Genomic DNA, 144179 nt, shown 5'->3' with positions numbered 1-144179 from the left:
GAATCTTCAAAAACCCTTTGAGATTCTATTCAAGTATCTCAAACTCTTGTAAGTTCCTCCCTGAACACTTGTGTATGATCATACCTAGATGTCTTTGAAATCCATATGAACCTGGCCCCCAGAACCTCTTTAAAAAACCCGGATTGCATCAAGGACCCCTTGAACAGCGAAGCCAATTTAAAAACTATTATGTCAAAAGATTTAAAGAAAAAGGGAATTCAGGAGGCAGGAGCAAGTGACAGCTTTACTCGCCGACAGAGTCTGACAACTTGATCATCATTCATGTCTTTCATCATTCCAACAGGACTAAGCCCCGTTGTTAAAACCCGCCAGTCCACCGCTGGACCGGTTTAGAGCTCAGAAAAAAATCCCTCCCTTCTTAACCAGTCTGACCAGTCACATCCTCGTGTATGAATATGTCACATAGCAAATCCTAGGACAGGGGGGGCCTTTATAATCAACTTTTTAATCCTTAATCCCTAATGTGTCCAATCCTGTAACCTGGCTGACCTGCCATGTTAGAGGAGGTTGAAGAGATCAGTGTTAAAGTTAGATGTTCTTTAAGAAATTCACGTTCTTCTCTGTCAGGCTGAAGCTTCCTTTGTGTGCTACATGTCAGTCCTCTGCTTCATTAGAAGCTCTGCTGGGTACTACATTACACTTACCTGTCACTTCATTTCATTTTTTTATTCATGACAACTGCTTGATATTTGACCCAAACTTAATTATTTCGCTTAACTTCCCCGTTTGATGTTTGATCCCACTGCTGCAGGTATGAAGATTTAATGATTGGAAAACCAACAGATCCATTTAAATATGTTTTATTTTCTTCGGACCTTATTACCTAACATACAGCAGATGATTGAAGTTGTGACCTATCCCTTCGACCCAAACTGAGATTGCATGTTTGATGAAGATGACAGCATTACAGAATGACCATAAAGTCTCGTAAACACCTAATAAAAACATAGTTAATGTTCATTTTATATTGGGGAAAAAATCTTAAATTTGTAAAAAGTAATTCACAAAGAAATGTACAGAACTATTAGCTTTGCAAGTAGACTCCAGGTGGTACCATCAGGCAGAATGTATAGGGTGCCAACCCACCGGAACTATTGGGTTGGTGGATCATTTGTGTCTTCTAGTATTGCACTGTTGAACAGAACCTCTGTGTGAGGATGCTGCACCTTGTGACTGCAGGGACTTGCCACTCAAAATGGCTGCTTAGCCATTAAGCTCATTTTCCCAGGACCCTTCAATTTTTCAACTTAAGTGGGAAATTTCTCTCAACTTTGCAGCAGCAAGACCTGCTCTGCATATCATCTCCTTGGCTCTCAGGTATAGCCTACCAAACGTACAGACTCTGGTGGGATCAGTACCCAAAGCTAACCCAGAGTAGACAAGTTTATCGCCAGTGTTTAGGTGCCAAAGTCTACCAGCTGACTTTTCCAGCAACAAGGAGCAACAATCAAACTAGCACCGAGCTGCTAACTCAAAGAGCATTAAGGACTGGAGCGTCCGGTTCTCCCTCAATTGAAACCAGGATTGCATCTTTTGACATCAGTACCTACACTTTTTTAAGCCTAGCTCCTCTACCACCGACGGAATCACCAGCTAACACAGGAATGCCTTTTGCTCCATGGACTTGGTAATGTAACTGGGCCTATGTCTAGCATAGTGTTAGCACAGTGACACACAGCTAAGCAAAACTGTTTAACTTCAACTTCTGTCAAGGTATCTGTATTGATTTGATTGATTGAGTTTTATTGTTTTGATATTGTATCCGGATTGATTGTCAGTTGTGCTTCACACAGACACAGGGTCCTGCATGCACACTAACCATCTTTTCTTATCTGGCATCACACACTCTGTGCTGACTGAACACGTGTTCAGACGAGACAAAGAGACAAAGTGGCTGAGGTCCCAGCAGCCATGTTTGATTCAGCCATCTTTGTAGTTTCTTATTTTGTAGGCCATGTGGCATCAGTCACCATTTTGAACCCAGAGAACCATTCTTTGTCCCTCTCACACACACACACACACACACACGAAATCCTTAAACTTTAATTTACTATTGATGGGGATTTTTGGTCATAGTTGTTAATTCATTTATTTATTAATGAGAGAATTGATAGTTTAGTATACCTTAAGACAATTTTAGGTTATTAAATGTTTGTCATTTTTGTATTGTTAAGAAAGGTGGTGCCCCGAGGCGCAGGCTGTTACTACGTCATTTTCTGTGTTGTACGCGTCTCGCTACGGCGAGTATGAACTAAGCTTGATGATGTGGAGAAGAGGTCTATTGCTGAAGGGTATTGTTGTTGATGTCTGCGATTTCATTGCTGTCTGTTCATCTGACATTTGCTGCATGGCACATGATGAATTTCCTGAAGGATTAATACATATCTGTCTATCAAAAACAAAGAAGTAATTATGTATCAATGTGATAAAAAACTATCGTTGATCTTTTAAGGAGAGTCTGGAGTCTCCAGGACCCCAGACTGATCATTGCAATGCATAGCAACTACAGCTGTTTTCCCGCTTGTTTCATAAGGTCTGTGGGGACTTTACATGACAGCCGGTTTAAGTCCACCACAGACTACCATACGAAGTGTAGACTGGTAGCTTGAGAGGTGCCAGTTCACCTCCTGGGCACTGCTGAGGTTCCCCTTGAGCAAGGCACCAAACTCCTAACTGCTTGCTTTAGTGTAGGCCTGTGTGTGTAATGTGCAACAACAATAGGGTCTACAAATTGTATTTCCCTAATGAGAGTTAGTTTTAAAAATGTACATGTTGTTTAAACTATTTTCAAAAATGTTTCAAAAATGAGCTTTAGATTCCTTCAACATATACGAAACAATAAAAACAGTTATCCTAGCCTGTAATCTGACTCTATTGCCATTTTATTTTTACTAAATTGATTTAAGGACGCATGCCTTGGGAAATAAAAGGTTCAATAAGAAAAATTAACATTATAAAAAAGCAATCAATGCACCTTACAATAAGTAAAGTTAGCGCTGCAAAATCTGGCAAACAACGACATAATGCTCTATATCCAGTGTTGAAAAGATATTCCAGCTACTCTGTTGAACCAAGAGCTAATTAATAAACAGTTTATTATCAACTGCCACTGAATGAACAAACTGGGTAATGGCATGTATTATTGCATCCCTGCAGGGCTCAGTCATCCAGCAGCAGTCTTTATTGTTGGTGATCCAGCGGTGGGGCTGAATCAGGCCGGACTGTATTCAGCGGCGACTTCAACACTTGAGAAGCATCATTTCCAGGGACAAGGTTCCATCTTTCAGCTGAGCTATTTTAATGTCCAATGCTTTCTAACAGTTTTTTTATGTTTAACTATCAGTAGACACCGCACTATCCCGTGACCCCTCCGATTTTTCTTTTGACCCCTTGTGAGGTTTGCAGCCTCCAAGTTGGAATCATTGTAATACTCGCATATAAAAGAAAGACGTTTTTTTTGTTCATGCATTTTTAAAATAAAAAAACCTACATTTTACCAATTTTTTTTCCAATTGAAAGTATCTAGTTGAGCTGCAGTAGCTATGCCAACACATTTATCAAATGTCCATGTCCAGACAGGTCAGATTGACGCCTCATGAGAGAGGCAAAGCCTCCACTGTCCAACTGGTGCATGATGGGGGAGATATCACTTTAGCTGATGAAAGCCATCCCCCATCACAGGGCATTAACTTGTTTATCTCTAAGTCGGTGACGACAGAGAGGGGAAAAGTTTCAAGCTTGATTGCTCATTGTGGGCCGGTGAGATAGAGGCAGAGACACTGCAAAACAAAAGGCAGCCAGAGAAATTTGCATGGTGCTCAATTATACATTAGCGAACATCACTTGGCAATCTGTTCATATCAATTTAATTGGATTTTAATACTGCCTGTGATCTTGTTTCCTAATTAACAGCAGCGGCTGGCAATAAAGCAGAAGCATGCACCCAGCAACACCTTTGATCCGGGCCATATGGACTTGCTTGGAGCTCATTGGTAGGGGGAGAGAAAAATATCAGTCACCTAAATATGGGCCTATGACAAGCCAGCGGAAAGGGGACTTCGGTGTGTGTGTGTGTGTGTGTGTGTGTGTGTGTGTGTGTGTGTGCATGATGTTGGTTCTCATCGTTGTTGAGCCCTGTGTGTGTCCGTGCATGTGTGAGTGTCTTTCTCACTGCATGTATTTGCTGCACCCTGCCAACGTGTATGTGCACACTGTGCATGTGTGTGAGAGTGTGTGTGTGTGTGTCTATCTGTGTTGGACCTTGGATGTGTTTGTGTACATGCCTGTGTGTGTGTGTGTGTGTGTGTGTGTGCCTGCCAGGGGGTTGAGGGATCAGTGCGACCCCCAGATGGCGGATATCACTCCTACCTTGCGCCTTCATTGATTAATTTCTTCCCTGATTGGTTATGATTACTGATAAATAAAACATGATCTGGGGATCAGATGCAAATCAGCTTGGGGGGGCTTGAGGGTTGGCGGGGGGGAGGCTGTTGATTGCTTTTTTAAAATCTGTTTATTTCTTGCCCCGCTGCCCTCGACTCTGGATTGGAGGGCAAAAAGACGGTAGAACTTGTTTCTGCTAACACGTGCTGCTAATTCAGGATGGCCTCTTTGAACATGTTCATCACATTTAGTCTTAGCACATTTTCCTAACGCTAATTTATACTTTAAGGTTATCCAAAACATAGACTCCAGGAGACATAGTGTACCCTCTTAACACAATACTTGAAGTCTGCTGCACTTAAACGGAGCATGATCAGTGTTTAAAATGTTGCGCTAAAGACACATATTCTCTCTTCACCCGAAAGGGTCAGCCAAAACAAAGATCTGTCTCCTTCCCTTCAGGTGCAGTATAATCCCGGGCTGTGGATACGTGGCAGGTATAGGAATTCCCTGTGTATCAGACTGGGTGCTTTGGAGACAAAGCATCAGCCAATACCAGCTGATTCAGCGTCCCCTGGAAGCCTGGGTCTTAATGTGGAAATGTGGGTCTTCTATGTGGAGAATGCTAATTTGTAATTAGGCAGATTAGCTAAATCTGGGGAATAGAGGAGGGGAAAAAAAGATTATTGACTTATATAACAAAGTAAACAATGCAGGTCCTCGGTTAAATAATCTTGGACGGAAATCAGCTTGTTGGGAATTAGACGAGCGGCGCGGGTTAGACAGCAGACTGTTGATGAGATCCAGGCAGGGAGGATGATCAGCACGCTGCAGGGCTGTGGAGACAAACCTGCTGAAATCTAACTATAAAGCTTGTCTGTATGCCTGCGTGTCTCATCCAACCTATTGCTTGGTTGGTGTATTGATGAGGGCTCAAGTGAGTGCACTGTTGAATTTGGTGCAATATAGACATGCAACACTTAGAAAAGACTCAAGAAACAAACTCTTCTCCACTCCCCCCGAGACAATGAGCGGGAAGCCTTCACAGGAGCAGCGCTGCTCTGCCGCAATACCGCACAGTAAAAGTCCTCCATTCAAGGTTTTACTTCAAGTGGAGAGTTAAAAGGGGGAGCTTTCAATTCCAATATAATCTAGATAGTTTAATGAATAATAATGCATCATGTAATTGTTACATTTTGTGACTCAAATCTGAATCTGCAGTGTAACCAGTAACATCTCTTTGTCAAATAAATGTATTAGTGCAAAGTAGAAGTATAGCAATACCGCACAGTAAAAGTCTGGATATAATTATGGATAGTTACATTAAAAATAACTCATCATATTGTAACTAAGATATATTTTGTGGGTAAAATGGGTAAAATCTCCAATGTCAGGTAACATAAGTAGTAAAAAGTTGAGTGCCATATTTTCTTATATGTACTTTGGGGACCTTTTTAATTTCAGGGTACAATGACTTAGATTTTTAGATATGAAAATTCTTAAATAATGTTACTATTCTAACTATAAAGCAAGAAATCTCTATCAGTCTGTCCTTTGCATATCTATAGAACTCATCTGACCTACTTCACACTGGGTGGGTGTATTGAATTGCAGTGTCATTGTTGATGCAATTTGGACTCGGCCAAGGTTAATAAACGAACTAATAAACAACAGTCAGAGATCTGTGTAGCAGCAGAGCTTCAGGGCTCCATGGACCGAGTCAAGCACTTCGTCTGCAGCGGGCCTCTACGCCCGTCCGTCACATGTTCTCCAGATATAGACATCACAACTGTCAAAAGATGAACCACACTCGACACGGCTAAAATATGTAACATTCGAATTTCTAGAAGAGACGTAGCCGGCAGCTGATCCTCACCTGAGCCAGCTCACGAAGGTGTGGCTACTCTAACCCATTAGAATGGGCGCCGAAATGAAAAGGACGAGGTTCCTCGACACCGTCGCTGCTCACGCAGGCAGTGTGGCCACCCGGGCATTGAATGGAGTTCACTTCTGCTGCTGGAAGGTGGATGAACTAACTTCACAACCAAACTTGAGGAGCGGTTGTCAACCGCAAGCAGCACTTCTGCGGGCCAAGTGGGCTGGACATATAAAAACAAACACTCAAGCTGTAGTAAATGGCCATTTTCTTGTACTTATAATGCAAACCAAACATTTTCCAACTCATTGTGAAGCAGCTACTTCATAGGTCACAGAGAGTAGACAAGGTCTGTTGTAGTATCGGGACACCTCAGAGACATGTAATCAAGGTAAACATCACCTTCTACCTTGCCTTTTTGTCATATGGAAAAGCTTTTGCACTGTGGCACTGTGACTGGTTGCACATGGCTCGGCTTGTCACATATACAACTTAAAAAAAAAAAAACACAGAGCCTGTGGTGTCTCTCAATATATTTGAATAAAGTCTTTAATAAAGTCTCATAATGGGACCTGGCAAGAAGTGTTAACGTGAAACATCCAAGCCATCAATTTGACAATGTGATGTTAAGACTGTTAATTGCCATTGTTAAGCCATTTATGTGCAATATCCATACATGGGTTAGCCTGCAGAGGATACAGTTTGCATTGTGTATCATGTACCTGCCTCCAATCTAAAATGGGCACTTGATTTCCTTATGCAAAGTTTAACTTGACATTATTATCCCAGTTTAGAAAGGCCTCTATAAGCAAAGTCAATTAAGTGGGAGTGGAATGCCGCTCGGATTCCGAGAGGGAGAGAAAACTGTGTTTGAGAGGAGAGTGGGGGAGAGATTTCAAATACAAACAAGCCCTTTAACAAGTGCACTATTTCAACGAATTCATTTTAAAGACAATGCATAAATCTACATCTAAATCTGAAATCTCCCCCTCAAAATGTCATACGTCCAGCAACCCATTCAGGGGTTCCCTTCCTGAGAAAATAGTGTATTTTACATGATAAATAGTATCATTTTACAGAAGCCGGTGTCTTTATACACAGATATGTATCCAAAATGTACGAAGATATGTGGAGATCTTTCATCCAAGTCACACTAGGCAGGTAGATGAGATTCCTGTTATTTTGACTCACAAGGATGACAGTAGATTCATCCACACCGTTCAGCCAATTATTTTGGTTTATTTAAATGTAATGTCAATCAATGATTAGGGCGGGGGGATTTTTGAAAAGAATCTGGTATATATATATATTTATATATATATATATATATATATATATATATATATATACTGTATATATATATATTGGGATAGCTATACAGCTCTGAGACGTGTAGAATCTTCATACAAGCTAGTGTCTTCCAAGTATTAATAGGAAATCTCAATCATCAATCAAACCTTAGGCTAGATTAGAATATATTGAGCATAAGCTTCCATCAACAGTGTGGATCAGTGGCAGGCCTTTCATTTTATACCTGGGCCTTCAGTGCAAAAACATTATATTTCGCACAATTGAAGCTTCTGCATTTTCCAAATGCACTAGTATTGTATTGTGAGTTTATTTACCATATGTTCTTCAGATAGCATATTTAGGTTTCATGAAACCGTAACAAGGGCTTATCAATGTCTCTGAAACCAAGTTATGATGTTTGCAAGTGCAAACATCATAACTGTGTGTATGGAAATACTCACTTGGTAAATGGACTTGTGTGTACACTTGTGTCCTTTCTAGTCTTCCGACCACTCAAAGAGCTTTTACATGTAATTGACCCATTCACAGCCATTCATACACTGATGACAGGGGCTACCATGCAAGGTGCCAGCTGCCCATCAGGACTCTAACTAATCATTCATACCCATTCAAACACCAAAGGCACAGCCTGAGGGAGCAATTTGGGGTTAAGTGTCTTGCCCAAGGACACATTGACATGGACTATAGCGGAACCGGGGATTGAACCGCCGATCCTCTAATTGAAGGACAACCCTGCTCTCTCACTGAGCCACTGATTCTTGTAATCTACCCTTGACAAAAGGTTTAAAAGTTGTACATCAAGGTATGCATTTATTAAGGGTGAATTCATCTTTAATTTACCAATGCTTTTATTTTTAAGTTTTTAATAAGAAAATTTAATTTATTGGGTTGCAAAATTGTAAAATATACTTGGCCGGTGTTTGTCCGCCTTAAGTTTTGTCATTAATAAATGGTCCCAGGACTCTCTGAGTAACCGTCACTAATTAGCATCTATAAACGGTAGGCTTATGCAAACAATTCATATATAGTTTAGATTACTTTCTAACCTGCTTGTGAATGGTTAGTACATATGTACTAAGAGTACTATGAAGCATACATCCTGATGTAAAAAGCGCCTTAGTGTCATTAAGCTGTTATAGCAGTCTTCACTAAATGCTTTGTAATTGCATTTCAACCGTGTTTAAAGTATACAGCAGATGAAGAAAAAATGGCTGAGCTGATGTTATTTTTCCATGTATACTCTCACAATGGTTCCGATGGTATCACATTTTTTGTGCATTTTCCTATGAAATACAGTTACACTTGCCAATTTCTGTTTGTTACATGCATACAGTCTTTTCAAAATAAACTTCCTTTTTCAAAGGAAACCACTTAGTTAGGTTTAGGAAGAGATTTTCATTTGGGTTAAAATAACTAAAGTTGTATTCAAGTCACATGACAAATAAATCCACATTGACTTCTCGTTTCATACGGGGAACAAACAGCAGTCTCCAGGGTGAAGGAACGTTTTCTTTTTTACCCATCTACAACTCACCTCTCCCACCCGGTCTGTGTGAGCTAATGGGTTCTGTTTCATGATTACATACCATTTGATGTTGTGGGGTGTCTACCAATTACAGTGCAGTATTTGTGTGGGTATAGCTACACACCCTGGCTAAAAACAGCCTCTATATGTATATGAATTAGTAGAGCAGAGACTGAGAAACAACAGGCTTGAGTTTGAGACAGGCATCTGGACCTGAAGCTTGATGCGGTGCAACAGCCGAGCTACTTCGTTCAGCTCATATTGAGTATGGGCTAGACTGATAAGGACAACTGGCTCTCTAGCTGGTTTACTGTGCTGAGAGTGACCGAGTGTGAGACAGACAGCATGTGGAGATAGTAGTAAAGGTGATATAGGGTTGTGTTGGGCTTTGGTTGATGGGATTTAAAGAAAACTGTTGGGTCTGGAGGTGTGTTCACATTTGTATGTGTGTTTGTCGGCTGGGGCTTGGCTTGGCTTTTGGGAGTGAGTATTGGCTTCTTCTTTTTGACAGGGCCTGTCCGTTGACTAGGGATCCTTTTCTCATTAAGCCCCCTCTCCCTAATCCTCCCTCCCGTTTGAAACCCAGTCCACACCTCTCCTCCATCCAGGAAATAAAAAAAAGGTCTTTGTCAGAAGATGCACTCGCTCTCTTTGCCTTTGCGCTCTCACTCTCCCTCCCTTCTCTCTCCTCCACCCTTCCATCTCCACCTTACCCTCTTCCTACCTCTCCCACTCGCTTCTCTTTATCAATGAATATACGACTCTTGACACTAAAGACTTAACATCAAATGAGCTTGGAAATCCATTTTCACACTTTTGCCTGCCCATTTCGCAGCTTTGTTTTTTTTCTATTTCAGAGGAGGCGAAGGGGAGAGAGGCTCACAGACACAGAGTTGCCTTTGTTCGTCTGCCCTCTGGCCCTCAGTGCCCGGGTGGCCGGTACCATCGGGAGATGGCTAGAGGAGATCAAACGGGTACGCCGGTACCTGGCCCCTGAAGATGCCCCCTGGCACTCGCAATTAAATCAGCCAACTCGCAAAAAATGTCCTGGTACCGTCAATCAAAATAATTTACCCGGGCTCGGTGGCTTTCTTAAAGGCGCACCGCTGCTTTTCTGACGGGGCCTGTCCACTTAATTTCAAAGCTCTTTATTCAAATCAGGGCCGAGTAAGAAGTGCCGGCAAGCACAGCAACCGGGATTCTTATCCTCTAGCCTGCAGTTGTCTTCAAAAATAATGTGAAGGAGTGTGGGGGTAGAGAGAGAAAAGAGGCACCCGGTGAGGCAGCGTGTCATTTGAATAAAACGCTGGACACTTTCAATCTCCCAGAACATTAGAGGGAAGGTTTTAATGCACAGGGTGCAAGGAAGCACACACAGTGCCCCTGGTCGCCTCGGCAGAGAGCAGTTAAAAAGACATGCGTCGAAGTCAGATGGAGGTTAAACTCAAAAGTTGTGATGACCAAAGAAGTGGGCTGAATTCCTAAACAACACCTCCATCCCTCCTTGTGTTTTGTGTGAGCGTGTGTTGAATATGTGTCTTTTCAGCTTGTCTTATTCATCTAAAAGCATGTCTTTTCCACTGTAAACATAAAACAATCAGTCAACTAATATATCCTCTTTCTGTTTGCTACAACATGCAATAAAGTGGGAATAAGGAAAGATCAGTATTACTACATGTATCCATGCAAAATAAGCTTCCACCAAATCCTTTCCTTGCCTGTGAGGTGTTTGTGGCCCTTAATCAAGGCTGTGTTGATTTGCCAGTAATGACCAACAAACACCTCACAGGTATTGTACCCTGGAAATCAAATTTGGCGTCTCTCCATTCTTATTACCTGCAATAAATGGCAGCATCTCACCACTCAGCCGCTCTCCTGCAGCCCTCTCTTTGTTCTATGGAAGAACTCTGGCCATTGTTCTATTATACTGTGTCCTCACAGCATAAATCATAAGATGTCATCTGCCCGTGCAGATGCTTTCTCTGAGAATCTTAGGAACAGCAGGGTGCATCTTAAAGGCTTTTGTGTCAGTCTGACAGACAGCAAGGCATTGTTACCTGATTTAGACAAAGGTGGGTTTTCATGTTTTCTGTGTATTGTGTTTATTTTTCTCCCTTCCTTCTGACTGCTAGAAAACATGGAAGCTCATTGAGTTTGCCGAGTTGGTTGTGCAGGAGAGTAAGGAAATGCAGATCATGTGTGTTATTCTGAAACGCCTGCCAAGTCAACATAAGCATGCCTTGTCGTCACATAGCTCTGCATACAAGCCCCTTGAACGGAGTGTTCTATAATGCCCTTCAAGTCTGCAAGACAAGTTTTCCAGTGACCTCTCCTCGTGTCCTCACAGCCAGAGAGAAGGGAGTGGCGGTAATTGATGGGAACATTCCAGGCTTGTGGGCAAATACCCTGGGGGGAAAACTTGAAATAATGACCAAAATATTTTTTGACATGTTAATTAAATGTCAAACCACAATGGTGAATGTGCTGCGGATGGCATACTTTCAAAGCAAGGTAGAGTAATCAGATTCTTTTGAGTCTGCCTCTTTTCTTAAAGCGAGTGCCTTCTCTGTTTTTTTTTCTTCAGAGGAAATAACAGTGCAGCCAAGCCTGCATTTTTCTTCTCCCTGCGAGTAACTATCAAAAAAGAGAGATTCATCACTGACACGGAAAACAATGAAATCTGTGGCTCAGAGACTATTTTTTTTTATCTAAATATACACTTAAATACATTTAACTGACCAGGAGGGGAGTATGCAGTAGCTTCCAATAAACCAAGATAAAGTACTGCAATGGTACTTTGATTTGAGCGTCTTGGAACTGAAAACAAAATGGACTCTTCAATAAATCATGATAACACTGTGACTGCAGGGAGAAAAAAGAAGGGGGCGGTTATACAAGTGCAGTCCATTTACCATTTATGCGAATGCAATAAGAGATAAAAAGTAGGCCGTTTAAAAAAGTGAACTCCATTGTCATCGTATGGGGGAAAAAAGCAAAACTCTCAAGGCAAGAGTGATTTGCATACATTGGCAAGAGATAGGTATGTCTTTGGGAGGGTGCCAACAGCTTGTCAAAAGCTGAATTATGAGCTTCAGAAAAGTGGAACTTGTGAAACGGGCTGGGCCCTAAGCGAGAGCCCTGGGGCACCCCTTGGCACAGACATCAGAGCTGCTGGACAAGGTGGTGAGACAGGAAACCTGTCTGTGGTCAAATAAAAGCCATCAATGTCAACCTGGCTCCGCTGTTACAGCTGCGTGTAAGTGAGTGTGGCAAGTAATAGATGTGGAGGCATTTCTCCAAGAGGAGGACTGCTTTGGGAAATTCCCACCATTGAATGTACAAGGGACTAATCTGCATATGGACATAAATTACTTTTTGACATGTCAATCTTAACCTTAAATCAAGTCATTGGGTTGAACAGGTGGTTAGAAATTGGGGCAACCACACAACTAACAGGAGGATCATATTTTTGTCCATACATAAGAGTGAACCCATATTTAGGTAGCATATAGAGTACAGTACGTTCCCCCTGAGGGAGTGAAACTCATTATGTGACGGTATGTACAATATGAAGGAAGACAGTGAAGAGCCTGTTGAGTCAGTCAAACTTGTGTAAGTTCCTCACGTGGGAAAGATTCTCTTCTTTGCACATATAGGAGACTTATGCAACAAAAGGGGCAAACTGAGCCCATGGCTTGGGTCAATCAGATCAGAAACCTAGCATCATTTTAGCACAAAGGGATAACTCCAACCCAAACCTGCCCTGCGGATCCAGTTTACACTGAAACTATTTCCCTCTGGCCCAATTGGTGTATCCACAGGTTGAAGTAAGGACACAGTTTGGCTCCTAGGAGGAATGAGTGAGGTCACAGGTGCTGGAAAGGAAAAGCTTACAAACAGCAGACCATCACACTGTCATTTATAAGGTGTTGTTCCCCTTTAAAACCCTCTCCTTGAAGCTGTGGGCAGGGTATTTGAGATGTGACGGCGAGTCCGTATCTCTCTGTTCTATGATTGCTTTCAAAGGCCAGCGGGGGGCAGTGAGGTGTGCATGTGTGTGTATGGGGACAGGGTAACGGGTGGGGGGGTTGCTTAGATCACGTCCGTGTGAGCCGAGGCCCACTGTGCCTTGATGCCTTAGAAAGGCCAGGGTTGCTGAAGCGTGTTACTAATTACCGGAGAGCCAAAACACTAGTGTGCAGAGGTTAGCATAGAAAGAAATCAGATCTCTCTGGATTTATTTGATTAATTTCTTCTCGCGAGGGCTCAATCAAACATATTTAAAACACCTTGCTGAGCCAGTCACACTGCAATCTATTGCGGCTGTGTGGATCCGCATTACAACATTTGGGGTGTAATCATGCATACACATATATTTTAGTCTCCCTTCAATCAGCGGGATGGAGTCGTAGCTGCTAATATATTCACAGTCAGACCAACTGCCGTTTGCCACAAAGGAGGGAAAAAGCTGGACTTGCTTGAGTAACCGTAATAATTGGAAAATGATTTTGATAGCCTGGAACAATCTAATATATTACAGAACTTTATTAAAATAATATCAAATCAAATTAACTGCTATTCCATAATGAATTAGGTAACAAGTTAGGCAGATATTAATCGCTATTCCCACCCTAAGGCCAGAGCAGACTGGGGGAGAGGATGAGAGGACGATGAGGGAGGGGTGTGAGAAAGGATGATGGAAAAGAGGGACTGAAGGATGCAAGGGAGGGGGAATAGGGGTTATTAACTTGGCTCTTGCGGCTTGTTAGAACTCAGTAAGGAAGGCGCAAGTAAACTCCTCGAGGAGGTCCAGACTTTTTTACCTCTTCCTGGCTCTGCTTTCCACAGTTTCATATGCCATGATTTCATGAGAGTTCTTGCAGAAGAGGGTGTAACGCTCTGAAAAAGGTATACAACCCTAGCCCTCCTCCATCCTTCTTGACAGTACTTGATTGGCTGGTTGAAACAAGCCCCTTTAAATGGACCTGTAATTAGGCTGGCATGCCATGACTTCATTCATGGCTGCTGTTACTCTCTGTGGCTCCCCTTACTGGCATCTCTGTGGATGCCTATGGGGGCCTTGCAGGGCTACGTGGTTTTTAATCAAGTCCAGATCTGAGTCCTTTGAAATCATAATCAGATGCCTGGCTGGCTAGGCCGTGCCAGATATTTAATGCATCACGCCTGTGCCAGCTCTCCATTCAGCACGGCAAGTCCCCCCTTAATTCCATCACGCCAATCAATTACTGCGCTCATGGACTCAGGGCCAGTGAAATAACCAGTTGCAGCACTTTGCGAGCACGCTTAATGCTGTCTGCTCTGATATTATGGCCCGATACTGTGTTTTCACAGACCCAACCACATGACTATGAAGAAATTGCCTAAAGACTTTAAAGGGTGAGGGATGGTGAACTCTTTGCCCCTCTTGCGTTGCTGTGTCTGCGAGGATTAAAAGAGGAAGATAACCAAAAGGACGGCATTGCTGATGACGTTCTCAGCAGTGGCACAAGGCTGACGAACCGTTATCCCAAGCTACTGTAGCACTAATAGACGAGGCTTAACCTAGTCCAGAGGATCCAAGGGGTTTGTCAATTTAGGATCATTTTACCAGGATTTCAGCAGTGTGGCAGCATGGATTATCATTTGCAGCCTGCGGCTCGACGGGGGTATCTGCCCCCGAACCCGCGATAATGGGGTCTGCTCCTCCAAAGGAGATAAGACGAGCTACTTATCGAAGACATTGCAGGTGTTCCCAAAGTCAATTGCGGGTGAAAGGCAAACAACTAGTGGGGATTTCAGTGTCGTGTGAGACGCTCTCCCATTGAGTTCTTCTGCTGACAAGATTAAACAAGCCCACAATGAAGACTTGCGGTATCACACGTCACCAAGAAACATTTCGTCAAACTTACTGAGGAGAGGAAAGCCCAGCAAGTTCTTTCCCTGAGAGATGGGAGGAGGTGTGGAAGCGGAAGTGTTTGTTTAACCTGATATGTCCATGACGAAATCCCTCCTTCAGCCACACTTCAAACAAGATCCGTGGAGTTGTGAAGGATGCATCACCCCTGACACCTACAAATGCCAAACTCCACTCTAAGCCCGAGGAAAGATGCCAAAGAAATACAAAACAACCCAATATTTTATTTTTAATTACTAATTATTTCAGGGAGGCTTTAATGGCTTTATTTTAGCTGTCACAGTCATCAGAGAGAGAGAGAGAAGGATGGAAAGAGAGGAAGAGAGGGAGGCAGGATTAGGTTTCTCCTGGGGAAAGCAGGGAGGAGGGAGGACAGCTCGTTCCTGATCCAGGGGGTTTTCAGGCCAGGGGGGTGACAGCTGCACTGTCTTTAGCCTGGATTTGAATTTGAATTCTATCTAACGATGCAGCGCCGGCGAGGACTTGGCAGGGCAGTCTGCTAATCTCCCAGACACAAATGCCTGGGCTTTTCTTGTGTGCCCTCGCCGAGATTTGAGTAATTAAAGTTAAATTGAAGGGAATAAAAAATATCCTTCTTGTACCCGGGCTGTCTTGCTAATGCCAAGTGTGAATAGTCAGGTTTGTCCTCAGAACTATAATCCCCAACGCTATTTCTCGTCTCTCTTTCTCTTTCTCCCTTTCTCCTCTCTCTCTCTCTCTCTCTGTCTCTCTCTCTCTAAAAAAGCTGAGGTGCCGCCAAATTTTTTTCAAGCTCTAAAGACAGTGATAAGGCGAGGGCGAGGGACACAGCCTTTCATCTTACAGGCATCTTTGAGGAAAAGAAGAAGAAAATAAGTGACGGAGGGAGGGGGTAAGGGGGAAGTCTGCAAGGAAAAGTGGAAATGGCCAGCTGTTAGAGAGCGTCCATCATGTTGGAGGAATTGGCTTGAGAAGTCCGGACTTGTCGAAGTTTAGAGAGTTAAGCAGCAAGACAGGCCTCCCTGGCAGCTGGTTAACCCTTCTCTTCCTCCCGCACTACTTCCCAGAGTTGGGTGTGTGGACTTCAAAGGGCCTTTAAAGAGTTTCAGGGGTCCTTTAGGGTGGTTCCACTGAGTCCCTGATGAAATTACAAGTAGTTTAATTTGACTGTAATAATCCAATGGAAATAATCCCCATCAGAGAATTAAAGGCAGACAATTCTACAATTAAATACTAAATCAGCAACAATGAGGACTAAATCTTATTAAATGGCTTCTGGTCTGATACTGCTTTCTGTTTGAGTGGTTTCATGGAGAATAGAGAAACCTAGTCCGTCATAAACCTGTAAATACTAACTGCGGTCGAGGATCTTTGGTTTCTGGCTCTCCGGATGCTGCTGCATTTACAACTCTCATAGATTTGGGTTCTCTATCTGACCACCAGTGAAGACAAGAGTTACAAAAGTACTTTATCAACATTACCGGTGTCAGACTTTTACTTTCTCAAGGTGCGATCATCATTACTGCTGCCCCCTCAGTCCACCAGTGGTAACAGTGGTTCCAAATGGGTTGTGAAACGAATCTAAGGGCTTGAGAGATGGTTACTGGGATAGGAAATAATGAAAAACGTTTTTTTTTTTTTAATGCGGTGTACTTTTACTAATTTGTGAAAATGAAAGTGAATAATGAAGCGCTCACAACTCAAAGACATGCACCCACTGAGAAGAGATTACATGTGGACACAGCTTTGTATTAAGGGGTCACTAGCAATAAAGGTTGGGAACCACTTAACTGTCTAACTGTAGGTTGCAGAGAGTCCACGAAAAGCCACTGCAACTCCCAAACAGCATCATATTGCTAAATATGACAATGTGGAATATATATATATATATATATATATATATATATATATATAAATATATATACAATAGACTTTCTAGATTTACATTGTCCCTTTCTCTCTTTCTCTCTCTCTTAAAGTGTGAACCTCTCTCATCCTGAGCCTCCAGTAGGTTTGGTGATGGATCAGTCATTACAGCAGGGACTGGCGACGCAAACTGAGTCAATAGAGGAAGAATTAAGTTCTCCCATGGCCATCTGTGTGATGATGGTAATGATGAGGAGCTGCCACCAAATTAACCTGGGGACTATATGGACAACTGCTTCAGTATGTGTATGAGTGTGTGTGTTGCAGCGGAGTGTTTACAGATCAGTGTATGCTTTATGGTATGTGTGTGATATGTGTTGCTGTGTGTGTGTGTGCAGTTCAAGTGACAGTGTTTTCTTGGCCCTTTGTTTGCTCTGCTGACTCACAGGCCAAGCTGCCTGAAGCTAATACGTCTTTCACCTCTCTTCTTTGACATCATTCTCATTCTCAATCTTGGCCCATTCAGGGGTAGTGTGATCACTGATACGACTTACATGAAAATGCAACCCTCTCAGGGCCATATTAGTTATGATGGGTGCAAAGGAGGAAGTCAGGTGGTGTAGTATGAAAGGCAATAAAGTCCGCTTGGGGTGGAGGTTGGTGCACAAATGAATCAAAGCAAGAGGACTTTCACCCAGGAGACCGCTGTTTGTGTCCTGTAGAAACAAGCATTCTTATTTTAGCCCAAACCACGACCTTTTCCTCAAGTAGCTCATTTTGCTGCCTTAACCTGTTGTTTTGTCACAAATCATGATGTTGAGTTTCCCTGTCATGATGTGGGAGGTGCAGTTTGGCCAGTCTGAAGCATTAAAATGGTAGTGATAACCACTGTTAACGCCCGTTCAGTAACATTCAAAAATGGGTGGCTCTAGTCAGTATTTGTGGCAGCAAGACAGTGTATGTGGGATTGAGTCAAGGTAAATTACAGCGTGTGTGTTCATGGTAATAAAAGAACATGTCAGCCAGTGCAACAGTGTAGCTCTATGATATTGTTTTAAATGTTTTTTGGACCATAATGGAGCTCTATAGCAAATACAAAGAAGACATATCTGGCTTTGATACACACATAAATCCATTGTTGGTTTTAATCCTTTTGTGGGATTCAGCGACAAGCCTAGAGAATATCCCCTTGATTACCTTCTAAACATGAGTGTCTCCTCCAAAACATTAAAAGTTGTTGGGAAAGAGTGAAACTGTGAGCCAGCTAACTATCCAGCAGGGTCATTCGGGAAACTCACCAATGCTAAATCTTAGCAAGCCAGGACTTCATAGCTTCTACTAGTTTCCCATTGTTTAAATCCGACATCTATAGATGTACAGGGCATCTGTGGCCCAGGAGGGAGAGCTGGTTGTCCACTAACCAATAGGTGGCCGGTTTGATTCCCAGCTACTTAAGTCTGAATGTGTGTGTGAATAGGTGAATGTTGATATTTAGTGGACAGCGATTTGAGTGGTTGAAAGACTAAAAAGGTGGTGTATAAATGCAAGTCCATTTACCATAGACTATAAGCAACAGCTGTCTCGTTCACAAGCTGACATTAATCACAAAATAGGACAAAAAATGCAAATAGAAGTACATGAAAACGATTCAGTTGCTGTCCAGTCATATGACAGCTAACACAATTATATATTGTTTTTGTTTTTAAAAATGATGCATGAATATTCCCGTATGCACAATTACACAATACTCTTTTTTGTCACTTTTCCATCGGTAGCATGTGGTTTGAAAGCGAGGAGTTATGTTCTGCAGCCCTCTGAAACTGCTGGATGCTTTTCCTTTAACCTTAACACATTAGCTGTAAACCGGTTGACATCCAGACGATAAAAGCTCCAAGCATCCACGTCCAACTTTACAGCAGATAAACGCATACTCTGTGCCTATGTCGTCTGTTGCTTTATATCCACCGCTTTTCCGTTGCTGTGCCTATTTTGAAATAGCTCTCCCTAACGGTCTGTAAAATCACATACAGAGTCAATGGGTGCTTATTCGCCATGTGCACCCTGGATTATAGTTTGATATTACAGCCCAGCCTGCAGTTGTGCTGTATTGATAGGCTCATACATCAAACCTCCTCCAGACAATCGCAGATGGCTAATTGGGACTTTTTACGGCCTCCCAGTTTATGCAGGGATTTTGAAATAAATTAACCACACAAGGCAGCGTCCCCTTTCATGAAGGTTTACTTGGACAGGGCCTCATCTGATGAATACCTCCTTTTATTGGCGCAAAGACCTCCAAGGCTTCGGTGAGATGGAATATTGTTTTTAATACGTACCTGTCTGGGGTAATTAATTGCGGCTTGCTGGATTGCCTCCAGTCAAACTTGGAAGAAAAATCTGTGCCATCATGTCTGCTTGTCTCTCTTTCTTCTTCCCCTCCTCTTGTTTTTTTATTCTCCTGTTTTCCCTTCCTATGGTTGTCAGTACCTAGCTCCCCAGACGGATGCAGGGCAGTTTAAAGGGTTAACAACAGGCTATAGAGTTTGTCTGTGAACACTGCATTTGATAATGTGCAGATAGAACTTACATAACTCTGGTGTCAGATTAAAACCACATTCAGACAAGCAGCCTTTTTTGTTGACGTTGCATTTTGGAGACTATCCAACAGGTTGTGAAAGGCTTCTATGAGGTTGAGAGGATGCAGACATTTGACAAAGTTGAAAAAGGCATGCAACTCTAAAAACTAACACTAACATTAATTATACAATAACTGTATGAGAGAACGATTTTAAGTACACAGACAAATTAACTTGCTCTTACCAATTGGCGTATGAACGACACAACAATTTGTTAGTAATTTTGCGTTCAATAAGAACACCATCTGTACATCATGTAGTCTGTACTGAACGCAATGTAGGCCCATCCGTGTGAATGTGCTATGCTCTGAACAAGTGATGTAGTATATGAAGTAACGAAGACCACTTATGGCTGGCTGAAGGTGGATGCGTCAAATAAACGCACGACTTGCAACCAGGAGACGGGTGTTTGAGACCAGAGTCACAAAGCATTGTCACATTACTGACGTTTGTCATGTTGTTTCTGTAGATATTTTAACTATATCATTTTGTCTACTTTTACATACTTATTTTGAAGCCCAACCATGATGTTTTTCCTAAACCTAACTAAGTGGCTGATGCATGAGAAATAAACTACGGGCTTAGGCAAGTGTATAGTCTTCTTGACTGAACTTACGCTAGAGCTTCATGTGTAACATGTAAACAGGTCAGCTGAAGGTGTTGGAAGTTGTATTTTGTCACTTTTGACACATTCCTCCTGCTCAGCCCTTGAGCTAAGCTAGGCTGAACATGTCACAGTCCTATCTCTGTATGAGACACACAGATGGAACATTTATATTTTCATCTGACCTGGTGTAAGACAAGAACCTAAGTACTTTATATTTAATACATTTGCGTAAAATAACTGAAGTAATACATATTTGCAGTGATATGTATCAAAGTGATACATATACTTTGCAATCGACCTAAGAGAACATATTTATTTATTATAATTGCATGTATGTGGTCTAACTCCGTACTGCTGATGCACCTTGAACGTTTTAAGGCCACAAATGAAAAACAGGGACAGTGCTTGCAATGGGATACAACCAGCCACCAGTATTAATTGACTTTTTATTTTAACATTTATAGAGCAAAAAGTCAAAATATTGAATCTAATATTCGGGAAATACAAGTGAAATCCCAGTACAGTCAAGTAAATGTACTTAATGTCTTTCCACCTGGCTGTGAGACAGGAGGAGAGAGAGCAGCATGCAGAAGAGAATCTGGCTAAGTGTCAGTATTTAAATTGAGTTTAACTGACACTATGCCATGCTGCCTTAGTGCCAATGTAGGTCACAAGCCTGTGAGAGATACTTTGCATGATGGGATGCAAAGTGCCGGGGTGTCCATGCCAACGTTTTATTGATGATCCCGCAACAACTTAAATCTTAATGAGATCTTTTTATGTGTTTCCCAATCTCTAACAGGATTACAAGTCATGCTGCAACACGATGACTTGCCACTCAACATGCAATAGATGTCCTGTTTGTAAATCATTGCTGAAAAAAAATATTAATCTCACACCAGACTCGTATTATTTGGACCAGAATAATTGAAAATATTCATACGTACAAGTGTAATTTTCATCCGCATAATCGGCTGTGTTGATTACTGTGATCCCAGTCATATGCAAGGATAAGGCTACTTTTAACTGTAAAGGGATTTACATGTTGGATTAGCGCTAAGGCAAGGGTCTATGGCAAATTACAAAACATTTCCTAATATTTCCTAATTTATGGAAATTTGAACCGTGGGTCTTTTCACATTAATGCAACAAGCATGTGATGGAAAGTTTTGGGGTGTTAGTTGGTCAAGGCAAGAACAAACAGCGCATGATTTATTGATTTAATCCCTGATTTAATTCCACTAATCATTAATCAAATTAGATTTCCACAGATGAAAAAAATAGGAACATATCATGCATCTATTTTGGGTGTATTAATAGTTATCTGCATTCGTGGTCAAAGCTGGAAACACTGCTTCATAATTTCTTCATTTGAATGTAAATACACAAATGCATAGCACAGTACGTTGGGAGCATTTTGTGCATTTAACCGTTTTTTTTTCAACTTCCCAGGGGCTACACCAGTGGCTCGTCTGCCAAAGGAGCAGCTCCAAGTTTATATCTTTTCTTTAAATTAAGTAAACTTGGCCCACCTGGGTCCATAAATCCAGACTGGAGACCCGAAGCGGAGTGCCTTTTCTTCCCCTCTGGTCAGTGGATTTACCGCGGGAGTAATAACTGTCAGGCCAAATGCCTGGTAAAGTGGCGGACAGGAACGAGTGGAGGGGGAGTATTTATCACGGTATTGACTTTGTGACTGCCGTGTCGTGAACTCTTTTGTCATAAACTGGAGCAGCGCTGCAGATCGATCCGAGGAAAACTGCTGTCAGCTCGACTCCCAGCGAGCATTGCTTTTCCTACAGCCACTTAAAGGGCTGATAAATGCCCCCACCCCTCCGGCCCGCACGCCTGCTGCAGCAGCAGCAAGAGCATGGCTGGACACACAAACACACACACACACACATACACACACACACACACACACACACACACACACACACACACACACACACACACACACACACACACACACACACACACACACACACACACACACACTCTCTTTGGCCATCCTCCTGCATTTGCACACAAGTTCACATACACACTTGCGAGGGTATCAAAAACACTGCACGCACACTTCAAGCAAAAAGGAAAACAAATAAATCTATTGGAATTAGAATTTTGTCATTTTGAATCAGGAAACAATTCAGAGGCTGTTAAATGTACAGGTCTGTGTTCTGGGCAGGCTATACAAGAGGATAAACTGATCCAATTGATTCTAAAATGGTCTTAAATATTTTCAGTGCTTTAGACAGTGCCTGATTCCGACAGATAGTTTCAGAAGAATAGCTGTCAAGTCGGACAGTTTTCAGCTGCCTTCAAAGAATACACAGGAAGTTAAAGAAACAGTTACTTCCTGTTAGATCCGATCTGTAGGCTACTCGTAGTTTGCTGACCTCGTTCGGATTTATTCATATGTTTGTAAATGGATATTTATGTGGAAATGTACGTGTATCTGCATCGTATGTTATTCTTTGTTCTTTTTATGTCTGCCTGTGAAACACTTTGCTGCTCGTTTTAATAGGTGTTGTACAAATAAGCTTTATTTGTATCAATAACACAATATATGTTTTTAGTTTAAACTTTCATTGCACAACATGCGACTAATAGCCAACCATCTAGCGTTAAGTATTACAATTGCACAGAAAAATAGGATTTTCTACAAAAAGTGTTGTCAAATCTCAAAGTACCTGCTCTTTGATCCTGTCTTTTGATCTGGCGACAGCCAGGTGTTTCCCATCATGCTTTGGGTCATGCAGTAGGTGGAGAGGCTCTAAAAACTGTGTCTGCCTCGCTTTCGTGAGGTTATCATTGCCCACCTGTGTACGACGTCACAGCGAGTCGGGATCAAGTCGTACACAAATCTAACCTGCATGAATTGTGCTGCAATTGCCGGTGATCGATTCTGATCAGGACTGGCTCATCTCAAACAAGCCTATTCATACATCGCAGGAACAGCCTGCAGGAGCAATTTGGGGTTAATCGTATTGCCCAAGGACACATTGACATGGACTAGCGGAGCCGGGGATTGAACCGTCAATCCTCTGATTGAAGGACGACCCTGCTCTACCACTGAGCCACAGTCGCCCCATGAACAGTCCGTCCAATCTACTTCAGTGTCGTTGGGTGGAGAAAACCTTTTATCTCCATGTTTTCCCTTTTTTTTGATCATCAATCAATGCTACAGATCACCATTTACCTTTCTTTGGGTTTCACAAATATTTGACCACTGAAATGTATTAAAAAGAGCTTGTGACTAGTAACTCCCCTCTTTACTGCTCTTTCGTGAAAGCAAAGCAGAGCTTAAGGTAAACAGTGAAGAGATGATTTCGTCGGACTTCGTCTGAGGCAGTGTTCCCCACAGTCTCATAATGAACTCAGCGGGTCAGGGACGGCTGCTCAGTGTGGGCAACACATTCTCACTCCCACCTCGTCCAATACCACCGTTTGGTCAGTGGCCATTTGCATTGGGGACTAGGTTTCATCTCTAGTATCTGAACGGTGCGTCATTATACACTTGTCACGTGCATAGTTTCCTTTCAAAATAAACTTCTGAGGCAATGATTATAACAGACATACGTGAGAACAGATAACATATTGAATCTCAGATTTGTTCCATGAATCCAGCCGCACATCAAAAACTGTAGACTATAACATAATTTTGAACACAGAGGATGATGAAACACTAGCGGTCAATGATGGTTTTAGATTTTGGTAAGACTATCGAAATAATGATACAATCTAAAGATGGAAAACCTTTCCTGTATAAGACAGTATAGCTTGTTTGCAGTCACGTGACTATTGTGACGTGCAAAATTCAGATGGAGGGCAGGAAGTGAAGAACCTAAATACTATGCAAATTGGAAATGGAGGAAAGTGAAAACATAAAAGGGTTGGTTGAACCTGCACGCAGCAGGTATTGCCAGAAAATAGAAACACATATTGGATGTGAACCCTACAAAATGAAGAGCGATTTTTCCCTCAACTTGACCGATTTGCCCAGTGTGGAGGCAATCAACATTACAAATTACCTCGTCCTCCAGACCTCCTACTACACGGCTTGCCAGATGAAGGTGCATAAGAGTCTAAAAGCTTACAACTATTTCTTGAGCGGTTGAGTCTAAGACCTCGGAACCAAAGTAGCATTGAACGACTGCCATCTTGCTTTTGCCCGGTTAGCTAGCATCGCTAAAAACAAATCTCCCTGTAGATAGCTAACTATCTTTCTCCCGCATAAAAACAATGACAAAAACACTGACAAAAAACACAGACCATGGTGATGATATCGCCGGAAACAGCCAGCCACATCTGTGATATTGTCACCTGTAGGTTGTTTGTTCTGCAGCTAGTGTTTTGCAGTTTTAGCTAGCTATCCCGGCAGCTAACTAGCTGGCTAGCTGAAACTGTAAAATACAAACACCACAGGGTGATAATTTCGCAGATGTGTCCATCTATGTTTCCGGTGATATCACCAGCATAGTCTGTGTTTTTCGTCAGTTTTAGCTAACTACATAGCTCTATGTAGTTAGTAAAATTACTCCGCTCCTTCAGACTTAAAACAGACGTTTTTGATATGTCTGTTGCCCTTTCTTTGTGAGTTTTTTAAACATCTCACCTTTGTGTACTATTTGTGTATACTTGTGAACTACTATTCTCAGGACTCGAAAGTAGCCCTTGTTTTTCCAAATTCTATTGGTTGGAACAACCATAAACATCACAAACCATAGGTATGGTGCACTATTGAACCTGCCCTCTATGTGGGAAGCACGTCGATGTGTGACGTCATCTGCAATAAACTTATAACAAGTTGGAATAGGGCTTTATTGTCTGGTGGGAACCCAGCTTGTTGGAAAGTAATCCAGCACTCTTTTCAGTACCAATCAAGAACCATAGGGGCGGTTGTACTGAGTGACTAATTGCTGTGTTCTTCACTACAACCATCTGCATATTCATAAACACAACCTCTGATTTCTTCTTGAATTGACACTCTTCAGTGTGGTAGAAGTGGAGGGAGTGGCTGTATGGCTGAAGGACCGTGCAGTCTACAATGGCAATTACACTGACAGCCTTGGGCTGAAGGTCAGTGAAGAGACCACAACGCAACACAACGCATTCCCTCTTCTTTTCTCTGGTATTACAATGAGATCCAATACTGTGACAATAGACGACTTAGGGAAATCATTTGCAATACAATACTGTGGAAAACCTAGTGTGAATCAACACTATAGTTCCTTGGAATATCTCCACTGTGAACAATTTGCAGCAATAGCAACAAAATGTCTGAACCTCCTATTTCATTAAACCAAGATTTAGCAGTCACACCCCCACTTTCCTTTCATCCTCAAATCTGAAGCTACCTATCCTCGCTGTAGTTATTACATTATTTGAAAATGTATATATTGTAAACTGAGCAAATAAATGTTGAATAATGTAATAAATTCAGCGCATAGTTGACTAATAAAGCATAGGAACCCTTCTAGTCGATGACACAAGTGTAGTCCTCAATTTAAAGCAACTGGACTTTGTCTGTCTGGACAATTTCATCAATTCCAAAGTAAAGCCTCTTGGATGTGTGACAAAACTCAGGACTACAAGATATCCAGTAACCTGGAAAAATGAGAACCTTTAAGGAAAATATGTTGAATCTAATATACTGGGTGATTCTTATGTGAAATAATTGTTCCATACATGATCATTCCGCTTACGTTAATATGGCGTTTGATTAGTCCTATGCACATAAAAACCAGGAGCATGCACGTGATACTAACGCACAGAACATTATCCGCGAGAGGAAAACCATCCTCCATCACATTTCTGCTCCACTGCGAGGTGTTATTATTTATAAAGAGAACTGGATGGCCCCATTCAATCCTATGAAGAATGCTCAGTGGCGCATAAAGCCAAAGTGGCTTTGTAACTTAAAACTAGAAAAAAAGCAAGCGCACTAGGGTTTCCTTTAACCCAGGCGCTCGGTCTTGGGCTTATTCACATGAAGGAAAATAAATCTGGATTTTGCTATTAGTGCGTTTTACATCTTTAAGGACCTAATGATTTAAAAAAAGACTATTTTGGGAAGTTGATTTATCTCAAAAGAACATATCCGGTTAATTATAGGTGTCTCTTTCCAAATAAAAGTCTATGGGAAAAAATGTTTTTGAGCCCAGCGATGGGCCTAGAAGATGTAATTCCATCGTCTGGCAACTAAGTAAAATGTTCTTCAAAGCACGGTGTCTTTAGACGAAATAAACACCATATTAAAGTAACCTGAATATTTAACAATTTAACACCCAGTATATTAGATTCAGCATAATCTCCCAAAAATGTCTCTTTTGTCCACGACACTGGATATCCTGAATTATGTCACACATTCTAGAAGCTTCATCATAGTAAAAGCAGTTGCAGCACAAATAATAGCAGAATAATAATAGAAAAATGATGACTACTATCTAGAACAATAATGACAAAAGCAGTGATAAAAACAGTAATAGATATAAAGCGATATAAATGTGACTAATAAGAATAATGATGGTAAATGGTAAATAGACTTTTCTAGTCTTCCGACCACTCAAAGTGCTTAAGATAGTAGCAGTTGGTGTCAAGCAAGGCAACGGCAGGAGGAAGGACCATGGTCCAGATATAATGATCCATGGAAACCTGCAAGGCGAGAAAGCACAAAGACTCCGGGGAAGAAGCAAAGTTACGAATGTGCATTATTGGACAAGAATATATACAGACGGAGAGGGAGAGGGGGAGAAAGGAGCTCAGTGCATCCTGTCCAAGGACCCTCGCATCAGAAAAGGAAAAAGTCCTCTTTAAAGGGGCAGAAAAGGAAGAAACCTCAGGGAGAGCAACAGAGGGATCTCTCTTTCAGGATCAATAGAAGTGCAAGAGATGTCATTTACAGAATGAACAACATAAAATAATTACAACATAGGCAATGCATGTGATGCATAGTTATGCAGTAGTGGGTGTCAGGCAGGGTCACGGCAGTAGGCACAACCAATATCCAGGTATATCCACGCTCCATGGAAACCTGCAAGGCGAGAAAGCACAAAGACTGGGGAAGAAGCAATGTTAGCAATGTGTATTAATGAGACATGAATTCATACAGAAGGAGAGAGAGAAGAGGAGAGAATATACAGCAGCATATCATGGGGCTGGTCCAAGGCAAACCTGAGCCAGCCCTAACTATAAGCCTGAGCCAGCCCTAACTATAAACCTGAGCCAGCCCTAACTATAAACCTGAGCCAGCCCTAACTATAAACCTGAGCCAGCCCTATACCCGAGCCAGCCCTAACTATAAACCTGAGCCAGCCCTAACTATAAACCTGAGCCAGCCCTAACTATAAACCTGAAACAGCCCTAACTATAAACCCGAGCCAGCCCTAACTATAAACCTGAGCCAGCCCTAACTATAAGCCTGAGCCAGCCCTAACTATAAACCTGAGCCAGCCCTAACTATAAACCTGAGCCAGCCCTAACAATAAACCTGAGCCAGCCCTAACAATAAACCTGAGCCAGCCCTAACTATAAACCCGAGCCAGCCCTAACTATAAACCCGAGCCAGCCCTAACTATAAACCCGAGCCAGCCCTAACTATAAACCTGAGCCAGCCCTAACTATAAACCCGAGCCAGCCCTAACTATAAACCTGAGCCAGCCCTAACTATAAACCTGAGCCAGCCCTAACTATAAGCCTGAGCCAGCCCTAACTATAAACCCGAGCCAGCCCTAACTATAAACCTGAGCCAGCCCTAACTATAAGCCTGAGCCAGCCCTAACTATAAACCCGAGCCAGCCCTAACAATAAACCTGAGCCAGCCCTAACTATAAACCTGAGCCAGCCCTAACTATAAGCCTGAGCCAGCCCTAACTATAAACCTGAGCCAGCCCTAACTATAAGCCTGAGCCAGCCCTAACTATAAACCTGAGCCAGCCCTAACAATAAACCTGAGCCAGCCCTAACTATAAACCTGAGCCAGCCCTAACTATAAGCACTATCAAAGAGTAAAATCTTAAACCTACTCTTAAATGTGGTGAGTGTGTCTGCCTGCTGGACTGAATCTGGAAGCTGGTTCCACAGAAGAGGAGCTTGGCAGCTGAAGGCTTCCTTTTTTCTGTTCCTATTTTCCTTTCATCTCATTGTTTTGCTTCCTCTTTTCCACATACCCTTTCTCTATTTTGTTTCCTCTATATCTAAGTCTCTTCTTCTTCTTTGCTTCCTCTTTTTTACTCCTGCCAGAGCCTCTCCTTTTTTCCCCACCCTTCCTCTTTTACATTGCTTCCCCGACCATATTTCCTGTTTTTCTTGTCATTTATTTTTTCTCTCATCTACTCACCTTATTTTCCTTATTTTCTTTTCTCTTTCCATTTCTTCCCTGTGCTGTCATCCCTGAACCTGCTCCTCTCTCCTTCCTTAATATCCTCATCTTACCTCCTTTCCTTTTCTTCCTTGTAAATTTTTCTCCTTTTTTCCTCTTTTGTCATCCTCCCCTTTCTTTCTTCTCTTTTTGTTTCTTGTGCTCTCCTTGTTTTTTTTCCTCTTTTCCCACCTACCCTCCCCAACTTTCAGTTTTCATTTCCCCTGTTCCCTATGTCTTCCCCCTCCTCTCCAACATTCCTTTAGTTTCTTCTCTATTCCTTTCCTTCCTGTCATCTTCCATTCCTCTGGGTCTTTGGTCCAGATGAATGGGAAATCAATAGTGTCTGTGTTCACATACGGAAGCAGCCTGAGTCCTGAACACACCCAGGTGATGGATGACGACAGCCAGTGTGTGTGTGTGTGTTCCTGACACTGAGCAGACAGTCCTTGACCGTGACCCTCCTGCCTCTCTGTCTTCTGGGTGAAACAGTCAGAGGTCAGGGGTCAAACCGAGGCTGCTCCCTCCCCTGGGAGTTTGTGGCTCTTGGGAATGTCCTATGGTGATCTCAACCTTTGACCGCTCCCTCGGGTGGGTCAGAAGGGTGGAGGAATGTGGGGATTAATGGAGCGGCGTGGAGCGAAGAGGAGGCGTAGACAGAAATTCAAATGTTTGTTTAGTAGAGTTACACCTCAGCTTCTACCTGCACATGGAAGCTGCCTGAAACACAACACAGAACAACACAGAACGCACTGTTGCTCCTCGCTGCGGCCGGGAGAGATTTTATGATGAAATGTTGTCGGTGTCCAATCATTTGTTGCACTCCTTGCACCAACATGCCTGATCTGTTTGGCAGTTAATCTTACAATTGCCTTGCATTCTGGATACAGCTCTGCTCTGTAGAAAATCTATACTGTAAATATCTTCCCGTGGATCTCAGAGTCCTGCTCTGGTTCAGTTACCAGCGACAAGTGCAGTAACAGGTAAGAAAAACAAGATAGGTTTGAAATGAATGTATATATGGGCAGGCTGCTATCGGTGCATTCATGAAAGGAAAGGAACAACTACAGAAAAAGAGAAACATAAAACTAATGTCTAATTCTCTTTATCTTTACCAGAGTGAATTTATCAGTAACAGTCAGAGATAGAAGCAATTGTGTTGCTGTGTACATCACCATATGGCGTTTGGAGATTTTTCCCCAGTGAAAAAAAACAAACTCACCTGCTATACTTCAAATAATCTCACTGTATAAACTTGGAAACAGCTCAATGATGTCTGTGGAAAAGCAAAGAAGGTCAATACGTGGGATTTCATAAATTACATAATGTTCATACACATAACAACACTGCAGATACAACACAGCCAGAGCCGTACTGGGACGGAAATTCAGTCGAGCATTTGAGAGGAGAGGCCTTTTGAAAACATGTTGGCAGTTATCTTTACACAATTACAGTTTCTGTGGTATAAAGAGAATATGATGATCCTGAAGACCTTTAAGACACCTTTAGGATGTCTTGCTGACACATGGCTCCTCATTATGTACAAGCACCTCACCACTGCACTGAATCAAAACAAGACCGAATGGATCAGTCGTTCAGGAGTCTTCCCGAACTTCCCAATGGCAGCACATACCTGCTGTGCTGGTTGCAGGTATTTAACTGTATTCAAATAAAGGACTTTAAACTTTCTCCAAAGAGTTATTTGTGCCCATGCTGTGTCAGCTGGATCAGAGCATTGGGAAGTTTTTTAAATGATTATTATATATTATTCCAAACCACTGCTCATAGCCTAATGACGTTGTTTGTATGGCAGGTTGATGCATTGGACTATTAGATTTCATTACAGACAATCAGAGAAACATTTGAGATCCATCCATCCGTCCCCAACACTAAAATATACAGAGTTTACTGTATTACATTTAACCCCACTGCTTTCTCTGACAGAGATGTCATAGAGGCCTTTCAAATTGTCATGTTAAAACAGAGAAATAGCCATTCATACAGACAGCAGCTGTGTCAGTGGCGCTGTGTGCTCAGCTCTTCGCCAGTGGCCTCTGACAGTTTTCAGATGTGTTAATGTCAAGACGTCTACTGTGTACAGAAATAATTAATTTCATGATCAGAACAATGTGTTTCAGATGTCTCAAAAACTAATCCAAGCACCAGAAAGGATATTGCAGATTCTTTTGAAGTTTTCACTTTAGGTCGGATCACTCACTCACTGATGTGCTCCGGTGTCGACATTTAGCGAAAATATACGAACATGTTGCTCTAAAGTAGCCTTGGTTTCAAATTAGAAGCTGAAATGTACTTTGTAAAGGCCTTTATATGATAACATATACATTATAAAACATATTGTCTGTAGTTTTATGTTCAGCAGTTCTAATAGAATAGTACAACTGTCCTAACAACGGTGCCTCTCAGCCCTTTCAAGACTAAAACTGTGTTTGAAAGGTAGGACAATGAGCATGTCAGGACAGGCTCGCTGTGGGAAAGTGAAGAATATACTACCATGTGATTGGCACCGTATGGAAAACGTTCCTGACTGTACTGAAGAACTAAGTACACTTCATGGGTGTATGATAACATGTAGTGTTAAAGCGCTTTAAGTGGTTGGAAGACTAGAAGAGTGCTGTACAAGTATGTCACATAGTTGTGGGCGACTGTGGCTAAGTGGATAGCAGGGCCGTCTTTCAATCAGAGGGTCGGCGGTTCAATCCCCGGCTCTGGCTCATAAAGTATTCAACATGTGTATATGTTTTCAATAACATAAGGTGATGTGGATAGGGCAGTACAATGGTCAGTAATGTTTATTCATGCACAAGTTTGGTCTTCTCACGATCTATAAATAAGGCCTATTGTGAATTTGGTTGCAATGGTTTATCATTTAAAAAAATGATTATACACACAATTTAGTTGCCATGAGGTACACAAGGTCTTTGGAGCTTTGTCAAGTCTGAGAAAATAACCCTCATGTTTGATCACGGTTATCTCAACTTGGGCTTTTTAACATTTTTTAACACAAAACCGAGTCACAAACAGAAGGTGTGGAGTACTGTAGTATCTTTGACCAATTATAGGGACTAGTAGTCAAGATATCTCGGTCTCTGATGCAGAGATTTTCAGCATTCTGTTTCTTTAATAAGTCTCTTGTGAGTCCTCCAACTTTATGGGAGTGCAATACTTAATCATCAGAATACTCCTTTACACGGAGAACCTTGTAATATCTAGACAGTGCTTAGTTTAAAACATTTACTGAGATAAATAACTGATATAGAAAACCAGCATGATCTCAAAATGTAATTAAGAAAAACTAAATCAGTGCAGGATGAAAGAAATAAGGAGAGTATTTTGTTTATTTTAAATGACTTTCTTAGTGTTAAATAAATCAACACTCTTTTGCAGAGGAAGTGATAAATGTATTCATTGACAAATTGGTACATGCACTGTACATCGAATCCTCTCTGACGTGACTTTAACAGTGGAAATAAAACATGACTGTGCTTGAGCCCTATGAACACAGCTTGTACATGACTCAAAGTTTGAGACGGGAAAAAGTTGAAAGAGGAGAGGAAGCTGGAGAGAGGTGGGAGGAGTAGAGAAATCCAAAGGAAGAAGAAGAAAGGAAATGATAGCTGGTTTGTGGGGGTTATTTATTGTGACACGCCATTTAAACCAATTGGGCAGCAAATAGGAATGTAGGGGTTAATGGTCACCAATTTGTCAAAACTGATTTAGAGCCCATTGGTTGAGGCCCCTGACCTCTGAAATCTTTCTTAGAAGTTTGTCTGACAGGGTCGGACCAGACTACATCCTGGGTGTCACATTCCAGAACGAGATGATCAATGACTTCTCCTGTAGAAAGACAAAATTAAACAATTGTCGGTGCATTTTACAGAACTGAAGAGTGTGGTGGAAGAAAGAAAAACACTTTTTGGCACGGAATTGATTTGATTAGTTTTAATACAAGCATGGTTTTACATTTTACAAGATTAGAGTTCACATATTATGCAAAGGGTTTGGGTTAGGGTTAGCAAAATACATAAATGAATGTGTCCCCAGTACAGACCCCCAATGTGTCAGAAAAGAACACCCACTGTCTGAAAACCTGTGTAAAAACGAGCTGATCAAAACAGGGCCTTGAATTGACGTCATTTGAGGCCTTGTGCCATATATGGGTTTCCTGGTGGAACAGTAGAACCACCTTCTGCTGTCACAGACCTGCTAACACAGCTCAGGCAAAGAACGCTACTTGTTCCGTTATTGGCTGCTTGAACCAACAGAAAAGTCCTCATGCAACTTACCTCCAACATCTGAGGACGTGAACACCCAGTGGAATAACTTGTTAGTTTCTTTTTTTAGGATTTTTGACGAAAATGTCCTCTTTAACCGTCTGTCTGTTACTCAACTTTAAACTTGAATGGATTGTGTTGAAATAAAGTGAATCGATTTCACAGTCCAGCTTCACCCAGGCTTCAGCAGGTTGACCCTAATACAGGTCTTTCCTCCCCCTTCAGAAGGAGATCTTGTGAATGTGTTATGTGCTTGTTGTTAACATAATGCCCATATGTTGTGTGCTATAAATACATTGATCTGAGCTCATGCTCTTATGGTGACTAATCAATCTTCACAACACTGGAGGCAAAGCTTCTGAGATGCCCTTTGTAGGTTCATTAAACATGCAAACACACAAAGGGACGCAAAGGCTTCATTTTTAAAAACACATTTATCTATTTTTCTGTAAACACACACATCCACAACTGATTTTCTCTACACTCATAGGAGTATCCTTAGTGTTTCTTTTCATCATTTTCTCCCTCACTCTCTGTATGTTGCGCACTCCAATATACAAACACACTCCGCCGTCAGCAGCAGGTCAACTCCAGGTCTACCATTCTGTCCCAGCGTATGATGCCTGTCTGTAGTTGACAACCTTGTTATCTGTCTCTGCTCTGTCCCCCATGTTGCTCACTCTCTCAGTATGTCTGATGATCTGCCACACCAAACCGTGGTGGCTATAAATAATTCATTGAATTACATGTTTCTCAAACTATCAGCTGCGATGGATGCGAGTAAACTTTTACTCTTGTTCTCCACATTTTCACACCAGCATTATTGTTTGTAACTGGTAGCTTAGCTTGTTAGCCTCCGCCTAAACTACTCCCCAGATTTACCGAAAATACCAAAGATTTACCGAAGTTTCCAAATCTTGTTACTTTTAGCACACATTGAAGCTGTGCTTACAAAGTACATACTGTTGCATGCTGGGACATTGCACCTTGAACTTTTACCCTCTTGCTCATACATCAGCTGTGCAGAGGATTGTGGGTCAGAAGAGCCAGAGCAGAGCCACGGTGACAAGCTGGAAGTGAGAACTGGTTGAATTCATGTGAGGAAACAGGTTAAAAAATTGAGCTATTATACCAAAATAAACAACTGTTGTGTACACTACAATACTGAACATCAAACTTAAAATGGTTCTGAAAGGTGGGCAAAGTATTTGACTGCCAGGTGATCTCTTGGAATGACCATCATAGATGGTAATGTTTTTATTTTTCATTAAAGCTGGACTGATTTATGCTGTAAGTGGTGTTCCAGCATGATTTAACAGAGGAGAGAGAGAGAGGACATCTCCTCCTATGTCTCTGTACGCGTGAAGCCCCCCCCCCCAAACAACCAAGTCTCCAACAGAGAATTATAGAGATATCACCAGGCCTGGCATAAAAGATGACAACTCTCCCTTTCCACACTTTATCAATGGAGCTGACCTTTGCAGACAGCCCCTCGCTGAGTGATTAAAGCGAAACCTCAACACAGATTGTCAGGAGCGCGGAAATAAAGGCGCCCAGATGGGGAGAGAGAGGAGATCCCCTCCCGCAGCTCGGAACCCACCACCATTCCCATCCATCGGTTTCCAGCACGCCACCACCACATATAAGCATTCAGGTAACCATTTCTCATCTGAAATAGTGAATAAATATCTCTGTCTGCAGCAATGTTACTCAGCACTCCAGATTTGACCAGTGAAAACTGTAGAGCCTATTGAGGTTACTTTTATTCTACATCATTCTATTCTATGATTATGTGTAAAATACACCTGCAGATAATGATAACAATAATATAGTATGTAAGATAGTATGTATTCCTGCCTGTCTAGCCACTGCACTCATTGCTCATCACCTGAGCCATATTTAAAATATTGGATCAAAAATACGTCTTCACAATGATTTCATGTTTATGTCATATGGCCATAGATTTTGGTATGCAGGGGTGGAATTTGCAGGGGGAGATTTTTGTTTTCGCTATGGCAAACTGTTAAGACATGATAATAGAAGTATATTCATGGTGGCAGAAATTCAACTGAATGTAATTATTCCAAGGAATTATTTTTATTTTTTATGGCGGAAATTCACTGAGGTTTACATCTAGTAGAAACCCCTTGCAAATAGATGTAGCTAGTAATGATCACTTTGAGTACACTGACGCATTAAAAGTGAATAGAAATGATTTTACATGTGTATCAGACATTTAAAAAGCTCTAGAAAGGCTATAGGTGCTCAGAAAGTGTTCATTTCTTTCCCTTTATCTCAGCTTTTGAATTTATTTTAGTTTGAGTCTTGAAGCACTGACTGACTGGCTTTGAGGCCTTTCTGACGGCGGTTTGAATCTTTTCTCATTTGCCATTTTAATATGAGCTGAGAAATGATCTGAGAGGTCTGACACAGAAAACAAAGAGACATGGGGGCAGGTTCGCTGAGGTCGGCAGAGGTGCAGAAGCCTCCCTTGTTGTAATTCACCCTTCATTCCTGTTAAACCTCTCGATAATCCCAGAGTGCCTTTCCTTGGCTCCGGTCCAAGCCCTCTGCAACAAAACAGACAAAATAAAAAATGGTGGATGGATACCAGCAGCGGAGTGTCACAGGGGCGAGAGATTTATAATGTGAGCGAACGGTACAAACTCCCTCGTAAATCAGCGCAAAAGGCTTTCAGGTAGGGGAGCTGGCATTTATGCAAGACGAGAGAGAGACCGAGAGAGAGAGAGACAGAGAGAGATATGAAGGGTTTTGTAGATCTAGTCCTAATCAACGAACAGCCAAAAAAGGGCAGAGTAAAGGTGATTTTCTTTTCCCCCCCACTGCAGTGGAACGATGATGATGCTGCTTCCAGTGATTCCTGCAGGATTTTGTCAGATTTTGTTCACATTTCAAGGATTTCCTTTTTCCACCGATATAACATTGCAAAGATCAGGAACATCTCGCCTCAAAACGATGCAAAGAAATGTGTCCATGCATTTGTGACTTCTAGACTAGATAACTGCAAGCCCTTATTTATTATCAGGCTGCTCTAATAAGTCTCTCCAGAATCCAGAATGCGGCCGTGTACTGACAAAAACTAAGAAAAGTGATCATATTAGTCCTGTATCAGAGGGATCTCAGAGATCCCCACTAAAGAGCTGCGCTCCCTGAATGCAGGGTTACTTGTGGTTACTATAGAGCAGTGGTCACCAACCTTTTTAAGCCCAAGATCCCCGACCTCTGCCTTGGTGACAGGCAAGATCTACCTATTGAGGCGTTGAGAGAAAAAGACTGTCCAGACCAGGGGCGTCTAGGATTCAAAGCAAGGGGGGGCTTAGCCCCAAGGGGAGCGTGTCATGTTTGCGCGCGCAACGCCTATATCTATTTTGTTGTCCGTGTAGTTTTTACAAACCAGTGATATTTTATGCTAATTTGGAGACTATCACTGAGATAAAGATGAACTAGTTCAGTGTCAAATTTACCATTCAATGGAGAAAAAAAACCATGAATAACAAAAATAAAAGAACACATTTCAAGTACATCTTAATTATCGAATGATAAATATTGTATGATGGCTGAAATGGAAGGCACCCAATGCATTCACTATAATCAAGTCAAACTAGGATTACAATGTACAGAGAAAAACACTATAGGACTAGATCCGGACAGGACTTTCCGCTTTGACATGATTTTAATCAGTCTGAAGTTGCTTTCACGTTGCCTGTGGAGTCTGTCGATTGTGCACACGTCTCTTCAGTTGCATGCCCTTATAAGGAGCTGGCGGGGCGTTTCTGTATGCAAATCCAGGTGCACGAGAACGCGTGTTCAATTTAAGAATCCTCATTCAGGGGAGCACAGCTGAGAACACTTCGGCTTTGTAAGAACCCATTTTCAGGCGTTCATGAATCAGGCCGAGATCTTTTCTGACGTTGGTCTTCCGAAGTCCGTAAGAAAACATTTCAGAAGACACTTCAGAAAATGTTCGAGAATGAGGCCCAATGTGTTTCTGAATTTATTTTAATTTTATTTTGAAGAGCGACAGGGAAAGTCTCCGAGATCGACAGGTGGGCGACCACTGCTATAAAGTCTCCAACAGTAGAATGGGAGCCAGAGCCTTCAGCGACCTATAGCTCCTCTTCTGTGGAACCAGCTACCAGCTTCAGTCGAGGAAGCAGACACACTCACCACATCTACAACTTTCCTCTTTGATAACGCTTATAGTTACAGCCGGCTCAGGCGTATAGTTAGGGCCGGCTCAGGCGTATAGTTAGGGCCGGCTCAGGCGTATAGTTAGGGCCGGCTCAGGCGTATAGTTAGGGCCGGCTCAGGTTTGCCTTGGACCAGCCCCATAGATAAGCTGCTCTAGGCCTAGACTGCCGGGGGACTTAAGTAGGTAAAATGTATATAGCACTTTTATATAACCATACAAGGTCCACTAATTTACAAGAACAGTTTTTAAAACATTAAAAGCGTAGGGGTGGATGCAGAGCATTCCATAGCTTTGGTGCTACTGCCTCAAAAGCTTGGTTACCACAGGTCTTAAGGCGAGTGCGTGGGACAGACAGAACATTTTACATGTTTGACCTGAGGCTGGTAAATAAGGGAGAAGTAGTTCAGCCACATATGCAGGAGTCTGACCGTGTAGTGCTCTGTAAGTGAGAATAAGAAAGGGTCTACACCTTTACCCCAGTGCTTGTACATGCATGGATAAGTTGAACGGACCTTGCCACGGGTGCCTCTCCCAACAATAGCACTCTACTTCACCAAAAGAAAGCAGAACTAGTACAAAAACAAAATACAGCGCGACATCCCCTCCCTCCCACTTGGGGTCTGTGTTCTGTTTGCTGTCTCATGTCTTTCAGGATGTTCATAGTCAGCTAATGAGCCACTACTGAGCCTGGTGTGGTTCCAGCTTTAAAGTCTCTCCACCTGAACATTGTCTCTATAGCTGACACGGCTGCTGTTTCGTTTAGTTCAGTTCAGACATTTCCACACATGCTGACATTACTGATAACTGACTCCATGTTTGTTTAGTTTTAAATAAATGTGCTTATTTATTACTTTAAACTCGTCTGGTCTCCCATTCATGTTGCAGCCTTTAAGCCGGATTGTAACAACAGTAACAAACAAACCTAGTTGGTTTAACAATGTAACTCAAACAAAACAAGGTGCAAAAGAACAACGTCAAAACCGCAGCAGGTGAACCTACGAAGGGAAAACGGGGATTGCTGCAAAATAATACAATTTGATGTTGTGACTGTACTCACCACCTCTCATCTTGGGTATTTACACATGGAAGCACTCATGGTAGGCAGTAATAACCGTGTTCTAAAACAATATTTCCAGCCGACATATCAGAACAGAGCTAGAATAGAAGGCAGTCAACTAAAGGTGCATTTCAAAAAGGTTGCCATGTTGGCTGATCATTTTGACTACATATCTGTAACACCAAACACTACTAACCACCACAGAGTCCAAAGGAAGGACCTTGGGCCAACAGGTGTCTTTTATAATCTGGCCCTGATTAGGGAAGTGGTTGTGGGAGGAGCCACCCTGAGGGCTGCGTTCACCAACACTACAACCTATGCTGCACTCACTGGCAATAGGGGAGAATTCCATGTGCATGGACACAAATTAAAAGAAAATGTTTGTCGCTCAGCTGGACTTTCAAACCAATGTGTTTCAAATGGAAGTATCTTTTGTGTCTGCAACACGTTTTTGCGGTTAGGATGACATTATACAAAATAAATGTCGTGAGGTTTAGGAAAAAATAAATATGAAGTTTGGTTTTGACAAAACATCTTGGTTTCGCTTAAAATAAGTATGTAATGGCTATGATGAAACATTGTTATCTACATAAAGCAGTGGTGACCTATAAGCTAAGGAGTACAGGAGGATAAACCAACCCACGACATGATGTTCATTTATTTAGTTATTCCTCTTATTCTGCACCGCCATATATGTATGTGCTCAGTGGTGCTTGATATGTGCTCTCATGTTAACAATTTGTGCATGTCATATAGGGTTGGCTCAAGTTGGTTTCCCATTTTTATTCTGTAAATCATTGAAGCTGGAAAATACCTTGTGCTTTATTACTACACTATTTGGTACTTTTCTCTACTTTCTTATGTTTAATGAAAAAATAAGCAGTAAAACAATGGCTTACAGGACTACTTTTAACTGCAGGCACTTGGTTAAAATGAATCCTGTGTTTGTAGTGTGTCACTAGAAGCCTGTCAGCAGACCGCCCCCCATCAGTCCCAAACTGTGCAGACTGCAGCAGCACATGCAGCCCGGACAGCTGAGTGACTGGGCTGAATGTGGTGGTGTTCGGCGACCCGACGTGCTGCTGCACCTGGGCCTGAATCCCGGTATGAGCGACAGACTGCTGCACAGGTCCTTCAGGACTGCTACACTATGCTAACTGCTAACACAAAGCTTAACTAATACAAGTAGCTAACGTTAGCAAGTGCTAGATTTTTTTCAAGAGACGAACATCATTTTACAAATGATGAGAATATAAATTAGATTTGGTAATAGATCATTTCAACCAATTACTCTTTTTTATTTTATTTTGTCTCCTCTGACATGGAGGTGAGCCCTCGATCACCATGTGACGTGAACAAACATAAATGATTTATAATCAAACTCAAAATTAACGTGAGGCGAAAATTCGCTTGAAGCTTAATGTGAACACACCATTATTAAGGCAGATTCAATTTGCTGTGATCCCTCCTCCTTCACTCATTCCTTCCACATTACATCTATTTGATCCTTTGCCATAAGGTCACATATAAAGAGCTTCCTGCTGCAGCTGTAAATACTTGAATAAACACACAGACTTTGTTGTGGTCTGCTCTGATACCGGTTGGGAGTGCCTTTCTCAAGCATACTCATTAAACTGGAGTGTGCTCCCTGAAAGCTGCTCCTTGGACCTGCTAAGTGATGCAGGTGGCTTGCTTTAATATGCTGACATTTCTTTTTTTCTCCTGTAAATCTTTTTTAACACCTGCTAAATATTACAAGTGTTTTATCTTAACATTTGCCTGCCTCCTTCGTGTGCTGCTGAAGAAGTTATCTCGGGTGTTTTATGAAACATTGCCCTCAAAGTCATTGTTGCATAGAGATGCTGATATTTTCATTCCTTTTTTCTCTACAGTAGAGAACCTGTACCACATATCTGTACGTCTTCAGTGCATGCTTCCTACTGACCACAGGGTATTATGGAAAGTTATGTCAAAGCTGTGTACTTCAGATTGGGAATACTCTTTATAGAAAATTAATCTTCTGACTTGTTTTTGCAAATTCTTAACGTGTTATATGGCAGCCACACATTGTGATTGTATTAGGATTTGGACGTTATGACGGATTAGACCAAGTCTGTTTTAATCAAGGTCAGTCAATAAATCTAAGTGATGCCAGATGATCACTTTAATAAGGTTTTAAACATGTTTCTTTGCCTGAGCAGTATGTCCAAATAACCATCTAACTAATTGTCTGTCTGTGTGTCTGTGTGTGTGTGTGTGTGTGTGTGTGTGTGTGTGTGTGTGTGTTCTTCGCATATCTGTTGAACCATTCATCCGGTCTACTTCACAAGGCGGTTGTATTGCTGGGGACTCCATAGATGCTTTTTCACAAAAGGTGCAATTTGGACATGCAAAATGTTTAATAATAAACATTGAATTATCAGTGCTCATAGTTGAGTGCTACAGGAACAGCTCCACAGCCATTGCAACTCAAATTGTATACGCTTTTGCTTACAACTTTTACCTTTACCTTTACCACCAGCAAAATGCATCCACTCATCAAATACACGCTCTACTTTATAAAGAGATTTGCGTGAAAACTGTGTTGCAAAAAAAAAAAATCGGTGTTGAGATTGTCTTCCTGTCGTCATTGATATTTTTGTTGAAATTCTCAGTACAAACTGACAACAATTAACGAATCAAATGCTCTGACAAAAATACAAAATAAAAATCTGGTATCTGTGGCTGTCGCAGGCCCGTCCAATCATTTCATTCGTCCCAAATATAATGGATGTCTACCTGCCTGTGCGTATTCTGCCACTGTAGTCATTGCTCATCACTTGACAGTTGTGAGTACTAACCACAGCTATGTTCATAGTTTATGTTCATTTTGATATGTTCATGTTCATAATGATAATTTTGGGGAAGTGGCCTGTCGGTAAGGGCTGTCAGTTTTGCTGACTTGGCAACTTTCTCGCCAGATCTAGCAACTTTCGGAACAAATGCTGCTAGCTACTTTCATTAGAAAAGAGTTGACAACATTGTTTTTTTCGGTTGGAAACTTGCTAGTTTTGTTTTTTATTACCAACCCTGCGTTTGATACCTCCACTAAGTGTATTTCACGGATGTTGCAGCAAGTGTTTTTTTTTCTCTGAGTAAATTACCCCACATAAATATCTTTTGACATCAATAACAGTACGGCCACCAAAGGACCTCCACTAATCAATTAGTAACTATTTGTAGAAAAACAATTAATATTGCACAATAAAATCCTCCATTCAAATGTTAACTGATCATTCTTAAGGTCTTAAAATGTGAATTTTATTTACTTTAACAGCAAGTTATCCTTGTTGTTCTGTCGAGCACATTACAAGTGCTTACATATATATCGTTGGCTTAGTGTATGTACTGATGACAAAGAATTCCCGTTTTAGTTATACTGTATACAGTGTTGGGGCATTACATATAATTAAACTGGTAGGTAAACTGCAATTTGCAGTAGCTTGCTAGTAGTTCAACTATTCATATTTGCAATATTTGCATTTTCCTGTGATTTTGTATGGTAAATGGACTTGCATTTCTATAGCCCCTCTCTAGTCTTTCATCAACTCAAAGAGCTGTACACCATATGTCAATATCAATTCACACACACACATTCATACACTGATGGCAGAGGCTGACATACAAAGTGCCAAACTGCTCTTTTAATCTAATGCTCATTCACACATTGAACATAAATTGCACAGCATTTGGGAGCAAATTGGGGTTTAGTATCTTGCCCAAGGACACTTCAACATGTGGACTGGAGGAGCCGGGGATCGAACTGCTGCGACCCGCTCTACCTCTAACCACAGTACCGCCCATCAAGTTCATTATTATTTAACTTTTTTACAAAGTAGTTGAACTTCTCTCTTTAAGTAGCTTTAGTGAACCAAACTAGATTCCTCCCTGTGGTATACTTTGCTGTAGTTTTGACATCTAGTAGAACGTTTTTAATAGCTTGCAATGCTTTCAAAGAAGCTTCCCTAACACTGATTATGTACTTGTACCCTAGTTGCTCTGTTTTGAATTTTATGTTAATATTAAGTCAGAAAAATTTCAACCAACTTGAGGCTACCTCTTACACACGTCATGAGAGAAACACGTACTCTTAGCGACATACTCAGTTTCAGATTGAGCCATCTTCTTTAAGCCGAACCACTTCAGCTCTGCATGTCTTTTCTTCTTTCACAATGAGGAGGAAGTACTGTGCTACTAGCTAGCGGGGGAGAAAAAGGACCCCAACCCTTGTCCTTCTCTTTGGGGTGCTGGTTATGTAAAAATCAATGCCCTGCTCTGACCACAAGAATAAACTTATTAGCAGGAAAAGTCTGCTTTCGAGCAGATGCCAGAGAAAGCCAAGAGGGGTGGATGTAAAAGGAGGGTGAAACGGAGTGGAGGATATCTCTTAGCCAGTGAGAGAGGGAGCAGCGAGAGGCTAACGCTAATCCACTTATTAAGGCAACAACTGCAAGCCCGGAACCTGCGCCAGATATTAATACCTAATCACGAGTTAATTAAAGGAGGGTTAGTTAGCGTCTAATCCGCTGTGATGGGGGGTGATAGTGGCGGGGAGCTACAGAGTGTCCTAAGGGGGTGGGGGGGCCGTCCCTATAGTGCTAACGCTAGGTGCTAACACAAGAGCTGTGGACTGGAGATATAATTAACTTCAAGGTGCCAAAGTTGCATTCAGGTTTTTCTCAGACTATTTGAGAGGGAATATATTATCACATTTGGAATTTTCCGGGTAGGAGAGATGATTAATGCACCATAGGGCCAGGATGTTATCGTTCAGGTGGAACTACATGATCTTAAACACACATGCCGACTCATTACAATCCAGCCTTAGAGTGCACTTTTTTGGGTGACTTTCATTCTAAATTAATGTGAAATCTGTAAAGAGTGTCAGGGTTTCAGTTGGTAGATTGCCCCTAATGGCCACTGCACATTAAGTATGACTTTTATAAAGGGGAGTTTACTGAATTTAAACTGCACCTGAGCCCTAAGGACCCGATCTAACTGAACCCAACTGTCACTGCCATACTTAAGACCCAAACCCAACTGATGTTATGTTAAAACAGTACAGGTGGCTCAAGTAGCAGAACTGTAGTGTAGGTATACACAGGCTGGGGGACCCATTTTGGGTCACCAGCAAAACAATTTGCTTAATTTCAGTTATTAGACAGGCACTCACACAACAATTTTCCATGTCAAAGTCAATTTACTCATCATCAGACGTGAAATCACCTGTGTAACTTCAACTGGGTGGAAGTTCTAATAAAAGCAAGTTATGAGAAAGTGCAGGACCCAAGGTTGTCGGGCTTTAATCCATGGGGACTGATGAATGTCTGTAACTTTGACCTCAAGCACTTACTAAGTCCAAAGTCCAAAAACTCCAGGGAAGTGAAACACTAAATCACTGTCCTGTAATATATTTCATGAGTTCATGATGTGTAGACAGTTCTACAAATGAACTACTGCATGCCTCTTAAATAAGTTGGACTGAACACACAATAGGTTAGCTAAATCTAAATCTATTTAGGTAATAGAGCTCTTAGATCAAGTTTTATGTTATTTTTTTAGAAGTATTGAGAGAGAGAGAGAGAGAGAGAGAGTGAGAGAGTATGGATTGCATCAAAGATCCTGTCGGAGTGGAATATGGATTGGTGTGGTTATGTGGAATGAGCTGGTTATCCACGAGGCCACGGGACTCCACTAGTTACTGTGTTCATTATCAGTAGTTTTATCTATGCATGTTTTAGGGTTATAGAGAGAGTTAATCTATATAGCTATATAGTGCTAACTCCATGACAACTAACAGAAGTCCACCCACTGGGATGCTGTTGAAAGCTTTGGGCTAGATCAATAAGTAGACCCTCACTTAAAGGTTTACTTCTGTATTTTTAACCTGAACCCTATTCTCCCGTGTTGTTTTTGTTTGTGACTACAGGGGACAATGACTTTGAAACTGGTCCAGTGTTCAGGAGAACACTGCAGATGGCATCTGCTAAACAGACTGCTGCTCGGGCCAATTCTGCAACGTCATTGCACGTCCAATAAAAGTACTTGCTTTTGCCACTGACAGGCGCAGATTGTTACAATATGTGTATTATAATAAATCATAATTAAATATAAGTAACAGCAGCTTCCGTTACATGCTATTCATTCATATAACATTACATTTTTCTATGATGTAGTGATTGTATGACTTATCTTTCAAATTGTCTATTTCTGCTGTCTATATTTAGATTCTTTCTATGCTTTTGGTAATTCTGGGCGGTTTCAGCCCTCGAGTCACAGAGAGCATTCATAAGTGCATTTTGGACAGTTTGTGAGGATAGACTAATTTGTCTAATATTTCCACTCCGTAGAGGTTGAATACATTGTTAATGTGTGTACACAGATATGGTTTTGATATTTCTGTGTGATTGAATACAACCCACAATTGGTTAACCCCCCCCATCTTGATCCAAGGCATCAAAACACACACTTTACTCAAAGACAAGTCATAGACCTGCCGGAAGACAATGGTGTACATGTGAGTGAGAGTTGGAGAGAGGAGTGCCAGTGTGCCAGAGACTGTTGTATTGGAGTACAGAGAACTTAATGTTTTGTTTTCTCAGATTTTCAATGTCATGGCTAAATATATAATGAATTCAACACGCAGGATTGCAGAACTAGACTCCTCTGAGTGAAAAAAGACAGACTGGATCGAACAAAAGATAAAGAAAAAAGGTTTTCTCTGTTGGGTCCTTTCAATAATGTTGTCAGACATTAACAATCTCAACATGTCAGTGGCAAAAACAACAGAACATTGATGGTACAGAAGTGTCCAAAAGGATTACATTGCAGTCCGTTTAGCGTCTGCCGTCTGCAGCATTCCCCCTCAATACTGGACCAATTGCAAAAGTTGCTTTCCCCAGTAGTCACTTAGACACAAAAACATGGGAGAACACAGAAGAAAAATACAGAAGTTAGCCTTTAGGTTTTTTTTTTTTTTTTTTACATTTTGCAAAAAAGGATAGAGCATCTTCAGCCTCTCATCTACAGCTCTCTGTGCTGTGTGTGTCTCCACCCTCTACTCTTCTTTCAACATTTCCTTTTGCTCCTATACATTTATGTATCTCTTCTCTTCATCCTTCACTTCATTTTGTCCCTCCCTGTCCCCTCTTTTTTTTTACCTCTTCACTTTGTCTTTTCCACCATCCTGGTTCACTTTTTTCCTTCTCCCCTGTCTCACCCTACTCCTCTGCAGCTTCCTCCACCTCCTCACTTGCTTCCTCTCCCAATTCCATCTCCTTTTCCTCTTCCCCCTTTTTTCCCTCTGTCGTCCTCTTGGATGTGTGTTTTAGAGAGAGAGTCAAATCATCACCTCTCAACTCCCCCTTGTGGCGCTGCTCTCATTCATTACACACACACACACGCGCACACACACACACACACACACACACACACACACACACACACACACACACACACACACAGGTAGACTTGCATAGACACAAGCAGGTTTTTACACACACTCTCCCCTCCATTGTAATGGGGATGTTGAGCAATAAAAGAGGAGTTTCCGACGCGATAGCAGGAGTGTGAGCATTAGCATTTAAAAGGAGCTGAATTAGCCACTGCGCTACAATCTCCAGCAAATGAATTTGGATGTCTGGCTAACGTGGCGTTTGTCGAGGGACAGATTCACAGCGGAGGAAAAAGAGGAAGGTGTGGCAGCAGAAAGAGAGGCGAAGGCTTCTGAGTCCAAACACTATTCAAACGCAGCTGCTGCTAGAAAAGACATGGCAGATCTTCCTTCACAATAATCCCCAGTGGGCCTGGATGTGGCGTTATGTTTAATTTAAGACATGTTGCTAGCAAAAGAAGTTCCCTGAACCCTGTCTGCTCACTCGTTAGCTCCCGTGAATAAGAAGAGAATCAAGGAGGGAGATGCTAATTCCGGTGAGAGGAGAAGAATGGAGATATTGCAGTAGTTCGGGGGTGATACAAGGTGAGAGAGAGGGGTCAGCGAACCTCGGCTACCCAGAAATGACAGACACGTCACAGAGAGAGAGAGTAAACACAGATGTAAATTGGATGATGGCAGCAGTCTAAAGGCCAATGTTCTGCCTCTCTCGTCTTCATTTCCCCTCGCTCTCCCTTAAGGTTGATATTTATTTGCCTGTTATCTCTTTAATCTAAATCAGCCATATTAATTACATGCGCACTCATGCCGAATGCTTTGTGCAATGTCAAATGCACGGTGCAAACATCTGAACATGCTCAGCGTGTAAATGAACAGAGGGGTCGTGACAAACAAACAATAAAGCCAATGATATTAAGAACGTGAATGTTTTATGCATACATGCCGTGCGTATGGCTGCACTTGCTGGTTTACAGTTTCCATTTCACAGCTCACACTTTGCATGAGACAGAGGGCAAATACTGCCCGACCTCAGGACTCACAGGCACACTGTGAATGTAGAGGTGAAGTAACACCACTAAGCCCCTATGGGGAAATTATGGAAATATTACTCTGACATAATTATAACATACACTCCAGGGTCCTGATGAACTCACTATTGCATATTAATGAATCCTCTAAATATCTATTTGTATTTTGCATTACTAAGTATCTCTACATCCTATGTCTGACTCATCACCAGAACCAGTAGTGGCTCCGGTGATGCTGCTGCTGTGAATAATCAATCGGTTTGATGATCAACACGATATGAATCAGCAACAATTTGGATTATTGAATTATCTTTTAAATCATTGCCTTGAATCCAAAATGCCAACCATTTACCACAGGTGATGACACATATTCCCTGAACACATTTAGGCATTAATACCTCATCCTTTATTTAGGATTCATTAAAACTTAATACAACTAAATATAAATACATCTATAATTTAAGATTTAAAAATGTATAAGCTATAGTTCAACGGTAGCTTCACTTGATTCCCTGGCTGTAAAGAACTCAAAGACATCATACAGACGTTTCAAGTCACATAACATGAAAACACAACCTACATAAACCATTCATCTTAAAAGCAATATTTTCAAAATAAAATATCAACACCGATACAGTACTTCAGGATTAGTGACATTTTCTTTATAAGAAGACATGTTGAGTTAAACGTCATGTAGGTGATCCCAGACATGGTCTGCCCCACACCGTCCCGAGAGCCGATCACATGTCTGTATCTTCCAGGAAACAAAACGTTTGTAGCGTTTAAGTCACGCTATATTTCACAATAGTAAAATTATGTCATATTCAATGTGATCATTTTTATTTTATTCTCCTATGAATTAGCTGTTCTGGTGCAAACCAAAATTAAATAAAAAGTTCAAAAGAAAAAACAAATACCACAAGGTCACTATAAATGTACTATTGTGTGTCACAGAGACCATTTCCCAAAACAAGTAAAGAATCTGAAATATTACATAAATACATTGTACTATACTACTAACAGAATATAATGACACCATTAACGTTAAACTGCAGTATATGAACCCCTGAAGTCACTGTTTGGTACCACAGACACGGAGCAGGGACCTATAGAAACATGATGTACTGATTTGCGGTCAGTGTTGGTCTCTCCATCCGTCCATCCTCATATCACATGAAGCAGAACTAAGGCAGCCCGAGGCTGATGGAGGAGGAGGAGGAGCTGCAGGTCATTAGCTGTAGCCCAGGATTAGCCTGAGCAGAGCGGCTAGCTGCAGCTTGGATGAGGCTAATTAGATCTGTCTATCTGAACACATCCATCATCTGCTCATCCCTCCTCCCTCGCTTCCCCCTCTCCAAATAAATTGCTCTTTATTACTCTATCATTCAGGTTATTGCCTATGAAATAATGAGACACTCCTGGTCAGGGCCAGCATAATTGATTTTTTTTCTTCTTTTCATTCACGTGTGTGTGCATGTGTGTGTGTGTGTGTGTGTTCAAGGTATCGTTATTATTAGCTGGCCAGGGATTACTGAGGAGATTAGCTGGTGGGAATGAGTGATGCAGAAACAAAAGCAAAACAAAGATTGGAAATACTCCGACAACTCGTGCACAAATCTAAATATATCTATATTTATAAATATATAGAAACGTAATTAGGCTTTTCAGCAAAAATTCAAAACTTTTCCTACATGATATGCATGTGTACAGTACAGATTGACATAAATTAAGGTGTGGAAAAAAAACGTGTCGCCTTAGCTGAAATATGAACTTCTCAAATATCTCTATCCCTTTATTGATCCTTCTACTCTCTGTCACACACGCACAGACACTGAGATCACAGACGATACACGAGGGCCAAGGAGGAAGGAGGGGCTGCAGTATAAATGTTTCATTCCTCCTGAATGGCAGGTTAAGTGAGGATACGATAATACAGCCGACAGTAATGGCAACTTTAATTTCCTTTTCCTATTGTGGAGATTTATGTGGAGAAATTAAATTCCAGCAGCTCGCAGGCCTCAATAATCATTATACAGTGCAGAGAGTGAAGAGAAAAGGGAAACTGTTTTCATGGTCACAATATATAAAAGAAGCAGGTTAAGCACCAGGGGAAAGAGAAGCTAATGTGGGAGGGCTTACTAAACACAAGAGACATTATCCAGATACTCACAGCACTGAGTAACGCTGGTTCATAAAAAGCTGAGGGCTATCATGAGTTATCATATGTCTTTCTGCTGTCACCACCAAATGAAAAATCAGCTTCAAAGTGAAAAGTTGCTGCATGACATCATCACAGTGATCACTATTAGATCAACTGGAAACGTCCTGATTAGAATTTTAAATACAGTTTTGCGTGTTTGAACTATTTGTTATGATATGAATATGAAAGTAGGACCAGCAGTGTTGAAGCACATGTATCTATATATCCTCTGCATGTAACTCACAATTGATTTTGTTCTACACTGTAAATGAGAATGGATAATAATATTGTCTTTTCGTACGAGAGACTTTCAGTATGGGAGTGAAGAGAGTCATGTATCTGTCCAGCCAATGTTTTTTTTTCAGTTGAAGCGATGGTAAGGGTGGCAGAGCAACTCCCTTGGTGTTTTCTACAACGATCAAAGACATATACAGGTTTAAGACTCATTTCTCCAAGTCGACATACAACAACATCTACAGCTGTGTCAATCACACTGACTGTAGTAAGAAGTGGACGTAGTCACCCATTGGTTTGTGGAGCTAAGTAAGCTAAATATGACTTGTTTCAAGTTACAATCAACTTTCATAAAGTGAAAACAAACTGTGAAAGGGTTAAAGTTGCTAGAAAAATGCACAGACAACTCCCAGACTGGTGAAAGCTGCAGTAGCAACCCTTCAATCACTGTGTAGCCCCGCCCTAAAGCATTCCCTGCTTTATGGTCTATTTGACTCTTAATGGACCATAATTTACTAAATGAACATCACGCTGTATTGAAGAAGACTTGAAACTAGAGATTGAGACCTAAACATGGTAAACATGATAAACTCATGTTTACCATGTTTACTGAGGTAATAAATCAAGAGAGAAGTAGTCATTTTCTCATAGACTTCTATACAACCAGAGGAGTCGCCCCCTGGTGGACATTAGAGAGAATGCAGGTTTAAGACACTTCCACATCGGCTTCACTTTTCAGTCCCAGATATTCAGAGGTCTGGAACCAGGCTATGGTTGTCTCAAATCAGAGGATATGTATATTATATGCTTTGATTTCTTGTGGTTAAACTTGTGAGCGGTTTGGACGGTTAGGAAAGTAACCAGTCACATGAAGTAAAGAATTTAATGGAATCACCAAAAGCAGTGGATTGGCCTTTGAAAGTCAAGTGGATTAGCATCGTAATAATCAACTTTAGTGAACTTGCAGACCAATGTCGGCCTTTGACCAACTGCAAACTTGACATAACAGACAGAATCAAAGTGCCCAACATAGAAAACACCATCATCAATTTTGTACGACTATGACGAGAAAGAAGAAACATCAATAACATTTTTCTCATTTCCATTTTGCCAAGACAAATAAGAGACACAACCAGCTGAGCCACTGCACAATCCGCAAGTATTAGTCTCTGCCTATTTCTTGGAGATGTTCAAATGAATTTGTTTTGACACCGTCGTCCATTGTTGAAGAGAGACAATGACAATATTTAAAAGCTCCAAAGTTATTAGTGAATCATCAGTATAGATCAATAGTCAACTCCAGCAAATATCTTTTTATCATTTTTGCTTGGGAATAATTGTGGGAATAAGCCAACATCTCTAATAGAGAGATTGTACCTCCAGGTCTCTATACATTTGCCAAAGTTTAAGGCGATTCATGTTTTACTTTAACAGGAAATATTAGTTATGGATATGCTGCCTTCTGGCATCCGGACAGCAGGCAAAGCTCAGTGTCGAAACTCTGAACTGCTGTGACTAATGATAAATGTGAGGAGAGTTTCTGTTCCTGACCATGAACGCTGTGTGGGTGATGGAGGAGTTGTCGGTCTGACGCCATGCTGTGCTGTGAATACAGGGGGTTAAACTGCTGCATTCAGCTTGGCTGCCCATCTCTCATTTATTAAAACCAAACCTTATCAGATGACAAGCGTCATTGAAGTTTGACATTGATAGAATAATCTGCACTCACAACAGCTGCCTCACAGAGTGTGTGTGTGTGTGTGTGTATAAACTGAGTGCTAAAGAACTCAGAGGCAATAATTACAAAAGTAAGCATCCGACGAGAGTTGCATCAAAAATGGGTCCTACTGCTTAAAGAACTACCACTACTACTCTATTTTCTCTATGTACCTGAAAGAACAAAGAACTCTTGCAAGAAAAAGGAAGTAGGCAGATTCTTTCGGGGTGATGGTGGCTCAGTGGTAGAGCAGCGTAGTCCTCCAATCAGGAGATCGGTGGTCCAATCCCCTGCTCCGCTAGTCCAAATATCATGGGGATCCTTTCAGTTGTTCAGAGATTAAATGTGGAGCGATGTTGTGGCCCAGTCAGCCAATATTGCCATTTCTAGATTCAAGCCACTAGCAGGGCTATAAAACACACCCAAAATAGTCTATTTTCCTCTTTTAGCATCCACACAGCGATACACTGACATACGTTGATGCAAAACTCAAACAGCTGGTTTGATCCTTTCCCCCATTCTCTCCTGTAATTGTCTTGCGCAGCACATTCGTTATTTCCTCCGTATTTATCTCAGCCAGGTCAACACGGTGTAATGATGCAAGCTCGACGCAAGCTGATGAACACGCAATTAAATTAGAGGCAGAGAGACCAAGAGCAGTGGAGAGAAGAGTGTTTAAAACAATAAAGGGAATAAATAAAAGGGTCCTCACCCTCAGGAAAATGTCCTTCTTAATATTCATTAACGGAGAACGGCGGGGAGTCTGTGAGACTTGCCTCCCCGACATGAACACAGGGATTGAAATATTTAAGAGATGATGTAGAGCACTCTCCAGGGAAACACTTCAGACAGATCTGTCTCTGGTACCCAAACTTTTGTCATCATTTTACTTTGTAACAGACACTTATGTTTTGTCACGACTTGGTGTCTCTCTTTGTGTACGTGACACGTGTACACGTGTGGTCTGAGGGTTGCCTTTTACACTCCAAACTCCTTGTAAATGTACCCCCGAACTGCAATGAAAAGTTGAAGCCGTTCCTCTCCACAGCTATAGCTCTATTAAAAGCATTTGAGCGTGCTGGACGTCTCTTGCTGACTGTTCGGATTTAAGAGTCAGAAGACAAAAGTGCTAGAATAAAAGGATATTCAGGCATAATTCATGCTAAAAAATGTTCCACTCAACTGATGACAGCTTGCATGAATGGGCTAACTGAGAGGGATGTTTGGGGACTCGAGAGTGTGCGGAGGAGACTGCAGGCTACATCAAGTGAAATGATTGAAAGGAAAAGCCTGCGTCCGTGTGTGCCAGATATATGAACTTGATGTCGCAATCGCTGATCATCCTTATGCTGCTGATGGCTCCAGTGTTCCCTACATGTCCCAACACAAAAGAGGTGGATGGAACACACAACATACTGATGATCTTACCATTATTACACTGTTTTCTGAAACATTTAAAATGGTCTTCATTTGTTTATCTAACTGGACAAGTTAAGCTTCCGTTTCTACAACTGTCGGCCCATTTCTTTCAGATGGAAATGTCTCAACAACTATTGGGTGGATTGCCATGGAATTTGGTACAGGTTCAGTTCCCATTCCCATCAACCTCAGCTATACTTTGTGATTATTGCTAATTTAACACAAATTGTTCATATTTCTTATCCATATCACAATTGAATTGCAATCCGTCCAGTAGTTGTGTTGGAAAGGCTAAACTGCGACAATCACTCTTACCGTGACTCTTTTCATGCGACACTTTCATTATTGTAGAGCTTGTTTGTCCTCTATAAATCAAATCAGAGAGCCGGTGTGAGATGACGGCAGGTATGTGCTGTCACTAACGCCAGCTCTTATTTTCAGCCTCTTCACAAACACTCCGGAAGGTGGATTCCATGTAGTCTTGACCACATCAAGGGCTACCCTGATCAAGCATAACACCTCACCGGTTATACTTCAGTGCCTATATACGCTGAATATGCAATTGCGTAGCACCCTGAAAATCCTTTTTTATTTTGATGAAAAGGAAATTGCTTGGAGAGACAGAGTCAACCAATGGCAGTGGAAGTTCATATTTGATATAAATAAGCTGAAAGGAAATGAGCAGCACAATTTGAGGGAGAGAGAAGTGAAATAAAAAGAAAATATCAAGGAGGCTTACCAGATTATCATTTTATTTGGTTGGCTAAAGTCTGTGTCTCTCTTTCCCACAAACACACATGGAAAGTATGAGGGGCCTCCAAAGATAATCTTGCCTTGGGCCACCTGTTGTCTAGAGCCGGGCCTGCTGATAACGAGACATCTGTGCTGGCCTCTCCTTGTGAAACAACACTACCCCTTCAACTCATCCATAGGGTGGAAACCACAGCGGTGGTGACAATAGTGCACGCACTGCCACAAAGCGCGGCGTGCTCAGCCCTGAAGACATGACTGTTGTGTGTTTTTGTGCGTCACACTTTTTGCGAGAGCCGATAACATAGGGCTCATCCGAGAAACCTTGGTTGAAAAAGAATGGAAGAAAGAATGCGTTTTGATGAGTTCCTCTCTTCCCTCGCTTCTTGCGGCGGTAATGAACCACAACAAACATGACCATGAGCCGGGATGCTGGCACGCACAAAAGTTTTGACTGAAAACAAAAGCTAAAGCCATTGAATGGATGACTTCTGGAGTAATCAAGCAAACAGCTCTTCACACTCAAGGGCAAGGCCATGCAATCACGATATTCTGACATTTTCAACAAGCAACAAAGGCGGCGCACAGAAAAGCATCTCGCACATGCCAGGTGTGAATGGCTTTTGAGAGCGGCTCATGTGAAAGGCTGTCAATAGCACTCTGGACAGATACGGGTTTCATTCAGTTGTCTACATCATATTGTCTACGGCTGAACTTGTATGCAACACGCGACATCGCTGCATCCTTATATAGCTTGTACCAGAACACATGGTGTGAAGTTCAAACAACTCGAGATGGATGTATGGCGCATGACCTTTTGCTTCCCACAAGAAGTGTATACTCCCAGTTTCTAGCAATTTAAAGGTCCAAAGAAATGATATCAGTACTTCCTTAATGTGATGCATTACCTGTTGAAACAGGATATCGATGTGGGCAATAGCAAAATGAAGGGATCAATCTAAAGTGTAAACCAACCATGAGCTATACCAAATGCCAATGGCGAGAGGTTCATACGTTACCTTCTCAGAATGCCCCTAAAATATTCAGGAATTTTAATTGCAGCTTGAAATCCCAATCCTCAAGTTGTGTTCGTCTGGCCAACACTAAATGTAAAATCTCTTCTCACTAAGAAAGTTCAAACATTTTATCTTTGGATGGCAAGCCATTATGTTCACTGGTGCAACAATGTGTGTTTTGTGTTCCAGTTTAAAATGTACAATATTTACAGGCCATCAGATTGCACCAATCAGGTTTAAATATATGGACAGTAGGGAGAGAGAGAAAGAGAGAGAGAGAGAGAGCGAGAGAGAGAGAGAGAAAGAGAGCGGGAGAGAGAGAGCGAGAGAGAGAGAGAGAGAAAGAGAGAGAGAGCGAGAGAGAGAGAGAGAAAGAGAGCGGGAGAGAGAGAGAGCGAGAGAGAGAGAGAGGGAGGTGTACTTCTTGTGTGAACAGCTGCATATTGCGGCTCTTCTGATCTGAACCCGGTCCCTTTCCTCTACTGTCAGCATTGCAGCACACATAATTGTCTGAGAGCATGCTACCATATGAGCAGAGCGCACAGCCATAATAGTTCTGATTTTGAAAAAAAGTTTTGAATGAGAACAGAAATCTTGCTGCAACACCTATGAGTTATTAAAGTCCAGGGGTTTATTCATTGATATATAATAAATGAATGTAGCATTGTCTTGAATAGGAACCACTCACATATTTAAAGAGGTTACCTCCCCAAACTAAAGACACAAAAGAGGAGGGAAGAGTAAACCGTGCCTACATGTGTGTTGACTTTGAGGACATTAAATGTTAAAAGATGATCTACAGCTGAGTACATATTTGAAAGCAATACAGAATGTGTGAGAACCTTACTGCATTATATTCTATTATATCTTAATATTTGGAATTGTCACCTGGCGCTTGAATGTTGTGGTTTTCTAAATAATGAAGTTTCCACAATAAATTCACAATAATTAAGAACATTGTCTGATGCTCAATATGTCCTGTGGAGGACCATATTTAACATCAAAATAAGATAACTATAGTGTCGCGATTTAATCCAAACAACTAGGAGAATTTGGTCAAGCGTGTGCACCAACTAAACCTGCCGTATTCTTCCTATTTACTCCATGTGATTTGAATGACTGCCAGTACAGCAGTGTGGGTCACAGTGCAATCCTTTTCTAAAACGTCTGGTTAAGTCAGCAGCTCCTGTATGTCTCACAGTTTCAAGCTCAGCAACACGTTGAGTTTCCAAACACATGGCCCGAGGAGCTGTGAAAATGAATCGAAACACTTTTTACTGCACACATCCTGTGTCCTCAGTCTGTGACCTTAAGCAGGTCACTGACTAATGATGCTCTACATACTCTTCCACCGTAACGTCTGTGGTGTGAGCCACTTCAGAGTTTGACACCTTTTTTCTCTCTTTGCAGCTCCTCTGCAACTTACTCCTTACTTTCACCCTGCTTTTTATCTCAACTGACGATTTGGAAACATTGTCACCGGCTCGCTTTCGGCCACAGTCATCAGATTTGCTTTCGCACCTTGGGGCCCACTTAGTAACCACCCACTTAGCGATGTAAACCCTAATCAGCACCTAACCCCTCCCAGCACTCTCACACACCGACACACACACGCATACACTCGCAGAGTCATTTTGTCACCTGCTAATACCACAAAGAGGACGTTAGCCAACAGCAGCACTGATACTCATCAAGCCTGCAGCCTCACTAACCACACGCACACACACGCACACACACTCACACACACTCACACACACGCGCACACACACAAGGACATTCATGCACAAACACAAATTCCATCACACACAGATGGATGTACTCTTTACCTCTTGCTTGCCACAAAGTGAGAGAGCTGGGCTTTTAGGTTAATTTCACATATTGGTCAGAACGTGGAATTACAACTTCTGGGTCTTTGCCGCGATGCCATCGGCATTCCCATAGAATTACATATAAAGAGACGTCTTTAGTTAAATCCACTTCCCATTACGAACACTTAAACATCCTGTAATAAGGTCATAAAAGTTATAAAATGCACTAGGAGCTAATGCTCTAATGGACCTCTGGTTGCAGAAGATTGCCATATGATCCGGGTTATTCTATATGTTTTGTACTTGGAAGTCAAACTTCTTTTGCTTCATTGCTGCTGAACAACTTTCATATGAATGAACATTCATGCTCGCCGGTAGTGCTGTATCCAGTTCTCTTCGTACACTAACGGGCTATACACACTCTGCACATACATCACCAAGGTCCACTCAACAGCTATGTCCTGCAACAGAATCAACACAGCACACTCACCTCTCTCTCTAACCCAACACACACACACACACACGCACACACACACACACACGCACACACACACACACACACACACACACACACACACACACACACACACACACACACACACAGCTGTACATACGACAGAGATCAAAACATTTGACTATTTTACCGTAAAAAAGAATGGACCACAGAGAACTGATAAACAAAAACCCTCTGCTTTTCAGGTTGTACGGTGTAACATTAGGTTTTCTAAACTTACAAATTATTTGTATTGCGGACCATTTGCAACAGCGCCACCCATGAAAGAAGGCCTTACCAGAAACAAGAAGTTTAACTAATGCATACAGGTTGACATAGCAAGATTTAAAAAGCATCTTTAGTGACAATCAAAGCGTCCCCAGACCCCATAAGACACCATACATTTTATGTAGCTGCCTAATATAATCAGACAAAAGCATGTGGGTTTGTTTTTATTTGAGGTCTACATGTGATGAAGAAGAGGCCAGTGTCATAATGAGGGAAATGGAGACAGAGACCCAAAAAGGCGGGTGCTGAAGTGAGCTCTGGTTTAAAGTGCACCGTCTTAAAAATGCATTGGTAGCTTGAGGACACATTTGCCAGGGCCTGCTCTTAAGCGACACCACAGGGATAGTTTCTGTCGGACGTTGTGAGGCTTCAGCCTGTAGGTGGACTCCTGGATTAAAGGCATTGTGGGTACAGCTGGAGGGGACGAATGCCCCCTCTGACCTGGGACTCTCATTCTTCACCTCCGTGCCCTGGCTACCTTCTTCTCAAACTGTCTCATAGTTCTTCATATCAAATGATCAAGAGATTGTCGACTTCTTCCAATGTTATTTCTTGTGTAATCTTTCGACTGGCTGCCAGGCACAATGTACCTTCAATCCAGGCTGTCCAGTGATCCTCCTTATGCCACACGTCTCCTAAGTAGACATGTTCAGTGTGTATGAAAGCGGTGCTTAAGGATGATGTCCACGACCTCTGCAGAGTTCAGCCGTGTGCTCGGCTGCTTTGCTGCCTCATGTATATGATATGTGATGCCCATTTAAATATTTACAGGATGGTCAACTTCTGCTCTAATTGGCAAACTAGTTTGTTTCTGTACACACACACACTGAGTGTATCATGGGGTTGGTTTCACAGTGCCATTGTCTGGAGACTTCCTCAGCCATGAATGTTTGATTGATATATATTTTCAAAGGAAAAGTGTTTCGCTCCATAATTCAGCGGCAGGCCTGAGGATGTGAGGAGGGGTGACCGGGAGGAGAGAACAGCATCCATTTGCAAATCTCTATCATTTATGGACCTCCATACTCAAATGCCAGGTTTTGTTTCTCAAAACGCTCCATGTGTGTGTGTGTGTGTGGAGAGTTTTTCAGCTCAGATAGTCTCCACATGACATGATGCTAGCTGAGTGTGTGGACTGTAAAAAGCTGGCACACAGCAACTATTGTTAAATCTCTTACCGCTGTGCTTGTGCTAAGCTGATGTCTTGTGAGCCGAGACGCCGAGAACACGGACGTGGCTTCTTGCTGCCTGGCCTGAAGTTGTGCTGAGAGCAGACCATTTAAAGGGTTATTATTATTTCAGGGAGAGAACCATGGACATTATGTTTTTAGAAGGACAAGTGTTTTGAAAAGTAAGGATCAGCTAGGATCAGACAATATGAAATATGAAAAGATGCAGACACCTCTGCATGAAATGGATTGAAGAACCTGAAGAAACTCAGATTTACAAAAAGAAATGTTGCACACATGATACATATCTATAATCATATATATCTATAATCATATATATATATATATATATATATATATATTAGTGCTGGGCAACGATTAAAATATTTAATCGCGATTAATCGCATGGATTTTTTGCGATTAATCGCGATTAATCGCATTGTTATGTAAGTTGTAAGTTGTAAGTTCAATAATGAATTCAAAAGTAGTGTATTGCGCACTTTTATTTTAAAAGTACTGCTATATGAACAAAAGGACAATAACATTTGGTTCACGAGATGCAGGCAGCATGTTTTATACTTAATGTGAATATAATTAACTATAATAAATAAATAACTTCTTATTCTGAAAACCGGATGTTCGTCTGAAGAAACCGGATGTTGTCTCACGTTAATCTTTCCGCTAACTTTCAAAGTCCTTCGCTCGCTCCCGATCTGTCCCGTTTAAATGCGTTTACCGTGAATTTCAGCATATAGGTGCACTAACATTACTGACTATAGGATGTTTGCTGGCTTTTATCCAACTGTTCTTGTCATCCTCTTGTTGTTATGTATATGTATTGTCTCTTGACTTTCAATTAAAAAAATAAAATAAAAATGCGTTAACACGCGATAAAATAATTGTCGGCGTTAACTAATGAATGCGTTAACGCAAAATTAACGCGTTAACTTGCCCAGCACTAATATATATATATATATATATATATATATACTGTATATATAAAGAGAGAGAGAGAGAGAGAGAGAGAGAGAGAGAGAGAGATAGACAGAGACAGAGACAGAGACAGAGAGATCATTTTTCAGCATTTTGGCTGATGATGAATATTTTTTACTTTTCATTGAGGAAAATAAGAATCTGAAAAAAACTAAACTAAGAGTTGAGAGCTCCTCAGAGGCGCACACTGTTAATTGAGACCTAAGTCACCAGCCCCTTGTGGTCTAAAGTGGTGTTCAGACTGAAAGACACTGCATGTCAACTATGTGCAAAAACGTGACTGGACTGACAAATAAAGCTTATTTGCTGTAGGTGTAAAGTATTGAGCCATAGTCACCAGTGGCTGATTTAGACATTTTTAAGTGGGGTGGTGAAGGGATGTCCACTGGCCATGACGTGATGACAGTGTGTTGTGCGTGCAGCCTGTTAAAGTTGTTAACTTTGCATTCATATTCCACTAATAGGCTAGAGAGCATAACTCAATTGGCTACATGAATACACAAAACTGTTGATGGTCAGTTTCCTATTTTGCAGAACCTTTATAGTAATGTAAGCTAAAATTAACAATGACAAATATATAGGACCTTTTTCCTCAGCTAATTTTCTAAATGTAAGGTTATCAAGCAGTCAAATGTTCTATAACCACCAAACAAAAATGCATTATGGAAGCCCTGCGTTTTATCTTCTTCTAAATAAACTCAAATTGACAAAAACTTAAATACATAGCACAGCATATATTACAGCCCATACTGATATAATTAGACAATTCACATGGATGTTGTTGGACAAAATAAAAAGCAGGTTCAGGCCATATTTAAGGCAGTTCAACCCACACTGCCATGGTACTAACACCAATTTACAGGCTCGTTTTAATCTGAGGAGATTAGTGTAATTGGGTAAGTAACGTGCATCATCATTACAGAGTTAGTGTGAATGCAACAATGTGTATTAATATCTTCAAGTTGCTGATAATATATAACGCTCTGACCTGTAACTAAACGTGGTCATTGATCTATAACAAGCCATTCAGAGAGTTTATGAGGCCTTTTTACCAAAAGGTAGGCTAGTTTGAAATATATATAATAATTAATAGTGTAAAGGAACAGGGTACAAATACAGTTTTATAAACCCAAAGTATTTACAAAAAATTAAGATGGGTAACAAAATCAAGCAAAAGTGATAAATTAGAATAACCATATCAACTCAACAGAGCTGCTCTAGATCCGAAGCACGTCACCTTCATCGGCCCTGGTGGATAGTTTCAGCCGCCACAAATAGTAATAATGATGAAAAGGTGACTTCATGAAATGTCAGATAGTGCAGCCTGTGACACAAGAGACATTTCTACTGTCATTCCAATCAAAACTAGGACTGAGCAACAGATTACCTTCACCATATTCTAACGTGAGTCATGTCGGTCTTGTGTTTGTTTGACTCATCTATCCAACCCGACCTCCTCCCGACGCCGGCGACCGGTGTCGTTGGTCTGAGCATCTAATGCTGCCACGGATGATTTCACATTGGTATTGGACATTGGAAGTGAGTATGTGGTCTGAGACACGAGGAGGCGTATCAGAGAGGTGGTAGAGCAGCTCCTGGTGAATACCAGGTGGAGTTGGTTTCCAGATTTGTCAGTCGGGGGAAGGGAGAGAGCGAGAGAGTCGAAGAGAAGTACAAGCCAGGCCTTCGTCAGGGATGTGTGATGGGAGAATGTCTGACTCCCCGAAGAATTGAGGCCCTGGTGGGCGACAGAACTATTGTTAATATACAAATATTGAGTCGTGCTGCTTGAAAGGTGGTGCAAGAGCAAAGAACATTACAAGAACATACTTTATCAATAATGCTTTACACAACTACACTGATTGGATTTTTAACTGTAAGTTACAAACCATGTGATAGATTATACATATGAAGCACCAGCTTGGCCTGCTATCACTATACTGGAGACTATACGTTACAATACAACAGACAGCACTCACATTACAACCTGTACTGTAACTGCCACAACATTTATGAAGTCCTACTGTCCTACTACTGCACAGGACAGTGGACACAAACAGAGAGATGCTACAGACACTGTGAAATCACTTATAACTGAGGTCCCAGGCCAGATTTGACCCCAATGTTGTCACAGTTACCCAGCATGCACCTCAGCCAGCTGCAGCAAATGGACATCTCAGACACATCAATCTATATCAGAGGGATTTTTAATGAGCTGCCTCATCCTCTTGATGTGGAAGGTTGTGTCGCAGGCCGCTCCTCCAGGCCAGCCTGCTGTCCCCAGGGCCTGGCCGTCCAGTCAGCTTATTGTTAGGTTTCATATTCCTGCATCTACACACACACACACACACACACACACACACACACACCTCCACAGACAAGTCAAGTATCCCCATAGCTCACGCAGCGTGTGTGCTGCATATACATATATATAGAAAACAGATAAGGGGAAGTGTGTTGTATGGTCAGTCATTTTGAAATATGTGGAAGTGTGATGAACTCTCACAGTCCATTTAGTTATTCGTTAAGTACTATTCATTTTGATACGGCAGAGGGAACCAGGCCTGTATTTTACACAGGCTTCTATACATTAGAGACAGGTATGTTTAATGCTGTCAATGCTCTTTCCGCTTCATTTCCCCATGTTTTACCTGAAATCTTGATGGATTTTCACAGCACAAATGAAGCATAATTCCATCAAGTCAACAACAGAGCCATGTCAAACCACTCTGCTGCTCTGAGGTTCATTCTACTGATTTTTCATTTGTTTTCTGTCAACAAAACTCAAGAACTTCACATAGAAAGCCTTCCCGTAGAAAACATTTCACAATCCATCCCTTTCCTAGTAGACTTGTAATGTGAAACGTCCGCAGGACGTGTTGAATTTCATTGAGGATAGCTTAATACTGATCAAAAAGGGCAAAGTAGAAGTGATTGGAAATATTTAGCGAATGAAAAAAGAATTTCAGTTAAAAAAAAACCAAGAGAATCAGTTCTATGTAGAAGGACGTGGTGCTGACTTTACCAAGTGTACGTTTTTGAATTTGGTCTTCATTTGGGACTGGCTTTGATTTGTTAGTGCTGAACATAACCTGTTATTATTAACCCCATCGCTATTATATATTGTTTGCCTCAATTTAAATGAGTCTATATTTGAGTATTTATAGTCTTTGAGTCATATTGCATTTACTCTTTTTGAACCTACAGTATATGTCACTATGTTGTTTAGAAGCTGTAGCATCGTCATGCTGTTCTCCTCTCCCCGTCTTGTTAATGCCAACTCATCCATGATCTTTCTTTCTCTGCCAGTCTCAACAACAATTTTACAAGTCGCTTTGCTCAAAAAGGAAAAAAACAAAAAAACAAACTTTATAAAAAAATTGTTTAAAATCGGAATCTCGGCAGAGGTAGGATAAGCAGCACAAAAGCCTCTGAGATGGAAGAGATCTACTTGTCAAAAGTCTTGAGGATGATAAGAGAATTGGAGAATATCGATGAATTCATGAAGAATAAGATCAAAGTTTTAGGTGGTAGTGGAATAGCCGGCAATTTGAAGGCCAGGGATGTTGTCTGACCGCATTCTATAAAGACTGAAGCAGCATCAGAGCTCACATTAGAGACTGTAGCAAATGGTGGAGAGAAAGAGATAGAGAGGACTCCCCCGTTCTCTCCCCTTCCCTGATGAATGTGAGCGGAACATCAGAAGAGAAAGAGAACCAAAGAGTGACCAAAAAGGGGGGAAAAACAGGCGACTACTACTACTGAAAGCAAGACAGAGCGCCGTGACAGTGATTGATGTCTGAGCGCTCTCCCTGATTCGCTGATTAAACCCATCAATCTATATGCAGAAGAGGTGTCCGATGCAAATGGGCCCAATCAGGCAGGACAAAATGGTTTTGTCAGGAAGTTATGGAAATAACTATAGGTAAGGCCGAGAGAACGCGGCGAGCAGGCGGGGATCTGACGCCGTGATGCTCCAAATTAGGAGATTACATGCTCGCCGCTCCCCGTCGTTTGGTCCTGCTCCGACGCCCAAATTGTTCTGCCATTCTTTCTTTTCTTTGCTTAGCGGTCAAAGCCCAGTGGCGGCATACGCTACGCTACACAATGCAATTGCCTGGACCACTTCAGCTGCAGCAGCAATACAGTGGGGGGAAAAAATAGAAGGTGGTCTCCTGCTACCAGACGTTACAGCCTCTACCTCTGGAATTAGGCATCAACAGTTATTGTTTGACAGATAGAGGAATTATGAATCACGTTTGACCTTTAACGTTCAGTCACATAAAGCGCGAGGCCTGTTTGTCCTCCTGGAGCAGATTCTCTAACGTTGAAACGCGGCGGTGAGAGTTTCACACCACCTGAGCAGTCTGACCTGGCGGCTGCTCATTTGAATAGAAGTAGAATAGAAAAAAAAAGCGCATTTGTTGTCAGGGAAAATGCATTTCTCTTAAGCGCATAGAGAGAGAAAAAAATGAATCACCTCTGAAGGCGTCAAGCCGTTAATTCCAGATGGGTCCTGTTTTTTTGGGGGGATTTTCTTTTCCCACCTTTCTTTTGTTGAACCTCGTCTGCAAAGCCTGACCATTTCAATATCTCAGCCTATCTAATAACAGTCATTCCTCTGTGGATTCTCTCTGTCTCATCTCACTTCCTTGGCCCCAGCGTGTGTGTGAGTGTGTGTGTGTGTGTCATGGCCTCCCTCCCTCTCTCTCCTACCCCCCCCCCCCCCCACACTCCACTCCCCTCCAGCCAATTGCGATCCAAATCTGTTTAATTAACAAACAAATTCTGTTGGCATAGTAACAGCCCAGCTAATTTATCATGGGAAATAGACTGTTAGACACACAGGTTGCTTGGCAACAGCCAATGGTGGCGTGAGATACGGCGGTGAGAAATCGCACAAGATGCAGATGCGCGTGACGGCGGGCTGCTGCGTTTGAGTGGCGTCGGGAAAAGGAGGGCTGACTAAAAGTGCCTGTGAGGAGGTGCTGAGATGTGGAGACATTCCTTTTACTTTATTTCATCAGTATTCACAAGCAGCATTCATTCCATAACATTAACTTTAAACATCTGCCCTGACCCAGTGGTTACCAAGCCAGCAGGCTCACAAGTTAGAAAAGAAGAAGAAAAATGATTGTTCTGCTACACAGATTTGAATGTGAATGTTCTTTTATTTATCTAATTTGTTGGTAAAATATTGGATTTATCTGTAACAATTATTCAAATTGAACGTTGAGACATGGAAGTAAAAATCTAACTTTTGTGGCTGTTGACCAGCTGTGATGCTCCTTCATTCTATGGGGTCACAGTTCAAACCAGTGGGCACCACTGCCCTAAAACATCTGGATTCTAATCCAGCCATCAACCTGAACCCAATCTGCCTTTCTTCTTTTCATTTCAAATAAACAGCAGATATTAAACATTAAAACACATCACTGCTTAATGTGCACTTCAGTAGATTTGTATTTTTTTTCCCAGGAAAGACTTTGCAGTTTCCACCAGCAGATGTAAAAGCTTTCATGATCTGGCTATAGGTTGATTTCCTGCTGTGTTACAGCAATCAGTGACAGAAAAGCAGCAACACTGACATTTATTCACTGATTATTACTTTAAACGTTGCTGGAAATGCGGCCACGGGGATAACAACTCACAGACAAACACGTGAGCATGTAGGTGCCTCAGTGAAACGACAGCAGCCTTCAATAACATCACTGAAGGATTTGTCGACCACCTTTTTCTCTGCCTTTTTCGAGACTTTGAGGTTGCAGCCAGTGCAATGGAATTACTCATTTTACTATGCACTTTAGTTGCTTAGTTGCTTCTGTTCTGAACAATTTATCAACCAAACTCAAGGAAACACCTGCCACTGTCAAATGTATGTCCTTAGATGGGATTTAAATTGATGCAACTCACAGGAGATCCACTTTTCTCACGGTCACAATGAATTATATGATTCAATGTTAATGACCAGAACTCACCAGTGTGTGGTTTCTGTCAAACTGAGCACTTATTACTCAGTTCCTTTGCTAATGTAGCGCTCCTGCCTTGGCCATTGTATGTTTCGGGCAAAACAGTCCTGTTTAAACAAGTTGTGTGTGCAGCTGTGTGTCAGGTTCAGTCACAACACTGCTCGTTCCGGATCTCTGTCCATAAATGATCTGTACAGTCAAGTAATCAAAGCACAGAGAAGCTATATTACATTACAGTCATTTAGCAGACGCTTTTATCCAAAACGACTTACAATTCAGATTCCATCACATTGATACACCGTAGGCACAGCTACGGGAGCAATTTTGGGGTTAAGTGTCTTGCTCAAGGACACATCGACATGATGTCGGAGCCGGGCATCGAACTGCCGCCCCTTTGATTGAAGGACGGCCCTGTTCTCCACTTAGCCACAGTCACCCCATAGGATAACACCACACACACACACACACACACACACACACACACACAGCGGGAGAGTGACTCTGCTCCACTATATCTTTACATAGCAAATAGTTTGAACAGAGAACCCAACACTGTCAGACTCATGATGGACCGTTTAAAAAGGTGAATTAAAAACAAATGAATTGCAGCAAAACCACAATAGCAGAGATGAGCAGCGAGCTAAAGATGCTTTGTTAAACTCTCAACGTTAAACTCTTGATTAATGACACTGAAGGCTTTTATTCCACAAACTTTTCCAACTTTATTTAGTCAATAATTGACGTCATTGAAAAATATGTCAGATTTGTAACCAAGTTTTCAGTGCCTTTAAATATTGTCAACTTAAGCATAAACAACGTGTCAAATAATTACTTTTGGTGACAAACATTACGGTATGAAATGCTAATGTGCATGATTACTATTCAGATTAGATTCTTTTCATTATGGTGATATTACATTTTTACGTGTTTTTTATGCAAGACTGAACATGTTCTTTGTATTTGACCTGTGACCTTCTTGTCCGCATATATCTGGTTGTGTGCATAAATAATTCTCATGTACACAACTGTACGCTCATCTGTTCTTCAATCACCATCCATCATGTTCACCGCCGTACCACAGTTAAAGAGCCTGAATATCATTCCCATTTACTGTAATGTCGGGACACAAATTGAAAAGACAAAAAGTACAGCTCTGACAGGACTCTAATTCCTAACAGCTCCACTTTTTCACGACAATTGTCACACGGAGTGTGTGGGGCCATTTCCATTTGCGACAAAGATGTTTGGTGTAATGCATATCGTTGATATGTTGTCTCTCTCCAGTGCACAGTCCTATCAGAAACCCCAGCGGCCCTAACGAATGGCGCACTCACCGGACTATGTGGTTACATGATGAAAGTTATTCATCAGATTTGAATTATTCTAATCAATTTGCTGTCAGGCTAACTGCTGTGGCCGTCACAGTGACGCCGCCGTCAAGCACCGTTTGGTTGCAGCTTGGCGCTGCCCGTGAAATTTATACTTTCCATAAGTACTCGTAAAACCTTCAAAGCATGACTGAGCGGGGAGAGCCACCCCACCCCGACACCACCCCCGCCCAGACATCCTAGTCAAGACGACAGCTGCAGACAACAAAGTCACTCACAGACAAATAGGCAGAATTATGTACAGAGCTCTGCAGTAGCAGGGAAACAGCTTGCAAACACAATAAAGAGCAGTCGGCATCATCTCTCCTTTTCCAGCACACAAATAAAGATGCTTGAGAACGAGATCTCGATTGCCGATTACAAGGTGACACGAGGTTGTTCCTCACACAGGCCTCGCTCATAACCGCTGAAAGCATCGGATACCCTGAGTAACTTCCTTACATTGAGTATAAAAGCTGCTTAACCCAAAACAACAAGCCAGTCAAACCCACCACGAACGCTGTAATCACCCAGTGAATATGGAGAAGCAAAGCAACGCAGTGTGGCTTTTACCATCTGATCATGCATTAAGTGAGAGGTCCAGAGCCCCCCTTATGACAGGATTCACTATTAAATGTGGGTGACAAATTTGCATGTATAATGGTCTCATGTATGAACAAGTGCCAGTTACTTTTCCAAATAAAGTCACATTCTTACACTTCTGTAACACTTCCAACACAGTTCAAGTCTGAGCGGAATGCTTTCAAATTACATTTTTTTTTGCAATTGCTTACACACTGAAATCGACACACACACACACACACACACACACACACACACACACACACACACACCAGTCAGAGCCTGAGCACCAATAGAGCAAACGTGGAGGCAGTGAGGGGAAGAGGAAGAGAGAGGAGGAAGAGGACAAGGACAAAGACGGGTTTGAGGAGATGTGATCAGACCCCAACAAGAAGGCCCAATCCCTCCGATTATTCTTTTTGACTAGATGTACTGTACTGGGAAAATCTTTCACAGGAGCCTGTATGAGAAAATCATAAAGGTATACAAAGTACATAAGTACATAAGACAGCAGTGTTTTGTATTAAGTGCATCAGTGTGTTGTTGCTGCTTTGAAAGAGTAATTCAAATGTTGCATGTGTTTATCATTTTGTGGCAAACATTTTGAAAAAGGATTGTGAGGTTTTTATTGCATTGTTTCATTTGATGTGGAAGTTAGATGTTTATCTCTAAGTGCTGTGTGTCATTTGGCTTGTGTGTAGAGTTTTGACACAATGAGCCCAAAAAGTGTGTAAGAAATCACAAATGAACTGTACCATGAAGGTAGCAGCCCTTTGGAGTGTTGACCATTTCTGTCCAATGTGCTCCCTCAGATCTCATTCAACATAGATATTTCTGAGGGAGAGAAGAGATATAAGCCTTTTGTTTTAATATCCAAAAGAAAAAGAACAAATTAGTGTTGTATTGCACAGCTTGTAAAATAGTCAAAATGTCTGCCACAACAACAGCAAATGGTTTTAGATTCGGTTCAACTTTATTTTCCTTTAACAATGTACAGGTACTGAGACAACAAAATGCAGTTAAGCATCTAACTAAAGGTCCATAAAGCAGCAATAATATATAGAATAAAATATACAATACATACAGAGTGTGGAATAAACAGTAGGGATATGAATACACTAGATCATGAGCAGTATGAACAGCATTAACAGTGTGTAATGAATGTACTAAGATATATTATCAACGCTAGTAGACATTATATACAGAAATAAACCTGTACGTGCTTACACTATAAGATGTTATGTCGTTAATGCAAACATAATGACTCATTAATTCTATTTACTTTGTGTCCAAAAAGATCACAGCTGGTTGCTGTGGGTCTTTGTTGGCTCAACCCTGGCTCGTAATTAATCAGCAGAAGGGTATTAAATGCACATCTTGCTCTTTGTCCCCCTTCCTATGAACACTAATACCACAGAATTATCATCCCGTATCCACAAAGACACTATAATCATTTTGACAAACTTTTTAAGTGGTAAAAAAAAATGGTGTCCATTGATTTCAGAGCTCCAGTGGTCACCGAGCTGTGGACTGCTTGTCCAGTCTTTGTTGCTTTCAGCTAGTCCTCAATCTTGTCCTTTAGCAGGGAAATCTTATATCTCAATCACTCCATTAAGACTTGATGTGGAAGCGGTCAGGTTCATGCTTTGATCTAAATTGGACATGGTCAGGACACAGTCCAGCTCCAAAGACAGAACATGCTATGGAAAAAGACAGAGAGTGACCCCTGTCTCCATCACGCAGTCTCAGGAGGGGCTGCCCTGTTTGGGCTCAGTGAACTCAAAAGCAGCTCAGTCTCATCAAATCACACCAAAATCCTATTTTTAGCATCAGATTTAAAAAATTGACATCAAAATGAATAATTGTAGTGAAAAAGGACAGACGGCAGGATGGGCTGATCTGCTTTTATATAAAGTGTAGGATGTAACCTCCCGCCCATCCACCACCACCCTCTCCTCCCCAAAGGTGAAATAAGACTGTCACTCCGATGCGTCCGCTCACTCTTGATGAGCTCGGGAATAAATATGCAAAAAAGGGGGCTTCCTGGTGGAGAAAGAAGGGAGAGGAAAAAAAGAGGCAATCAAGGATAGCTGCAGTCCCCGGCTGGACTATAAATCTCTGTCTGTTTCAATCGCCGCTGTGGCCGAAACGGTGTAAAATTCGAGCGGGGATGTCATCAATTTCTGTTAGCTTCTCTGTCCCTTTCTGTGCCGGTCGGCGGGCAGCCATGATGGATTGATTTTGTCACTTGTGCTCAGTTCACAGTATGTTAACATGGAAGGGCAGAGTTGGGTTATGGAGAGAGGGTTATTAGTGTCTCGGCTGTGACTGGACTTTCCTCTCTCTCTCTCTTGTCTCTCTTCTTGTGAAGGTCTCTCACTCCGTCTCCCATCCCTGTCACTCTACCTTACACTCAATATACTTGCTCTCCCATTCATCACACCTCATTCCCTTGCATATCTGCATCCATTTTATCTCTGCGTACCTCCACCTATCCCCTCTTATCTCTGCATTACTCTGCCTATCCCAACCAACTGTCTCCACCTAGCCCACCTAAGACCTGTCAAGCTACTTCTGTCTCTTCACCTACATGTGTCAACCCATTCATATCATATCTATCTACCTCTACTGGACCTACCCTCAGTTGACCTCCACTACTCTTACAAGATCTCTCGCCCCACCTCCCTCTTGGCTCCAACCATACTGACCCTTAATGGTGAAGCCATTGGGAAAATGCTGCAAAAACTGGGACTATAATGAAGGCTAAGCCCAACATAATAACTTCTTCGAACGTATTTCAGCACTTTTCTGTTGGTGGTATATTTAAGAAAAGATGGACTTTTCTGAGGAGGTGTCAGTCCAGTCAGGTAGTTTTAAAGTGATGTTTTGGGATGTGTCTGATGTGCTCTATTGAAAGGTGTGTCAGCCTATCAAAGACAGCCTTGCTACTTTATCATCCCACCATAGCGCCACCCAGTTTATACAGATGAAATCTGTACTTTAAGTCACATGTAGCTTTCACCGAGACCACAGATTTAAACACATGGGTAATGTCAAATACACTTAGTTAGTCCATGTTTCCACATCGTCTATACCCGTCCAACAACATCCTCCACCTTGGTCCTCCATCTGTCTATGCTTATCTCAGTACCTGCTTATACCTTCTCTCGGGGCGTATCCAGAGCGAACCTCTGTGTGGGGGTTCTGCCGGGATTCTCCCCCAGCTTTAATTACTTTACTTTATTTGCTGCTGTAATCCTGCAAATCCCCCCACTGTGGGGCTAATAAAGGGTTACCTAATCTTATTCTATCTTATCATATTTTACAGATTCAGATTAATACTAGCAAATAAAATCAACTGCATTAAATGATGATGCATTATTAGAGATGAAACTATTATACTATCCCTATATAAAGTAATTAAAATGAGCTCCACCTTTACCAGCTGCAACATTAAAGGGATGAACACATGAATGCATTGATGCAATGATTAATACAATAATATGATATATATTATTCTGCATAATTATTACCTTCACTTTTGTTTTAATACTTAATACTACTACTTAGTAGAGATTTAGAGTATTCATTTCTTCTCTGTCAGTTACCGGTTTACTGAAATATTAAAAGGGTTTAATTTCACTCACACAAAGTTTTCAGCTACAGTTCATGTTGTGTAGTGCGTGCACTGTTCACCTCTCAATCATCTGCTACTGTCACTCTCTCTCTTGTCTCTCTCCATCATCTGCTGTCTGTCTGTCTGTCCGTGTTTCAGAGATTGTGAAATGAGTCAGTCACCATTTCATTTTGGAGCCACGCCATAACGTAAAGTAATGTTCTGCAAACGTGAGGTTGGTGAGGTTGGTCAAACAGCACCTGCAATCACGACGAAGAGAAATGTAGCCTTCTTCATATCTTAAACGATACTATATTGGCTCACTTCTACTCATGAACTTCTTTCTTCACAAAAAAAGGTTGTTTTGTTCCATTTGGACCTGTATGCTCTGCCGCCTGTCCTCTACTCTTACTGCTGTGTCACTCAGCGCTGATGACCATCAGACAACACCCAATTATTACAAGTCTTTCCATTACATTACATTACATTACAGTCATTTAGCAGACGCTTTTATCCAAAGCGACTTACAATAAGTGTATTCAACATCGGTTTTCGAGAGAACAACTAGTCACCAGAAGTCATAAGTGCATCTCCTCTCTTCAAACAAGCATCTAAGAGCATAAACCAGAGCCACCGTACAGTGCAGAAACAAACGAATGCAATAAGTGCCACAAACTAATATGAATACAATAAGTGCAATAAGCTAGTATGAATACAATAGATGCTAAGTAAATGCTATGTGGAAGGCTCAGGGTAGGCCTTTTTGAAGAGGTGAGTTTTCAGCCTGCGCCGAAAGATGGGCAGCGACTCTGCTGTCCTGACGTCAGTGGGGAGTTCATTCCACCACTGTGGGGCCAGGACAGAAAACAGCCGCGACTGGGTCGATCGGCCGCAGGGACCTCTGAGCGACGGGGCAACCAATCGCCCCAAGGCAGCAGAGCGAAGTGGTCGGGCGGGGGTGTAGGGCTTGACCATGGCCTGGAGATAGGAAGGAGCTGTTCCTTTCACTGCCCTGCCACATACAGTAAAATCTACCTACGTCCTCCCACCCAGTCCTACGTGAGACTGATGTCTTCATCAGACAAACCACAAGGGGAACAAGAAAGCCCATGAAGAAGGAGCTGATCCTGTGGGAGCTGCTAGGTGCAAGCTAGCCTTGTATAATAAAGAGATGACAGAACAAGGGCGCTCAGGACGAATAAAGCTGAAAACTAAATAGGAGAGGATCTTTATGCCCTGCCATTACATCTTTATCAGGGATTGGTCAACACAATTGAAATAATGCTGCACCTTCTTGACTTGTACAAGACAGGATCATTTTCACTGAAGTGCCATAATTACTCGGACGCTCGAGGACACAATTAAATTTTATAATGTCAAAAGCTGACCTTTAGTATTCGCTTCTGGGTAAGTCCATCAGAGCTGAAATGCTGGAAGAAAGCCAGCCTCTTTACTACAGCGCTGGAGAGGGAAGCGTCTGCTTTGAGTTAGTGCTGAGACCAAAGCTTTAAACAAGGTATAGCAGACTTACCTTGTAGGCACTATGGTGGACCGTAAACGGTTTACAGTCCGATGAGCAACTTGAGACGCGAGAATGGAGTTGTAGTTGAGGGACAACAACTATGATCGGATTGTTTCTTAAGTCATCGATAGCTGCCGGGTTCGGCCAATGCGTTCTGCCTCTTGTGCTCTTCACACGGACTGTTTACCTGCATTCAACCAAAGCCCGCTCTAACGTGATACTTGGACTTCAAACTGAAACGGAATACTTCCTTCACTAAAATATTGTCCCGTAGCAGAATCTGCATACATATGCGGGGATCTGTTTATAGAGAATAATGGGTTGCACTTCGCAGAGTTCAACTATTGACCACACAGTGTGTGAGTGGGGCATGGTTTAATATGTACCCACTCACTGTATGTAAACTGACAGGGTTTAAGTCTCTGTAGGTGGTGCGAACGTTTGTTCCATGATTATTTCTGATCAGAAGAAGTAGCTTGTATTATCTGTTTCTGAAAGTTACAGAAATTGTTGGGTGCAGCCTCCTCATTCTCGTTATTCCCTCGCCCGTTTCAACACCTTTGTTCAGCCATTCAAACAGGTTTGGTGGTTTGGTCATTGGCATCTGCTTGGAGGAACTATTGATCTTTAGAGCTTTGAAGGCTCAATTAAGACTCGGGTGTCATCTTGCTACACAGATATCTACCTACCCGTCTACATCCATAAATAGCAACCGAAGAAAACTGTTCCAAAAGACAGCTGTACATGTTCTATACGTCTTTGATTGTAATGAACCGTAGTTTCTCTGTTAACTGAAAATTACAATAAGGGTAGGAAACAGTACTAGCTACTGATTGGTTAGGGCATAACACGACACAATAGGCTCTCCTTCCAATCACAAACTGGCTAACTTAAACACAGTGTCAAACTGGTGATTTAGATTCAGTATTTATATCTGAGGAAGGAAGGACCTACCAAATAATGTGTAGCAAAACACTTTTACTTCCATGAGAATGTTGAAAAATATGTCTTCAACAAAGTCAGAGCCAGTCAACAATGGAACAAAGTGTGTTCCCACACAAACACTCAGTTAACTGCTGAAAAGCAGTGTGCAGTCTGAACCACAGCCAAATTCTACTGTTAAAAACACTGAGCATTTTCAAAGAGTAGATCCAGAACTGCTGGCAGCATGGTCTGCCAAACACATGGCTTCAATGTGTGTGTGTGTGTGTGTGTGTGTGTGTGTGTGTGTGTGTGTGTGTGTGTGTGTGTGTGTGTGTGTGTGTGTGTGTGTGTGTGTGTGTGTGTGTGTGTGTCAGAGAATAAGGAAGCCAAACAGGGTTAGTAGGATAAGAAAAGGTGATGGGAACACTGGCTAGCAGCCCAATAGGACAATGCCCACACAAACGTGCATCACACACATTCATGAACACACACACACACACACACACACACGCACACACTGTTGATTCACACTCTCTCTTTACATTTTGCTTGTCTGCTATCTCTATTTCTACATTTATTTTCTCCGATGTACACACTCATGCTCTCTCTCTCTCCCACTCCCTCTCCCCTCCCCCCCCCCTCTCTCTCTCTCTCTCTCTCTCTCTCTCTCTCTCTCTTCCCGACACAGCATTGTGCTAACTCAAGTCATTTCACTTGTAGAAGCAGTATTGTCAGACAGAGCCTCAGTGCAGTGTCACTTCAGGTGTGTGTTGGTCATTGACTGTGTGGGACACTGTCTCACACACACATTTGTATTTGTATTTATACACAAATACACAAGAGGAACTTGAAATGCTTCAGAATGGACACAAAGGTGGCAACTTTTCTGCTTCACAGAAAGTTATTGGTCCGTGGGACCAGTCTCAATACAAAGAATTTAAACTTGTAATTTCCTGCCAGTGGAGCCTCATGTCTGTCCTGCACTGCAGAGAGCACTCTGAAGTACAGATCTGCATGGGCCTGTTCTTACATATCTCACCTGCATGTTCATACAGTTCACAATCTCAGTTCAACAAATGATTTCAGAGACAGATTACCAGTGGTGCATAAAGTGTACCGTATAAAGTGGTGCAATATTTGTTTGGTTTGTGTGTTATGACCTTATCATAGAAAATTAAAGTATTAAACTTACGTATGTATATTTGCTTTATATTGTAAAATACATGTTCTTCATATTACATTTCAGAGTTTCTATGCATTTATTATTGTCATCGTCTCTGATGTGTAACACCTTGCTTTTGCAGATTGAGGGTGTGTCTTTCCTTCCATCAGTCAGTGAGTGTGTTCAGACACAAGCACATCATTAACGTTGTCAGCTTTGATTAGGCAGTTACCTTATGTGGCCACATGCTGTCACATGATTTCCTGTCAATTTCCTGCTTGTGTGTAACTTGCACATAGAATATTTCCTAGCTTCCCCTTGCAGACTTAATCTGCCTGGCGAGGTCGGCAATAGGCAAGTTTCCATCCAAATTTCAAATGACTTTACAGAAAATCAGCCAAAAAAAAAAATAAGAAAAGTGAATTACTGCTTTTTTTCCATCCGCTGCTGTTGTGAGGATATTAGTTCATTGGAGACAAACAGCATGGGGAGCTAATTATCCAGTCAGCGCCATAAAACCATCACAGAAGAAGAAGAGGACACAATGAGATGACGTAGTTAGAACAACTCCAGTCCAAGCTCAAACGATAGAAACCCATGTGAACAATATGATGGAACGTTTCCATTTGATTTATGTATCAATGTGAGGAAGGTTACAGTCTCCTCATCGCTCCTCACATATCTGATGCTTTCAGCTCTTCAGTGGATGCTTGAGTGACATTGAAGTCACATGTTTTATTTACAACATCATTTATTCACCAAGTCTATTTCCATTGCACTTTGTCGCACGCATTGTGTGTTTGTCCATACACAACCGCTGCCCAGCGCTTTTCTGCTACATATTAATTTTGTCAGAGTTTTGGTGTTTCCATTGCAGTGGATGGAGCCCTGTCGGTTGCCACTTGCAAGCGACATATAGTAGAGTAATGTCTACCTGAGCAGAGAACGACGTCTCTCTCACTCACGTTTGTTGTGATCATATCTTTGCCTTGCTTTGTTGACATAGCCAGGCCAGCCGCATGTGCCTTTTAGTGCATGTTAGGGAGCTCCCTTATGTTTGGAAGGACTTTCCTTCGGATCATTAGGTCAACACGTAACACCTGGTAGCGAAGCCGTGGCAGTGCGGAGGAAAACACAGCTAGCTGCTCGCTTTCTGAGCGGATCTTCATCGCAGTAAGTTACCCTTTACCCAGTAAACATGCCCCTTCACTGGTGTAACATGTACTTGATGTTGTGGAGGTATTTATATGCATTTTTCGTACTTTTCCTGCCTGCTTTAAGGCCGGTTAGGGACCACGTAACAGCAGAGCGCTATGCCTAAGGCTGGTTAGTGCATGTGAGCGTGCTCCCCTGGTTAGCTAACGGCAATCATGCATGTTTAAAAGATGCTTACTTGTTAATATGACATGTATATTTAAGGTCACGCATGACCTGCAGGAGGCAAAAGTCTTGAAGGTCTAAAAACGAGACAAAAGTAATCTGGTACCATGAGTTTCTTATTTTATCGAGACAGCTTTATAAATGAAGAAAGACTGTTGCCAGCTGTTAAACACACTACATTAATGTTTCTCCGTTCTAACTACTTCGAGATGTTTTTGTTATTTTATCAATGATGCTTCAGCCGGCCATGTGCTAACAATTGGTTCCCATTAGCCTGTATTAGCATTTATGTGGTATAATGTTCAAAAACATTACATAAATCATATAAAATGTAAATTTGCTATCTGCTGTTTGCAGTTTGGGAATTTTATCTTATGCGTCCAGAGGAAAAAAACAAGCCAGAAGACGAATATCGCCATAAGTATGGGTGAAACGCTGGAATATGAATGTAGCTGAACTAAGGACAATGTATTACTAAAAAAATGAAAAATGGCCTCAAATCCCAGCATTGATCCTCCTTTTTTCGAGAGGTTGTGACTGAATTGACAACATGGCATGGTATTCAACATATTGCCACATTACTTCTGGTAGCAAACTGCATTGTGGGTGTCGGTGCTAGAAATGTCAGCATTAGGGCAGGGACGTTGTAAGTCAAGGCAGATGCCGTAGCAGCGGCAGTAGTATATTTCACTGATACTGATCTCATGCTTTCTGACAGTAATGGTACTTATGGTAATGTCCTCTGTGAACCAGACATGGCCCTGTGCGCTCATAGACACAGCACATAGCTCCCCGACACCGCTCTGATTTAACACCACACAAGTTAAAGGCCTGCGCTGCTGGATATTGAGATTTTAAATTTCAAATTCTGCAGCCCTGTCAATGAGATGGTCTCATCCGTCCATGACTGAACATTTGGGCTTTGTAAAGATGTTTAAAAAGTAAAAAATCATCTTGGCCTGCAGTATTGTATAATTGTAAATTGTAAATTGTATAATCAAAATAAGAAACAGTTGCTTGTTAAGACATCCAGAAGACACAAAGCTACATTAACAATCATTAAGAGTCGTGTTTGTGTCCACCTGATGCCCTTTAGTCCAGTAGTCATTCCACTCTAGCTCCGTCTCGGTCCTTACCAACTCCTGGGGAAAATATCAGGCTCTTCAGGACACCTTGATCATAGAGATTAATGGGATCACATTTCTTTATTGAGGTGTAGTTTTTTCGCATGTATTATTTGCGTTTTGACTGAAAACACCTGAAAATTGCTCCACTATCACTAATTGTTTAACTGCTGGTCCTGGAAACGATGGAGGTCAATTAAAGCGTTAGTCTGCGGGCCACAAACTAAAACAATGAGCTAAAAGATGTTAAAAAGCTCGACAGAGCTGACAGCAACTGCAGTGTCAACCGCAATGTCGGGTGGAATTTCACAGTAGGTTTGTTTTATCTACACTTTTACATTAAAAAGTCATTGTTTATGTAAAAATAGTGTAAAAAGTGCAGCTTTACGCGAATATTAAATAATCCAGTTAAAAGGACTTCCATGATGACTTAAAAGTTCAAAAAGCAGTGTCCTGCAAATGTTTTGTTTAAATGTCTCTTTGGAAGAACATATTAGTGAGGCTGAAGATATCCTACTTTTGCTTCAAACCATATGTGGGTTCCCGCCACTTAATTCTATCTAATATGAAAACCTAATTCCTCTATCATACCACCAGATTAGCATTATCACGGTGTTATTCTCCACGACGTCACTGACCTGGTGCAGATCCGCCTGCTTTTTCTGGCTACGCAGGATCAACAACAATGAAACAAACAGCAGTGTGTGTCTCTGCAGTCTCCCCTCTGTCACATGTCCTCCACCCCTCCTCTCCCCGTGAAACAATGAAATTTTAAAGGAGTGTCAGGGAGGGAAAAAAAAGAACAGCATTTCTAATTCAACTTTCTTGAGAGAACCTTCCTGAGTCTCTTACCCGGCAACATCCATCTCTCCTCATCAGCCAAACACAGACAGACGCCTCCCCTCCTCTCTCCCTTTCCTCCCTCTGTTTTTGAATATGTGTTTTCTGTTTATTATTAGCTGACTCGGTGCTTCATCATCCCGTGAAAATTCATATCTGCTGAACATAAGGGGGAGAAACAGTGGGGAATCAATCTTTTGTGCTTGGGCAGATAAACACAAGACACAATCAGAGGGAGGAAGAAAGACGGAGGGAGAAGGAGAACAGAGGAGAAGAGGGCCTCATCCCCTCATCCCGGCCGTGATGGATAGCAGGAGTAAAAGCGTCGGGACGGTATTATGTAAATTAAGAAGGCATCCTAGCATGGCCTTGATGATTATGGGGAGATGTGAATGATGTTTGCGTGTCCCCGGGCACTCCACCAGGGCCTTGTTATTCCTCTTCCTTCCAACCACCCCTGGGGCGAAGTCAGTGTGACCCCCTGGACGTCCCTGCTGCCACCCATCCCCATCCGCTCTTCTCCCACGGGACCAACCCCCCACTCCCGGAACAAAAACAAAACAAAAAAAGAGGAAGAAAAACAACTCACAACAAGACATCTGTTTCATTTACTTAACAAATTATCTGTCAGGGAATGTGCCCCCAGTGCCTCTAATGGACAGCCAGGAGGTGGACAGGGAGGACGGCGACAGGGATGGACGCTGAGTGAAGGAGAAACAGGAGGAGGACGTTGGGTTGAGGGCATTTCTAGTCCCTGCCCCCCCTCTTCCTCCTCCTCCTCCTCCCTCTCTGCCTCTCTAAGCTGCAGCTTCCCTGAGGTGTATGAGCAAGTGACAAAGCTGTAAAGTGATAAACTGTGACACTTTTATATCAATGAATGTGTTTTTCTTCACTCCGTCACTGATTTGAATTGCACAGTAGTGATTCAACCACTAGCCAATTCAGAGCTTTTCCATTTGCTGTTCTACATTTCTAGATTCTTGAAGATCATGGGGAAAGTAATCCGGTGAACAGGAAGTGATGTTTTCTTTTGTTTGTGGATGCTTTGCTGTAATCCTGCTTTTGCTCAAAGTTTAGATGATCCCATACCCGATCACATTTAACAATGTATGAATCTTTGTACTTATATGTCAAAATCATATAATCTTTTCCTCCTGTAAAACAAAAACAAGCGTGTGCTTACATGAGCTAGTACCAACCAATAATATGAGGACATCCATCCACCAATCAGTCTGCAACTTATAGTGATTTGGAGGTGCGTGTGGAGCCACAGTCCTCTCTTCATCACACTACATTCTAAGCATTCTAAGGTTTCGGAATGAGTCACTGCCTCAAGTCAAGCGTTATGTTTGGGGTCTTGTTAAATGGATTAATATTGAGCTCAGCTCTAACATTATCACTGACTTTAAAAAGGCAAGGGTGCTCCCTCCACACACATACAACCACAAAAAAAAACAGACATGCAGCCACCATAAGTGTTTAATATAATTTGCGCATTATATAAAATGATGCATTAGAAGTCTAAAACCCTGTAAATAAACATTGTTATTGCACAATCTACGCTGTCCCACATCTTTATACATTATTAGTGTCTGTTGGAAGGAGGCGGAAAGGGAAGTGGTCACGAGCTTTTCATAAAAGCTCCAAGGCATCAGGGCGTACTAGATGGCGTTAACAATAACTGTTTTCAAAACAGAAAAATTGATAAATAAGCTCATCAAAATGTCAAAACAGTTGATCTCAGTTTATAATCTCTTGCATGTAGCGTGTCAGAGAAATTAAGTTGTATTCAACATACTTTGACCTGAAGTATTATATATATATATATATATATATATATATATATATATATATATATATATATATAATATAGTAGTGTATTTCAGCATTGTTAAGCAAATGGGTCTGTTTGGATGGGAGATGTGCAGCAGTAAATAAATGAACGTGCATTATAAAACAATCCTGCTCTCTGATCTGTGATCAGATGAAATTACATTTGGAAATGTGGATTTTGTCCATAATTCTTACCTTCATTCTCATCACATTAGTGGCCGGTGTGGACAGGTGGACTTCACAGCAAACACAAACTGCTCCAGAATACATGGACGTAAGAGTACGGCTGTGAGACAGACTGACAGACCTATTCTTTAAGACAAAGAACCTACTCAAAGGAACACAGCAGCCCACACTGCTGCTGAGATGGAGGGAATTCCAAGTGTCATGTGGCTATGTTTGCCTTTCATGGCTTTCAAAATAAGTTCATGCCATTTTGATTAAAGTAGAGGACATACAGTGACATGTGCAATAGAACTTAGCATTGTAGCTGTGCTGGGAGAATGTGCCAACGCCAAGAACAAACAATGAATAACAATACAGGCTTCCAAAACAGCCGTACTGATGAGCTTCAAAGGCTGCAGGAATATGTAAATCTGCACGCATGCATGAATCTACTCTGCAGGCTTTTGTCCTCTCGCCTCATATGTTACCTGTTCTTAGTGCATGCTTTATGAATCATCCGGGGAGGAATATACAAGGGCTTTTTTGCATTTTTTTTGGCAGTCTATCTCAGTCCTCAAAGTTTCTTTTACGATAACGAAAAACCATTAACTGCTGTCAAACAGCCAAGAAGAGAGATTATTTTTTTTATTGAAATAAGATTAAAATGATAAGTTTGACTGAGGGTTCCTGATAAAATATTTCAGCTCATAAGCGCGGTGTGGGCACAGGGATTAGACGAGGAAAGGGAGAGGGAAAGGGGGGGGGGGGGGGGGGGCAGGAGAAAGTAACATTGAGGAGAGAGAGAGACAGAGAGAGAGGGGGGGAAATTCATAATGTATAATAAAACAAAAGGTGTCATGGGAAATAACAGTGATATTAAAATTAGAGTAAGGTGGGATCTATATGAAAAAATGCAGATTTGAAAATGTAAATGATGATGAGGGAGAGGAGGACAGATGTGGAATTTTGATAGTGGTGTGGAAGAAAAGAGAAGAGAGCTCTTCAGGGCCTCAGAGAGATGCTCTCTGTCTGGAAGTGACTCCATGGAGGGGATCAAGCTACAGCGATGGTCACAACCGACTGAGACACAGAGGGGATGGGGGTCAAAACATGTGGCGATTAACACTATCTAGTGAGTTCAGAGTTCAGGTAATGAGGCACAGAAATAATGTTTGGAAATAATTCTGTATTCATATTTTGAAAACACTGTCACATTGAAAGGAGCTGTATTAAACATTCTGAACATTATTGTATAGCAGCAAGCAGCTATTTGTTATGTAAAGATATACGTCTCCCTCTGTGTGTGTTGTTATCCGAGCTTCTCCTTGCTTCCTTCATGTGGAAATGTGGAAATGTCACATGGCTGAAGCTAAAGGCGCTCTGACTTCTGCTTCACTGCAACTTTAATGGTCAGGGGACCTTTGTCGTCATGATTACAATAGTTACCGCGTGGTTAAGGTTAGTCAACAATGGTGGTCATGGTTAAAACCAATGTTTGAAACAGAAAGTCAACAGTGCTCCTACGCCTGCTAGAGGGCTTTGTCACTTGAACATAAGCAGATGTTGTTTTGGACTATTTGAAAAAATGACTAAGGGCTCGGTCACACATGCTCAAAATGAATATCCGACCTCCGTTCACTTCCGTTCTATGCGAGCAAAGGGTGATTAAAACATTTGTATCGGGTGGAGTTTAACTTTGGTGAACTTTGACTGGCAAAGTCACAGCTTCAACCAACAGCAAATAAGTGTATGTGATTGACCCCACTTAGCACATTCAGCATAGAAATCACTGGTATGGCCACTTGCCTGCATTCGCAAATGTGTGACCGTGCCCTAATGCTGTCGATATTGTTGGGAGCACATCCTCATAACTGATGTTTACTCCCATATCCACGAGGTTCACCAACGCTCTCTTCTGTCATCATTGTAGAATCCTCTACAATGATGACAATTGACCGGACGTAGGCTGTCAAGCTAGTCTTGGGCTTGAAGGAAATGGTGTTTGTGTAAAGAGTAACTTAACAGCAGGCTGGAAGGCAGTGTTTAGCTGCCCTTTGAGGTAGAACAGTTCAAGCGTGTGCCACCTCTGGTTGGGTGTGGTCAGAAGTGCGCTCTGTTACGCCTGTAACCACACCCTACGGTGATGTCACGGAGTCCTGGAGCACACAGCAGCAAGATAAGGAGCTAAACCACTAGAGGCCAGCAAAAAATAAGATTTTCGGTGGGTCTCATATCTCTTATGATAGAATGCTAAAACAGCAATCAATTAGAATACATAATAATCAAAGAAAATGTTTCACTTTCTGCCTCGCTATACAAAAGGCACACTATTTATTGCATTGGTATTGAACTTTTGCATTAGATGTAAATGTGTGCTGTAGATTCGTGCAATATGAACACAACTCCTTGCATTGTCTACAGTCATATCTTGTGTTTGCAGTATGATTGATGGGTTAACAACCGAAGGACAGACATACTGTAGTATGTCAGCAATTCTGACCTTGCCACATTTCTTCAGTATTGATTGGCATGCAGTATTTTGCACTCAGCATGTCTCTATCTACGTGAATATGTCATTTACACGGCTGTAGATCACATTGACCAGGCCTCAGCTCGCCACTGTTTGGTGACCCATCCCTTACCTATTCCTCAGGAGAGAGCCCCCCCTTTAGTGAAAGGGGAAGGAAGAGTAAAAGGAGCCCCCCTTTAGATATGAGCCTCCCTGAGGGGCTCTCCTGCGACTAAAGAATGTTACAAGTTCAAGTTCCAGCCACTAGCCCCTGAAAGCTGACCTGGTCTGCCACATGTCCTCTGTTACCAGCCAGCCAAGGACAAGAGGAGGCAGGCTGGGCAAGAGCAGCCAGCCAGTAGACATTTGGAAACAAAACGGTTGACTTTGGAAGTGACACACAAGATATAGGTAGACATATATATTTTATATGTGTTATTTTTCAAACTGCAATAATCCATATTGTCTGCATATGTTAATACTTTATAATAATAGTGAGTTTCCAAGTGTCTCAGAATCCCCTCTATGAATCAAACAAGGACTGTATAGGCAAATCATATTATGTAACTTAGCCTTATGCTAAAATAATGAACACATCTTGAATCTACTACTGATATGTTACAGTAGTTTTAGTGTTTTGCTTAGTAGACTTCAGATAATCATTGGCAAGACACTTGCAGGGCTTACAAAGTAAACAAATAATAATTCACATACAATTCGAAATCTACCAGACATCACCAGATGTGTAGCTCAGATCATTTTGCTATGTTAATAATTGTAAAAAAAATGAATTGCATCTTGCATATATTGAAAGATATGTACTGTGGTGCACCTCTGGAGGGAGAAGAGCTAATCTTCCATCGCACTGTCCAATTCATCTTTGAGCTGCTCCTTATGTGTCCTTACCAGGTGAAGTAGGTTGTGACAGACCCAAATCATCACTCTTTCAATGACCATAGTTTTTATATTTTTTCAGATCGCATGTGGTCTTGTTTGCATTCCACACACGATAAGTTCCCCCAAGAATAATACAAATGCCATCTCTCTTCCTGCTGAATCTGTCTGTACTCCATCTTCTGCAGCTACTTACAACCTCATCTCTGGGGCCCTCATAAATACCAGCACAGGTAGGACTCATTTCCTCAGCTGAGAAAGTCAATAAGGTCCTAAAAAGAAGGACCAAATAGGCCTCACTGAGAATTTTTGGAGATTCCTAAATGTAAGTTCCTTTGAGTTATCAAACATGTTCCTGTTCAGGATTCGTCACCTTCTGTAGTTGACATTCTGCATGGACATGTATCACTTGTCTCAGCTCGGTTACTGCCCTTCAAAATAAGTAATGAACCTTGTTCACCTAAATTCAGCATAACTTGTAGACAAAACGGACAGTAGCCTGGCTCTGCGATGCCACTTAGTCGACAGCGATGCTTAAGCCATTAGTTGTGGCACCCAGTCTGGGCTCTTTACCAAGACTCCACACAAGTGCTCTTAACCGCTCTCCTTCTGATGGATAAAAGGGGAATCTATTTTTTTGCCCATTAGCGCTGGCATTAAGAGCTATCATTTGCCTTAACAGCATTAACTACCTGCTCCCACGTCACCCGTCATTACCGTTATTATTCTGAGTCAAACTTGAAAGGACATGGGGACGTTTGACAGGTGCTGCCGCTGCCGTGTGTTTGGCTGCTCCTGTGGAAGGCAGATTGGAAGAGGAGGGGATGCTTAGCTGTTTAGCCTTGGCATGGTAATGGAGAGGGAAGGAAGGTGTTTGTGTGGGAAGAACAGACACTGAGAGAACAGACTTAGTGATCAGAACACTCTTGACCTTTTTCTCGTTATCCACCAGGAAACTTCAGTTTGAGACTGCTCAACATTGAAGCATCGCTCCTTGTAGGAGTCAATAGGAGTGCAGCTGTAAAGTAGCAGTGAGGAATTTGGGATTATTGAGTTTGATATGCAATTTCATTTGACCAAGCCACAGACAATGTCAAGGCAGGGTGTGGTAGACCGACGATAGATGCCCTAACGATCCCTAAATCCTCCCAGGACCTCAAAAACACTTGAAAGAATAAATGACCCATCTCGTTTTACCGCCTCCCCAATATGTGCAGATATTGCTGAATGGGCAGGGAGCTGTGGTGAGGAGCAGCTAGGATGGCACAGGGGCCGGCCTCACCTGTAATGGCATATCTTAGCCTCTCCTTATCGATCAGCTTTGCCCCTGAACACTCGTCTGGGCTCCGGGCCGTGGGCTGGGGGAGGTGGGGCGGGGGGGTAGTTGGCGTGGATCTCGTTGCCACGGTGCCCTTGGTGAAGGCCGGTGTCCAGTGACAAGCAGAAGAGTGGAGTGAGTGAGGGAGTGTATAGGGAGCTGCTGTGATGCCAGTACAGTACACACAGGATATCATCAGCGGACCAGCAAACACACTCACACACATTTCTGGCTCGACATACATGCTGGGCATGCACCAAGCTCAAGTTTCTCAATGTTAACCTTATACTGATCATAGTCTTAAAGGCCACTCCAGGGATTCACACCAAATTCATTCAAAAGTAAAATCAGGGGACTGATATCCTGATTTTTAGCCCCGAGCTAGAGTTAGAGTTAGATAAGATTAGTTATATTACGTTGGTCTGAGACTACCGGAGATATTTTGCTCCATCATGTCAATTGCATGCCAGCATTGTTTAACCCAACAGAGGTTATTGTAGCTTCAGGTTCTACTCAAGCTTTACTAAAGAGTGTTGGGGCCGCCCTCAGATTCCTCTCAGGCCTCTGAGGGAACATAGAATAAAGTCAAGATTCTGAGACTCAACTGTGATTTCTATGAGTTGGAATTCAAACAACAACAACAAAAATAAATTAAGTCAGAATACTGAGATTAAAGAAGGAATTTTGAGGGAAACATTTGGAGTTATAAACCCTCAGGAGTAAGTGGAAATCTTTTGCTCGAGTGGAAACTCACATGGACGTGTCTTTGCGCCAGCCAGAGTGAATTGACCTCTGTTCATGCCTGCTCCTGTCTGTGATTGGCTTTTTGCAATCTTGTTGTGTCTAGAATTTACCCTTTTGCTAAGTCCCACCCCTCAAATAGAGACTGGCCAATCGTAACGTAGCATCGGTCAGCTCTGACCAAAGTAGGACCACTATCTGGCTGTCCTCTTGTGTAATTGTACAAACCCGAGGAGCTACATTAGTAGAGTATGTTAAGACATCATTTGCATTTAGTTCAGACCTTAACCCCATTCGTCATCACAGGTTTAGATGCACTGAGATATAAACCACTGTCTTACTTCAAAAGCAACAGTTTCATCACACTCCTCATTGACACCTCATGGCTGTACCCGGACTGCTTCTTCCATCTGAGTGAGCATGAGCCGTGTGCTACAAGCATTAATTCATGCTTGTCAAATGGCACAATGCTCATAGCCAGTGAGTGCTACGCTTTCATTTTAAGCACTAGTCAAGTTCTGTTAAATAGCACCACATTAGAAAAAAATACTTCTCCGATTGACCTCTAAAATATGACGGGAAAACAATCCAAACTGAGTTTCATCTCACAGCTCGGAGATTAATATGGGAATTCTGTGACTTAATCCTTTATAGGAAGACAAATTTAATTTCAAATCCAAATACATTACATTAATACATTTGATGGGCTCATATTTAAATCTTTAATGTTTAAATAATTTAAATAATACAAAGGCAGATTCTGCAGAGGACACCTATAATATTTCTTTGAATGTTCCTCTCAATACAGGCGATGTATCACTTAAATTAACTACTGGAACTACATAATTCCAAATGAGTTCATGTTAAATTTAAGAGGAAAGGCAGCGTCTAATAGGTTATATCTTGCAGGAATGAGCACAGACCAAGGTATCCTCACTCCAGTAGTCCAAACAAGAGCACCTACGCACCCTCCCAAGAGAAGAGAGGATTTTTTGCAGAAAATCAGGATATCTGTACATGAACACATGCATAGAAATGCACAGTGTGTTTATTCCCTCCAGTAACACTGTGTAAATCCTCAGTGTCTGTCTGTACTCCCCGGTGACCCCGTCTAGCCGCTCCTCACTTCTTTTTTTTTTTTTTTTTTGACACATCAGATGAAGAAGAGGGTGGGAGGAGGTGGAGGCGAGCCAGCCGTCCTATTGGGCGCCACGTTTCTCACTCGGTTAACACCTCGCTGGAGAAACAGGATGCCAGGCTTGGACACACCAGCCCCACCACCACCACCGCCACCCCCCCCTTCGCCTCATCAAGTTATACACACACTACATGTATTTGTGACACTATACACCGTATTTCACGTTCATGTTCTTACCCTCTGTGTAAGTGTTTCCTGACCTTTAATCTGTTTTGACTAAGGCTTAGCTGCTCCAAACTGTCTCAACTTCACAGATCACCTCACATGTATTTAAATGTCTTTAGTGTGATTTTTCTCAACTCTACATTTGTAAGTGTGCCATGCTGATCCTTTGTCTATTTGTTCTTGGCACCCGCTAAACTTGTTGCTGAAAGCTGCCTGATAAGAAGACCTTTAGAGAATAAGTCAATTTGTCCAACTGGTCAACTTGGTACCAGTGTTTGGGAGAGATGGGAACATAGGCACCAACCATTTTCCAAAAGATCCTTCGTTTCAGAGCTCTATGCTAATACCTTAGCATACAATCAGGTTTCAGGTTTAAGCTTAATTCAAACATGTGCGTTTAGAGCTTCTGGCGTAACCATGGAGGCAACAGTACGCACTGGCCCAATGATACCATGAGACTCCAACATGAAAGCAAGCTTAAGAAAGGCTCGGTAATCCCCCCCTTTTGCAGTAACAGTGGACATTTTGCAAAGCCATTTCCACAGCAATGCAACCTTTGCTCTCTGTCACAATGATTATGGATTATGTTTTTGATCAACATAATACGAAATCATATTTCCCAAACCTTAAAGGGGAAAGACAGACACAAGCCATGAACAGCTGTTTCTACACGCCTGCCCCAGTGCCCCACTTGTGCTATGATTCATAATGTATTCTTTGATTTTGAAACCGTAGCCTTATGTTGTTGTTATTTAGCCTTTCTGAGGCGATCGCCAAGATGCTGCTCCAATGGTCCCGCTAATCCGGACAGTGCAACTTAGTCTACATGGCGATTTACTCACTCACACTAAGCACAAGTGTTTTTTATTTTATTTACAGTATTATTGATAGGCTGATAATTAAACTAATATATATATACTGTATATATATATATATATATATATATATATATATATATTCTGATTTGGTGTGAAAACCAAGCAATTCTATGTAAAATCTGCCATTCAGCATCACCATATAGCCAGAATGGAATGATCCTTTGTTTCATAAGAACATTTTTGTGTCTTTTTAAAATAAACTTACGTCTTCACAGGCAGGTAGGTTACAAAAAAACCCCCAATTAGTTAGGTTACGGAGAAGAAGCGTGGTTGATGTTAACTTGACTGACCAACGAATCACATCACTACCCAGTGAATAACGACTCACGTGACGAACGAGTCGAGTGACGGTGACTCACGTAACAAACTGCCAACGTTTACTTTTAGTTAGGCATGGGACACAATCAGAGGTCTCCTGGACGTCCTGTGTTTGTTTGTTCAGATAATGAAACGAGTCATTTCGCTGGGTCATCTAGCCTATGAGATAAGCACCAGTTTCTGATTGGCCAGTGAGCAGCTCTCATGGTGGTCCATTGGCCCATTGATGCGGCGGCCCACTGGGATCCGTCCCGGTATGCCAGGTGGCCAGTACACCACTGCCTTGCCCCAGCATCATCTTCTTCTTCTTCTGTTGAGTTTCATTTCCGTTCCTTGCCCCATCTATTGAGACATTGCCATGGCATGTGTCAAAATGCAAAAAAACAGAAATGTTCCTGAATGTAGTGTATGTGTGAATAGTGATTATCACTAGAGGTGCCTTAAAGGTAATTACAGTAATTGACCTCAATGTTTAGCTGTTTTGGTTGACTCTCACCAAACCATGATCTCTCTGGAACTTTAACCAAAGTGTCTATTTAAACCTAACTACATGTGGTTCACAGGAAACAAAACCCTGGTCTCTGGTATCAAAGCTTTGTACTGCCACAAGACTGAAGTGCTTTGTGGACCAAAAATAACATTTAATCAGTAAACATAATCTAGTAAGCATTACATATCCTCCAAAGCGTATCAGGTTAAAAGCGCGTATATATGTGCAAATTAAATAAAAGAATGTTAACATAAACATTACTTTGGGGTGTGTGATTACAGTGACTATGGATTGTATTGCACTTGAAAATGTCATATCAGGGAGTTGGAGATCTTAACCTAGTTTTGAGAGAAAAGCTAAATGAGCTCGCTGGGTTACTCCAGTTACTCCTATTATGCTCCTATTGTATTTAGTCTTGTGACATGTCAACATCCAATCCAGGTTTCTGCTTACGCTCTGTTATCTAGGCTGGTGTATCTGGGGCACTACCCACATAGAGATTACACAGAAAAAATATTGTAATGATAAACTCACTTGTCTTGCTTACATCTCATATTATACTTCCGATAAGATATCCCAAACATAGTCGTGAACCAAAGTCGGTCAATGCTCAACAGAAATTCTGGTATTGGAAGTGGAAGAGTCAAAAACTCGCTTGCAAAGATAGCAGAGATAGTGATCAGAAACCAGAGTAATGGGTAATGTTGTAATCATGTATACAGATGTATACAGATGAAGGAGGTTTCCCTGTGCTCAAAGCAAACATGATATCCAGAAAAGCACAAGAAACAGGATAAGACTCTCTGCACACTTTCACTGTCCTCCTTTCTCAACATTTCATACATCAAGTGTACTGAACAACAACCACTTTGCAAGCAGTTCAAAAGAAACCTAATGGAAAGGAGTGACTGTGGCTTAGAACAAGTATGTACTGTTCTGCTGTCCATGATGGGAAAACCAGTCCTCTGTATCAGATGTTTCCCTCCTCCCCTCTTTCGGATGCGGATGATGGGGAAACTAACATTTGGCATCTCCACTGGTGGAAGCGCTGTCCTGGACCAGCCAGACATGATTTTCTGTGTCCAAACTAGTTTGGACGGAATGTGGCCCGAACCCTTCTGAAGACAAAGTTGTTTGAACCTGTCTGAAAGGGGAGGAGCCTGCCATGCTAGCCTTCATCATGGCTGCATTCCACTGCTTCATTGAAGAATTCTGTGCATTTTGCGTATGCTTGTTGTACGTGGTTGTACAAACGAAATGTGACCTCGAGTAGTTGTGTGAAGACTTTAAAAAGAGATCTTGAGAGAAAAGTGCGAACCCTTCCACGTTTTTAAGTTACAGAAATTGTCATACGCAGCTCCCTCAGATTCCATCATTGGAAAGGGGTTCTCAAATACTTTTACAAGAACTGACAAGCATTTCATTTGAAGCATACTCGTACTCATACTCCAAGGCTGCATTCAGACCTGTGCAACAACAACAATGCCTCTTCAGTAATGTCTTTGAGACAACTGCGTCCCGACAGTGTGCATACGGTAGACATGACAGGCCCTAGTGCACATTAGCTACTTGTTTTGAAGTATAAACACACACACACACCATCAACTTGTCTCGTCACATGATCAAATACAGACTCGACATTGGACAGCAACATCAACATACATATCGGCCAACAATCATCATTGCATATCTGTATATGACAAAAATACCAATGAATGGCACAGGCCCCAATGCAAACACACTGACTGCACTGTCTATATTGATGCCTTGGAAATAAAGAGATCCAGCAAAACAACAAAGCATTATCCCATGGGTAGAACCTGCCTTAACTTCTGACATTATTTCCATCATGATCTGGTGGGATGATGGGATGATGATGTAACACAATGATAGTGAATACAAATGGAAGTACCCATGATGATGGTAATGGTGATTATTTTAGAATGATGAATGTGGTGAAGGAGAAGATGATGGCGAGGATGAGGATCACACTTTTAATGATGGTGATGATCTTCCCCTTCCTGCAGGCGCGGCTGTCATGGTGGTTCAGTTCTGTTTCTCCTCTGTTTTTACCATAATCAAAGCAATCACTCAGCTTGTGTTCTCTGCCATGTAAAACAATGAGCTCTGATTAGGCAGGAGAGTCGATCAAAACACCCATGTTTAGTCTAGATACACTTACAGTAGACATGTTCTCATTCGCTCATACTCACCATATCATCCCTAGAGGCTGTTAACAATCATTGAGTCTTCAAACTTCTATGTGAATAGCCTTTCTCTTCTTCAGCTCTCATTTCAAGGTGTTTCTTTGAAATGTTCTGGTTTTCATTCATCAGGCAGAAGCATCCATATATTCACTGTAGCAAGAGGCGTTGACACACACCAGTGTAAGGTAATCGTGCACACAACAATGTAAAGAAATTAATCCATAGAAAAAATCTGGTCCTTTCGTAAATAGAACAAAACGCTGTAATGTTCACTACAACCAGCAAAATAACTGTAGGTTTTGTTTTGTTTGGAGTTTCAACAGTCTACCGACCTTAATCATGTTAGAAACATGCAGCTCATGTCACAGTTAAGAAATGGCTGGCTAGCTGTGGCTGGGCAGTCGGAAGATGCAGTGGGCAGTGATTGTCTCAATGTCTGCTGCATTGTAACCGATCCCCACACTTCCTTTACTGTCAGAGGTTTTGCTCCTGAACTGTTCAAACATGGAACTACTGGGAACGACAGAGGTAGTCCACACGTTGAATGGGGCAAGGTCTCAACGGTTTCATGAGGCAACAATTCATCCATCTAGGTCTTTGCCAAGCAACATCTATGTGGTATTAAAAATAAGAAATAAAAACTGGAGATATTTACAAGCCAGGAAATGACAGCCCCATCCACAACTAGAAAGGTGCACTCAATAGAGTGCAGATTTCAGCCAGGTGTGTCTGCAACAACCACCGCTGTAATGTTTTATTGAATGACTACAACCCACAACTGGCTAACCCATCGTCTCGACTGCAAGTGTATCAGACGTGTTCTTCACTCACACCTCTCACACAACAGATGTGCTCTCCTGTTAATATATGCAGATGTCTGCACGGCTCTTCGCAGGCATGCGTCTCAGCTCTGTCTCCCGGGTGTAACCGCGACTTAAGGAGTTTATTCAGGCTTCAAGTCAATTTTTTCGTTAGTAAGTGTGAGGTTGATGCCCATTAAAAAGGCACGGGCTAACTGTGCAGTCAGCCGTGTGTGTAGTTCCGTTAGCTGTTAGCCACACACACCATCTGAAACAATAAAAGTAAACTGTTTTCCCCCACTGTGTCTCTGGCAGCAGTCAGTCAGCAGTGCGTGTAGCTAGCTCTTGACAGTGGTGATGCCCTCAGCTGTGTGATCACTTGCTCCTCCTACTGGCCGGGGACCACAAGAGGTCCGTGTGCACCCAGCCACGACTGGCCACCCATGTTTGGTGCAGCAGTATTAGCTTAGATTAGCTGTGGACGGATACATGGACGCACATGCATGGACACACACACACACTCATGCACAAACACCTACAGATCTCATTATCTCCTGGTGGAGATAAAAACTAATAATTAGGAGCTCATATAATATAAAGTAAAATCCACCACAGTATATGACTGCAGTATATGACTGAATTCATTAAGAATTCAGGTCTCGCAAAGAAGTTCGACATTCTACAAAGGTTTTTACTGAGGTACTACAAAAGTCAACTGTGTACACTGGCGGCCCCAAACGGAGGCAGAGAGGAGGGAGTAAAAGAAGAAGAAAAACGGAGGGAGGAGGGGGGAGAAAATGGCACTTGATTGGTGACAAAAGATAACAAGAAGTGGCTGCAGGGAGCCTCCAGAACTCAGAGTGGTGTGAATGGACCCCATCTGGTTTCTTCACAAAATGCTGAGGAGACGCAGATAATAGGACGTACACACACACTTATACATCTCTCTCTCTGTCTCCTTTTCTCTCTGTCTCACTCTCCCCGCTCAGCCTGACCATTCCCGGGTGGCCTCATCGCCTGGTCCAGGATCCCCCAAAGAGCTCTCGCCCATCGTCTCCAAGCGTACACTTCAGCTAGACCAATTTAACGTGAGAAAACGTGAGCAGGGCGAGCCACAATGTCCATCTGTGGCTGGTAGTCGTGTGGGGGCGACCACAGAGAGAGCACATGCGAGAAAACCCCCCTTGTTCATTCTTCTTTACGGAGCATTTCTTAGAATACAACTGCAGTCATCTTTTGAGACTGAAATAACAAAATTATTTCCTGTCCTCCTGATTGAATTTATTGATGTCACCTCATAGGTTTTCTTGGTAACAATGTTCTGAGAATTAGCTCAGTACTTGCTCCCATGTCTCACTTTCTATGTAAGCATTTCCACAGCTATAAGTTCATGAGAAAAAGGCATTTGAGTGTTGGTCAACATAATGTAGGGGCTACTCGAAACAGTAAATTGGGTTTTGGAAACAAAAACATAATTGTATCCATATTGCTGGTCTCTTTCATTCAAAGTTGCAGCATCTCAGGCACTAAATATTGTTTCCATTATTGAATTCAATAATTTGTTATGATTCTAAGTTGAAGTTGATTTCATGTGCTGTGTTGCTATGAAGTAAACTCTAAAAATATGCAATTTACAAGGAAGGAGGTGGTGGAGGTAATATAAAAAAAAGAGAAAATCATCTTCACCTGAACCTGTTTTAACTCTACAGTAAATCAAGGACACACTCAGCCTATACCTATTTAGATTGTCTTTTCTTTGTTTTGCCAGTAAAGCAGGGGTTCCCAACCTGGAGCCACAAGTTAAATGTAATGGGTCAAAATATGTTTAAAAGGATAATAATTAAAAACACAGACCTTCTCTTTTTCAGATTTTTCTCAAACACTTTTACCTCATCAGGCTTTTAAAAATCCTCCAGATGAAACAATATGAGAAGGAAAACAATCCCTCTTCTGTTCACCTGCTGACACTCACTAATGAAGTCATAATTTATAACAAGGGATTGTAAGCAAGCGTGACATCATTTAAAGGGTCATATTACAAAAAGGTTGGAACCGCTGTATTAAACATAGTGTATGTTTCAATATGGACCATCTGGTATAAAGCAATGTTTCACTTGTAAATGGTGACTTTTCAGTTCATCACATTTCCCCAATAGCAGAATTTAATTTGAGCCTATAAGCATCTCAATTAACGATGATGGGAGTCTCCCCTCTGTTGTGGCTCCACTTTGTCATTCACACTGATAACATGTCTGGATTTTTACATAAAAACCTGGCACAGCGCGGTATTAAAGATCCAAAATAAACACCTGAGAGAGGGAGAGAGCTATGTGGAGACCCCCGGGGGAAATCAGACGGCGGCCCGACGGTAAGCGAGCCGGTATGAACTGTGGCGAACACGGCCGTGATAATAGCAGTAGCTCGCGTTCGAAGTGTGTGACCCGAGTGTGTTTGCTTGATCCGGCTCCTATTGTGCATTTGGATTGATGACAGCTGAATACCTAAGGGGGGTGTATGAATATGTAAAATACACTGGTGAGTGTCGCCGTCTCATTGCATATGCAGCCTTGCAATAGGGCCGTCCAACACACACACACACACACACACACATACGGAAACATATGGTTTTGTTGCTGCTGCCTGGAGAGGTGAGGCAGTGAGGTGACTGCAGCCCTGTCCACTCGCTACAATAGGGACATGAGAAAAAAGTGTTTATGTGAAGAGGGATGTCACACTGTGAAGATTATTTAGTGCCATCCTGCACCCTCCCCCCCCTTCATGTTAAATAATTCAGGGCCTCTCCTCATCGCTCTCATTATAAATATTTCATCCTCGGTGACAGGGAACGCTCGTCTCGTGCGACAACCGGGAGATATGTTCTAAAAAAGAAGCGCTGTGTGTGTGTGTAGGTGTGTGTGTGTGTGTGTGTGTGACAGAAACGCATACACACACAGGACGAACCTCTTGTTTGTGAGTGTGTGTTTTCGTGTCGTTGTACCCTTTTAGCGCGGGTGTGCACACACTGTGTGTGTATGTATATATGTTGTCGGGGGGGGGGGGTCAGGCACTGAAGGCCACTCTGCTATTCTTCTCTTCTCCAATCAGCCCTGGTGCCGGAGGCTAAAAGCACCTGAGCGCTAATTCATGGCCCCGACACACACTCCCACACACACTCCCACACACACACACACACACACACCTACACGCACACACAGGACATCTATTTTCCCCACAAACAGGCCTGGCACTTTACAAAGAGAGCAAGAAGGGAGGGATGATGCTAATTCTCTCTCCCTCCCTGTCAAGCTTTAAGGCTCTTGGCACGATATCAGTATCACATTTGGACGGTGTCCACTGTTGGTGTGGGTGGAGCCCTGCCAGGGATTTTATGGTAAATAAAATTTGAGGGTAAACTATAACCCTCAGTCAATAATAATAAGGCCCACAACAAACGATATTGCTTTAGTAATGAAAAGATTCATGTTTTGTTTTTCTCCAGAAGTCTCAGACCTCCACTAACGTACTATTGTCAGTAAGGTCCCTGTGAGGCCGAACAGGTTTTAAATAAAAGGGTGCAGGGTCACTTCCTCTTTCAAATGAGTGTGTAAACTGCGTTTTTATCATCCTTTATTTTGCCCAAAATCAGAAAGTTATTCAAACAGCTGAATCATTCCTACTTTACCTTCCACTTATAATTAGTGGCAGAAAAAACAGAGCTCCAAGCTCAGTGATTGGAGGTTTTCTTCAGAAATTCACAGTAGCTGAGTACAAGCAGTGCTTGAACTTTTACCTTTTTTACAATCTTGGCCTGAATTAGCTGACCAATCCTCTGTACACATGCTGCATTGCGGAGTTCCATTGGTTATTTATTTTCAAGTAAAGCTACATTTGACTTTGCTTCCTGTTTGAAAAGGTGGTTAAATGATACAGACAGACATGTGTTGACGGTGAAACGATGTCTGTTTTCGGTGGTAATTTGGTTTATGGACCCTTCTAAAATGAAAATGAAAAGTAAGCATGTGTTTTAAATTGATATAAAAATTCCAACTGAGGCTGGGATGGGCATTGAAGATGGGTTTCTGAAGAGCCGTCATGAAGCCCAAAGAGGGCGACTCCGGCCGTCACCATCTTGGCAGTGATGACACAGCCTAACTCCCCGCTACTACGAGAATGTGCAGGGAGGTGGATTGTCGATGCAGCAGAGACGGCACTCACCTGTCACTCAAATAGGCCACACCCTTAATTCGGTATAACCTTGATAACGGTTGAGTTTTATATAAATTCACCCTCGTACAGTTGTCATGAACTGGGATATAAGCTATAGAGACCAAACCCGTTTTTTGCACCAGACTGTAAACATGTTTACTTCTGATGGAAAGTCGGGCATTACATTATAACATGGGGGTCTATGGAGATTGACTCGCTTTTGAAGCCAGCCTCAGGTGGCCATTTGAAGAACTGCAGTTTTTGGCACTCGGTCTGTATGTATGAGAGAGTGGATGAAAGACAGAGAGAGAGAGAGGTAGATGTCTGAACCACTCCCTTCCCTTCTCCCCCACTCTTTTATTTATTTCCATCATCAGTCTTTACACTGCCCATTTACAAGACACTGCCTAGTGGTGGAGATCTTTTAGGTGCACGCACACATGCACATGTGAGTGTGTCTATGTGAGGGTGCCATTTGAATAACGACCGAGACAATAGGAGACAAGCATCTCCAGACGTGAAGTGGAGAGCCGGTGTTCCAGCCAGCGGATGAAGTCATTGGAGATGGAAGAATGTACTGTTTCACTCTTTGTGTGTCACTTTTAACACATGCTTACAGTGCTATTCGCCAATACATGCCAGAACGAAACAGCAGATGTACAGTAGCAGCTACAGCACTAAATTACACATACTCGATACACTCATGGCCAAAAGTATGTGGACATACACTCACCGGCCACTTTATTAGGTACACCTTGTACCGGGTTGGACCCATTTTTGCCTTCAGAACTGCCTTAATTCTTCATAGCATAGATTCGACATGGTGTTGGAAACATTCCTCAGAGATTTTGGTCCATATTGACATGATAGCATCACGCAGAAGCTGCAGATTTGTTGGCTGCACATCCATGATGCGAATCTCCCATTCCACCACATCCCAAAGGTGCTCTATTGGATTGAGATGTGGTGACTGTGAAGGCCATTGGAGTACAGTGAACTCATTGTCATGTTCAATAAACCAGTTTGAGATGATGAGTTTTGTGACATGGTGCATTATCCTGCTGGAAGTAGCCATCAGGAGATGGGTACACTGTGGTCATAAAGGGATGGACATGGTCAGCAACAATACTCAGGTATATAGGCCGTGGCGTTTAAACGATGCTCAATTGGTACTAAGGGGCCCAAAGTGTGCCAAGAAAATATCCCCCACACCATTACACTACCACCACCAGCCTGAACCGTTGATACAAGGCAGGATGGATCCATGCTTTCATGTTGTTTACGCCAAATTCTGACCCTACCATCTGAATGTCGCAGCTGAAATCGAGACTCATCAGACCAGGCAACGTTTTTCCGATCTTCTATTATTGTCCAATTTTTGTGAGCCTGTGCGAATTGTAGCCTCAGTTTCCTGTTCTTAGCTGACAGGAGTGGCCCCCGGTGTGGTCTTCTGCTGCTGTAGCCCGTCTGCTTCAAGGTTCCATGTGTTGTGCATTCAGAGATGGTATTCTGCATACCTTGGTTGTAACGAGTGGTTATTTTAGCTACTGTTGCCTTTCTATCATCTCCAACCACTCTGCCCATTCTCCTCTGACCTCTGACATCAACAAGTCATTTTCGCTCATTGGTCCGAAAAAGAGAAAATATCCATTCTCTGTGAACCCTAGAGATGGTTGTGCGTGAAAATCGCAGTAGATCAGCAGTTTTTGAAATACTCAGACCAGCCCGTCTGGCACCAACAACCATGCCACGTTCAAAGTCACTTAAATCCCCTTTCTTCCCCGTTCTGATGCTCGGTTTGAACTTCAGCAAGTCATCTTCACCACGTCTAGATGCCTAAATGCATTGAGTTGCTACCATGCGATTGGCTGATTAGCTATTTGTGTTAACAAGCATTTGAACAGGTGTGCCTAATAAAGTGGCCGGTGTGTACGCACTGCTGTGTACTATTTGTCTGGGTCTCTTTTTCCTTGTCCCCCTATAGTCGTGCACTATTAAGGCCCAAAAAAAATATCTGCCAACTCCTAATTGTTTTTTTGCATATTTTTTGATTTACATATAATGTTTTCCCAATAAGACACATTTAGCGTTGATCAAATATAAGGTAGTAGAGTACAGCATTCTGAAAAAAAAAGAAATCGCCATTTCATTTTCAATATCATACTGATGTCCACATACTTATGGCCATGTCATGGAAGTTAAGTTATTATGGGGGAACTTGGACATGGCCAAACATGGGGACAAACAAGGAAGGCTCATATTTTTCCAGAGTGCAAATTTGCAAAGCAGCCCTGATCTGAAATGCTCTTGTGCTGTTGTCTCACATTATAGGGAAATATTTTATGTTGTTTCTTTTCCCAGGATGTTATCGCTTTGGCAATTGTGTGAGCCATTGGAGTGAGTGATTGTTGAGTATGGCTCTTGGGTTTGTTGTTGGGGGAAACAAAGGATTTGATTTGATTTGATTTTTCTCCTTCAGAGAGATGCACTGAGAGGATTTTCCTCAGACCACAACTGCCCTCTATCATGCTCAAAGAGGATATGCCCCCACGAAACAAACAAGCAGATAGATCACTGCAAATGATCTGTGTGTGTGTGTGTGTGTGTGTGTGTTTGAGCGTGTGAAACACATGGGTGCACGTGTTAGTCTGTATGTGAGTGTCTTTTTAACAATATGTGTGTGTGTGTGTGTGTGAGAGAGTGTGTGTGAGTGGCTGGGGACGGATCTGTCCTCTAGCTGGCAGATGCCCAGTACAGCACAGCTGGGCCCCAGCCACAGGAGGGGTCATGGGGGCCCAAGTTTTCCCCTTGGCCCCTCAAGGCTTCTTTGGTCCTCGCTTTGAGCAGCGCTGCTTGTAACACACATACACACACACACACACACACACACACACACACACACACACACACACACACACACACACACACACATATTGATGAACACAAACATTTTGCTCACACAAAGCCGGCTCTCATGCAGTGCGTCTCCGTCTCCTGCGCCATGACGGCGGCCTCACTGCCTTATAACTGATGACTGCCTCCATCTTGTGATCTTCTCTGCTTGAACACGCAGAGGTCAAGTGGTCTAGCTGCTCTAGCCGAACATCTCTTCCAGCTGTTTGAACTGTGCTTACCCAGCCACCCCAGTGCTGGCACCGCGGGAGTGGGCTCTACCTGGTGAACAGGGGGGGGGGGGGGTAAATGAAAGTTTGTGAGCACATCGCAAGATACACATTATGCAACATAGTTCAAGCAAATCATTTATGAACATGTTTGGATGTTTTCTAATATCATTTACTCATTTGTTTAACTGTATTTGCATCTCAGGTGAGCTCAAGTGGAAAGGTATTACTTCACTTTTCTGCCACTTATTTACATTCCCTGGGGAAGTTAACCCTCATCTCACCAACCACCGTCCCCACTGACCACAGAGGTATACTTCCATTGTCATAACTCCCAGGTGCTTTATTCTCTCATTCTCAAATTTCACGACTTTGTTAATCATTTGTTCCTAAAGACTTCATGTCATTATTTTCTGTTTCTGTTCTAAGTAGTGCTCTTTGAATGATAATTTAAAATATCAATGTATTGGTCAAAAGCACCCAATTACAGCCCATGCAGTTTGAACTGATGAAATAGAATAGATGTATAAAATGTTTGCCATGGCTCCTAATTTAAAGCATCACACACTATCAGGTGCTCTGAAGGAGACACACACAGATGCAGCAGACTCACATGTCCTCATGTGCTCTGTCTATTTTCATCTTACACAATATGCAATTGAACTGTAATGTTCCTAAAATAATAAGGATCTTTCTTTTTTTTTCTTCGGATGACATTAATCACGTAAATGATAACGCTGTGAGAACACATAATTCCCATTTTCAAATGAGAGTTGTTTCACAGTAGATTTTTCTTGGGGTCCCAAGGGACACATTTTTATGATAATGATAATACTACTAATAATATAAAGGTTCACATTTTTTATTTTTTTTAAAGAATCAATCACCCCCACCCTTGAACGATGTTGCTCCCTCACAAAGAGTGCATTGTGTCAGTGCGTGTGTGTGTGTGTGTGTGTAAAGGACACGCAGAGACAGAGACATTGACACACATTTGGCTGCGTTCAAAGAACTTATGCAGGCAAAACCTCCTCAGACACCGACACGCATACACACAAATATGACATCCCAATGTCACCTCGAGCTATTAGGCCCGGCTTTAACGGCACGGCCGCTCAGGAGTGGCAGTATCGACTGCTCGCACACAAGGTGGAATCTCTCAATATGTCACAATCTAGTTAGCTGTCTTAGACTTGCTTACAAACAGGCATTGATTGAATGATCCCAGTGTACAGAGACGAAAAGGAGTGGCTGGTGGCATGAATGACACGGACGCACACGGCAGGATAGAAGTCGCAGCGGTACTGTACATGCATCTTTATTAAGCAGGCTGCGTTCTTTGTGTACAGTGTGAGGGGAGGCTGATGGACAGACAATAGACATGCTGTCTATGTGCACCCCCCCTCCATAGAAAATAAACAATGAATACATTAACTCTTTTGTTTTTTCATTTTAAAGGTATTTCAGACAAGAAATCTAAAAGCGATGAATGCGTCGAGGCTTGAAATGAAAGCAGCACAGAACAGGGGGGCGACCTCTCCTCAGCAGAGATGGATGGCTTTAATTGTCATTGTGTGTCTCTCTGCTCATCCCTCCTTTTTCCTTCAGACCAAATGAACTGCTAACATTTGTTCTTTTTGGGAGGCATGCTGTGAGTGTGGAAGTTGTAATTCACCAGAGGAATTACAGATGGAACCGGAGCACAGGTAATAAAGCTGCATGTGGAGCTCTTTCAATCTAAGATAACTGTCATAATCAGCACAAGCTATTTGGAAGTTAATAATACAGATAATGATAATAATAATACATCTGGTTGCCATCATATTAATAAGTAGCTTCATTTTCCCCAGGTCACAGTTGTTGATGTAGACATTACAGTCATGACAACTTACAGACTCAGACCGAGGGCCAACAAAAACCCTCCCCTTGATCACCATTAGCAGCCTCGGCAGTCAGTATGTAGGGGGTAGGTGCAGCTTGTGTCTGCATGTGAGTGTGTGTGTGTATGGAGGTGGGGTTGGGGGGGGGGGATCCCTAATTTGCACATATGGAAATGCTTTTTCTCACCACGCCGCCTTCTCTGTTGTGGCCAGATGGAATTAGAGAGCGCTCAGAAGCCGTGAAAGCAAACACATCAAAAAAGAGAAAGAGGGAGAAGGGGGGAGAGAGCGGGGCGGGGCGGGGCGGGGTGGGGGGGGGGGGTGCAGGGGAGAGGATAGGAGAAAGAAGAGGAAGAGAAGGGGGGGGGGGGGAGAGAAGCAAATAGAAAGAAACAGGCAAGAAAAGGAAAGTTGATGTGGTTGAAACAAAGAAAGGACAAATGACTGTTCCTAGTTTTCCACCAACCATTGTCTGGCTGCAGGATGATGCTCACTGTATTTGTTTTTCTTTTTTTTTAAAAGAAGAAGATGTACATTTACAGAGACACATCTTGCCTAAACCTTGAAGGAGTCATGAACGAGTTCATAAGTCATCTAAGGGGTTGTTGTTTTGTGTAACAAATAAGGTGGCGAATATTCTCTTGGCCCGGGACCAACTTCCTCCCCTCCCCATTGAGTTCCCCATCCTCGTCTAATAACACGGCTGTAATTAGACTATGCATTGTTTGGTGAATCAGTGAGCCCCAGTAATGCTCCCAAGTCCCAGTAATGGAGAAAGCACGAACTAAACATCTCACTCTGTCCTCTGTCTTCAATAAATCTGTAGCTGCAATAGAAACCCGACCATATCAGCCACAAGGAAACTCATTTCAATGACAAATGTTTTAAGAAAATGCAGCTCCACAGTCCGCCAGAATACATACAATCATACAGACTCCACAGTAAATGATATGAGAACATATTTAGAATAAAACCAGTTGTGTAAAGGACTGATAGAATACAAATATGTTTTACAGGTGAAAAGCACTTGTAATTTCTGTGAGAGAAGAACCCTCTTGTGGTGGTTCAGGAGATCTCCCGGGTTTGAGAATAATCTGTAAAAGGCTGTATTACTGTACCTGGAATAGATTACACTCACTTCATTCAAATCAAACGTTTCAATGATCCACAGAGAAAACAAGCTAGGAATCTATAAAGCATTTCAATATGCATACGCATTATACAGTATGTCATGATGTTAATTAACAGTGTGATATTAATCCAGTCGTATCTGTTTATTGCAATAGTAGAAAAGGCTATGATACAAAACGGGTACTTTTTTCTTTACTTGTTACATCATCTGCGTAAATTAAATGACAGAGCTGCGATGTGTATTTGCGTTTTGCGACTCGATGTATTATGCATGAGCATGTGCATCTGCTCAAGTGAATGTTTCATTTTGCTGTGTTTATGAGAGGCTAAATTGATGTTCTCTCTCTCTTTCCGTCTCTTGCTCTCTCACCTCCTCCCTCCTTTTCCTCGGCTGTCATCCACTCGCTGTGTGTACATTTACAGGGTTTCACAGGGAGCACTTACAGTGACATCCAGGACAATGTCCTCTATTGTCCTCCAGCTTCAGTCCACGACTCCCAAGCATTTCTCTTCCCAGTCCCATGCTCTAATCCCAATTCTAGCAGCAATGCCCCTTCCAGTTGAAAATTCCCAGTCCCATCTTTAATCCCACCTTTATCTACAATCCCTCCCCAAGCTTGGATAACCTCACCCCAGTCCCATCCTCAATTCCAATCCCAAACCCATTCCCAGGCTCGGTGCCAATTTTTGTTTCAGCCACAGTACAGGATTAATCATAATGAGTCAAACTAATAAGTCTTAGCCGAAGTCCTGCATTAAGCCAAGGCGGCAGGGAAGCCAATGTGAAGTGCCTTAAACCTGCATTTTACTAGAAGACTACAAGGGGCGACTCCTCTGGTTGTATAGAAGTCTATGAGAAAATGACTCTACTTCTCTCTTGATTTATTACCTCAGTAAACATTGTAAACATGAGTTTATGGTCTCAATCTCTAGTTTCTTGAAGTCTTCTTCAATACAGCATGATGTTCATTTAGTACATTATGATCTATTAAGAGACAAATAGACCATAAAGCAGGGTGTGTTTTAGGGCGGGGCTTTGTGTTATTGACAGGTCACTACCATAGTGTTGTCCTGTATGGGAGTTGTCTATGTTTTTGTCTGAGAACTTCAGTCTTTTCACAGTGTAATTTAATGAAAGTTAAGTGTAACATTTTCATCTGCTAAATGTCTTTTTCAGCATTCAGTTGTACTTAGCTCCACCCTCTCATTTCACTTCTGGACACAAAAAAAACTGTCAAACCCAAAGCTTCAAAACCCGTCAATGATTTAGCCCAAACCCAGTGCCAGCTTTAGCTTCAAACCTAGTCCTGCGTTGCCCCCTCTCCCAGGGCCATATTTAGTCTGAGCCCTAGTCTCAGCCTTGGCCAATATCAAATAATTATTTCCAATCCAAGCCCCTGTCGAAATCCCAGTCCCAATCCCAGTTCTGGCTGTCGTGTCTGTTTTTCCCATTCCAACCCCAGTGCCAGTGTGAGCATCGGCCCTCATAACAGTCCAGTCCCTAGCGATGCCCCAAATGGAAACTCACAGTTCCATTTTATATCTCCAATCCTGCCAATCCCAGTCCTAGTTTTAGGGTAGATCTCAGTTTAAGCCCCAACACAATTTTTCGTTCAAGTGTAACCCTCTGCTTTAGTCTCAGTCCTAGTTGTAGACCTAGATAAAGTCCCAATCCCTGTCATGAGACCCAGTCTGCAGTCCAAGCTCCAGCCCCTGTTGTAGTACCTATCTCATGTTTAGCTTGTATCACATCTCCATTGTAAATCATTATCCCCCCCCCAATATCCCTACCAAGTCTCTATTGTAGTGTCAAAAGTAATCTTAGTCCCAGTTTAGCCCTATCTCCACATGAAGTCCTAATCTCATTTATGGTTTAGGTTTGCTTGCCTCCTCCTTTGGGTCTCATTCCACCCCACAGTCCCAGTAACAGCCCCAGTCCCAGGCCACAGCTGCTTTGTATTTGCCCTCCCATTCTACTCCAACCCTTAGTGTTTCAGTTCTCTTGCCAGGGTTATAATTAACATTTCAACTAGTGGTGAAAAAAGGCCTGCACCCCCCCCCCCCCCCCCCCCCCCCCCCTCCTTCCACAATGAAAAACACTAACACTCAACTACTTCAATACATTCAGAGGGTTGGGGGGATGGAAATTAACCATCTGATTAACACTTTCCCTCCCAGATTTTCCATTCAAAGTTTTAATGAGGGGATGCATGTGCACGTGCAGATGCACATGTGTGTGTGTTTTGGAGGGCTTTCATGGCAGATCCATATGCTTGTGTTAACCTTTCATCTTCTACTTCCACAGACATTCTGGCAGACGCACTAATGTAAAAGAAAAACAGATCCTAACGTAATGTAAAACAATGCAGTGCACCAAAACTGGAAACGAGGCGACACTAAATGAAGTTCTAAATGGATCCAGAGCAGTTCACTCACAGATTACTGAGAGGGAGGCCTGTGTGCCACAAACAGGGACTTTGTCTTCATGCTAATTTACAATTGTGGATATGATATTTCGACACCGCTCATGGATGGTTGAGAGCCAAAGTATGATCTTTCTGCTGCCTCAACTGAAAAAAGGAAAGTATTGTGTAAAGTGTTGATGTGCTGCAGCAATGTGTTGTGCTACATAGATAGACTACCTGAGAGAACATCTCTGTCCACTGTAAATATCACATTATTGATTACCCTCATTACAAATATGTATTTACACGAGAGTATAAAGCCCGCTGTTAGGGAGGTAAAATCCTTATCTGTATCTTCAAAATGTTATAATAATTAAATATATTATAACATGTATAGAAATACATTTTCAACATTGTTCTCAAAATATTCCATTTATATTCCATTAATATTCCTTTTTCTTGTATTTTTAATTTAATTTAAATATCATCTTCTTATTTATCTTCAAAACATAACCTTTTGACAAAACTAGCATTACTATCTTTATTCTCCCAATTTTCGGAATATATTCTCCTCACATTGACTTTTGTTTGACTTAATTCTTTATTTCTTTATTGTATTTTTTTTAACTTTATCTTTAACTTATTATGAACATATTTTAATATATCACAACTTTTCATTCATTGCATTTGTTTCTCTTTTGCACCACAGTGAATTGAATAGCCTGAGCCCCCACCCTTAATGAGACCTAATGATAAAGGACCATTCATTATTCTGGCTCATCCACTGATGCCACAGTCACACCTCCCTTGATTTCGTTTGTCTTTTCCTTTCCGGAGTCCTCCCGACTTCATCTCTGTGGACGAGCCTGAGCTGAAACAGTGATGTGCTGGTCAAGCCAACAGAGGGAGAGCCAAAGAAAAGATGGCTGACGCACCAATATTGAGAAATTGAAATTTGCAAATGAAGGGGTAAATGAAGATATATATCAAACAGTGTATTAATTGAACTGAACATTATGTTTGGTAATCACAACTGCGATTGGTGGAAACCTCTAAATTCATGATAATGACAATGTTATCTGGTCATTTTCTGTCTTTGTTCTGCTTTTTTTAAGAGCTGGGGGAAACTATTGTCTCCAGGATTCTTCATCTTTCCTCACCTCATCTTTTCTCCGACTGTTGAGTTTTTCTCCGGTTGATGAGGAGTCGCCAGCACCAGAGCCCTGCACCGCTCATCCTCCCCGGCTGGCTTACCTGGGAGGTGGCATGTAAGGTTAATTGGGAAATGAAGTTGATAAAGTAATTAATGCGTTTGTCAGCAGTGTCTTTCTCCTCGCCTGCAGCCATCCTGCAGCGATCAGGCCTTTCTTCTCGCCTGCCTGGCTGCCCTGGTGCTGCCAAGGAGATGCTGCACTGATACAGCTCCCTCACATCCGCAGCAAGTCTTTTGTTTTTGGGGGAAATTGACGGCAATGTCAGTCCACCCCTGATTAACCAGGGACAATAGCAGGCTGGACCCATTCTGTGTGTCTGTGTGTGTGTGTGTGTGTGTGTGTGTGTGTGTGTGTGTGAGAGAGAGTGTGTGTGGGGGTTTGCATGTTCATGGCTTGCCTGTCTGATGTAGGACCATCTAATTGCAATGTCAAAAGAGTTTACGGTAAGTTAAAAGTTGACATTATTGTAAGTTACTGGTTTAAAAGATGGCCATCAGGGGGCAGATGACATGCCCACAATCCAACACTTCTGGATTTATTGTCATAATGTGAACGCCACTGGGTTTATAATTGAGGAGACGCTAAGGGGCTGTCTGTGTTTCCTAAACCACTGAAGGGCTGAACACACCAGCAAAAATCACTGGATGGGACATTACTATCAAACCCTGGAAGGTGCCCCTGTAGTAGCTATCGTTACAAAAATGGAAAAGGAAATGATCTATTTTAAATATGAAAGATTGTCATTTAGGATGTTTAACAGGGCAGAAAAACACGTCCTTTAGTAAAACTGTGTAGCTGTAAGGATGTGGTGGCCACAGATTGCAGTACTGCTGATTTTCTCTTTCAACCCATTATATTAACATGTCTTTGTTACATTTCAAAATAAAAGTTACAAAATATAAAAAAGAAAAGAAATGGACACTTTTGCCCTTACTCTTTCTTCATCTACAACTTCTCTCCGTGGATTGTGGTTCCTGGACCGTGGTCATGCCTCCTGCCGTGGTCCTACTGCTACTGCTATTATTATTATTATTAGTCACCTTTATACCACTATTACTGGGGATCCCTCCTCTGTTGCTCTCCCTCAGCTGTCTTCCCGTTTCTTCCCCGTTACGATGACGTATGCTGCACAGATTGTTTAGCGCGCTGAGGCAAACTTGTGATTTTGGGTTGTATAAATGAATTTAATTAAAACAAATTGAACTACAATAGTAATAATAAATCACATTTACAAATACAATTCATAATAATAATAGTCATAATACTAATATTGACAAAAATAATTGTAATAAAAATAACAGTTTAAAAAGAATACTGTAGAAATGTAGATAGTCACACATGAATTAGCAAAGGCATTGCCAAGTTGAATTAAATAAATAATAATTAAGATTTAAGAAAATGAAGTCACTGCAAAGACAGTAGTGCAGGTGAATATCATTATTGATTAACTGATTGATTATCATCATATCATTATATCTAAATATTTATTTGGATTATTTATTGAATGTAATAAATATGTTATTCACATATAAAACATTTGGCCTTTTGCTCCAGTATGTCGGTGGGACTGTCACTCCCTTTTCCTGGTTGGATAAACTTCAACTGCATTTGCTGTCTCTGTCTCTCTCTCTCCTCTTTTTTTTTTCTTTTCTTTAATACCAGCAGTGAGAGAAGGACCTCCCATGTTACACAACTGCAACTGATAGAAACAGAACAGAGCTCAAGTCTGTTGCGGGCTTGCTAATTCACTAAATCCCAAGTGGTGCAGATTAATTATAAATGAATGATATGGAGTAAAGCCCCGCGGCCTCAGGGAGACGCTCCCTTCCTCTGTCATGAAATATATATGCGGCTTAACTCCTTTATTAATAACATATTTATAAACGGATTATTGATTCTTAGAATGGACACAGCTTTATCTCTGCGGAGTCAATTTACTCAATTTAGAGCTTTTGTCAAGATTTTTAATTGATGTGTGTAACACATATGTGATGCTCTGTGTGTGTGTGTATATTGTGGGGATAATACATGTACAACCTCAAGAATGTTAGTATGATTCAAAGGTTTGACTCGCAATAGATATAATCCTGAATAGTCATGCTTTTGCACCAGTTGATTGTGAACCTGCTGGCTCTTTTTTTTGCAGTTTATAGTTTATTTTGGAAGGAATATAGCATAAACTTAATAATATGGGAGAGAAGAAGAAGAGGGAGATAAAGAGACAAGGAGAGAAAGTGTCCCTGTGTGGAAAATGAAGAACAAATATTTGCATAGAAGGAATCAGGAGGTGAGGGAGGAGGCTCCTGGCTCTTTATTAAACACAGAGGAGTCACTCATCCTCTGTGCTGCTTCCTGTTGTCTCCAAACTCCCTGTGAAGTAAATATGATGACGTTTAACTCAGAGGCCTCATAATGAAGAAACTGAATCAGAGACAGTGAAGGGGAGGAGTGGAAAGTAGTTAAGTACATTTGCTCAAGTACTGTACTTAATTACAAAGTTGAAGTACTTGTACTTTAGTTGAGGGTTTTAATTGTATGTGACTTTATATTTCTACTCCACCACGTCCTAGAGGGAAATATTGTCCTCCTGACTGCACTACATGTAATTACTTAAATATTGAAATTAGTTTAGATAAATATTTTAAAAACCTATGATGAGTATATGAAATGAATGCATTGCTATAAAGTACATTTAACCACCCAACAGCATTCAAACAATATTAAAAGTAGTTCTACTGCAGCCAGCTACAACATTGAAATACATCTTACACGTGACTGAATTGATAATGACAATAATGTCATGTTATAATTTATAATGATGTAACAACCAAAGAGCACAATTGGCTGCATAGTGAGTACTTTTTCACTCTCAGCACATTTTTGTGATTGTACACACATACTTTTACTTGAGCAATATTTTGAATGCAAGAAGAAGAAGAAGAAGAAGAAGAAGAAGAAGAAGAAGAAGAAGAAGAAGAAGAAGAAGAAGAAGAAGAAGAAGAAGAAAGAAAAAAAAACAAAAAAAACATTTTTCTGAAATATTGACCTGGATGCAGGGTCTTTATTGGGTCTTGGACTCCTTAACTCTGGAACCTCAAAATAAAAAAAACAATATTTTACTTTTTTTTTATAGTAGGTAGGTATTTAAAGTAAACTTAACTGAAAATGTAACACAAACTATATTGTAATAATTCTGTTTTCAGCATTTAAAGGATATTTGTGCTTCTAAAGAAGAGAATGTTACATACAGGGCATCCGCCATTGCAACGTCACACAGCAGAGTAGTTCCTGCCCTGTTCCAGCGATGAGAAGAGCTGACAAATACGCTTGTACGTTTGTATGGATGTGAGGCTGTGACCCCCTACAGTCAGCCAGGCTGAGCCAGAGAGGAGGGGAGGAGACCGGGGCCGATGCGGCTCAGGGCGTGCAGTGATCCAGAGGAGGTAAAGGTTCGCTACCTGCTGAATAGAAAGCAGAGGTATACGTCTGGCAGGTGTGGAAAGATAGTGAGTGGAACTGGTCGCACCTGTGGGATAAAGTCACCCTTCTGCATCTGTTAAAATCCCTAAAGTGTAAACGAATCCATACACTAAACAAAAATCTCTTCACTTATCAACCATCGCTAAACAACTCGGAAATATTGCTTGAAACAAGTTTTACAAAGTCTTTAACAACATGTCGTAGTGTTCATGGCATATCAGATTTTCAATTGTGTGGTTTTGCTGATTTGAAGACAATGTACAGGCCTTGGTATGCATGGCATGGAAGGCCCTGGTTGTTACACGGTGTTTTGCACACAGGTGTCAACTCCAATTTTGTGACACCTCTAAGAAACAAAATGCAAAATATAATTTAAAAAAAAAATGTGTTTATTAAATGATACACTGATGCATCTTCTGAAGAGTTATAATAAAACATATATTATACTTTTATTATATACTTAACTTAACTGCACAGCTAAATAAAGTTACAGGTTTATTTTATGACTGCTTTGGCTCATCGTGTTAAAAACAGACACACGAGCCAAATAAGACACACTGAGATAAACATCTCACATGAAGCACTGCAATCAAAATAAAACATGTAATCAAGCATTTTTGCCACAAAATGATACACACATGCAACATTTGAATCACTCTTTCAAAGCAGCAACAACACACTGCTGTCTTATGTACTTATGTACTTTGTATACCTTCATGATTTCCTCATTCAGGCTCCTGTGAGAGATTGTTCCAGTACAGTACATCGAGTCACATTTCAATGAACACAGAAATATAAAGGCTTCAGAAACACAAAATGCAGCTCGTTCATTTGCTATTGCAGGTTTCTACAACAACACACAACGATTGTGTTGTTTTCAATTAGCGTTTACATGTTTTTTATGTGTGTGTGGGTGTGTGTAGCATATTGCCTATAAGTGTTTCCCCACTGATTGCAAGATATATCATTCTTCCTGTGGGTCTAGTAGTAGTAAGTACAAAAACAAAATTTGAATTCATTTGAACTGAAATAAGAGATAAAAACTTTCAGGAAACAAACTTTTAAAAGTGGATGTTTTTTGTGTGAAATGTGTTTATGAACTGCACTTATGACAGAAGAGAATCAAGCAATGAGTGAAAAAGAAGAGAACATGTGAAGAGGAAACAAATAACGAGAGGCTGAAAGAGACAAAAGGGAGAAAATGAAAAGAGACCAGACAGAGAAAAGAAGAGAGGCTCTTATTCAGTATCTGTGTGTGTGTGTGTGTGTGTGTGTGTGTGTGTGTGTGTGTGTGTGTGTGTGTGCGTGTGCGTGTGCGTGTGTGTGTATGATACCATGTGTGTTGTCAGCATGTTTGCATGCACTGTGGCCGGTATGCATCCTGTTTTTACATGTATGTGTGTGTGTGTGTGTGTGTGTGTGTGTGTGTGTGTGTGTGTGTGTGTGTGTGTGTGTGTGTGTGTGTGGCTGCTGCCTTAATGTTGGCCTCCAGAGAGCAAAGCTAGAGTTGGGTAAGAGAAGACAAGCTGTTCCACATCGCCGTGGCAACACCTGCTATTACAGAGGCCGTCTGTCAGTCAACCTGGCCCAACACACACACACACACACACACACACACACACACACACACACCCATATTTGTACTTTGTGACAAACATACCTGATTAGCGTGCCATGGGGAATAAGAGGACGGCGGCTGTGAGGAGAGAGAAGACGGGGGGGGGGGATGTGAAAGAAAGAGACAAACATAAAAGACAAAATTTGTAAATGTCCTTCAGATAAGTCTGATCACTGCAGTACAATCTTTGGCAAACTTAACCGTTCTAAATCACTTCTCTAATTTGCAAATATAGCCGATCATGATGGCGGAATGTAAATTGTTGCATTACTTTTTCATACGTTTCCTGCACCATCCGCCATGTTGAATCTCAAGTGTATTGTAGCATCCACTTGATGTCAGCTGCAACTCAACAGCTCAGAATGATGCAAGTGCTGGTGGGATTGTTTGAGTGTTCAACGATCTGTACAGAAGCGAAGCAGCAGACCTTTTATAGCCCTATTGACCACCAGGGATTAGCCTGTACCAATAGTCTGAATAGTATGAATGGTCAAGCGCAGGTTGAATGTGTAGACATCATTTACTAAGAATTCTCTCTGACGCGACCAGTTGCCTGCCACCATGCAATATTATATCCTGCAAATAAATATGCAATGCCCATGCATGTCAGATGTTGGTCACTAACGGGGGAGAACACTGTGAGATTATAGTGGCTTTAATATATACGTCGGGTTTAGTTGAGTCAGGTTTAAAGACGGGGGATAAGAGCTGGGTTCTGGTCTCAGTTCTAGGCCCCTGCAGAACTGTATTATAAAGCACTGCTATTGATTGAAACCTGCAAGTTATGTATTATTTTTTTGTTCATGCCGTTGATGGGGAGAGATCCTGTCTAAACTTTGGCACTACAACAACAGCTCAAGAGTGACTGCTGAGAATTTACAGTTAACGTCAGTGAATGAGTACGGAAATAAATACAACTTTCTTCAATACATGTATACATCTATACGTTTTAACTAAGCCATCATTACTCACACGGTGACATTGTGTCTCTGGGAAATACTGCTGCCATTGGACAGCAATACTCACGACATAAAAAGAAGAAATGTAATAATGAATATGCTGAATGCTTGGCAGGGTGTATTTCTGCTTTCAAGGGAAGACACTACAGGTGAATAGGGTAAACAAATATAATTAATACATATCGCCATGAAAGTTCTTCAGTCGATTACTTACAATGATTTTTTGTTTTCAATTCAGTTTTATGAAATGTTTAATTATTTAAATGAGGCATTATCTCATGGTAACTTTTGGTGAATTTAAGATAAATCTTCAGACACAAATAGACAAAGTAATACAATAAACACCTTCACACCACGGATTTTTATAGTGTTTTCTTGTCTGAAAGAAGACTTTATCCGAGCAATATTGCCCAAAATCAAAAAATTGACGAGTTCATGAAAAGCAATGCTTTGCCTGTAGTGTCCCACCTTAATGACATTTGGTTTGGTCGGTTTGGGTTTTTGTCTCAGGCCATGAAAACAGTTGATTGCTCATTCCGGAAAATGCTAATTTTATCAGTGATTGTAACTTACCAAGTTCTTGTGACTTATATGTGTGGAATTTCAGTCATATGGTGACAGTTGGTCATGTATGGGGGAGAAGCTCATGCTTGTCTGTTCAAAGTTGGGCTCCTTGATCTTTCTTCACCCAACACATCGGCAGGATCAACCCACATGTCAGGTGCAGTAGTGAACAGGAAGTGGATGGTGAGCTTCTGTTTCCAGACACCTGGCGTTCATGAGAGGGCAGGCCACAGTGTACAGGAAACCCACTTACACAGATCAATATCTTAACTCAAACTCTAACCACCTCTCACAACGTAACAGATCAGTGGTGAAGAACCCAGGGCACAACATCTGTCAGTGAAGAGGAGGACCAAGAGGGGCACCAATGAGACCTCTCCTAACACCATGAGAAACTCTGCTTACTCAACAGTGACCACACGTGTGGAACACGCTTTAAACATAACGTTGAGCTATTGTCACTGTGTACAGTTTGATATGGTTAACATGTTAGCAAACAGTTGCTTCACTACACATCTGCAGATTCAAGGGAACATCGGCCTTCAGTCGTGTTACTGATCACCCAACACAACATTCATACTGCTTTCAGCCATGTTCAGGGAGGATTACCTCATGAATGTATTCCTATACAACTGTTCACTCCCTGTTACAAAATGTGATCAGTAACCGAATCACAGTATCACAGTATAAAAGTAATGTGACTTGATTAGTAACTTGATTTCTGTTACATTTGAAATACCGCAAGACAAAATATAAATATAAAGGCAAGCGAAGTGAAAAACATCATAGTAAAGTGATTTAAACCGTTTTACAAATTAAATTAAATGAACCTGCATACAAATGTCTTCCAAATTATTTAGAATATCGGTTTTTTTTTTACATTCAAAGCTTATATTGAGGTTCCATGTCTTCCAATGTCTGTTGTGGTGCTGTTGGATTGCTGCTAGACTGCCCCTTAAATACAGGTGCATGTTTCCCTTTGTGTTGTTGACCACAGTGAAACTGTTGTTTTTAAAGGGCTGAATGCCAACAAACAGACTTTTTCCGTTAGATTAAAACATGTTGTAAACGATGTCGCTGATCTGCATCGGTGTGCATGTGTGTGGTGTCCACACACACACTTTTTTTTGTATTCTTCTTTGGTAACGCTGTTCCATGTCTTCCGTTACTCCCCAAGCCTGGCTATGTTTTGGTGTCGTCCTTACTTTGCATGGCAGCTGGATTTTGTGAAGCTGCTGGCAGATACGGGCGTAGATCAGGAGTGTGTGATGACCCGTAAGGCAACTGTTCAAAAAACAACAATGGCGGCTCCTAAAGAGATTAGCATGTATGCTGCGATAGCATCAGTTACATCAGAACTGGAGAGTGTTTCTGCATTAGGAGAAGAGCAAAGAACGGCACTGAACATTTTTCTCGATGGAAAAGATATTTCCTCTTTTGTTCTGACCGGCTTCGGCAAGAGTTTGATTAATTTTTGTTAAAAGTGCTTGCCCTCCTAAACTCCTGAGAGATATATCTGTCCCTTTAGCTGCTAAATGCTGCACTATGTTCACGGCTAGTCGCTAACTGTGTGTGTCTGCTGTGTAGCGCTGGGCAGGTATTAGAGCTTTTCAGAACCTACTGTTTCCAGAGTCATACTGCACTTCCATGCTCATAAGCTTGCTAGCTAACTTTAGGTTAACCTCTCCACAGCTGAGAGTAGCAGAGCAAATGTGCTTGCTAGGCAACACTTTTAAATTAAAGATAACTTATATCAGTCCCAATACTGCCCGGAGAACAGAAAAATTGTCTAGTGGCTGGTCTGGAAACAGGACGTAAGATTGGACCCCTCCCCAGTTTAATAATATTCTCACATCTAATGAGAGTAGCAATTGCAAAGCCTGCATTCAATCATTCTATTTGTCCTCTGGACATGACAGGACATGAACATTATCAATAGAGCACAATATACTCATGAGCTATACGGCTCACAATTAAATCCTTTCAGCCACAGGCCGGCTGCCTTTAAATCACTCTAGATGAAAGTTATACGGTTGTAAAGAGTAAATGGCATATGGCGGTTATTATTTAGTGTCGCAGTGTAAACTTCTGAGGGACCACTCGAGTAGAGTTCAAGAAGCATTGGCAGATGTTGAAGCTCAAAAAAGAAGATGGAGAAAGCTAAGAAAAAGGGAAAGGATTTAAAAAGGGAAAGAAAATAAAAGGTAAAGGGGCACATGTGATGGTGGAGGAGGTAAAGCCTGAGGGAAGGTAAAGCCTGAGGGGGAAACCATGGCTACGAGTCATAGACAGATAAAGAGGAAGAGAGACAGTGGAGGATAAAGAGCTGTGAAACAGGCAGACATCTTGGTCTGTCTCCCAGTGGATTGTGGGATTCAGTGGTGCAGCTTTGCAGAACCTGTGCTTAGCAGCGTGTTTACATTAATGAGCTAAGAGCTGCTCCGAGTCTCTGATCTGATGCACACACACTCACACGCACACCTACACACACACACACACACACTCACACCTACACACACACACACTCACACGCACACCTACACACACACACTCACACCTACACACACACACTCACACGCACACACACACACAGGCTGTGTTAGTGCACGGGTCTGTAAGGAGTGACTGTCAGCACTGAAGTGACAGAGTGATGTCGGCACTGATATCAGAAGGAAATTCTACACTGATCCACTTATCAAATAGAGAAAAAAAAAGAGCAAGGCTACAAACAACATGTGTATAAAACCCTGAAACTCTAATATACTGTTATAACAGCCTCCACTCTTCTCACTCCCATATTAGGGTGCTTTAAATTTAAAATGATCAGCAGGCTTTAAGGGGTAAAGTGCTCTTTAAAACTAAGAACATAACCTCAGTTCATTTATATTTTTCATTTTGGTGTTTTTTTACTCCTTCAAATCACATAAATCAAACATGATTCCAATTATCGGAGGGAAATTTCTGCATTTCCAAATGAAATGAAAAATGATGGTCTATTGAAGTACAATGGCTGATGCAGGGAGCAATATGCAAACACATTTAAATTTTATTTTTCTTTGTATGCGTGATATGTTCTTATGTTAGTACCCATTGCTGGGATTCACCAATGACTCATCTTTGCTCTTCTCTTAGGTAAGAGAACGTTGTACAAGTGGTCGAGACCACTCGTAACGAGATAAGAAAACACATCTTGTTTTCACATTTCACAAAGCCTACAGCCTACAATAAAAGAGATGTTAGACATGGCTTTCATTCTATATGGTAATCCATCTGTTAGCCCCTAAAACACGTCTTTAACCATGGAGCTAATCCAAGGTAGAAATGATCAACGTACTCCAATCCATTAGTTTACCATTAGATCATTTATATAGACTCTACATTGTTGTTGATAGCTTCTGTGTGTACAAACTAAGTATTACATGGAGATGATACTCACGGTGTTATCCAAGCTGATACATTTAATACAATAACCCTTTTACAGAGTGAATATTGTTCATATGGTGGCCGATGACTATATTGTGTATTTGTCCTCACTGTTCTCTTTTCATTGCTCATTGTAGCTTTGTTACGTTGTTGGTTGATAAGGCCTGGCTCACTAGGATGTGTGCTGTTTCCTGCCTGGACCAAACCAGGAAAAACAGCAAAGAGATGAGACCTGTGGTATCTGCTCTGTCTGTGTATAAGTGTGTGTTGACAAGGATTATAAAACGATGCAGGGCAGGGTGGGTGGGTGTAGGGGGGTAGTTGCTGGTGGTTGTGGTGGGTGGATGTTATGTGAGGTGCTGTCGACAGCATGTGATCGTCTCAGGCTTGCAAAATAGCTAGAGCTTTATTTTCTTCCCTCTCAACCCGCTCTCTCCGTCGTCTCGAGCATCTTGGAAAGGGCTCAGATCATATGCAAAGCTGTTTTATGCTAATATGTGTGTACACACTTTGGTAGTGGCGTCGGCCGGCATACACAAACTACATCACAGCCTTTCTTTTCCACCTGCCTGCCGCCTCTGGCTTCATCTTCTTTTCTCTTCTAGTTTTCTTACTCAGCTCAAGACAATTCCCTACCTTAGAATAATGTGGGCGACGGGAAAACTAAAGGGAAACTCTCAACTTTTGGTTGGTCAATTTGTCCATTTTGGGATTCCAGGAAGTTAAGTAGTCAGTCTCAAAGGATAAGACTGGTGTTACACAATTTTTTCTTACTTAAAAACAATCGCAAAACCAACAAAGTTTCGTCTGTTTCTCAGTCATTTCTGAATTCCAATGCCTGTCTATGGCTCTCAGCTCCAAGCTAATTGGTTCCTTCTGAAAACATAAATCTTTAGCAACAAAAAAACAGTCTTGCAAAACCTTTTTTATGATGAGAGCAGCTTTTCAAAAGTCATCAAGATGACACCGTGTGCTCATGTGCATATCAGTGACATCATGGCACATTAATGAGCATGAAGCTTTACTGTTTGTGTCAGTGGCAGAGTGGGAGAGATCACCTAAAGCCATATGAAAGGTGAAGGAAGGGGTGGAGGAAAAGTATGACGAACTATTTTCAGAGTGAAACTGTGTGATAGAAACAACTTAGCTCCAACTACAGCGGCCAATGCATCTCAGTTCATCAGAATTTAGAAGCAGAAAATGATACTATGCGACATGTTTTTCACAGAAAACCGGCAGGCCTCTTTCATAATTTTGGAGTGATCATCACCCTTTACAGGCAGATAGAGTAGAGTATCATCAGCATACTGGTGGAAATGAATTCCATGACTACATCAAATTTGGCCAGGTGGTGAATAATAAAGAGGGCCAAGAAGAGATCCCTGACATACTCCAAATTTCATGTCAGAAAGGAAAGGAAACACACTATGTTCTTTCATTTAAGACGTTGATCCCAATAGAGCCGGGCCAGAAATCCCAACTTGATTTTCTAGTCATTCTTGGAGTATACTGTGGGTGGGTCAAAAGTTACATCAGAATTCAATAATAGAAACCCAGAGGTGGAATCTGAGTCCACAGTGAGCAGAAGATCATTTACCACTTAAGTAAGTGCAGTTTCAGTGGAGTGGCAGCAGGCCCTGAAAAAAGATGAAGAAGGTTCTAAAAGATGAATGTGAAATATGAGGGCTGAAGGTTGCTGAGAGACTGGTCGATAAGAGTTACGAGAGTAGACGTGTTAACGCAGCAGTCCTAAAGCTAGGGGGGGGACAATGCCAGTTGTGAGTGACAACATTCGTGTCCAGAAATAGGCAGAGATCTTTAAAAAGTTGAATTGGTAAGGGGTCAACGAGGCAGGCAGTTTGTTTAGAAGTTAAAACAAAACCTCCATAGACTTATAGATTAAGACATCACATTCACTTTGTTTACTAGCCCGAGCAACAAGGGCATTGGTGTAGTCAGGTGGGGAAGCTTTAAGAAAACATTTGGCTTCACCCATCATGTTCGAGGTCATGCTCAATAATTAAATCATTTATCAGTGCAGCTTTGGTAGACAGTGATCTGATACTTATAAAACCAAAATTGAGGGTCTGGACTTTATCAGATGCTCTGTGGGACACTTCACCACCCCCACTTGTAATAGATAATTAATTTAGTAATAGGCATTTGAATGAGACAGTGTCAATGTTGTAGACCGGGCCATCATTCTGGCAGTGTGAAGGTTTCCCTTGCTGGAGATGAACTAGGATAGTGGACTCCGAATCCGCCCTACCTGTAAACCTACCTCTAATCACCTGTGGCCTGCCGAACAACAAGGTCAAACATGACGTACGCATCTGTCTATATTCCAACTCTGGATTGCATGAAGGCTGTCTCCTTTCACCAGGTTGGAACAGCTCCAGAAAGACGGCCAGTTATTGGCAAAGTAACTTTTTAAATGCACTGACTTAATAAACAAAACAGGAAAATAGCCCATATTTCTCAAAGTGGCAGTTTTTCATCCCAACTGAGTCATAAATTTGTGTACTTCTTCAGTTGGAGGAGTTGAAGTGACCAGGCGTCTGGCAGTCCAGAGGCAGTGTTTAACACCATGTGAGGGAAACATCAAGGCCTTCAGCACTCCGTCTGTTGATCACTTGGCCAAATTCATTTCTCTTTTTCCACTCTGTCTCTCTCACACCTTCCAGCAATGTGATAGTATCATTTTAATGAAAATGTCTTTTTTCAGACCTCACGTTTTTTTAAAAATTTCATAAAGAATCTTTTTGCATGCAGAAATACAATTGTATGAAAGAGTATTTAATGTATGAAATATGGATAGTTGTTTTCTTTGTCTTTTGTTTAAGTGTAGAAGGTTATGAATAACATCACCACGCTTTAGAGGATATAAATCTATGGCGGTGATGGTGATAAACTTTACTCAGGGAAAATAGACTAATAAAGCTTTCACCATCGCTGGCCTCTGGATTTCAAGCAGATTAAACCACTTCCCTTTGGCTAGAAACATTCCTGCTGCATGTGCAAGTATACACCACAGCGCGCAAAGGTACATACATACACACGCACACGCACACACACACACACACGCACACACACAATTAAGATATGATATAATTAGGACTAATCATCTCCAGAGCTTGGATAAAGTAGACAATGCGAGCCAGACATTTTTTTTCCTTCTTGTTTTTACAGTTTGGCAAATCAACAAAAGCGGTGGGAAGTGGAGTTCCTCATTTCCAGTGTTTATTGGAAGAGGCACAGTGAATGGTGGGCAGATGGAGCACTCATCACGAATGCCATTACAAAATATTTAGAGGCCTCCGAGCCAAACTACTGCATGCTCTCTGCCATTTGTTTACTCAGAAATGGCTCATTGCAACTGGAACTTTTTCCATTATGAATGCGTGTGTGAATGGGTGAACGCAGACATGTAGTGAACGGCAATTTGAGTGGTCGGAAGACAAGAAAGGCTGTAACTAAATGCAATGTTACTGGGTCATTTTACTCTGGACCAAAGTGTTGATGTGAGCAAATTTGTAAACTCTGTGTTACCTACACCTGAGCATTTAAACTCCATGGTTAGTGCTGATTAGCTTCACAATGTTAAGAATAAAAAAGAATATGCAATATATAAAGGAAATAAAACTTACTTCCATGCTTCTTTGGTGGCATTTCTCTTGTTTTTGTAAACATCTCCTTTTTTCATCTCTGATGTTCGTAAGCTGCTGCCCTTTTACGTGTTTACTGTTTTTAATGTCTATCTTAGTTTGAGCAGCTTATGTCTGTACGGGGAGTTGCACAGATTTGTACAGAGCGTGTTCCACGATGAACATAGAATGCCGTTGTACATATCCAGTAAGTCGTGTAGATGTAGAAACACTGTTAGGGGTTTTTATAACCCTCCAACAGCTAGTGGAAGTGTGTAGGGAGAGAGATTAGGGGGTGGTTTGAGAAAGTCTCCCTGTTAGAGCTCCTCATACTGCCTTGTTTTCGTTTTTGCACGTTGTCTGCAGGTAAAGATGGGCGGAGCCATCAGACATCATGTTTGGACCTGGGCAGGCTACTCCCAGTTCATTTACGATAGCTTCTACTTCTGTCTATCTCTCTCACCATTGTCATCTACCATATTGGTTTGCTTTCCTCTTTGTTCCGCCTTCACAACATCACACTTACATTCCACATTGTAAGCACCACTGACTTACAGAGTCCTTTATTAAGTTATTGTGTTAGTTTCAAATAAAATATTGTTTTAATTAATTTAAATATTGTGTGGTCTCCCTCTTTGTCTTAGTCACTGAGCCTGGGCTGTGACAACTCCTGCTCAGACTGACTGCTATTAGCTATTATCAACTCACCCTTATGTCAATCAAGGGTGCATGCAACGAGATGAGAAGATGATTATTAAATAACTGAGTTGGTACTCTTTCTCAGGTGGTTTTGGAGAGGCCATAATGTGTCTATTCAATAGCAGACAGCAATTCAGTAAAAAAATATTTGATATAAAGCCATAGCACATGAAACAAATAACCTCTTTTTTCATTTTATAATAATCTGAATAGGTGTTGGGTATCACTTTGAACTTTTTTACTGTATTCAACATGTGTCCTACCTCTTCCCTTAGCCAGCGCTCCTGCCCATAGTCCAACCCCCAATACTCGGGGTTGTGACACTGGATGAAGTGCACATTATGCCTTAGGTCTCTGTGTGTAGGTGTGTCTTTGTGTGTGTGTGTGTGTGTGTGTGTGTCTGTGGCATTTTTTTGGCCTCAGAGGCCCATGCTCTGCGTCCTGCCAGGCTTCATGCATCATTGTGAGAGGTTGGCCATCGGGTGATGAAGTGTCCAGTCACCCCCTCCTGGGGCCCTGCCTGAGTCCCTCCCCTCATCCAAATGACACACACACACACACACACACACACACACACACACAGAGAGTTGGACTTGAGGGATTGTCCAACAAGCAGTGGGGGTGGTGGAGAGAAACATTACTGTTTAAGGTGTGTCCATTGGAATGCACAAACAAACTACAAGCTCATCAAAGCTTGTGATGAACTATCAAAGTCTCAGCATAAAACTTAACTGGACAGAATGCAAAGGAAAACTTCATCTGCAAAAGCCATCAAACAAACGTGGAATATTAGAACGACACAATTTCCAATGTGGTTAACCTCAGTTTTTACCATTTCACTTCCATACATATTGTTAAATCACCTGCACACTTCTAAATATATTGACTTGTAATGACAATATACTCTGGTGGGATTGCACAAACTGTTTAGACTATATCTACTGTCAGCACGTTTAGGATTCCCCAGTAGTTTTATTCATAGAATGGAATGAGCTTTGATTGATTCATTTTAAGTCGTCCTTTATCAGGTGTATTCACAGATTTTAGAAATATTGCCAAACTGCTAAACTGTTCATCTCAGCATATGAGTGCATGAAGTATTCTGCAAAGATAAAAGATGGAGGTGGGTTCAAACAATAAAGGATAAACCTGAATAAATTAAATTAATTATGTGACTCATAGTTTGTATTTTTCAGTCACCTTATCTTAACCCAACCATCTAAGGGAGATTTCAGAGGCTCTCCAAACGCCACCTGGTGACCCTGACTCACTACTACTGCTCAATTTAACTAGCATTGATAACATTGTGCATGCCTACAATACCAGCAGTCAGAACTTACCAGCCATGAGAAGCAACTGACCGGCTCTTCCAGTCTCTGTTGAGGCATGGAGGCTGGGGGAGGTATATGACAGCCATGTAGGACTCTTTAAGGAGGCCTCGTTGCTTTGTGAACAGCAACTCAACCTGCCCGATCTTAGCTTGAGAGGTGTTTTGCTATTGGATTTATGTACTACTCATAGATTGGCCAGAGGGTTCAGTAGTAGAGCGGGTTGTCGGATCGGCGGTTCAATCCCCGGCTCCACTGTCGATGTGTCCTGGGGCAAGATACTTACAGGTATGGATATGAATGGTCAGATAGTCCTGATGGGCAGGTGGCCTCTTGCATGTTTGTATGAATGGGTATTGTAGTGTATGGGTTCTGTACTACTCATGGATTGGCCCTCGGTAAAAAAGCTTTCGATTGACCAGTCGATCTTCGTTCCAACTCATCTATGGTCATGACCTTTGGTTAGTGACCAAAATAATGAAATTGTGGATACAAGCGGCCAAAATTATATCATCCGAAGGGTGGCTGAGCTCAATCTTAGAGATAATGTGAGGTACTCAGACATCTGGAGGGAGCTTGGATTAGAACCGCTGCTCCTATGTTGAAAGGGGTCAGCTGAGGTGGTTCAGGCATCTGATCAGGATGCCACCTGTACACCACCCTTTAGAGGTTTTCAGGGCAGGTCCAGCTGGTAAGACACTGAAAGTCAAAATTTCAGTGCTGTGTATTTAGGTAATAAAAAACACATTTGACAACAGGTTACAAGAACACTTGTTCTGAATGGCAACACTTGAAGTCAAGGCAAACAGCCTGTCACCATAGATTTCCCCCTGGCTGCATCTCACTGCCTTCAATCTCTCTCCAAGAATGCTTTGTCTTTTGCCTTTGGAGTTTTGATGTGATGAATCTTACAAATGCTGACAATGACTGACACTTTTGGACAATCTGTCAGCAGTTATGATTTTGCAATCCACTGAAAACACAAAAAATAACGGAAGTACTAGAGAGCTTGAGAGTCAAGTTGAAACTCTGCCTCCTTTCACATCTCTGTACAACAATAACTGCATGGAGATGGCATAATTAAGAGATTGCCTCTAATTCAGAAAAAATAAATAAATAATAATGTGTTCTTCACGCTGTTAGGCAATCGTACAAGCCCTTTGTTTGAAGCATACTGAGGCTTTTTGGTGGATATAAAGAACATTACAGCCAACCTTCCCTACCCGACCGTGGACCATTTGGGGTTCCATCGAGAAAGTTTAGCGTACAGAGTGTCGTACAATGCACCTTTCCGGGAACGAATATAATGAATGTTACACACATGTTATATACCCAATTAAAGAAAAAAGTCTGGGCTACAAGATCATGTAAGCCATTTTTACATACTCCAAACACAATTCTACACAACTAAAACAAACAACTAAAATAATTATCATAATATCAGTCATATTTTGCCGTAGCTGAGCCGACTCTTCAGTCTGGTCGGAGCTACCAACAGAAAGCTACAAGCTAATACGGAAAACCGAGATACCAGAAAGCAAGCCAATTACACAGATTCCGGAAACCATGAAACCATTACAGAGATATGAGCAATCAAACACCAGAACCACAAACCGCTTTATCGATTATTATCAGAAACGCACCTCAGCTTGTCGCTGTTTTCGTGTAGACAAAGGATAAATATCTGTTCTACGGATGTCCTGTTTGTCATAAATCTGTTTCCGTGAACATAGGGGGTGATATCTAAACCAGGGGACCAGGGGTGGGGGTTTGACTTTCTGCGTATCGGATTTTACGCTTCACGAGGGACGGAGCGTTTTTGATTCTGACTGGCTAAAAGTGCTTTCAATCTTTTCCATGTGGGGTCGGCTCAATTCTCTAGACTCTAACGCATCGAAAGAGGTGTCAATCACTTCATTCGACCAATGGGCTGCTGACTTACAGGTCCGCGAAGACACAGAGGAACTGGAGTCAGACAAACTCCATGATGACAGAGACACACAGAGAGGGCTCAGAGAGGATTCTGGCTCTCAAAATAAAGCCAAACTGCTGTATTTGGATATTTTGAACACCATTAGTGATAAAACAAGTGAAATATATAGTTATATAGTATAGACAATTAAAATGGAACAGATGATTCCAAAATGACCATTTTGGTGACCTCGCCTGACCTCTCTGTACTAAAACCTCTCTAATTTTATTCTGCTTCACTTTATCATAGTCTAACTTTGCAGAGAGACTGTTCACATATTGTGCTATGATTTGGGAGAGGTTTAAACATTCAGCTGCATCATTCAAAAGAGATAATCATGCTTTCAGTGCTTTTCTTTTCAGGCGAACCTGAAACCTTTCAATTTGAGCTGTGTGCCATCTTCGTTTACTCTTAACTAGTAACATATACACTGATATTTACACATTTGAACAAATCTCACAAGTGTTACCTTTATTATAACATCAAAATTAGTAAAATAGACCTTATAGTTGTAGAAATACACTCTTTTTAGTAAGGTATGCAATTTTCGAGCAGAGGCCTAAAAAATAGGGTTAAGGCCCACCACCAGCGAGGCTTTGGTATTTTATTCATGCCATATGTTAAACACCTTTGAGTCAGATTTGAAGCAAAATCTGATTGACCAAAACACAAAGGAAAATCAATCCATCCATCCAAAGCCATGAGATCCATACCTCTGCAATAGCATTCAGGTCCACCTGCAATTCTTCAGACGTTCCCAGGCATGCTGGTAGATATAGCCCTTCCAACTACCCCTCCCAATTATAATGAGAAAAGTATCGTAGCTCATGTGTATCATGTGTTTCCCTCTTGGTCCCCTTCCAGTCGGACAGGTCCTCCAATAGAAAAACCTCTACAGTTCGCTTTTCAATGTGGACACCAATTCTCAGTTCTCTAACATTTCCAAACTGTTCTCTCTTTCGTGCGAACTGAACGCTATTAATCATCTGTGGGTCACTATCCTGACCTTGAAATTTTAAGGTATACTGTCTAATCTGCGAAAGGGGAAATAACAAAAATTGAAAATTGTACAAAAAATGGAAATAAAGAGCTGTGGCAAAGAAAACCGTGCTTGTAGATACCAATACAATTTAAACAGAATGACTGCAATTTGTCCTTCTTACTGCCAGCTAACTGACAGGCCTGCATCTTTTTGTCGTGCATCCCAGATATCAGATCAGTTGCTGGAGGAGGAGAAGAGAGGGCTGCTTGGTGGTGGCCAGGGATCATTTTTTTTGTGGGATGACCGGGAGGGAGGACGGCTGACATTTTGTCATCTGCTTAACGCTGAGGTCCCTTTGGGGGGCTAATGAGTGCCATCATTTTTAGTGATCAATAAATCATGCCATATTGATTTCTCCTTTTTCCCCCCTCTAAGCTGGCTTCTGTTCTCTGAAAGTCAGAGAACAGGAGGGGAGGGAAGAAAGAGACAGAGGGAGGCATAGAGGGAGAGACAGGTGAGGGGAGTTAGGGAGGAAAGGTTGAAAGGAGGCAAGTGTAAGGGAGGGATGGTTCGTAGCATACAGTCCCTAGAGTGCGTTGATCTCAGATGCCGAGGGGCACTGACAAAAACGAAGTTTGGTTTAGTTGGTTTACACTGAATGTATATGCAAATGTGCTGACAATATTTTCCTTTTGTTGGTCGCAAAAGGAAAATATCCAGTAGTCAAAACATGGACATTTCTACTAATATTTTTAGGCAACTCAAGAGACTGTGGTCTTTGAAATGGCCAACCTGATTCTAGCAGGAGACTGACTGACTAGCCTTTACCAAGAGTTTGAGTATTTGTGACCAGTAACATTTCCGTACACATAATGATTTGATTGTTGTCAAAAATGAAAGTGAGCTATACTTCTAAGATCTTTGCACAAGGGGCTTATAGGGCAGCTATCCATATCACAGATAATGGCTCTCCACTTTATGTTACAATGTCATAGTGAAGTGAAGTGGTTCATCATTATTGTCACAGTTCAGCTCCACACCCTCCTCACTCTTATTGTCAGTCACTCCCTCCTCATTAGTCTAAACTCCCTTCACCTGTTCACTCACCTGCCTCTGATCAGTAATCAAGCCCCTATATAGACTCCTGCCTCCCAGACACATTTGCCAGATTGTTCTTCGGTTCTATGCCAGACTCTCAAGCACACTCTCACAGACTGATCTCCTGTTACCGATCCTGCCTGCCCCTGTTCTACCCGCCTTGCCTGACTCCCGGTAAACCCACCAGCCTTCTGATCCTGACCCTGTTTGAACTCTGCCTGCTATATTTGAAGTTAGCAATAAAAGCCAAAGATCTCTGGAATCCTGTGTGTTGCATTTGGGTCCATATACAACCCGTTACAATTATGGCTGTCTTCGTGTGCATATTGTAACATAATTGCAATTTTCAAAGTCCTTTTCAGAGTAGCTCCACGTGTAAAGAAAAGGTTAATATCATAAATGACTGCTGGTACAACTTAATAGCCATTTTAGCTTAAAATTCATCCACCCATTAGCTACACCCACTCAACTATTAGAGGACCGTTGGGGGCGGGAGCCAATCCCAGCAGACATTGGGTGAGAGGCGGGATACACCCTCTGGACAGGTCACAACATTCACAGCTATGAGAATTTTAGTCCTCATTATTTTAACTTGCATGTCTTTGGACTGTTGCAGGAAACCAGAACACCTGCAGAAAACACAGAGGCACAAGGATGGATGGATGGATCATACACAGCCATAGTTGCATTACTTGCTCTTAATGGAGCACGAAGACATTAGTAATGGCCCTCTAGTAAGGCTCAAGTGTCATGTTAGCAAGATGTTGTCAACAAATTAGAATGTAAAAGATGGAGAGATTATTGAGAAGGAAACAAGATAAACAGGTGATGCTTATCAATCAAACCCAATATCTAGAAAACATGCTTCAGTGCAGCAGGAAATGATGTTGTCTTGGGCAAAGTTTAACTTGCACCATAACATTATAACTATAATGTTTTAACATCCAATGTGGCTCATTATTGCTAATTTACCACTTATTAATGGTTTATAAAAGATAAAAAACATATTGGTTTACAGGGAGATGGGTGTCATTATGTTTTTCTTCCTCCAAAGCAGGCATGACAGAAAAAGTTCCAGAACAACTGGATTCAAGTTTTTTCAGGCCTAAAGCCCTAATGGCCCTAAAGTGGGAACATTCCACATATCTTAATTATGTTTTCAGATATCATTACCATCAATACATTATCATAATCAGAGTATAGTCTAAGTTACCCACTTCAATAATGATTGAACCACTGCACGTTTGCATGCAAACAAAGCCAATGATCATTTCACCCAAAGATCATAAAACCTGATGCTTAGGATTCAAAAAGAAAAGTAGAAGAACTTTCATACTAAAGCAGAGTTTGAAAGTTATCCACCCCGTAGACATATAGGTGTGTCTTCACTGTCCTCAGATAGCACAGTTACCAGATTATGCAAGGGCTTTTAAGAGATGTTGCAGATATTCATCTATGTGTAACTGCTGTGGAGTTCTGTTTTCAGCCAAACCTTTGTCTATGAGGATGTGCTGCTACACAGTTACTTCTCTATCACAGCTATTTTAGAGAACATTAAACATCTAGTATCACCACATATGAAAGGCAAGGTTGTGACATGGGAAACCTTTTAAATCAAATCCATGAAATACACAAACTGTGGACATCCCATCGGAATAAAATGTCGCACCAAATAAAACTGAAAGATTATATTAACATAATGTTGAGTATCCTTACATGTTCACCTGTGGCAGGGCAGGATGAAGCAGTAATCAAGCCTTTCCCCAACAGCTCCAAGAGTTATTTTGAATAGAGCTCATACAGACCGGTCTAATGACTGGAGAAGGATTTCAGCCTCAAGGAGCCTCTTAGTGGTAATGGGGCCATAACTAGCTGTAAAATACTAGTGTGTTACCATAGGAAATCAACTATGGATGCCAAGGGAGCACATTGACCCGGGCCGCCATCAGTGGCCCTGAAATCAGCTGCAAATTGACTGTTTATAGAAAGTCAAAGAGGAGGGGTGTATTAGCTTTAAAAATTGTACCATTGTATCTGCTCCTATCATAGACAATGGGGGACACAGTGTCTTCCCCCGGGGCGGCAGAGCCAAAATAAGGCCTGAGACGATGTCCGAGGATGAGTCGGACGTGACGCCGAAAACTTGATTCAACACCTGCTATAAGCTAAGTAAAGCAAAGTGACCAAGAGAGTGAAACTTGTGAGTGAGCCTCCGTTGGTGTGTAGCCACTACTGAGGGCGCTTCCTTCTCTTCCGTAGCCGCCGCAGCAGTTCGAGTGAGGAGGGGCAGCGGAATCGTCAAATACGGACACTTATTTGTCTTAGGTGTCTGATACCAACGCAGAAGGCCCCCTCCAGCGCCGGTATGAAATGCACTGGCCTTTAAAGTAACTACAATGTAAACCTTGTCATTCTTGGAAGGTCAGAGAAAATGTTCCAGGAGTGTGATGACGAAGTATAATGACCAAAGAAACTCACACAGGGCGGGTGGGTCGGACAAACACAGGACTTTAAACCAGGACGTAGTGATCCAGACTGGTGTTTATGTCCCAAAGTGTTGAGTTCTTTGGAAGTCATGTTAAGTCCTCCTGCTTCCAATCTGAATGCTTAGCTATGGTAGCTAGATTCTGACTCCAGTTACTTACTTGATCTACAAATCTGACCAATGTGTGAAGTAATTTAAGCACCATGATGTATGTAATATCATTTTCTATGTATAGAACAAATGGCTTAAGTAGCACTAACACTGCATTGGCCAACAATAACCACACCTACTTCATCGGCTTAGTAGCTTACACAACCCCACCCCACACAGACACACACTTACGCAGATGAATGCATGAATTGTCAATCGTCTCACAATGCTGCAAAGTGATCCAAGAAGAAAAGTACTGATGAATATTGAGTGAAATTCCAATAAAAGTCCAAACTAAATGCATACATAAATAATCTGAGTTGTTTAATGTAAGATGAACTGCAATCAATGAAGAACAGATCAACCAGTGAGGAAAACATCTGCTCAGTAAAATAAGCTACTACTTGTGTTTTGTTGGCATATTGTAACACTGTGGCATGCGGCTCGTTTTTTTAACTCTGGGGCCACCTCCGCCTGCAGATGATGATTTGGAACAGGACCAGAATACATTGTCATTTACAGCCATATGCTTTGTTTAACCTGCTGCACAAGTTCATGCAAGGCTGAATGGATATCAATTAATAACTAATATTTCAGCTGCTTTGCTTGGATACAGACAGTAGAATTTTTATAATGGAGTTCTTCAACTTTTAATTGGTTATGAAAATAATATGCCATTCTTCCTGGAACACATTTCTGGTATAGTGGCAGCACATCACAAATGCACGCTTTGCCAATTAAAAACTTTATTTGTGGTTGAGAATTTTTAACTTAAGGTATGCCACCCAGAAAGAAACCATATATCGCATTACCTTTTATTTATGTTATGCTTGAATAGATTTTAACACCCTCACTTGACTCAAACCGAATCTGTCCACCATGTTTATCCAGTAAAGCTGCTGATTACAAAACAACTGTTACATACCCTATTCTGTATACAAGCGGGAGAAAGACCAGTATTCCACTGTAATATCTACATAATGCATTAGCAGTTAAAAAAAAATGATGCTATAAGCAATACTATCATATTATTGAAGACATTTCTATCTGCGTCCAATGATCCCATCAATGTGTTAGCTCAGTTTAGAGTTTAAGCTGCTTTATTAATTTGTGTGGCCAATTGGGGGCGTCAGAAAAAGTCGTAAACAAAACATATTTTTTATTTGCAAAGTTGTTGTGACAAATATGTCAGCTAACATTTGCCTATTTACAATCTAGCGGACACAGAGCTAGATTAAATACAAACAAACCTGAAAAACAAACATATGACCAAAGTATATGAATTTGGTCACATGATAACAAGAGACTGAATGAACACCAAAAACATCTGCTGCCAGTGAACACCGGAACAAAACAACTGTAAGCATCCACTAGGTGGGGTCAAAGGTCATGGACCAGGAGTCAGTGGACAACCGGAGAAAGATCACGAGGGACATTCACATCTGACACCAGAGACCATCTATAAATGGAGATAAGGGTTACCATCTCCCCACATAGATGAGCACCTGTGACGGGCAACTGTGGCTCAGTGTTAAAGCGGGTCGTCCTTCAATCAGAGGATCGGCAGTTTGAGCCCCGGCTCCATGTCGATGTGTCCTTGGCTAAGCCCGTAGGCGGTGCCTGCATTATATGAATGGTATGGTTCGATAGTCCTGATGGGCAGGTGGCCCCTTGCATGGTAGCCCCTATCAATGGGTGTCAATGGGTGAATGACATGCGGTGTGAAAGCGTTTGGGTTCCATAATTAGGTCACACCTGCTAAATGCTCTGCCAAAGACCATGAGATGTGGTTGAAAGCACTGAAAGTTAATACGTTGACTTTTGAGCTGAGATTCTCTTCACCATATATTCACCATATAATGCTCCTGAAGGTCCACTTAGTAGCTTTTCCCAGAGCTCTCACAGACCTCTCATGGTCTTCATCAGCAGATGGAGTTTGCTCAGGAGTGATGAAGTTGTCATGCCATTATGTTTTGATGGCTTGGTTTCGTTGTACAGATGTGTACGTAAATCCGTTCAACATCCGCAACTCTGTAAATGTCAGCTCTCCACCCAATGACAAATCACATTTCCCTGTCAACCGTCACGCCACCCTCTGTTCTGGGTTGTACCAACATTAGTTCACATGGGTTGGGATCTTCTGTTTTAATTACGTTAAAGCAGAAGGGGGGAAAAATGACATTAAGCTACATCTAATTAACAGCATGTGTATTAGTGGTAGGCCACCATCAAATCTGTATCTAAATTAATTAGGTTTTGATTTAAGATATTAAATTCAAATTAATCATTGGGAGATGGAAATGATCCTTGACGTTGCTCCAGCTGTGAGGCCGGCTCTCCCATGTCTTACCACTTTACGGGTGTTCCTGGTGGGGGGGGGCACTTTGTCCTAAAAGTTAGAAGTGGAATGTTTTGGTAGTAGGGAAGGTGTTGATGTCTGATGTTAGTTATAGGTCCAGCTTTATGTCGCTGTTATTATTTTCCTTATGTCTGTTGGCTATGAGGAGATGTGGATGGAAGTGAAAGAGGGCACAGTACCAGGTCGCCAGCTGAAAAGAGTTGGTGAAATTGCAGATTTCTGCACTTTCATGTTTCCTTCTAGAACTTAAGTTCTCTAAATTATACTTGAATTATGGTTGTATTCAACGCTCTGAAGTCGTTTCTACGAGCTTCTCTTGTTGTTTTTTCATTAAGATCAGCTAATAAGCACTTGCTGATATCTATCTTAACTTGTCAAAATAATGAAATGGTATGAAAAACATCAGGAAAGCCAGTGATTACATGGTTTGTTTTTCCTGGCCATACACTCCATCTTTCTGACTGCTGCCTAGCTGCTTTCAGACAGTCAGTCAAAACAGAGAACACGACCACAAACCCATCATCTGAGCTACTCGTAGTGTAAACAAGGCACCAGTGATGTAGAGTAACCACATGTATCTACACATACTCTATTACTGTAGTACTTAAGTTTGTACTTGTAGTATTTAAATGCTATGCTATATACTTAATATATTGTACACTACTACATGTATTTCACTGTTCTAATTATAGTTGTTTTGCAGATTAAAGGGTAACCCCATGCACTTTATTCATAATTATTAGCACTTTACAAACTGGGATATTACAGTTTTAAAGACATTCAGCAATTTACCAGGCAATAGGAATTGAATGCAATAAACTGATTCATTATTATTATCATTATATTAACAATAATTATAAATACATTTCCTTTATTATAGCATGTACTAGTACTTGTGAAAAACAATTGAAGGCTTTTACTTGTACTGGATTGTTTCTGCCATACTCCTTCCAGCGCTGTAGCGCCCTGCATGTACAACCCTTCACTTATAATGTATTCCTCTGCATTATGAAGCGTAATGTAAAGGCTTCTCTCCCTCACCGCAGATCAATGATGAGGGTTAAAGTTGGAATTGTTATCGTATCACCAGCTCTCTTGAGTTATCGTGTCGTGTTGGTGTTGTCTCACTTGTGGCCCTTGTTTGGGGACGATCAGACGGATGTACTGTGCTTTCATAGATGTAGACAGGAGGGACGGATGCTAAATAAGTCTCACTTTCTCCACTCCACCTCATCTCTAACTGGCTGCAAGTCCCTGTGCGATGATTAGTTGCATCCCGAGGGGAAGATGAGTTAGCAGAAGCAAACTCTCTCTAATGAGCTTAGCTCTGCCCCTTTCTACCCCCCCCCCCCCCCTGCATCCCCCTCGTCCAATCCCCGTCCCTCCTTTCCTCTGAGGACACTCAGGGATGGTGGTGTGGTCCCGGGAGGGGGTCCGCAGCACACCTGTTCTCCTACCCCCCCGCCCCCCCCAACCTTCTGTAATCATTGCATTTCTGCACTCCCTCGTCGATGAAGGGGGTATTCCTCCTCTCCCCGCTGGGACCTCAGCCATTGTCTGTTTTTCTTTCTTCTTCTTCTCCCTCCGCTCCTCCTCTCCAGTTGTCTTATATTGTATCATAATCACTCCCTTCTTGCCACACTCTGCCTATCTTTAATCCTTGTGTATAGACATTTGCTGATACTGTTTAATCGTTTATTGAATGTATGTTGCGTCTTCATAAACGCAGGTAAAAATGATATATGTAGGATGCTGGCAGGCAGGAGTCACAAAAGGCCACCTGGCTCAAACCCGCCCTTCCCCTCCTGTTCCCAAGACAACACTTCCCTCCCGTTAATTAGGGCAAATTTTTGTTTACATAATAAACTTCAGGGTCGCTGACGACAAACGGCATCTTGGGACACGGGGGGAAGAGGTGCTGTGGGGAGGGGGTTTATTGGCAGATGGGTGTAAGTGTGTGTGTGTGTGTGCAATAGTAACTCATGTCTGAACAAAATATCCTACCTGCTGCCTTACTGCATCAAATTCCCAGAAGCCATTGGGAGGACACGTGTTTTGGCGTGGGCTGGGAGATGGGGAGGCCTGATGGGGGTAAGTGGAGCTTGTCCTTCCACCCTTGGGGCAGGAACATGGCTCAAGACCAAAGTTAAGGCCTGTCTAATTAGTCCGGTGACGGCTCTGATAACAAATAAACATAGAGGAGGTTTGTGGACCTCTCCTGGGAGGTGATGCAGGAGCACATCTATTGGTAAACGGCTTCTGGTGTCCACCGAGTCCTCTAATAGGGCCGCGAGACAGAGAGGCACCAGAGGAGAACCTCCAAGCCACACCTTGGGGTTCATCATCCAATCCATCTGTTCATTTCACCCTCATTTTTCTTCATGAATAACATTATTAACACTTCACACATCCAAACGTGTGTATTTAAGCCATTTATGATTAAATCAAATAAATGCACAGTCCATTTAAAATCATGGCATTTACGTACTGTATAGTTCACTTTAGATATACAGATGCGTAAAAAAGTGACCAACCGCTCCGAGTTGACCGTTTAACTCAATAAAAGTATATTGAATAATAAAAACACATGTATGATATGGTTAATGAGCACCAGGCCAAATGACTTCAGTGCGTGTCATGTGGAATGGGTCACACACACACTGAAAACCTCTTTGTTTTGGATTTACAACCAATGGTTTCTCTATTTGGTTCACTCTCACCACGCTCATCAACATCGTTTCTAACGGAAGCAGCCGGCTGATAAACCCACTGTGCACAGTAGAAGACTAGCTGGTGAACATTGTGGAGCATTAAGCAGCTTGAGAGACGGAGATCCTTCTCCAACAGAGCTTGTGGAGGAAAAAAGAAAAGTTAATATTGGACTTATATCAGGTCTCTACAAAGCAGACTGTGCATATAAGCAACTGTTAACACATTCATCATTACTTCATAGGTGATAGTATGTCAATGGTATTTGTATATTGTTTTTGTATCGTGACTATCCCCAGAACATGTTTAGGTGATATGGGAGCTGCAGCAGCTGTTGCTAAGAGGATTTAGTTTAATGGTTTTCACAATGATTGACAAAATATGCTTATTTAACGGTTCATTATTTCTGTAAGTTGACTTACAACAACCTGTGAAGCTCATCCGTGCCATTTTTGTGGCCATGTTCTTGTCACTTTGTTTCATGGATGTAGGCATCTAGCTGGCAAGCGACGGTGTGCAGAGAGATGGTCTTCATGTTAGCAGTCACCGTACATACTCAGCCTTGTATGAAAGATGTGGCAGGTGATGATGAGGTCTTGAAACAGGCTACAATCTACAGTTTACCTGGATTGCCTTGTTTGGGGGTAAAACCGAATGTCAGTGTACCCATAGTTTGGTAATAATCCCATTTATCTTATTGGGAGCACAATTTGGTTATATAAGTGTGGTCTGTAAACTGTGATGGATGATGACAAAGGACTGCAATCGTTTTACTGTTCACCTTTGTTTTCTCTTTCATGTATAACCAGGGGATTTGTTTAAGACCTGTATGATCTGCTCGTTTCTTTTTCTATACACTTCCTTTTACTGGTGGTGTTCCATCCCCATAACTTATTAATACACTAGATGAGTCAAATATTATTGTGACTAATAATGATGATAGATATTATAGCCTGAACCATTAAAGTGAGACCCAAGTTGTAGTAAACTGGAAGTTGATATTGTGTTGGTTAACCGTGCTTTATTTCTGTAAATTGACTAACAGGTTAGACCAGTTTTCATTACAGTTCTATCCCAAATGTTAATATTAGTAATATGTTTGGCCTCTAAAATGTAAAAAGGCAGAACATGTATCTTATTGACTGTCTAAATGAGTGAAGAAGAGCAGAGTTGGTGATGGAGAAAAAGAAGGAAAGTTAAAGTAAAGCCCTGCCATGATAAGTGACCAGTGAGAACTGCTGTCTGCTGGCCTCAGCCAGCTGCTGGACTGCGTGTGATCGAGGTGGTCGGCAAGCATCACATCTTATAAAAGGGCAAGTGCTTGCCAGTCAGACGTCCATCAAGGCTGCACCCCAGTGGGCCAGCGTGGGGCCATAATCCCTGGAAGTGCCCCTATGGTTCTTGCCCTACCTCCCTTATCCCCTCCATCCTTCCCTCTACACCTCCCTTCCCTCCATGCTGTTGTTTTCCTCCTCTTCTCCCCTGGCAGGTGGTGTTTGGACCACGCAGCGTGACCTGGCTGCCAGGGGAGGGATCCAGGGAGGGGCTCCGGGGCCACAGGTGAGGCCTGAGCTCAATCTACCCCCCTCCATCCTGCCTCTCCCTTTACCTCCCCTGGGTGCCAACTTCACCAACCCTCCTCCTCCCCGTGCCCAGCAGGCCAATCAAGCCATATCTGTGTGCCATGCAACCTGGGGACCAGGGGGACAGAGGAAGGGAGGAGGGTAATAGCGGAGCAGGCAGGCCAAGGCCCCATGTGGACCTCCTGTCCCTCTGAAACCCTCCCAGGATCTGTGTCGCCATCACCACCGTGTTTAATTACCTCACTCATCTTCATTAATTCATGGGGCTTCTTTATGCCCTGCAGGCCGGAGATAGATGGAAAGGGAGGAAGAGAGGGATGTAGACAGAGGTGGATTGAGAGACACCAATCCACTCGACAACAAAGCGGCAGCAGGCGCAACAAAAACAACAACCTCAGCAGCTGGAACTCAGTGCTGGAAGCGGCAGCTCGGTGACCTTGGCGTCCCTCAGGGCATTCGTCTAGGACCTCCAGTGGAGGAGGCTTTTTGCCAGTTGAGGGCCGCAGGGCTCCAGGGTCAGTTTGGCCATGCCAGGCCCTCTCAGCCCTGGAGAAAGTGGAAAACAAATCCCCGCTGTCTGGCCAGAAAGCACCTCTGAGATTGAACAGTAAACAGGCTCTATTGATTTGAGGCACTAAGGGCTGTTCCCTGGACAAAGTGACCATAATGACATCAGAGACTAGATGCTCAGATGCTGCTCACAAGAGACTGGGATCAGAGCACTGGGTAATAAATGCCTTTTTAGTGGACCAAGGGATCAGCTTCATGTGTGTGTGTGTGTGTGTGTGTGTGTGTGTGTGTGTGTGTGTTTAAGTGAGGCTGAAGAAATGTCCAATGAAAGTATCAAACAATCCAAATCTATTCTACTGTCCGAGCGATGCACTGCTTAGTTAGAATACTGTATTCTCCAGGGTTTTCATTTGATGTTATTCTACCCATGTCCTGAAAAGTCATTAAATATCTGAATTTAAAGCCTTATATTATTGAATTGTCTTGACACCAGCTATAATAGATGCTCTTTTTTTGCTTTTTAAATGACAGATTTATTTGTATTGCAAAGCTTATTTTAGTGCAATACAGAAGTCGCGAAGAAACAAAAAGGTCCAAGCATTCAAATGTTCTTTCCCCCCCCCCCCCCCCCCCCCCCCAAAAAATGGTCAGAGCAATTGGCCTTTTCTGTTAGTGTCTGAGTTAAACTTTTAACACTTTCTTGCAGTCACGGGTATCTATTTTATTTAATTTTTTAAATACTGACCAATCACAGTAGAGAAAGGCAGTCTACACCTGGCTGATATCATTGTATCAAAAACGTTTTCATTTCTCCACGTACTTTTGTGTCCTTTAAAGAAAGAGTGTGAACATACCCTTCCTTAATAAACACAGTAGGCTACATGTTTATTAATACAACATTTCATGAAGTAAAAAAATAAATGAGTTTACCAGAAATTGCAAAAAATGTATGTGCTGGCTGGCTTTGGCCCCTCTGTGTGGAGTTTGCATGTTCTCCCCGTGTCAGTGTGATTTATTTTTTTTTGCTAACTTCCTCAAAGACATGAATGTTTGGTGAATTGTTAACTCTACATTGTATGTGAATGAGTGTCAGTCTCTTGGTTTTGCAGTAAATTTGTTCTTTGATTTTGTAGTTGAAGCTGTCTTAAATTTACTGCAAAATTGAGATAAATCCCGTGTGTTCTGCCAACTAGCAGCGCTATACCATTACTGTGGTGACAAGTTGTGGTGACAAGGTGTCTGCTGCTGGGTGTTGGGTTTGTTGACAGTATAGGTACTGGCCCCCAATAGGGAAGGTACCTTGTATGGATCGCGATGAGCATTTCAACAGCTGCAGTTAGAGCAACTAACGTTTCACTGTTAACTGCTCCTAGAACTAGTTAGCCATGAGATACTTCAGTTTTGTTAAACAAGAGAAGTGACAACGTTAAAATTGTGCAACAATCCAGTGACGTATGCATGAGATACTACGGGAGAGATTATGGGTTGTAGTTGATTGGTAGAGTACGGTCAGTTAGTAAAGCAGGATGGATGTTTCTGGGGAGGCGTCGGGCTCAAGCATCATCTCCGACTCTACGCGGGGCTGTTTTGGGCTTTGTTCCTCCATCTGAGCTCCGGGATAGCTGGGGTCGGGCCCCAGCAGCTAACACTGACACCCAGGCCCCACAGAGCAGAAAGTTAATACTGCGACAGATGTGTCGCCTCCATGCTGCCTCCCGGCCATGCAGAAGCCCCCCCCCCCCTACCTCCACCCCCTCCTCCTACTCCGTCCTTGACATCCTCCTCCTGCCTGCCCACTTCTTCCTCTTCCTCACGTTTGATGAGTGTCTCTGTCAGTGATGAAGCGGTATGGAGTGTAGGAATAGAAAAAAATAATGAAGAAGGGTAAAATGACGCCTTGTGATCAGTCAAAGAACTCCCACAAGACGTGACAACTCAATATGTATAAACATCAACACATCAAATCTCTGTGAGGACTAAACAAACTCTGCTCTGATGAAGGCCACAATATGTTGCTGAAAGTGGACCATTTTGTTGTCGACGAACAAATATGTTTGAACTGTTTACCATATTGGTAACGTGACCGAATCAGGTCAATTTTAAAGAATAAAGGTGGTGAAACAAACCAAGACTTTAATTATTAAGTCAATCCCACAGTTGCCGTCCTGCTACAGTAGAGCACCAAGTGTGTATTAATCTATATTAGTCATTATACTCTTGAGCATCTTGACTTTGACAGATTAATCTTCCACTGAGTAGCTTTGTTCTGGATATTTTAGCCTTCTGGAAGTCTACTGACAAAGAGTGTGGTGGATGACTCGAACAATCAAAGGACATTCACCCAGGAGAACGCTGTTCATGTCCTGTGTGAAACCAGTCTATCGTTTTCTATTGTTAGTGACGTGAATAACGTGAGTTGCTAGGCATTCAGTAGTCACATGAATCATTAGTCAGGAATATGTTGCCTGTTATGTAATGTTTGCTAGTAACTAGAGTAACAAGATGTAAAATGACCTCTGATCCTGTCCTCCTTGTTTACTGTTTCACACATATTTGTCACTATTAGGAGGAACAGTAAAGCAGCAGGAGTGGTTCATAGGTTCCTCGATTGTCTTCTTCCTTCATGAAGCAGACATTCCGCTAGACGATGAGACTGGTGTAATTCAGTGTTTTTCGTGTGTGTGTGTATCAAAGCCTAATATACCTTATTCCGCCGTGCCATAGAGCATGGATAATTAGAAAATAGTAAAATAGAGAAATCGTTTAGCCTATTTTCTTTACAATATATTGTTCTTCCTGTTAAATGTTCTTCCTGTTATATACAGGAAGACTTTGTCCTGTTTGTCCCTCAGGCACAGTGCTGAAGTTACCACCTGGCTAAAGTGGTCCTCAGCTCCCCTCTCCTCTTCCACTCCAACATTTTCTCCAACATCGATCACAATCTCAGTTTTCTTCTACTCCTCCTTCACCTCCGCTTTTACTTACGCCCCCCCTCCCCTCCCTGACTCAGTCACTCACTCCCTCTCTCTTCCTCCAGTTTTCCGCTGTCTCGCTCGTCCTCTCTTCCGTGGCGATGGCTCGGCAGGACACTGATGTGCGATGAGCTTTTTTAAAAGGTCCCAGGAGTTCAGCGCCAGTGCTGAGCCTCCTATCGCTTTCTCCACTCGCCCTGTTTCCACTTCCACAACTACTCTCACTCGCCTTCTCTCTCTCTTTGTCTCTCCCCTGCAAACCCCCTCCTTCACCCCATCCCCCCCCATCCCCCCCCCCCCCCCCCCCCCCCCCCCCCTCCATTCACATCACACGAGTCTCGGAGATTGACAGCCTCCCCAAAGAGTGAGAGCTGGAACAGATGGAATATGAATGGTTCACTCGTGTATGAAAAAGGTGTCTGGGTGAAGGAAGTGGTGTAGGGGGACCCTCAATTGCGAGTTAAGTATGACTAAATCCCATTGTAACTAGCGCCCCCTCCCCAATCTCACACACACACACACACACACACACACACACACACACACACACACACACACACACACACACACACACGCTTTCACTGCCACAAAAAAAAGGAAATGAGCCTTTAAAGAGACAGTGACTAATAATGGCCTTGCTTCTATGACTTTCAAATAGAATAATAATTAAAAAAAACATTTATCAACATTACTACATTTTGCTTTCTTTTTACACTCTAGTTTCAACCCAATCTCACAGGAAGGCGTATAAAAAGCGCAACATTTCCTTTTACATTTGAGGCTTTTTGTGTGGCATTTACACACCACACGGTTTTTACATAAACGCTTGTAGTTATGTTTCAGCAAATACATCATGGTTGGATTTTAAACAACTGGGAAGTAACAAAAAATCGTCACTAACATAACAAAAAAAAAAAAAGTAAGACAGCGCTCTGGAACACTGGTCTCCTTGTTGCAGGTCCTGTTTGTTTGACTCACCCACCTTCCCTTCCATCCAACATAAGAGGTCTCTCTCACATTATATCTTACGTCTCTTGATGAGAGAGTATCGTAGTTATGTGGAAGCGTAAACATTGCAGTCAGTAAAGACGAACATGTCGTCTAAATGAAACACAAAAATGCGTACTCATTGCACGCAAAATGACTTACAATATATCTTGTCGTTCATACGCCATTTGGTGCGAGTTTAGTGACAAAGCATATCACACTTTATATCCCAAATCGCTCTCTTGCTTACATATTCATACATTTCACACAGGACATATCCGAGAGTCAGTGCAGGTGCATCATGGGCCGGACACCGCACTGCGTCCCTTCAGTCTCTGAAGTGTGAGGTGTCCTGTGTGGATCGGTTTTCTGAAGTGGATACAACAAAGCCATGAATTCGGTCACTTGGTCTTTCCTAAAAGACAATTACCAACCTGGCAACCCATGAGGCTTTTGCACACCAGAAGACAGAACTGTAAACTAAGAGGCAATTACTGCTAGAGGAGCTTCATCATCCTCGTCAGCTCCACTAGCAGACTGTATCTGCACAAATACAGTTTGACGTGAGATAATATCCTAAGTGATGTTAAATCACTTGGACAGCTTTTACTTCTGACAAAGAAAGACCATTTTTTTGGTCTGCTTAATTCCCAAAGTCTAGCAGGAAACAACCCCGTGTTCACACAGCTGAAATCAGGCGAATACTATTAAAACTTTGAAAAAGACGCAAACTACCCGAGCTGAAACCGATTTTAGCTGTGTTTTCGGCATCTACTCCATCTACTCCAGCACTATTCTGTATCCTTTTCATTCTATTAAGTCCCCATCAAAAACAAGAATGAATCGGCCTGCATCTTAAATGAATGTTAACGTAACAACGCTTATCTCCTTTTGCCTCCGATACGATCCACAACCGTTGTCCTCGCAGCTGCAGTTAACACCATGTGGCTGAGGTCTGCAGCCTCTCTACAAAGCATCTCCCCTAAACAAATGGCCTCAGAAATATCTGGGATGTGAAGATGGCGAAGGCAGAGGGGGGTGGGCGGTGGGGGGGAGAGGGAGTTACAGATTCCCATCCAGCCGTCTGTCGGCCACACAGGGCCTGTTTTTGAATTTCTGATCAAAAGTTGCAGCGGAGACCACCGCCGAATCACGGCCTCCCAAACATCTGCTGTCATATTGCTCTGAATAATTTATTTGTTGATCCAACTGAATGTATGTATCCGTCTCCCTTTTTCTCCTGAGCCCATTTGCAAGTGCGTGCATATGTGCGCGCGCTTGTATCCTTAGAAAATAAAATGCTTCAATCAACAACAACAACAACAACAAAATGATCTGCTGGTTTGAGGAATCGCTGCGCGACACAAATAGAGCTGGATAGAATTGTTCACACACACACACACACACACTTATACACACTCTGAGGCCAACTCCACTTATTCTAGCAGTGGGCGACCATATTTCTGCAGCCGTTTACATCCAGGGCGTTCGACACAGCTCAAACACGGGGCCTTATTTCAGCTCCAGCATGGTCGCTAAGTGGCACATCTCATTAGAATGATTTAGGCAAAGTGAAAACGATATTACAATAATTTCAAAAACACTATCAGTGGTTTCATCCTCCCAAATGATCATTTAAGTCCTGCTTGTAATGGCTATGAGACTGTTAGCGGGGTTATTCATTTCAAACTGTGTTAAGCACAGCACGCGCAGCCATTAGGGCCCAGTGTCGGTATACTTATGCTTACTGAAATGAGATTGCGTGAGGAAATAGAGTTATCAAGCCGCAAAATATCCATCGATCAGCCGCCTCTGCTGCTTCTGCGCTAAACTAAAATAACATCATTAAGACTCCAACTTTGAGATTGAGAAAGTTAGGTGAGATGTTAGCGTGACGGTGCAGGGATTCCACCTGAGGTTTCCTTCACACACACACATACACACACAGATACAAGCTAATATTCAACTGTGTGTGAGTGTGTGTGAGTGTGCTAATTGGTTAAAACCCCTTTGTGGCTTGCTTCTTGTTAGCCGGCCCCCCCACCCCCCTCCTTCACTTCCTCTACTGGCTGCTGTAGTACACCGCTGCTGTCAACAGCGTTTGCTAAGGCGTTAACAAACTTTTACCCCCTCCCCAATCTCACCACCCCTCTACTCCCGAGGGCTTTGAAGGGGGGTTGACAGCCACACTTTCTGATAACAAACGCCCCGACGCTTAATGTGATTGATAGGGCTCAGTTCTTCTCGCACTCTGCTCCATTTATCTTGAGTAGCCAGAGTTGGGCATCAGAGAATGTGTGTGTGAGTGTGTGTGAGTGAGAGAGAAGAAATGTAGGGGGGTGGGGAGGGGGGCATCTGTATGTCCCCTGGCATCTATTTGCTTTTAACCGCTAAGTCATTACGACCTAATACATGTAGATTGTGATGGGGAAAGGGGGAGGGAATGTGGAATGGGTGGAGGGGAGATCAGTGGAGTGTTATGGAGGCAAGCAGATGCTCGCCTCTGGAGTTATTACATACAGAGATGATTAGTGTTGGGTGTGCGTGTCTGTGTGAGGGGGGGGCTCACTGAACTGATGGAAGGCCTTCAAGCTCGAAGAGACCGAGGCAAAAGGTATTTCATTTGGAGTTCATTTGCATATTTTATGAGGAGACTCGAAGCGTGGCGGTCGGGTTTGAGCTTGACGGATGACAGGAAACAGGAGTGAAGTGGGATGGGGGCGGGTGGAGGGAGCGGGGGGCAGCGAACTCTCTCACCGACCCCTGCTGCCAAGGCTACAAAACTCCACTCATTCACGTCTTCTGAGAAGGAACAGAAACCATCAGCTGACCTTTCCCTTTCATCAGGATTTTTTGGTCACGGCGCCTTTGTGCAAACTGGAACCTTCAAGCAGATCCATCCACGCAGCTCTTGGGTAAATACAACACCTTTAAAATCCTTCTTTAGGGAGGGAATAAAAAGATATTCCATCCAAAGACCAGCTGCCAGAAAATCATATTCTTAATGAGCAATGCGGAGAGAGTAAACTTCTCCGTGTGCTGCAGCCCAGGAGAGTTGGACTCAGTGTGCACACATGAAGCACGATTACATTAAGGCTCTGCAAACAAATAGATTTCCTCTGCTGCTCTCTGCCGCTCTGTCAATTGCATGAAAAAATATAAAAATATCTCTGACGGCACAAAGTCAAGCAGCAGGGATGGGGATGGTGGTGGGGAGTTTAGGCATCTCTAACAACTTCCTGTAATTGCGATTTATTGAGAAGGAAGCGGAGGGTAAAGATTTTGAAATTATAAGCTATTATGTGCCAGAGAGAGTAAGCGAGGTGGGGGGTTGGCGACATAAAATACAGCTGACAAGCCAAGGCAAATTAGCCCAGGACCATTACAAAAATCACTTAATTGCCGGCAATTCTGTCAGGTCAATTGACTCTAATTGAAAAAAAGAGAGAGAGAGAATAACAAAAAAGAATATTATGGCAGAGAGAAGGAAGTGCATCGAATGAGGTGAGTGTTCAGGAAACAGGCGGTGATTGGAGATCATAATGCAGCTCCTCGCCCCTGCCTCTGACATGATGTAACACAATGGCAGTGTGATGTAGGGAGCTTTGATTGACATTCGTATTAATACATCTGGTGATTAACAAGTTATTATACTGAAAAGCTGTGATAATAAAGCCAGAGGATGTGAGGAGCTCATTTAACCCACTGAACCATTTCCAACTGTACGTCTACGAGTTGTCATGTCATAACAGGCCACTGTTAAAGCTACGCAGGCTATATCAGAGCAGTGGGGGAATGCAACGAAGTGCATTTACTCAAGTACTGGACTGAAGTACGAAGAAAAATGAACAATAATCTATTCTTATTGAGCTCCCTTGCAATAAAGGTAAATCAAATTAGCCCCACCTTTAATAACATGAATTATGTTCCAGCCCAGTAACATGGCAGGTCGTAAAATAGTCTCAAAATACAATCTATTTGTTTCGTGTACCGGGACACAGATTGTCCATTTTTTTCGTGTCGCTCAGTACAAAAACAATACCAATGGAAAGTCAATTAGGCTCTGATTTTGAGGTGGACAGAAGAATTAAACGCAACCACGTGACTGTGCAATGGTCAGATTTAGTGACGTAGTATTAAATGCTGACGGGAGGGGAGGTGGATAACACTGTGTTGTTACGAAGTGATGCATTCTTGACGGTTTTCCTCAAACTCATTTTTGTTTATTAGCGTTGTGTTGTCCTGAAAAAGAAGTCAGGGGACAGAGACATAAAAGAAAAAGACAATTTGTGTCGCTCAGCAGGAAACCAATAAACTGCATTTTGTGACTATTTCAGGTACTGCAGAGAGTCTGTGTTGGATGCACACATCAAAGAGTAACTGCACACTTAAAAGTGTTTTTTTTAAGCCATAAACTTGATGACATGACTGTACTTTAATGTAAAAACATCAATGCAGGTGTTAAAAGTGACATTTCTTACCAAATTTGTAACAAGTTCAAAATCTACTGTTTTAAATCAATCACTCTTGTAGGACCAGTCCTGATAGGGACTAGTCTAGCCCATGAAATAAAATAATGTTAACGCCCTCATCAGACCCCCTCCTCGCCTCTTCCCAAAGCATCAATCCTTTTTACTTTTTCCGTAACCACAATGTTCATTACAATCAAGGCACAGGCCTGTTCTCTAAACTAAAACCATGCAAAGCTGAATACAAATATAGTGTTTAGAATAGTAGTGCATTCAATTTCAGCTCTCTACAAATGAATTTAAAGCAGTGTGTGTGTGTGTGTGTGTGTGTGTGTGTGTGTGTTTTATTCCTTCCTAAACCACACCTGTTGTAGGGCATGTGATGTATGAGGACCTGATTGAAAGCACAGGATAGGCATCTCCTGATCGGCACAGATATAAGGTGATTAATAGCTTTACTGATTAGCCAATCACCAGCCAACACAAAGGAATAATCAGTTAATTGATCGTGGCAAAGAATTGTCTGATAGTGTTTTAGTGCTTTGTGTGAGTGTGTGTGTGTGTGTGTGTGTGTGTGTGTGTGTGTGTGTGTGTGGCCTATAGGCAGCTCCCATTTGTTTAGCAATGAAGGTATCAGTAAGATAAGATGGTCAGTGGTCTGGCTTAGTCAGTGGTAAACTACGGTACAACAACAACTGTACTGACTCACTGAAAGACAAAACATATGATTTGGTAGTGAAACCGGAAAAAATACAATTCATTCTATCTTCTTGTGTGTCTTCTTGTATTGTTTTTTTACATCTCGATTCATACCAAATACCAAAAGTCCTTCTTCTTCCATAACATAAAGATCATTTTCATGACGCATCCTGCACTCAGAGATGTATTCACGAACCTCTCCCATCATGTACCATTGCACTTGACTAGCTTGGTTAGCTATTTCTGACAGAACATGGCTGATGACTAATTCATTCACGACTCTCTTCCATGTAATGTACCTCACCCACAGATTCCAGTTCACTCTGAATTACAGAATGTCACTTTATGGAAGGTACAGGTTAAGGTTCTCTATCCCGAGCACTAATATAGTGGCAAACTAACTATTTGCAATATACGGATAGTGAAAGATGTAATCCAAGCTTCTCTGTGCTTTGATTACCTCACTCGTACATGTGAGCGTGCCCCATTGGCTCAGCTGCTCTGCGCTGCGCTCATATGACAGGTTACAGCTCATAACGCCATTGAGACACTATGCTGTTCATTCCTTACACATGACATCTATTGCACTTCTGTCCATCCTGGGAGAGGGATCCCTCCTCTGTTGCTCTCCCACAGGTCTCTTCCTCTTTGTTCGTTGTTTGCACTGTTAGCTGCAAGCCATCGTCTCAGTCGTCGCCATGTTGAGAGCCGTGTGGAGGCGATAGATATGCTCTGCATTTCGTATTGAGGACATTCAGTAATATTTCCCGGGGCTTTTGAATTCCCTTTAAATAACATGCTCTGTATTCAATCGTCTTGAATTGTGGATTAATTATCAGTTTCCATATAATAGAAGGAACTCTTGATAGCCCGCAATGCTTTGAGAGGTGACTCGCTCCCCACAGAACATGAAATTGGCCTTCACTTTGTTTGCCACTAATAG

The sequence above is a fragment of the Anarhichas minor genome, unplaced genomic scaffold, assembly GCF_050575085.1.
Source record: "Anarhichas minor isolate MPS153535 unplaced genomic scaffold, ASM5057508v1 ptg000040l, whole genome shotgun sequence".
NCBI classification, from domain to species: Eukaryota; Metazoa; Chordata; class Actinopteri; order Perciformes; family Anarhichadidae; genus Anarhichas; species Anarhichas minor.
Note: the sequence above shows the minus strand (reverse complement) of the source record.